Source organism: Numida meleagris, chromosome 1, assembly GCF_002078875.1.
Source record: "Numida meleagris isolate 19003 breed g44 Domestic line chromosome 1, NumMel1.0, whole genome shotgun sequence".
NCBI classification, from domain to species: Eukaryota; Metazoa; Chordata; class Aves; order Galliformes; family Numididae; genus Numida; species Numida meleagris.
The window spans coordinates 92,475,967-92,594,176 of NC_034409.1; the positions used below are offsets into that span (position 1 = coordinate 92,475,967).

The 118,210-nt window shown below is 36.6% G+C and overlaps 3 long non-coding RNA genes across 4 annotated transcripts; 2 read left to right on the forward strand and 1 right to left on the reverse strand.

Moving 5' to 3' along the window:
• On the reverse strand, nt 40,611–102,304 carry LOC110401625. Of its 2 annotated transcripts, XR_002440473.1 has the most exons (4): nt 101,379–102,304; nt 60,239–60,307; nt 43,547–43,655; nt 40,611–40,692 (listed from the first exon to the last, which is right to left on the reverse strand). It is a non-coding gene; the product is annotated as an uncharacterized LOC110401625 (long non-coding RNA). The 2 variants fall into 2 exon arrangements; XR_002440477.1 differs by lacking the exons at nt 40,611–40,692; nt 43,547–43,655; nt 60,239–60,307 and adding exons at nt 99,329–99,549; nt 100,919–100,953.
• On the forward strand, nt 72,317–86,885 carry LOC110401630. The gene is made up of 3 exons (XR_002440489.1): nt 72,317–72,674; nt 72,875–72,975; nt 85,223–86,885. It is a non-coding gene; the product is annotated as an uncharacterized LOC110401630 (long non-coding RNA).
• Nucleotides 100,556–116,275, forward strand: LOC110401631. Its single transcript, XR_002440505.1, has 3 exons — nt 100,556–100,978; nt 113,538–113,645; nt 115,483–116,275. It is a non-coding gene; the product is annotated as an uncharacterized LOC110401631 (long non-coding RNA).

Sequence of the window (118,210 nt, forward strand, 5' to 3'; positions counted from 1 at the left end):
CAAAAAAAACTTTGCATTGAAATCTTGAGAAATGTATAAATTGGTGCAGAATCCTTATCTGATAATCTACGAAGATTCACGGTACAAGTAGCTTTTGTAGTTCTAAATTTAACGCAATTTGAGACCCTTATTAAAAACAAAATATCTACTCTGTCATTCAGTCCATTAAATTGACACAACTGAGCATATTTTGTGTTAAAATTGAATCATTAAAATCAAGTCTTGAATAAGGTAGTATACCTGTTTTTTTTTCTAGTTTAGCTATTTGTATGGTCTGTGATCTATATGTAAAAAAATTAATCACATTGTGGTGCAAATATTCAGGCAGGCCCTGATTCTGAACAGACCAATGAATGTGCTTGATTTTAAAAATGTGAGAGTCCTGGTGGCCCTTTAGATGTCTAATGAAATGCTCAAAAGTAAGCAAGCATGCATAATAATCTTTGTTATAAACTGGGTGTTAGAAAGTCATAAAAATGGCAGTCATGTCCAAGAGAGTTAAGCATCTTTTCAAATTGCTATACCAGAAGGGGTAAATTTAGCAGAAAATAAATTACAATCATGATTAGAGAATGGCTGCAGACTTAATTAGCTTGTTTTTAATGTTGTATATATATCAAAAAACACTTTAAATGTCGTATTACAGAAGAAAGTATGAATATAGGAAGACATTAGCTTGTGAATTGGCTTTTTAAGAGTGTTTTTAGAGTTTTAAATCAAGGAGGGACCAATTTCTCATAAATTGTGTGCATTTTTGCATAGAACAGTGTTCACCACTTCTGTAAGAAAAAATATCATAATGTACATGGAAAACTTATACTGAATGCATGATGAATTCTATGGCAATTTGTAAGTAAATCTGTTAATTAGTTTGTGTAGAAATTAATTTAGAACTAGAATCTTTAAAGAAATCTAGCATGTGTGTCAGTTCCTCCTTTGTTTTGTATGATTTTCCAGAAGGATTAACAAACTCTTTGCACTTCCTATGCAGACGAAATTAAAATCTTTTGAGTAGACTAAAATGAAAGTCATTATTTGCTAATTAAGATACGTTACTTGCAATTGTACTTAGTTAAAGAAGATTTTTATAGGATACAGAAAGGGTCAAAACAACACCTTTGTTTTTATAGCTGAACCTTTGCAAGCTTAGGGATAACTGGAATGATCACTTTTATTCTGCCATGTCTATATTTATGCACACAATTTATACACACCAGTGAGTCTGTAGGCAGGCAGTATGTAATGGTGTGCTTGGGACTTGTAGAAGAAGATTGTGCAGCCTACTCTTTCCTGCAAACGTTCTTGGCATTAAGATTGGAAAAAGTATTTCTGTCATGGTCCTACTGGCTACTGGAACAAGTAGGCAGGAGTACAGCCATGTTACTGGATCTTCCAGTCTTGGGGATTTGAGTCTTCCTGAAGGCTTTTTTGTTGTTGTTGTTCAAATCGTTTTTTTATTCTCCCTCAAATAAAAGCAAAACAAACAAAAAAACCTCTCAACAGCAAAAATCCAAGCAAACAAAAACATCATCCAGTAAGCTTATTGCAAATTAAGGAGCCAGGATAGTACTTGTTCTGGCTTAACTTGCAAGCACCACTTGGCATATGAGATCTACTCTTGTTTAGTAGGATGAGGAGTTAGTCACTGGATCTACTGCACCACTGGTGGACTGCATGGAGAACCTCAAGAAGTGGTCACTTTGAATACGTGGCAGGATGGTGAAAACTCCTTCAGCTGAGGGGCTGGTGACCACACCATCAAGTTCTGCATTGCATATGTAAGCTATCCTGGTATGGTGCTGAGGTGTAGGTCTACCACTGGGCTCACCCTGCTGGAGGGCAGGTCTTCCCTGCCCCAGGGGACGGCAAGGGGAAGGAAGGGGTTCCTTGCCAAAAATGTGAGTGCTCCATGTGTGCACTCAGCATCATGCAAGGCTGCCAAAGGATGAGGTGTTCTCACTTCCAGTCTGGGAGGGTGGCATCTTGCCCTTGCTTGAGCATGATACCATCTGTTTGGAAATACCACCTTCTGGGAGAATTTTATTTCGTATTCATAGATGATTTCAGCTTTTAATCAGATAATTAAATGGCCAGACTGAAATTGGTTAAATTGGGTTATTTTTAGAATTTAAATACCAAGAATGTTACAGTTATGCCGCAGACAATAACTAAACTAAGATGAAAAGTTACTTTGAAAAAAATTCCAACATTTCCTGTACGTAGACAAATGAGGCAGTAGCAACATGGAAAATTAGGAGAAGGATTTTTAAATATAAGATAATCCATTGCAGGTTGTACATGTTCAAACAACTAGACCTTCTATAGCATTGTGCAGCTACCATAGAGAAAAAATAGGTCAGCTATTTTCACAGCCCGTGTGCCACCAATGTACCAGTCACATACCTCTGTAACTGACAGATAAACAGCTAATATTAAAAAAACCTCTGAGAAAATGGGTAGAGGCAATGTGCACATGAAATTCAAGGAATTATGCAAGATGTGACTGACCACAGCTGTTGCAAGGAAAGCTGACTTTTTCTTGACACAAAGGGGACCAACAGTGGCCTTCACTTTAAACATTATGTCAGTTGAGTGGATCAGCTGGGAGTATCCCAATTTTGTGGATCAAATGGTGGTGTAAAAAGATTCTCCCTGAGTAAGCTGGGCCAGCACATTGAGATTGTGCATGTGGTTCAGCCTAATGTTGAGTGTAAAAACTAAACAACTAACAAAATAATTTCAAAGAGAGCAGCAAGTTTGAGCTGTTTTCAACATACATATTCCTTCCTGATGACTGGGGACACCCAGTGTCATGGTAGTAAGAGTATTGTGGAGATCAATGACACTGGCATTGTGATTGAACTGTATATTGCTAAGTGTTACATTTGTATAGTAATTTCAGTATATTTTCTATCACTTTGCTCAATCTAAAGTTCCATGTAATAGCAAGTATCTTCAAATAAGTAAATTTGATATTAAACATTAGAACCTCAGCACATAGAATATATAAAAGAACCTGGTCAAACTGGTCACTGGACTCTGCAGCATTGCTTAATGTTTCAGTTCGTATAGCAATACAAGTAAGACATTTAATTTCTGCATGTATTTGACTGTTATAGTTTTCTTTGAGTTAGTTACTCTGTTCTTGTATTCTACTTATTTGTCTAATTATATATTCAGTGCAGATGCTCTGCAAGTCATGAACACACATACCATCTGCATAGACCTTCATTTCCAAGAGCAAACTGCTCCCAAGACTAGCTCTGATCAATTGATGGATTGATAATTGGTTTGCTGATCTGAGCCTCTAAAGCATATCTTGCCAGAATTCCTTTTTTCACTAGTTGTTTTCTGTAATAAAAAGAAAGTTTATAATGTAAACCATATACAAATATTACTCTATCTGCTTGTAACATATTCTTTAGCATTACAGCTGTTCACCTTCTTTCTTGAACTTTAGAACAGCCTCGTTACTGATAAATCAGCCTTCACCAGTTGGGAATGACATATTTAGGGAATGGAGTAAGAATGACTATTTAGGTGATAAAACATCAAGAGTAAGAGTAAGGACAAGACTTTGGAGGATGCATGTGATTTTGAGTATAGGATTTTACTTATTGTCTAGGTATCTGCATAACTTGTGGCTACAAAGTTCTGTTTAGCTCTATTGCCATCTCCTTCTATAATCATAGCAGTATCCTATTCTGGAGTATTTACTCACAGTAGTGATGCTAGTAATTAAATGTTCATAGAAGTGTTAACAGGATAACAGGACATCTCTAAACATAGCTGACAATAACAACACATACTGTAGAAGGAAAATGCTGTAAAAATAGTGAGAAATGTACCTCCTTCCAATTTTAGTATCTACAAAAAATATGTGAAAGGTGTAGGCTGTAATTTCTTAATTTTTTTCTTAATGTGGGGAGAAATACGTGTGCATACATCTGTGTATTGTTAGTGACATTAAGGAAAAACTTTCTGCCTTCACATGAATTCAACATATTTTATTCAGTTCCTCTCCAAACATATAAGAAAAAATTATCTAGAGTGGGGATTCTGCAAATTACTCTTCAAGCAGGCGTGTGGAATTTCTAAGATGTCCTCTGATTAATTCTTTTCCAATCTGTGGTTATGTTGGCTTTATGTCCTTGGCACTTCTTGTATTTTTTATCATTTTTTTCTGTATATTTTTCTTTTTTTTTTTCCTTTTGCCTTCAGCCTGTTGTGTGTTTGTATTGTGTTTGTAGTGACTTGTAACCAAAGCTAGAGTCTGAGCAGAAAGATAGCAGCTGTGGGTCTCCAGTGAATTCTACAAAGAATACACTGGTAAATTATTTTTCTTAACACAAACTTTTTTTGTTATCATCACTGAAATTTTTATGAAGTGTATGTGTATGCTTAGGTGCAATATTTGTATCTTGCGTAATCATCACAGACTTTCTTTTATTTATCAATCAGCAGACGTTTTAAATTTCTGTATAGCCTGCTAACTGCTTGGGCTGATGAGCGTGAAATTTGGCTTGCATTGATTAGCCAGATGAAAAAGGAACATAAAATAAGCTTTATTTCTTATATTACAGTTATATTCCTTTTCTGTTGTAGAAGTTCATATGCTTTTTAACTTGAGAAGATCAATAATTCATCAGAATAGGAGTTTAACAGAGGACAATTCTGTTTAATGACAATCTTGTTTTGAGATAATGTTTTTGTTTTCCATAAAGATCAAGAAGAAAATGTAAACATGGAGTTGATATATGATGCTTTGGATCAAAACACAGGTTTCTTTGTGTTCACAGGTAATTGAGACACTGTCCTGGGATATAAAGATGTATGTCCTGCTTCACTAAGCCTAAATAGCTGGCTTGATATAGATTCCTCTGACTTATGCGTAGAGACTGGATCTTCAGTCTCTCTGAGGCCAGACCAGTCCCTTAACCTGCAGTCTAGGCAGGCTTTTCTTTTCTTCGTATTCTTAGACCTTGTAATAAGACACTTTGGTCTCAGTAAATGATAAAATTTGAAATGCTTTTTACTTGATTGAATGGCTATTTTCATATTAGTGAACATAGGTGTTTGCATAGACTTCACAGTGTCTATTTGACATGTATGAAGACATCTCCTGAGTGCAGAGCAGCCATCTAAGTCAGTTAGAACCTTCTGAGGGAAATACATAGCTTTACTAGAATTGGCTGTTGTTTAAGATTTACCTAAAATCTCTGTCACAAAGAGGAGGCATATGGTTTAACCCTATGGTTTTCCTTACTAAACGCATGAATTAAAAAGGAAGATTTGTCAGATGTTAGATTCCATGGTGTAGGTTTTATTATTAGATTGTACAGTCTCTCTTGTTCTTACAAAGTTATCTATTGGACAATGTATAAATGGAACATTTGTAATGGACTGGGCTGGAAACCGTGTGGTGTATGCTACCTGAAAAAATTACAGCCCATCAGAAACACAACCCCTACTTTAGGTGCCCAGTCAAGTCTCTGTTGATAAGTACGATGGCTTCAATTTTGAGGGCTCAGCTTAGGAGTTCATTAATTGGCAAGATGAGAGCTGGTCACTAAAAATAAATTTCCTGTTGTAGAAAATTAACGAAAGAGAAATTATATTGTCCTGTCTTTTAATGAGATAAATGACCTTAGAGAAATACCTCTGTTCTAATTCTATTGATAACAGGACAGTCAGAATTGTGTTTGTTTTAACAAAAGACCACCTGTAATCTTAGTGATTATTATTTATGCATGCATGCATGTATCATTCATAGCAAGAAGCCGTGCAATTCAGCAACATCCATTTAATTAGTGATTAAAGCCCTTGCTAGAAGTGCTCTAAATAATTTTGGTTTTGATGTTGCTACAGTATGGACTATGTAGCTAGCAGTGCTGCTGATCTGAATTCAGCTCCTATTATTTAAGTGCTTTCGTTCATAAAAGACTGACGTAAAGAGACAAAACCTCAGAGACAAAGATCACGGAGATGTTCAGAAAGAGCCAGTTTCTGGTGGTTATCAAATGGGTACCAGGGAGAAGAGAGTGCATTCTCTGTCGTATTGGGAGCAATCAAACTCAGTACTTGCTCTGCACCCAGGTGCTGGCAGGTCCCAAAGCAGTGTGGTAGCTAGCATAATTAACCTGTGGATAATAAGGTGTGGAGCAGGGAGAACACTGAATAACTATTAATTCTGCAGCAGTTGGCATGGATTCTATCATATGCTTAATTTCTTCCTTAAGGAAAGGAGAGAAATTCACCTTCAATTTTAAAGATTTGTCATGCGCCAATTTTAAAGGAAAAATTTGTATTTACTGCTGTGAACAGTAATAACCGAAGTAACTACAGGGGAAAGCAAAATAAGAAAACAAGAAAAAAAATAGCTATAACAGAGAACTAAATCTCTCCAAACATGAAGAAAACAGTCTTTCCTGTGAATTTGTGTGAATACTTTCCAGTTTGAGAATTACTCAGTGAAGAAACTCCCAAGTGATTTTGAATGTTGAAGACAGCATAATTTCATGATCCTTTCACTGCTGAAAATCTTGAGCTTATCCCTCCCTTTCCTCCTCAGTTTCAGGGGTTCTAGATTAAATAATTATACAAAAAATACACATTCAGTACTCAATTTCAGATTATTCACTCGGCTATAATAAAAGCCAACCTTCTCCTGTCAGCCTCTGCTTATGGACAAATAGATCACTCTGTGAATCAGCAGTGAATGACTATGAACCTAATGGCCGGTGAATCCAAGTACTTGGAAGATAACCCTTCTGTAATGATTCAGCATACACTGAAAAACAAATTGATTTATGAACAGGAAGAACTTGTGGGTATGACATGAAGAATAAACTGCCATTGTTTTTTTCCCTTATTCTTTTGAAATTACTTATGCAAGTAAATTTCATGCACCTCCTCTGCCAGAAAATATTACATAAGTAATAATAATTTTTAAAAAATCGTAGTCTGGCAAATGAGCTGAAAGTTCTTTCCTCATTATGCTCTCAGCATTATTTGGATCACAATACATGTTTGCCACTTAAATGCAGTATTCAATTTCATGTGCCTGCTGATTAACGCTATCTTTTATATGTTAGATACTTACAAAAACACAACACTGACTCATTCACATCCTGTCATTTATTTAAAATGTTTTAATTCTGGAAAGACCTTATTGTATGAAAACTATGAAACATTGTCAACTGAACAGAAATATCCAATTATTTTCCTCTTAGATGAGAGTCTACGTTACACAATTTCTCCATTTCAAAAATGAAAAAACAATTTGGCATAATTTTCCCTGCAGAAATGTCTAAGGTATTGAGCTTCAAATAGCAGGAACAGTTGGCTAATAAAGCAAGCTGAAGTTCAAGTACCATTGTGTCCTACCCCAATGTTTTAATTGTACCTTGGCTAAACCAACTGATCATATTTTCAGAGAACATTACCCATGTGACTTTAATAAGGCAGAATACGCTATCTGAGCTAAAACTTGCCAACGCCCATGTAAATGTTGATTTAATAATCCTTAAAGGGAAGGAATTCATGGTGTGTGTGTGTGTGTGTGTGTGTGTATATATACGTATACTTACATAGTATTTCAAATGAGAACTATTTACTGGCTTCCAAAATCAAAGTTTTATTTTCAGAACTTCAGTCATTTATGCTTTATGTAACTAAAGGAAAGGAGGAGTGGTATTTCTGAACTCTTACTAGTTTATAATATTATAGTTTTGGTTGTTTAATTTTCTGCCTGACGGAAAAGAGACCTGCCTGGCGGAAAGGGACCTTGGTGTGCTGATGGACAGTCAGCTGAATATGAGCCAGCAGTGTGCCCAGGTGGCCAAGAAGGCCAATGGCATCCTGGCTTGTATGAGGAATGGTGTGGTGAGCAGGACTAGGGAAGTAATCCTGCCCCTGTACTTGGCATTGGTGAGGCCTCACCTTATGTACTGTGTTCAGTTTTGGGTGCCCCAGTACAGAAAGGACATGGAGGTGCTGGAGCAGGTCCAAAGAAAGGCAACAAGGCTGGTGAAGGGCTTGGAGAATATGCCCTATGAGGAGCGACTAAAGGAACTGGGGCTGTTTAGTCTGGGGAAGAGGAGGCTGAGGGGAGACCTCATTGCTCTCTTCAAATACCTGAAAGGTGATTGCAGTGAGAGCAGGGCTGGTCTCTTCTCAGTGGTGACAGGTGACAGGACAAGGGGAAATGGCCTCAAGTTGGGCCAGGGGAGGTTTAGGTTGGATATCAGGAAAAACTTCTTTCCAGAAAGGCTTGTTAAGCTAAGGGTTGGAACAGGCTCCCCAGGGAGGTGGTTGAGTCACCACCCATGAATGTGTTTAAAAGCCATTTGGATGTGGTGCTCAGGGACATGATTTAACAGCAGGTTGTTAGAGCAGTATGGTTAGGTTGTGGTTGGAGTTGATGATCTTGATGGTCCTTTCCAACCTGAGCAATTCTATGATTCTGTGATTTTTTTTTCCTGTTACTTGAGTTAAACATAGTGATCTATACACTTTTAACGTCTTTATTACTACTGTCCGTCCCTCTTGACTGGGAGATAATTTCTCCTCTGGTTTGTAAACACACATCTCCGAACTTTACATCAGGGAGATAAAAACTACTGAGACTTCTCTCTTTCACCTGAAAATGAGTCATAATTCCCTCTGCCTTCCTAGGATTTGGGAGTGGGGCATCATTTCCAACTTCTGCTGGAAGTTTGTTCTCTCTATAATTAAAGTGGATCTGATAGGATACACAATTTTTTTCTCAACTGAATACTGAAGTTATATGCTCATATTTTTCATCAAATAGCAATTCATACTCAATCATAACCTCCATTGTGGGGTACTTTACAGTTCACACTGTGTGAAACACCTTGAAGTTGCAATTGTCATGATCTTCTTTAAAACTTGTGCTCATATATGCACTCTTCCTTTTAGTACAGTCACAGGTTATCAAACCAGAATGCCAGTCATTTACTTCCTTTCTTACTTCTGTTCATATTTCAGCTGTTTACCTGTGTGTGGGTTACTTTTACATGCCTTTACTTATTGGAAAAGAAAAAAGAAAAAAAGCAAGCAGAATAGCTTTTTGCAGCAGATGTGCAATTATGGGTAATTATGAGGGGGAAAAGTGGTTGTTTAATCTCTGTAAGTTGAACAAGGGGAGTAATTCCAGAGCAGTGATAGCTTTCCTATTCATTTAGGCACTGGGGTAGCATTTCCTGTATTTTGTTACATTGGAAATGTTAATGTACAAGATAGCTCTGGTCATCCGTCATCCAGAAAAATGAATTTGACAAATTTAAACAGTTTTAGAAAACATTCACTGTCAAAATGTTCAGGGTCTGGATAACCTCTTTAAGGCTGTTACAAGCTTGTTCTAATGAAGTGAAAGGAAGATAGCCTGCAGCTGTGTACAATGTGCAAGTAGAGGCAGGAGGCAGATTCCTGAGGTAAAGAGTCATGTGTGCACTGAATAGGAAATTAGATTAGGAATTAGATTTCAAACAATCAAAAGAACAACAATATAATAGAGCCTTTTTAATAGAAAATATATCAGCAACAAATTTGAATGGGTTTTGTTATTTTATGAGTATAATAGGTATATGAATGTGCTATGTGATGTATTCATGCAGTGACAAAATTGATAACTGAGGATGTTCCTTCTAGTCTCACGTTGATTCTCTTATGTTCCGTTTCCAGGAACTGATTTTTCAGAAATTTATTTTTCTTTTTTTGAGCCTTACTTCTACAAATACAAAGCCTTTGTGATTCTGTTCCTTACATATGTTTTTCTTAGGAAAAGAATGAAGCATCTTTCTTGAAATCTCTATATATCTCATAGGGAAATATCAAAGAAATACAAATGACTTCTTGATGTATTTTATTTCTTCTGGGTAACATCTTATGGATGTGTTACCCTCTTAAACAGTACTGTTTGTGAAAGACTGTTATTAGAATGTATTTGTTTTTGTTTGGGTTTGGTTTGTTCTGTTTTTCTTTATATTATGCATTCACTAATCTATTTTGTTGTAATAGATGTAAAAAGAGATTATTTATAATCTCCACCTAATGAGACTTACCTAATTGCTTATTGAAAGTAATTTTCTACATTTTCTCTTTTAAAACAGGTGGGAATGAAAAATAAATGAGCACCTCTTTTGTGAAGTTCTTTTCATTTGTTATCAGACTTTTCATTGATGTCAAATCCTACAATTGAAATTCCAGTTAAGAGCAATATATAGCACACTCCTAGATGCAGTTCTGTGCATGCCATAATAATGAGAAAGATAGTTAAAATTAATATTTCATATAAAGAGATTACAATTATCTCTTATCTAGCATTCTTGCTACAGAAACACTGTTTTGGGAGGTGGAGGAGAGAGCCGGAGACTGCTGCAATCATATCCATATTGGAAATTCTGAGAGATTTTTTTGTATTTCTTTCCAAATATTTATGCATAAATTAAACAGGAGAAGACTCCCTAAAGGATCTGGAGATCAAAATAATCTTCACTATCATCTGAAGAAGCCAATAGTAGGTTTTATTATACTTCAGCAAAAAGATCTGTTTCAAGTAGCTCCTTTCATATTGCACGTTTCTAAGAGAGCATATGGATACCGCAATGAAACTTGAGGAAAAGCATTTCATTAAGAAATTTATTCTAGAAACTAAATATGAATTATCTTACTGATTTGGGTAGCATGCCTGTTTGGTGAATTACTTTCAGACTCCGACACTGTTTTACATTAAGTATTTGCTATGGTTAACAGAAGCCAACAGCAGAATCCTACTAACGTTTAGAAGAATTAAAGTTAATCTAAGATCTCTTTAGAGAAGGTTTCAAATTCATCTACATCTGCACCTGGTATAAAAGATTTGTAGGAAGAACTAAGAACACAATTCTGCATCCTCTTTCTATTTCCAATCATGTTAGTTGTTGTTAGTGATCATCTCAAACAGCAACGGTAATTTTTAATCATGAGTGTATTTTTCTGCCTGTGGCTTTTTCTCTTGTTTTAGAGCTCTGTAACTGCCTCCAAGACCTGACTTTTTCTAACATAAGCTTTGCATACACATAATATATTCAAAAAATGCTGTCTTAATTAATTCTAATGCACAGCTCTAAATTTTGCATAATTCCAATTCACTGTTATAAAATTTATGAACTGTCACATAAATATATTGGAGGACTCTTAATGAAAAAAAGTTCTAAATTACCTATTATTTACAATTAAGTTGGCTTAGAAAATCCCAATAACAGGTCCGAATTTCTTATCAAGGCAGGGTTGTACTAAGATTTATGTTAACTCACTCTTTCAACAAAATGTGTTAGAGCTATCCTTCTGTTTAATGCAGCCTGAGGATTACAAAATCCCCAGATGTCAACTCCTTGATTACAAGGAAGCAATTAGTAATAGAATCTAAATTTATATTCCTCAAGATGAAGGAATAAAACTCCTATGAGAGTAATTTCTGTGGGCTGTGTTTCAGAAGAAAGTACACTTTGAACAACAAAAACCTCTACTGTGAAAAAGTGCTATACTATTACATTCATAACAGATAGGGCTGCTATATTCTATAAATAAATGAATTTATAAAGTTGTTTTTCTATTGTTAAAAGAATTCCTCAATAAGAATGCAGTTTGACCATTAAAATTCATGAAATTTGAAGTAAAAATATTTTAAACTTTTAAGAGTTTGAAAAGGCAAAATGAGACATTTAACATAACCTGGTCAACGTGTCTTGAGAGATTCTTTCAACTCAATCAGCAGTTTCCAAATATACAAAGGTTAAACTTTGAAGACCAGAGGTCTCCTATGAAAAATCTGGTTTGCTGGTCTTTTTTTCAGTTTCTCATTTCACAAAATGTCCTTAAAGCTTTGAGTTTGCAATTAAATATGCTAGCACTATCGGGGAAAAATATACAAAACTGATACGTATCACAGTACTGGTAATAATAATCTTTTGACTTAGAATGCATGCAAAGTATTTATGAATTAATAAAGGTTATAAGTGCGCTTTGGAAACAAAATAGTTTCTGGGGAGCTTTATGGTTTTTTTTTGTTAGTTTTGACTTTAAATTTTTTTGGTGGTAGTGTTTTTGTGTTTTTTGGTTTTTTTGTAAGACCGTGTGAGCTGTTTAACAATAAATAAGATTTAAACTTAAGTCCTTCCTGTTTTATTAAAACCTTACAAACTTCAAATTAATTCCTTTGAAGTCTTATCCGTTCTGTACTATTCTCTCGTAAGTGCAAAGCACTATAATTTTGTTTTAGCAAATGTATGCTTCCCTAAGCTTTGTTTCAGGTTCTAAGCACAATATCTTCAACTTATTTTAAACGTTTTTGGATTAGACATAATGCCTTCAGGGCTGCAGTTGCTGTAGGAAAGCAAGTCACAGAAGAACCATATAGAAGAAATAAAATTCATAAATGCATTTATGAAACCAAAGAATAAAAGTAAATAATGATGATTGTAGAGTTACTAAAGAGAGGGAGAGAAATTAAAACTCAGACAAAAGGCAGGAAGAAGTATCTTGAGCATGATCCAAGATGAAAAGAGACTAGTATAAACAGACCTTTGCAGTCCTCAGCATCTACCTTACTATCACTCTTTTCTGATTTTTATGGTTTGTTTAGGCAGCAGTTTATTAGCTCAGCTGCCCATACTCCATCTTTCGTCAAAGGAGTTGTATCAAGAAGCAACACTGGACTATATATTCAGGAATGTATAGATCATTCAATAATTCCAACGACCCCACTCATCCTTTAAGTTATATTTAAAAAATAGGCAATATATTGTTGAGTTAAATGTCTTTATAAGAAGGAAAATAGAAAGGAAAATGGCCGCTTTTGTAAGTCAGATAAATGGCATCTTGGTTTTCAGTGGCTGTGTTGGTGATACGACCATTTTAATTCAGATTGCAGAAGTACTCTGAAGATGTATTTTACACTTTTTTTCTTCTTACTGTGCTTTGGTCTGCATCATGAAGGAACCTCGCAGGGCAAAGCTAAATTGAAGCACCCCATCCCAAAGTTTGCTTCATGGTCCCCAGCTGCTACATCCAGAGAATCAGAGAAGACCTACTCTATAGAAAATGTTCACCAGCACGTAAGGTTTGGATATCAAATTGTCCACAACAAATTTTTGAACATAAAGACAGAAGGAAATCTGTTTGATTAGACATCAGTTTGATATTTAGAAGAATCAAAACACACTCCCTTAAGCCTTCTAGCCATAAAGTCCCTTAAGACATCTTACGTAAAATCAGTAGTTACACTTTGGAAAAAAAAAAAATGAAGTTTTTGCCCACTCTTTGCTAAAATTTCTACAAAAAATTAGAAAAGATTTTTTTTGCTTAATATCCATACGCATGAATAAATAGAAAAAACAAACCCCTGAAAACATGGTGTTTGAGTTTAATTACAAAAAAATATTTTTTTCTTTATTAGCACTGTTACTAAAGTGGAACGATGTGACAACTTTGGTAAGAGAAAAATCTACTTAAAAAGGACATTGTTCAGCTCATTTTATTGCTGCAAAAACTCCAGCTTGTGGAGAAGTGATTGTGCCTGACAGCATGTCTGTTGCATACCATCACCATACAGACATTGCATACTGGATAGACTTTAAAAAAAAAAAAAAAAAGGAAAAAGAAAAAGGAAAAAGAAAAGAGAAAGGGAAATGGGAAGGGAACATAAAGAAAGGATAGATGAAAGAAAAAGAAGAAAAAATCTTTCACATTTAAACATCCTGTTTCATTTAAATTCGTATAGTATCACAACCTCAAGAATACTGCAGTTGACAATAAATGAATGTAGCTTGAGATTACTGTGTGTTTGTGTGATCTTTGAAATTCATAAGAGAAATTGCGAATTCATTTAATGTGCAGTAGTTATCTGTTGTGTAAATGATATACTCTTTCATCTTGAGGATCCATCAAAATATCATCTCATTTGCAGTTTTCTGTTAGCAATCATCTTGATCTGTGTTGTTTGCTGAAGTCCTCTTTCCAGAAATTTAAGGTCAATAACTCAAGGTTTGCACTGTTTACTTGTCCACACAGATCTTTAGTTAGATTATGCATCTTGAAGCTGTGGCATTTCAGTCATGTAGCCTTTTATTTTTGTGTGTGTGCATGGCAGTGGTGATGATAAGTACTTTGTGAGTGACTTGCTGGCTTTTTGATTTTCTACAACTTTTTATCTACTCTCTGGCATTTTACTAGCTCTTCTTTGTAGATGATTACTCCATCTTAGGGTCATATCCCTTGAACTGAATTAAAATCAGTTAATGGAATATGTCTGGATTGTAGTCAGAGTTGAGATTGCAGCAAGACTAGACAAACATGGTTTATTGTTTGTTGGTTGGTTGGTTGGTTTTGCTATTGAATACTGAAAGCATGTGTCACTGCAGTTGCATGATTTTGCCTCTTCAGTTCTCTTTTTGATATTCAATGTTAGAGATGGTACAAGATGTATGCCTAAGGAAAGGCTGAAGAGGCACTGTCTCACTCCAATTTACAGGAGGGAGAAGGGGTTCTTTTAATATATGTATACCCGACAGCGAGATTAAGACACAACGGGTCAAATGTTAGCCTGACCAGTTTATTACAAATCCTAGTAGTTTAGGGAGATGGGGAAGGGAAGGTGGGCGATAGAAAAGAGGTAAAAAAGCAAGGAGTCTTTGTGGAAAGCAAGAGAGAGAGTCATCACCAGGGGTCCAGCATTGTTTGTAGTGCAGACATTGATCTTCTTGGGTGATGGGTCATCAGGGCTTGTTGTTCAGTTGCCAGCGCTTTGGTTGATGACCGCTTTGGTTGATGACGGCTTCCAAAAGCAGTACGAACTTATAAATAAGTCCAAAGTGGTCGAGTCAGCTCTCTTTGGAGTGGCAGCTTCTGGCTTTGGGATCTCAGCAGAAACTCCTTTGTTCCCATCTTCCAGGCCTTGCCAGCAGATAAGAGGGAGCAGGGAGGTGCCCGCCTGCATCCTGTTTTTCACAGGATACGATGGTATCATTCCCCAGTCTCCCATACCAAGCTGGCACTTGGTCACAGGCCAGATCTTCCGCAAGTAAACACTCCTGAGCACTCTCTTCCTGGGGCAAACAGCTCTGAAGGAAATGCTTTCGAATGTTCACATGGTGATGTTGATTGCCACATGGCGATACCCGCCATTTGCCTCCTTGGTAAGTCAGTTAGAGTCTTATCACAAAAGATACCTCAGAAAGCAAGCTTTGAGCCACAAAAAAGGGTTCAGACAGGCACCATCCCAGTGAAGCTTACCAGTTATTCACCCCAAGCTGAGTGGTGCTCGTGGCTCAGGGGTGCAGAGCTGAGGGATCTTGCACCATCTTCTCTTCTATGAGGAGCTCAGACTGATTTCTGGAAAGACAGTGTCATTTTATCACAATCGCAAAACAAAAAGGCATGCTTAGGGTCATTCCAGTATTGGGGAAGAGAATTAAAACATAGTTCTCAAAGCGAGGGGATCTAAAGAGAGTTCTGGAGAGCGTATGGTACCACAGAATCTTATAAACTCCTTTAAAGCTTAATCTATGCCTGTGTCTGTGAAGGTCAAACTTCCAGCTATGTTGTATTCCATACAGATAAATTTTATTTTTTAAAGATTGCAGGATTGCTTGATAGTGGTAGATCACTATACCTTGCTCCTTCAACATGTCTTGGGCAGACCATTCAGTTCTTATTTTATTAGCTTCTATTTTTGTGTGAGGTGGCTTAAGTTTGACCCATGATCAAAACATTGCACAGCTATACTGTAACCTGAAAATGTAGATTAAACATTGTTTTAGCGTAGAATTCAGCCTGAAGAAACTTGTTCCTAATGAAAGTGACTGCACAGGTAGAGTGCAGATGCAAGCAAGGAGAGGTCCTTTTGGTAGTATCTAGAATTTCCCTGACAAAGGTCTTTGTCTTTCAGTAGTTTTCTGGATATCGATAGAAGCGTGCATGGTAGAAGTAGCAGAAGTCATCTGTCCCTTTCAGCTCAGCTTAGGATTGAGGTCTTACTACATTACACTTGATCTTTGAGACCTCATTGCTCTCTTCAAATACCTGAAAGGTGATTGCAGTAAGAGCAGGGCTGGTCTCTTCTCACTGGTGACAGGACAAGGGAAAATGGCCTCAAGTTGCGCCAGGGGAGGTTTAGGTTGGATATCAGGAAAAACTTCTTTCCAGAAAGGCTTGTTAAGCTCTGGAACAGGCTCCCCAGGGAGGTGGTTGAGTCACCACCCATGAATGTGTTTAAAAGCCATTTGGATGTGGTGCTCAGGGACGTGATTTAGCGGCGGGTTGTTAGAGCAGTATGGATAGGTTGTGGTTGGAGTTGATGATCTTGATGGTCCTTTCCAACCTGAGCAATTCTATGATTCTTGAGGGAAATTTAAATGAAAATGTTTAAGATGCGTAGGTTCTAAGACTGAAAAACATGGCTAAACTGAGACAGATGGGTAACTGAGACAGAAGGGGTAACTGCGAGAAACGTTGTCATTACTGATTCCCATAAATAAGAATGAATCTGAGTTACTTTAATTGAAGCATGTCTTGTATCACCAATATTTGACTTTTCTCAGATCAAATAAAGTTAATGATAATGAAAGAATTCAGAAAATTAGGATTTTGGAGAGTGGGGGAAAGGGTTTAGACATTTGAAATTTGTTGATGTGTTGTCATGTAGAACAGAAAATGCTGACATTTATGTCAGGTATCATATTTGTCCACAAAGAAATGTCAAGTGAAAATGAATATTTCTTTGCTGCTGCCTATCCAGCTCGTATATCATAAAATTGAATAAACTGGATAGGTAATGTGATGTAGAAAACTTTGTAATAACAGCTTTTTGTTCCTCCTACAGCTTTACCAGAAGAGAAAGAGTTACAGAGGATATTTTGTATAATAATTTTGTATACCTGGAAATACGGAAGCATATTTCTCTAGGATATTTCACTGCAAGCTGTGAAAAGATACTTTATGAGTAAGGTAAAATTGCACTTTTTCTGAATACTGGAGATGAAATTTTAAAGACATGGAACAACTGAATATTCTTTCATGTTACTTTCTTTTATACTTGTTGGAAATTAAAATTAGAAGACTAATTCTGCATGCACTCAAAATTATGGTAGTATTCACTGAAAGCTAGGCAACATTAAAGAGTGGATGTCATTCATGTAACTAAAAATGTTCCTAAAAATTTCTTCTTAAAACATCTTATTTATAATGTGATTATCTCTCAATTTAATGCATACACAAGCTGCCATCATGAAGTGTTTTCTTTAGGTTTACCCTGAATTGCATGAATGTCAAGTGTACAACTGTTGCATAATGCTTTTAATACAGAAAATGGAAAAAAAGGAAAAGCAAAAAAGAAACATGCAATCTGAACCCACCAAAAATGGAAATTCATAGATTGTTCTGTCCTCTTGGAAAACAGCAGAAGAGGTTTGCCACATGTCAGTTACAGTTATCGTACATTTTCTCCTACTGTTTTCACACTGAATGTAGGCAAATCTCTTTCTATTTATCTGTATTCAAATATCAGACAAAGCTGCTGAAGCTGCTGTCATGTTGAATTTTGACAAACTGAAATAGTGCAATGATTGAAAAGATAACTTCTAAAGGAGACATCTTCCTAAAAACTATAGGTGATTCACTTCTACTTATACTCCATGGCTTACCCAGCCTATTTCTAACTGGAGTTATTTCTCTGATTTTGTGAGACATTTTCCCTAGCAAAGGTAGCTTTAAAAATATTTAAGAATTCTATATTCTCACCATCAGATCAGACTTCTGAACCAAGATAATTAGAAGTGAAACTGATGTATTAATATCACTTAGGACTTTGTTTTTAAAATATGATCTTTACCAACTCTCAACCTTCTTGGGCTAATATATTTCATATTTCTACTCCACCCCAGATTTTATGCAAATAATTGAGAGCTCTTAGCTATATTTTATAACAAAAGAAACTCAACACACTATTTTTGGAATAAAGTTTATTTAAGGTTATTGAAATACTTCATATAAACTTAATCTATTTCTTAAAAATTCAGAAAAGCTGGCATTAAACTTCCCACCCAGCTTTAGTTTAGTATTCCTGAGCAAACTACTCGAGGAGTAATATTCAATGACACCAGTGCAGGCAACTGAACTTTTCCAGGAAACTCATTTTGTACCTCATGTCCTGTAGATTAATATAGTTATTGTGGCTGTGTTCTGTGTGGTTAATGGCTTATTTGATGAATCTGAAGGATAGTACTGAATGAAAGAATGTTTGCAAGAAGGGAATGGAAAGTTGGGATTGTAGCAATAGAAGGTCCATGAAGGCATTGCATAGTTTGTTGGTATTCATACAGTAGCCACTCTTGGTGTATGGTCATTGCTCCTGGAGTGTTCACAGGACTACCCAGAAAAAAAAAGATCTTATTTCTTTTTTCAGTTATAATTCAACGTGATTGTAGATTATTTGGATTTCTTGTGTTGTAGCTAAAAAATAGTAGTAGAATAGCTGTAGATAAAAAAGAAAAATACATGGAATAGAATAGGAAAAAGAACAGCAAAGTTTGCATAACAGGAGACAGTGGGGTTATTTGTGTAATGTCTGTTGAAATGTTGCCTTTCTAAAAATCAAAGCAACATGGTGGCAGGGTTAGAAGAAGGAAACAGGAAAATAATTTCAAAACATATACTGTTCTCTTGGCATGTGAAATTCTGGTTGTTTTAGGCAAGTTAGACAGCAAAGAGACTGCAAAGAAGTGTGCATGGGGCAACAAGTACTGGAAGTGGAGCTGGCAGAGCATACGCCATATGCCAGCATTTGTTCCTTTTAGAAAGTAATAACATGACACTTTCCCACAAACTGTGAGTATTGGACTCTTGTTCTTTGCGTGTCACAGGACAGCAGTGGAACTCAACAATACACAAACACATCCTCAAGCCTTCATTAAAATTTCATTTGGACAGCAGGGCCCCCTATGTCAAAAATGAGGTGGCAGAAAATGGCTAAATAATTGCAGTGGGGGGAAGAAATGCAGTACAGATTCATCTTTAATTAAGAGAACAGAGTGCAGTCATGCTCAAAAGGCATTTCCAAATACACAAAAAGCTAACAAGAAAAGTGGCAGCCACAATATGCTTCAGAACGCAAGATGTCAGGTATGTGTATTGGTAAATACTGTTAGAGAGATTAGAGACGTCTGTGCAGCATGCAAAGCAAAAACCTTTTGGTTATTCCTTTATGTAGCTAGAATAGTGTTTGCTCACTTTGACTAGGAGCAGTGAATAAGGAAAGGGTAGAGGCACATTCTGAAAACAGCTTTGGTTCTGTCAAGACTAAATTATATGTACTGCTAAACTTAAATACAGTTGTAGGTGTTTTTGGTTTTTTTTCCTTTGTTTTTTGTTTGACTTTTTAAGAGCAATTGAGCAATTGTTTTCCAGCTTTGCTCCACTGAATGCATCTAGAGACCTTTGAGCTGCCTCTATCACTGATGAAGGATGCGTCGATCTCCAGAGAGTAGCTCTTCCTGCCAGGTTGTAATACATCCCAGCTCAGTCAAGGTCTGCAGAGAAATATCTATTAAGCTCAGAGAAGAAAAATACTTTCAGTATCCAATCTGCTTGTTGATTAGTTTTTCGTTCAATGGCCATACTTCTCTTTTCTTGCTTCTAAATTCAATTTTAGCTCAAACTTACTGGACACCTAAGCTTGAGTGGGTTTGACACCATCAGGAAGGACAGGATCAAACAGCAGTGTTCCACAGATTAATAAAATCTCTAGCAATTGAGGGCTGTAAACAAACATTTAAAAACACAGTTATCAATTGAATATTTACTAAAAACCAAATTTGTTTTATTTCCTCCAGCCTTTCACTGAAATATTGTTTTTTTCCTCCCTTGAAATAACTGAAAGCATATGCGCCAGCTGAACCCTGTGTGCAGTTGTGATGCAGCCTGAGTGACAATTCCTTCATCGCCTGTGGGAGGGAGATGCTGTGTCCTTTTTGTCTGTCTGCTAAAGCTTTCTCTGGAGGAAAACTTAGAGATGTGAAAGAATTCTGTAGGAAACAAGATGTGACCAGTTTGTTCAAGGAGCAGGACAACAGGAAAGAGGCAGTGCTGCACTCAATTGCTAGTGGAATAAGCCATAATTAATGTGCCAGAGAATTTGGCATGTCTAGCTGACTAACAGAGTATGTAAACTCCTTTCATTGTGTACCCTTTCTGTAGTTATTTCCTTACAACCAACTATTAGGACTGCTCCAAAAGTAGTGTCTCCTATTATGCTGGCCCACAATCTCAGAGGTGGATGTTGGTGATACGGCAGTAGGGGTTGAACCTTCCTCCCAGTATTCCATTACAGTTTGTTCCTGTGTGACAGATGGCAGCAGGGAGGCAATCTGACAAAATGATGTCTGATGTGGAAGTGTGTATGAAGCAAAGGTGTGTCACTGAACTTCTCCACATGGAAAATAATAGTACCTATTGACATTCATCAGTGTTTGCTGAACGTTTATGGAGACCAAACACTGGATGTGAGCACAGTGAGCTGGTGGGTGGTGTGTTTCAGCAGTGGTGACGGCAATGTGAAAGATAAACCATGTTGTAGATGGTGGCAGTCACACCACAAAATGAAGAGCATTTCGATCAGCTCATCCACATGAATTAGCAGATTATGACCAGGGAACTGTTGTATGGAGTTGAATATCATCTCAGTGTGTTGGAAATGATGTTAGCAACACTGGAATATTTCAGTTTGCATCAGATGGATCCCACAAATGCTCACACAGGAACAGAAAGAACACTGTATGCAGGTTTCTCAGGACCTATTGAACCAATATGAGGCTGAAAGTGATGGTTTCCTGGATCTGTCTCTACCAGTGGCAAGACGTAGTGTCATCACTTTGAGACAGAGTCAGAATAGCAGTCCATGGAGTGGTGAGATGTGAATTCCTCATCAGTGTTCAAGATGCAGTCATCAGTGGGTAAAGTGATGCACATGGTCTTTTGGGACAGTAAAGGGGTGATCCTTCTGGATTTCCTGGAACCCTGACAAACCATCAACTCTGACCACAGCGTCATAATGCTGATAAAGCTGAAGGCTCAAAGTGACAGATTCAGGCCAGAGAAGAAGACCTTTCTCTTGCAACACCATAACACCAAGCTCCATAGCAGTTTGAAGACTGTGGAACACATTGCTACTTTTGGCTGGACTGTAGTATCTTACTAACCATATAGTCTGGATTTGGTGCCTTCTGACTTCCATCTGTTCAGGCTGATGAAAGAGGCTGGTGCTATTGCAGGAATTTTGGCTTTTTTTGACAATGGAGTGGTTTATTTAGCGCATGGCCTGATGGGTGCTGATGGGGTCTATCTTGAAAAAGGATTCTGACTCATTGACAGGGCTTTAAACTAGGTTAGAAGGGGGAAGGGGTGAGCCTGCCTGCAACAAGCTGTGGGATAACATAGCAAAGTCAGAGGGACAGGGTGTGAGTGGGAATTCTCAACCTGCTGCATCTTATGGTGATGAAGACAACAGGGAGACTAAAGGTAAATACTTCAAAGGAATTAAGGAGTTATCCTCCAAGAAGGTGACAAGAATAGCTGCCCAGCTGAAGAGCCTCTACGTCAATACACACTGTGTGGGAAACAAACTGGAGGAATTGGAAGCCACCGTTCTAGTGGAAAATCATGATGTTATTGCCATCACCGAAACCTGGTGGGACAATTCCCATTACTGGAATGTGGCTATCGACTGCTACAAGCTGTTCAGAAGGGACAGGCGAGGAGGAAAAGAGGCATTGCCCTCTACCTCAAGGAAGCAATACAGTATGAACAGCTGTCTCTGAAGAATGGCTATGAGTGAGCTGAAAGCCTAAGGATGGGAGTTAGAGACAGAGGCAACAAAGGGAACCTTGTGGTTGGTGTCTCCTACAGACTGTCTGATCAAACAAAGCCTATTGATGAAGTCTTCTTTCTCCAGCTATAGGAGGCATTGTGATTGCAGGCTCTTGTCCTGCAGATGGACTTCAACCACCTTGACATCTTCTAGAAAAGTAGCACAGTGAATTGCAGGTGATCCAGGAGGCTCCTGGAATATATCAAGGATAACTTCCTGAGCCAGGTAATAGACAGCCTCACCAGGGGGGAAGCAGTGCTGGACCTATTGCTCAGCAGTGCAAATGAGCTGATTGGGATATCAGGATTGGAGGCTGCCTGGGCTCTAGTGACCATGAGATGGTGGAGTTCAAACTCTTGAGGGATATCAGACAGGCAAAGAGTAAAATCAGGAAGTTTAATTTTAGGAAAGACAATTTCCAGATCTTCAGGGAGTTAGTCAACAAAATCTCCTGAGAATCTGTCCTTAGGGACAAGGAAGAGGAGCAGAGCTGGCAGATCTTTAAGGAAGAATTCCATATGGCCCAAGAATTCTCTGATCCCAGGTGAAGGAAATGAGGAAAGAAAGGCAGGAAACTGCAATAGCTGAACCAGGACCTGCTGGTCAAATTGAAAAGCAAGAAGAAAATGCACAGACAGTGGAAGCAGGAATGGGTAACCTGGGAGGAGCATAGGGACCCTGCTATGCTGTGTAGGGATGGGGTCAGGAAGGCCAAGGCCCAGATGGAACTGGAATTGGAGAGGGGCACAAAGGAGGATAAGAAAGGCTTCTATAGGCACATCAACCAGAAAAGGAAAGTCCAAGTAGTTGTACCCTCCCTAGTGAGCAACGCAGGCAGGCTAGTAACAGTGGACAAGAAGAAGACAGGTGTATTCAAAAAGATTTTTGCCTCAGTGTTCACTAATGACTACTCCACACACAGCCATGGAGCAAATTGTTTGGAAGGTAGGAAGTAGAAGAGCATTGCTCCTCCTGCTGTAAACAAAGTTCAAGTTCTCAACTGCCTGAGGAACCTGAACATCCGTAAGTCTCTGGGGTCCCAGTGAAGTGCATCCCAGAGTCCTGAGGGAATTGACTGATGTAGTCATCAAATTGCTCTTGATGATATTTGAAAAGTCATAGCTGTCAGGTGAAGTCCTTGGTGACTGGAAAAAAGGCAACATAGCACTCACTTTTAAGAGGGGTAGAAAGAATGACCAGGGAACTACCGACCTGTTAGCCTCACCTATGGGATAACCATCATGGCTTCACCAAGGGCAGGTCCTGTCTCACCAACCCTGTCACTTTTTATGATGAACTTCATCAGTGGACAAGGAAAGAGCTACTGGTGTCACCTATCTGGACTTCATTAAGGCTTTTAACACAGTGCCCCACAACATCCTTCTCTCCAAAATGGAAAGATATAGATTTGATGGGTGGATTATTCAGTTGACAAGGAGCTGATTGTGAGATCATACTCGGAGAGTGACGGTCAATAGCTCAGTGTATGGATGGAGATCAGTGACCAGTGGTGTCCTTTAGGGGTCAGTACCGAGACCAGTACTCTTTAACGTCTTCATCAATGACATCAGCAGTGGGATCAAGTGCACCTTCCACAAGTTTGTGGATGACACCAACCTGTGCGGTGCAGTCAGCCCACTCAAGGGATGGAATGCAAGAGCGGTAATACACTAGAACAGGCTGACAAGGGAGCTGATGGAGTCACCTTCCCTGGAGGTGTTCAAGAACTGTGGAGATGCAGCACTTAGGGACATATTTAGTGGGCATGGTGGGGTGGGTTGATGGTTGGACTTGGTGATCTTAGCAGTTTTCTCCAACCTTAATGATTCTATGTCTTGACATACTGATGATAGGCTGGACTAGATGATCTTGGATGTCTTTGCCAGCCTTAATGATTCTATGCCATCCAGAGAGACCAAGACAGGCTCAAGCAGAGGGCCCAGGTCAACCTCATGAGATTCAATAAAATCAAGTGCAAGTTCTTGCACCTGCATTGTGGCAGCCCCTGCTATCAGTTCTAGCTGGGGGATGTAAGGGTAGAGCACAGCCTTGCTAAAAAATGGCCTTGGGGGTACTGGCGGATGGCAAGTTGGATATAAGCCAAAAGTGTGCCCTCAGAGCCCAGAAAATCAACTGTATCCTGGGCTGCATCAAAAGAAGTGTGCCCAGCAGGTCCTGGGTGATTCTGTCTCTCTACTCTGTGCTGGTGAGACCTCACCTGGAATACTGTGTCCAGATATGGAGTTCTCAGTACAGGAGAGATGTGGATCTGCTAAAGCACATTCAGAGGAAGGCCACAAAAATGATCCAAGGGATGGAACACCTTTCCTATGAGGACAGGCTGGGAGAGCTGGGGCTGTTCAGCTAGGAGAAGAGAAGGCTCCAGGGAGACCTGAGAGTGGCCTTTTAGTATCTAAAGAGGGGCTGTAAGAAAGAAAGGGACAGTGTCTTTAGCAGGGTCTGTTGTGATAGGGCAAGGGGAAATGGTTTCAAACTAAAATAAGGTAGATTTATATTGGATATGAGGAAGAAGTTTTTTACAGTAAGGGTGGTGAAGCACTGGAACAGATTGCCCAGAGACATAGTAGCTGCCCTGTTCTTGGAGACATTCAAGGTCAGGCTGGACTGGTCTCAGAGCCGCTAGATCTAGCTGTAGATGTCCCTGTTCATTGCAGGGGAGTTGCACTGGATAGGTTTTAAAGGTCACTTCCAATGCAAAATAGTCTATTATTGTATGATTTTATGAAGGATGGATTGTGTAGGCAATGTTTTCCTAGCTATGACGCCATCACAGTGGCTGTAAAAGTGGGTCGCCTCCACTGGTGTGGATTTTTATGAGTGCAACATGCAGGCTCTAGTTCATTCCTGGCAAAAATGCATAGCTAATGGTGGTGATTATGTTGAAAAGCAGTGCTTTGTAGCTGAGAATTTGATCTATCAAATAGTACTATTGTGTTCTTTGTATCTTATGTTGTAGTTTCCATGGAAATAAATAGGAGGTATTACTTTTGGAGCAACCTACATAGAATTGTTTATGTACAAGACCTAGAATAATTATTTAAAAGGTCAGATAGGTGCACAAGCTGACTTTGATCCTAACAAAGTGGGCAGCCACATGGAGAACTTCTTAGAACGGTAATGCTTGCTTGTGAGCACCTTCAGGTAATTCTGTTCTTTGCCTGTCCACCACTGTAAGTTGAAGGTAGGTCTCCTTGGCAATGGAATTTGTAAGAAGTCTGACACAAAAGTCTGTTACTTTCCATCACATTCTTCAGAATATATTACATGGGCAGATGATCTTCAAAGCAGCCTAGCAGTGAGTTGGCTGAGAGCCTAAGTTACTTATTTTGTGCATCTCTAGTAAGAAAAAACTTTCTGTCCAGAAAATAATATCTGAGGTGCTGCTTCAAATTTATAAAATAGATACAACTTTTCTATTTAGTAAAAATGTTTTATAGATAAATTCCATAAATTATTATTAGTAATTCCATAATTACATCAATAAATAGTATAAAGTAGGAAATTACTTCAAAAAAAACTTCAGTGGATCTTTGTACTTTCAGACAATAATACTTGAAAAAGATTTGTCTATAATTTCTTCTTTACACCAGAACAATGTAAAACAGAAATATTCATTACATGGCAAAATTATTTGCACTATGATCACGATTTCTTATAGCAGACACCACTTTCTCAGTAGAATGTTGTGAATGTAATTTGAAAATTAAGTTTTACTGAGCATTACAAATACAAAATGATCTTTCAAAGAAAAAGAAGATAATGTGTTTGTTTAAATAAGATTCTTTAAAGAGCAACAAATCCTGAGAAAGATTAAATCTTTGTTTTCATTTTAAAAGTCAGTTTGCTTTAATTCTTAAATGTGGATCTCTATTTGAAAAATATCCCTGTATCTTTGTCTGAATGTACTCAGATCTGTTGATCTATATTAGATTTTGTGTAGCAGATGTTCTACCAAAAAGGGATTGGAGTGTAGATTGGCATTTATAAAGGAAAAAAACAATGGACTTGATTTTTAGAAGGTGTTTAGCTGTGTCTATGCTATGCAGGCTGAAGTGCAACGCTCAGACTATGAACTATATTTAGGAGCAAGATGTCACTTTCTGTAACACAGATACACACCTTGACTTATATACATATATAATTTTTTGGGAAGGAAACAATTATACTAATTTATCTCTACCTTGAAACAGTTTAAGGAGCAAAGCACAGTAGTATCTTCTTTCATCTGTATTCAAAAATTTCTGGGTTTTGGCAGGAGAAGCCACTCCTAAGCTATGGATAAGGGCTGACCAAGTATGCTGAAGTACACCATCCCAGCAGAGGAACTGTAATACATACTGTGAAAGTGTATTATTCTCAAAACTGTCAGGCTGGTGTGTTGTGCAAATACCTGGGTGATATAGAGTAGAGGAGTGCAGCAGGCAGAAAGCATTGCCCAGAGGTCTGCATGAGTATTTTATTTTAACTTTTCTAGTGTCATAGAAGAGGAAGACTAGATTGTTCATTGATTAATTCATCATGAGATTGTTTGAACTTATGTGTCTCGTATCTTCTGCTTGATTCAATCTTCTCAGCAATTTAATGTTTTAAAAATGTTAGAAAAAGACATGGGTATGAACTCAGTAAGACATAATTTTAGGAATTTACCAGAGCTTCATTCAAGAAGGAAAAAAATGGAATAATGATGGAACAGTTTATTAAACACAGTCATGAGATGTAGAGTTAGCTTTCACACAAACTGGAATTTATAGACAACTCAAAATATGTGTTTTCAAATTATTTTGGAAATCAGTTAGTCAGTGGCTTACCACCTAATTAAACAGAGCTATTTTTCAGCAAGCCTAGTGGAGGTGGAAAGTGGAAGAAATACATCCAAAGTCAATAAACATCTAGCTTTGCCTGCATAAAAAAGGGTCCCAGTTATTCTTCTCAAAGGAAGAAAGCAGATCTAAAAAGAAGTCCCAGTGTAGTACTAGCAAAGATAGAATTTTTATGTCAATATTTTACCTCTGAATTTGTGCAGCTAAGCATCTATTCCTATGAAATGAGATTTATTGTAAATATTTCACCTTCCAAATTCGGCAAAACAACAGTATCCCATGAAATTTATTTCTGTTCATCTTATTGCCCATGTTTCAATAGCAATGCTTTTTTCTGTTTCTTGCATAGCTCTTAGTAAAATGGCTTCCCTTCACAAAATATTTGTCAAGATAGTCTGAGTGGCTAAAATCTAACAGGCTGTTTTTTGTAAAAGTACCAAAGTACAAAGTACCAAAACTAAAAGAATGTGTGTTCACTTGTCTCAGTGCCCTTATTGTTGAACTTATTTGAATGTTTTTAAGGTTACCAAGATAAACTAGATGAAAATGTTTGTGGGCAACTGAGTTATACTACTCCAACTGATTGTGTATGGTGAGAGTTAAGGAATACCATATGTAATTCACTTAATCTTTTCCAATTCATTTAATCTTAAACTTTCTGAGGTCTGAAGGTTATGCAGATGACTAGGATAAGGTTATGCAGATTTGCAGAGTAAGTCTTTGTCTTCAGGAAACCTGGGAGATTGCCTAAAAGAACAACTCTGCTTGACCTTCCTTCTATACAATGGCAGCAAAAGATTTTTGATTCAAGTTGCCAGATTCATTGCATTTTTCTAGCTAATGGGTACTTGTTGTCTCTGTGACCATAAAGTCTCACTAACAACCTGGCTTAAATACTAATTACTTCTCAAACTGAATCAGAATGGAATATTTTCTAGAATTTCTGAAATAACAATAAAAATATACATCCTTTCATATCTTCACATAAATGCCTTGTATTCCAGTTGTGCATCACTGAATTGGTGGTAATTAACACAGTATTGTGCTGTTAGGTAAAAAAAACAAGGTTCTAAGCCAAGATGTAGTAGCTAAAGAAGTGCAGATCCCTTCCTGGTCTTGTCTGTGCCATTAGCAACTAAGTGCATAACTCTTAGAGGCATGAAATCAGAATGCAGTGACTTCCCCACCCACCACCAGGACTTCATGAGACTTCAGCTGAACTTTTCCTCACAAGGATTTCTGTATGTGTTCCTGTCACACATGTGTGAATGGGGGCCCCACAGCTTTTGGGCATCCTTTTAATCTGAAAATGTATTGGCTATAAAATGTAGTTGGTGATAATGCTTCTTTAACTCGAAATGGGAACATTGTGAAGTCAAATTGTTATTCTGAGAAGTGCCCAGAGATGCTCAGGAGGAATGTCAGAATTGCAAAGTGATATAATACTAAAATCAATTTGAAGTTTATTGCTACCTTCTGTCTCTATCATCAGTGTTTTATGGCATCTTACAAAGTATCAACTTATGTGTTCTTGAAGAGGATTTAGTTTAGTAACTACATTTCTAGAAAATCTACAAGTATAATTAAGTTAATGTTCCTAAAAAGACCCAGCTTAACATATGTTTAGGAATTTGGGGAGTTTGGATGAAACATGAACAACAACAACAAAACCTACAACTTTTTAAAGGCAAATTGCTTGGGTATATGGAAAAGAGACTTAAAAATTCATCTGTTCCCTTGATTTAATTTCTTTACATATTCAGCTTTTAGGTATCTATTCAAGAAGGCAGCCTATGAAAAGGATATATAAGGAGGAGCACTCTTTGAGTTCAATGATAATTCTGCATTTATCTGCTTCAAACTGTTGGACACATACACATGTTCATAAAAGCAGATGTGTACATAGAACACTGCAGCTCAGGAAATATGCAATTACTGGACAAACTGGAGGTTTGGACATTATGAAAGAAAGTAATAATACATGGTTAGTTGTTAATAGTTTATTCTGAATTTGAATTTATTTCAGAAATATCACAGGTATTTCAGAAATGCCACAGGTATAATTGTTCTTTAAAATGTCCTCATTGTATTTCTTGAGAATTAAGGCAACCACAATTGAAAGTTTCATATACTAATCGTTTTTGCCAGTTGTTATTTTGTCATAATTTGCTGTTAGTTCCTCACCACATGTGTTGTAATTCTTGAACAGAATCCTTAAAAGAATATCTTCAGCAACAGTAATAATAAATTATTGAAATAAATTTGTTTGTTTCTTATGTAAGGAGACAAAAATGGCTATGCAGTTAGAACAAGTACATATGCTGTGAATGCATTAAATTTTGCACAGAATTATGTTACAGAAATGTTGCCTGTTCTGAAGTCCTTGCCAATACTAGTGAAACAAATTAGAAAGCATAAACACAATAGTGGGAAATGCTGATACATTTTTTTTCCTAGAGTGAGAAGGATTGTAAGTGTTGTGATAGATGTTGCCCTCTGACCATAACAGACAGCCTGTTATAGTTTGCCTTTAAAGATCAGTGTGTTTGGATTACATTAGTTGAAAGAGAAAAAAAATATTTCCTAAATCAAATGAAACTCCATGGGGAAAGTTCTTTCTTTCTTTGATCTGAAATTTTAGTTCATGTGTTAGCTGCAAAACCTTTCATTTTAAAAAGGCAGTGTGACCCTGATCCATCTCTATAGCTAATATTTATGTCAGAATAAGAAAAAGATGAGTTATGCATCAGAACTATTTTTTTCTCATTTTCTTGGTTCTTTCTGAGGGCTAAATAAATTAGCAACATACAGCCTAACTACCTGAGGTACCATTACTATTTCTATGCTCAGTTTGCGAAGTCTGTATAGCTGTTTCCATGCAAAGAAATTATGAAGGAACAGAGATTACAGTATTTCTACTTTTGGTGGGTTAATGCAAGTGATCCCCACATTCTCTGAGCTCTATTAGCAGAAAGAGAAAAAACACTTTAAATGAAATCCAGGTATTTTAGAAGTCCCTTGTTTACAGATAAATTATAGGTAAGACATCTTGCTCTATTTTCTTGGCTTGTGTTCTTGATTTATAGATTAATCTAGTCTAATGTCAGTGCATTTATTAGATTCCTCAAAGAAGTTGAGAAGAAACATTGTGATACTACATTTCTTCAAGCACTGATAAATATTGGGTTGTATTTTCCATTGTCTCATTTCATTAAGTAAAATTTCTTTTTTTGCCTTTTACTTCCCTAGAATAGCTTTAGTTTAATTATTCCAGAACTGTCAAAGTTACCATGTAAATATTGAAAAAATACACTCTTCCAAGTTTTTTCTTTCATGAGGCAGGTTATATCTTAAAAATGATCTTAAAAGGAATTTTGCTTCAGTATCTGAGAGGAAATGATCTATAGAAACAGCAGGGAACAAAACATTAAAAAACTGTTAATGATGAGTATTAAGTGGAAAAGCTGAAAACCAAGATGCACATCCTTAGGATTCATTCAGTTTGGGTATACATGCAAAGTCCAGCTGGGCTTTTCTCATTCCCAAAATTTAATGTATGTTGTCAGCTGCAACTGTAATGCTCACTGAACGTTTTGTTAGACCTTGGATGTTTTTGTGTAAACTGTTCTAAATAGTGACCCTGAGAGATGGAATGGATCATATTAAATATAATGTCTCACAATTCTGCATGTTCTATTCTAAGGTGATGCTGCTTTTTGTTGTTGTTGCTGTTGTTAGTTTGTTTTTTGAAATATCACAACCTTGCTGAGCAGGCCCGAAATGGTCAGAAAAATACTCATTTTTATACATGAGCTATCCATGGTGAAAGAGAAGAGACAACTCTACACGGAAAAGAAAAAAAAACAAAACCCTGAAGACATCACAGACCTTTTAAAACCTTTGGTTTAGGAGATGATTAGTAGAGTGAGGACAAGCTACAAAACTACAAACAGGATCTTAGTGTATTATTAGCGTTTGCCAAGATGTGGTAGTAAACACTAATTATTCAAGAGAGTTACTAAGACTATGCACCTAACAAGAACCTAAACTCTCACCCTAGAAAAAATGTTGAAAAGACTCAAACTATATTCATTTGAAGGCAGACTGGAAACAGAAGTGGCAAGGGATGACAGTGAATCTTGGAGTCTGGAAGACCACCTTACATGGCTCAGCAGAACAAATTGGATGGAGTATTTGTTATAGGTGATTGCTGGATGATGCCTGTAGCAGCAAATGGATGAATTAGCCTGCAAAATTTCTTCTTGTGTTTTCAGGCAACCTTTCAGGCATCCTGAAATAATCTGATTTCATCCTCAAAATCTTTCTGAGAATATGATCTCGACTTTCATAGACTCAAGACAATTTCATCTCACGTGCTCTTTGTAAATGTGACCAACTCCAATTAAGATTTTTCAGTATTGCAGTTTAAATCTTATTCAAGCTCTTTCAAATGAACAAATTAGAGAAAGGAACAAGTTCAAATCTATATATTCATCATAACTTTAATACTTTGGTTAGGAAAGCAATTAGCCAGTAGACATCTATTTAAATATTTTGTGTGCATGTGCATGATGTTCAGCTTATTAAGACTATGAAAACACAAAGAGAAAAAAAATACAATTCTTGGTATAATGAGAGTGATTAATCCATATTTCTTACAGTTTAGGGCCTATTATATAGAGAAATTGAAGTGTTCTTTTCAGCTGAGGTTGAGTTGATCATAATTCTTTTAAGGAACTAATTAAATGTCTTATATCCAGCAAGTAACATAGCCTGTTGCCCCTGACAAATGGAGATTTGGCCAAATCCTATCAAGTCCTTTAAAAATGTCTGAAGAAAGGAACACTGCAATATATTGTATAGAAACCTTAAACCTAGTTTCAGGGAGAAAAAGAAAAAAATAAAGCATAAAAGAACGTTCTTTGATGAACTTATGAAAGGTCTATTGCAGGATGAAAGTCTGAATTCTTTCTTCTGAATTCTTTGCTGAATCTGTGACATGAAGAAGGTAAATTTCCTTGATAAGAATGTTAATTCTGTCTTAAACAGTACATTTTAAATAAAAGTTCTGTGATCCTTCAAAAACTTCAGAGAATTCATCTTTTAGAAAGTAAACTATTTTTAAAGGAAGGGTTTTATCCACACTTTTCCTCAGAAATCTCAGGTACAAATTACAGCAGCTTATTGTGCAGAACGTCCCTTCATGTGGCTATTGAGTTGCAGCTAATTGCATTCCAGTCATGCATTTAACCATTTGGAATGAAAACCATCGGGCATTTGGTCTCTAAATGTGGAGTTCACAATGCAGGGAAATACTTGTATATTTAGAGACGCTCTTTGTACTGTTTCATCTTCCAATTAACTAGCACTGCTTGTTGAGCCTCTTTTACTACCAGTGTAAGCAATGCCTTTCAGAAGACAGACTAGATTGCTTTCTGCCTCAAGCCCTGCTAGACTTTGCTGAATAAAGCTGAGCCAGTCATGAATTGCATAGGTCTTTCAAACTACTTAATTCTGTGCCAATTACTGCTGAAAAGGAAGCGAGAAAAATAGATAATATAGTCTAATGTTCTCAAAGCTGCTGAAAGGGAAGTGCTTGAACCTGGTGTTCATTTCAGCCATTAGTTTCTTATCCCTAGATTTAGCTTGGAGGGTGAGTTTTTAAGATCATGCAGTGAAGTACAAAATTAAATCTAAAACAATCGTATCTAATGCTGCAACCATTTCTTTTCTTGGTTTCCACACCGATGGCCAACAAATACCTGCCCTGTCCAGCTGAGTCAGTCAAGTGACAAGAGCCAATGTAGAAGAAATGGGAGTCTTTGATCACCATGTAAGTGAAGTTACTTAACTTCCCTTATTTGCACACCAGCTTCTAGCTGTCACTCTCCTTCTTTGCTCTTCCTCAAGAGACTTTACCATACTGTATAGTGTTTCATAAACTGGAAGAGAATATCACCTCTATATGGCACAAAGAATCAAAAGATGCTTCTCAAAAGTATAGCATAATCTCTTTTGTTATCTGAAGGGACAGAAATTTGAACTCCAAAAACTTACTCTAAACTCTCTCGTGGTACCTTTACTGTTATTTTTTAGACACAAAGACAAAACACAGGGTCCAGGAGCAGATGCTAAGGTGAATCAGACATGGGTACAGTGGCAGTGTGTTATGTCAGAACAAAAGTGTATTCATTTTGTTTAATTTTAAAGATTTTTTTTTTGAAGATTTCACAGTTCTGTGGAGCTGCTACTTTCCTGTACATGTGAGGAATAGTGAGATTAAAAGATATTCAAAACAAAATCATTTGTAGGAAAGTGTTGTATATGCATAGCTCAGTAATTGTGTCCCTAATGCTGCCAGAATTACTTTCAGCATTCTCAGGACACACTAATGAAATAAAAACCTAAAAGATGTAGAGCTGTTGAGACTACTCATTAAGGAAGTTGGTAAGTAGTGATCAAGATTTATTTTTCAAAAAGTGGTTGTTTTTTAATGTACCATATCTGCTGCACTTAAATCATGCTTCAGAATGTCATGATCTTTTATGTGCTCCATGTCTGTGTTTTACTGTAATCTATTCAAGGAAAAAACCAGGAAATATCTGCATTTTACTCTGGCAGTGGCCCAGATCAGAAAGGGTTAGGTTTACCTTGAGTTGTCTGCCTCAGCAAACAGACATTCAGACATATCCTTTTGTCTCTAGTTTCAATTACAACTGAGTTCTTTTTTTTTGCCCATTTTAATGGGAAAAGAGGAATGAATCCATATCATTAATTCCCTAGATCTGGTCATTTATTTTGGTATATGGCTTGCTTGCACTGGCTTGGAGACTGGAGAAATGAAATCGGTGTTCCTTCATGACTACTTCAGCCACTTTGTAGAGTTGCAGCCTTGTTGACTTTAGCTGAAACAGGAAACCTTTTTTCTCTCTCTCTCTTTTTTTAATTGTCTCAATATCAGGAGCAAAATAAATTATTGGGTAATTCCACTATTATAAAGTCTATGCAATTTCCTGCATAATATAATAATCTGCAGTTTTTCAGGGAGAATTCCTATTTTTCTGTTCTCGTTTATGCTAATTTTACTTCAGTGTGACTTCTTTGACTTTAAATACATCTTATCTAGAGGGAAAAGAGTTGAGGATCAGATTTTTAGTCTTTCCTGCCCCTTTTCTAAAGGTATAACAATTTGTGAGCTAGATGTGTTGATACTTTGTTCACCCTGTCTTCTGGAAAATGTCTCCAAACAACAGCTGCAAAGGGAAGAAGAGGCCTTTCCTAATTGCACCTTTTTATGTGCAAGAACTTCAAGTTTAATTGGCACTACTTAAATGCTAATACTGTTAATAATAATGATTTTTTGGGGGGGAGGAAGGAAGTGAAATGATAAAACTGTTACTACTGCTACATAGGAAAAATTATGAACCCACTGTTGTGAGGTGGAACATTCAGCAACTATTTTTCCAGAAGCATAATTGTTTTATCTTTGTTTTTATCTAAAATTCTTGCTGTTGAATATATTTAGAATTGTGAAATGGTAGTGGAAAATATCTGATATGCAGTTTAGAGGAGTTAGGACTCTTGCTGTATCTCTTTATTTTTTCACTTTCTGGCCTATTATCTGGTGTGAACATTCTAAAACTCTTGTTGTATGACAATGGATCTCTGCCTTAAGCAATTGATAACAACTTAAGTCCTCATTGTGACAGCTTCTGAGCGTATTTTTGTAAGTTGTAACAATTTTATTTTCACTTGAAGTCATTCTCCCCCACATAAGTGACACTTAAGTATTTTCCCCTAAAAAGATAAAAAATCAGTCAAAATAACAATGGACAATGACTTCTTGAAGATTTTCCTAGGAGTCCTGCAGTGATGTGATTCTGTACTTCAAAATCCACTATTATTCTCTTTTATCTTAAAATGCAAGCACAATATATAACTGTTGGAGACATGCAAACTTCACAAGATGCTTTGGGTCTAAAAAAAAAAGAAGAAAAACAGTCCCACTCTCAGCTACTCAGCACAAGAACATCTCTCAGAATGTTGTCATTTGTGGCAAGAGAAGCATGTGTTTGATAGCCACATGTTATAGTTGCATTGTCAGCTTGACCACATCTAAAAATCAGATCTTCTGACCTTCTGATGTGTAGTAAACTATAAAAAGATATTTTTGTGCCTGGATCCTGCCTTTCCCTCCACAATAAACACTTTTCCTCTGCCATTCCCAGCTGTGAAATGACTTTCTGCTGTTTACCCCTTATGCCTAATCTGGCTTCCATCCAGACTCCTTTGTTTGTTTGCTTGTTTCTCAACTTTGTTCCTTACAGCCACCAAAACTGGCTGGTTGCATGGCAGGCTGCCAACGGATTTGTAGTAGGACTCTAATATGCTTGCTCCCACTTAGCAATGCTCTCAACATGGTTTTCGTAGCATGCGTCCCTGTTCTCTATCCAGGAAAAACACTCATAATTTTGGATTTCCTTAGACATTACTTTCAAACAACTCAAGAGCCTTTCTGTTGCTTTCAATCAATCAAATTATAAGGAGATACCTGGGTAAATTTAAGTGACCTTTGTCTTCATCTCTGAATTTCTGCGGGCTAGAGTCTTGTTTGTCATGGCATATGTGAGAAGGCTTATATTAAAAAAGAAATATAGTGTAAAAATATTTTGTGAATATTGTACATATTTAGACTGTGTGATGAATAGTTTTGTTGTGGATTTCTACTGCTCGTTTATTTTTACCTCTGGTAACACTAATTCTTCAGGACTTTGTGAAAGCTCTGAGCAATTTTATGTGCAGTTGGCAGTTTAAAATCAGCCTGGAAAAGAAATATCATGTTCAGTTCTGCGCAGCTGTAAAGTTTCTTCATAAAATTCTGAAGCCCCAGGTCTGGAATGGACAACACTGAGTAAGGCCAATAATTTGTAGATTAAAGAGGCTTTTGTTGTGGTAGGGAAATTACAGCTTCAATGAATTGGAAATGAAACTCTGCATTATTTAAAAAAAAAAGTTGTTTCAATGACTGTCTCAATTATGAAGCATTTTTTTTGGAAAAGATTGATACGGCTTAATGTTTTGAGTCTTTAGGAGGAAAATATTTGGTTATGAGCAACTTCTATTAAAACTATAGTTCATTATTTTTTAAAAAATATATAATCAGTACTGACTGAAGCTCTGAACAGAGCTAGTCACCTATATTCTTTCAGCTGTTTTAGGAATTAGACAGGTATTTCAATATGTGTGGGAAGGGAAGCTCACTGTCAGTTCTATGATTTAATCCTGGATCCAAACTAAACATTTTTGGTCATGAAAAGGTATACAGTGTTAAATGCATTCCTTTGTTTTTGCTATAGCTGTGAGAAAGCTTATTCCATTAGCAATACTTAATTTTGTATTTTGTAGAAACTTTTGAAATATTAGAATACAGATAAACATCTTTAGAGTTGAAAGGTTGTTAGTTGAAGATTTAGGAGAGAGAGATGTTTTTAGTGAGGAAGAAGGAAAACACTGGTGTTGATGTAGCTGTTGACCTTGCACATCTACTAGCATATATATTTACAGTGTGTTTTTAGGAACTCATGCTTGTCAACTTGGGGCTTTCAGAATACTATGTAGATACATGAAATAGTTTGATAGTAAACACAATCCGCCTGCTTAAAAGTGGTAGGAAAAGATTGAAAGATAAATGTTCACATTTTCTTAAATCGTGTGAATTTGTTACTAGCATGTCTTGCAAATGGCAAATCTATACACAGTCATATTTCAGTGATTATAAACACTTTGTCAAAGAGAAAATAAACAGCTTAAAAATTACTGTTTTTTTTCAGACCACATTGTTTTTGAACTGCTCATAAACTGAAAAATATTACTTCAGCTTCACTTGTAGACTAGAACTGTATAAATATTTTACATTATATAATTTCTTTAACCAATTCATGTTCTTTCACTCTTGATATGTTATCTATGAGCAGCAGAAAATTTTGACTTCCATCATTTTGTAAAATAATTTTATATGTAATTTTTCTGATGAATTGTTGGCTTCCAGGTGGTTTGCCAAGAGTACAACTAGTTTACTAGAAGTATTAAATGCATACATTAATAAATAAATATATATGTAAAAACATTCCACCTATGATATGTTTCTTTCCTTCAGAAGATAATATTGAGTCTCATATGAAATCTTTGAGTACTGTGAGCTTAAAATTCACTTCGCACATACTCTCCCATATTTACTCACCTTTTAAGGGGTCTATGACTTATTTGTTTTGGGAATGACTGTAAAGACTAAATTAATGTTTCACTGACTCAGACTATGCCTAGATTAGCCTCATAGCATTAGAAGTCTTGAATTTAAGTATGTCTAGGGAAATACTCCAGGTGCCATTACTACACTGCAGGCAACAATGCCAGCCTGGATAAATTGAAATTGGTAGATGTTTTACTTTTATTAAAGCACAATTGTGAGTCTTCAGGGAACAGGCTTATAGCACAGTGACAACTGTTAATAATGCACTAATACAGGTTTTGACAAAATACTTGGAGCATCCATTCCCCTTAGAGCCCTTAACTTCCTTGAAATCTTCACATTTTTCTCTTTATTTCAGTCAGTTCTTCATGAAATGCAATGTTCTAACCTTCCAGTACTCTTCAGCTAACGATCATAGAAAACAAGTATTGAAAGGACCTTGCGTTTTTGTATCATTTTGTGTATTTGTTACATAGAAATGTTCCTTAGAAGAAAAAACTTATTTATAATAGTTTCCTTTTATCAATCCTTTACTTAAAGCTGCCAAGTACTTGACAGAGAGTAGTGCTGAGAGAGACAGTTTGGTTAAGGAAAATAACATAAATGAAGTATTCCTGCTATTGTCATTTTGTCAGTACTCTGAATGGCTAAGTATGGATCCAGTGCTTTTTCTTTAAAACCGCCTGTAGTGCTCCACAGCCTCTATTGTGAGGAATTTCAGTAAATTGTTTCTAATTAGTACTTTTTATAGGAATTTAAATAAAAGCTTGTCATCACTTCTCTTCTGTTTGCAAGTAAAACTCAACAAACTGTTTGCTAGAAGAAATGTTACTAACTATGCTGTCCAAATAAAGGCAGTATGAGGTCAACAACTAATTTTTCAGTGATATTCCTTACATTATTGGCTCTGTGCTGCCTAGGTAGAGAGATGTTTTCGCGTTTATTTTCAAAGTGCCATGAAACTTGACACTTTGGAGAATGAGATCAAAATATTTCCTATACAGTGAAACATATATATATGTATTTATGTGTGTGCACATATACTACAGATCAACAATGTGTCCTTCAGTTTTTCCACAGAGAAAGCTGTATTTTCTGAAATTTGAAAATATTCTTGAGTTAATTTTTTTTCTTTATTATATCAGTCCATTTCTTAGGTCAGAGAAGAAAATGTGACCAAGTGTCTGCATGTCATATCTGGCATTGCTACTTTTATTTTATTAGCAGTAATTATTTCTCTCTTTTCTTTACCTCTGTCTCTCTCTTTCCTGTGTCCTGGGTGGCTATATGCATTCAGTAATTTCTGCCTATTCACTGGGTTTTATTGTAAGGATTGAATCTCTGTTGTAAGGATTTTTGTGTATGTGTAGATTTGGTACTCAGTCCACGAGTAGAATAGAATAATCAAATCTTATGGTGCAGTTCCTGTACATGCCCTGTAGTGGTACGACTGAGCAATAAGCCGAATGAGTGCATTGATCTCAGACAAAAGAGAAATGAAACATCGTCTTTGAAATATCCAAGTTTGCTTCATTGGTACTCAGGTAGGTACTTTCCATATTTGTACTTCTCTTTTTGTAATTTCTAAAAAATAAAAATTAAATTAAAACAACAACAATTACAAACAAACCCCCAACAACCTTCTCCTCCCAAAACTTTGGCATATAAAATAAGGACTTAGAAACCTCCAGGTGTTCATTCATTTCCTTAGTCAACCAGACCAGTGTCATGCAGTTGCAGCAGTAGAAGCAGTTAAATTAGTATTGTACTGGCTACGTTGTGTACTGGGAACTGCTGAACCACAGTAGAAAGGAGTACTTTACAAATGTCAACTAATCCAAGAAAACAGAGAAGTGTATGAGGGAGGGAGATACCCCGAACTAAAACATATGTTGCTGTAAGTTGATAGTTAATGTGTTGCACTCAATTCACACCATGTATGTGAAGCCAAAAATGTATTTTTAATCCAATTAATGTTTTAACAATTTAATAGTCCAAATTTTTGGTCCACTAACAGTGATACAATAATGTATGTAATGGCACAGATATATTTAGAAAGGCCTAAATAATAAGAAGAATTTTAAAATTTCTACACAGGAAAACTAATATCCACTCTTTTGTTCTGTGTGTACAGTGATGCATTCTTCCAGTGTCCCCCCAGGTCCTAAGGTTGAACAGCGAGGCTATTCCTTCAGTTTTCTGATGTATCCTTTATTCATATCTATTAAAGCAGAGAAGGATTCTTTGATATCACAGAAAATCTCTACCTGACTATCCAAGTGTTGTGTGGCTGAACGCTGTCCGACCAATACATTTTAGCGGCTGGATGTTTTTGTATATTTGCATTTTTCCTTTTGGTCTGGCTTCTGTTTCTGTGTTGAAGTATTTTATTGGCTGGCTTTGGGGTTTCCAGAGGCTCGATACAATGATATAGGAGATCCTTTCTCATTCCATGTTCTCTGTGAAGCAGAAACAAAATTTCAGTCAAGGAATTAGAAACTTTAAGAAATTTGCTTTGAAAAAGAGTTAGTTTAGTAAATCAAACTTTATTAAGGACAGCAAGTAAGATATTAGCTTCCATAGAAGGGTCTTAGATTTGCTATTGTTGAACTATATGTTTCTTGTATGCATTGTAAACAAAAGGTATGCAGCATCTCAACCAGAGCATTGCTGATCTGAGCAATAGTGCAGGAGGTTATACAAAGGGGTCAAAAAAACTGAGAGCCCACCTTTCTTCTACTTTGTCAGTCAAAGCAGCAGAAAGAAAGCAAGAGGGGAATGAATAGCAATCTTTGTATTCTCTAGTAGTCAGCAGGGAATGTTTGTGACCTGGAAAGCCACTGCTCTTGTGATTGGCATTATAATGTCACCTTTCCCCAGGTCCTCCTGCTTTCCCCGCTAGGGAAGTTGTGATACTTGTTTGCAGCACTTTGTGCACTCTGACAAAACCATATGTCCAAACTGCTCTTTATGAAACTGAAATCAGCTACAAAGCAAGCAGTGGTACAAGTTCTGACTGTTTCATCTCAGCAGAGTACCACGTTTTCTCTTAAAACTAAAATAATAAGTCATTCCTTAGTTGCCATTCCAAATACAACATATTATTGCAATGGATATGTACTCTACCATTTCTTGCTGGAGCAGACTAACCCACACTGTTCTTGGTATTTGTCAGAGTGCTGATCTCAGGGCTTAGGTATAAGGTCTTACTCTCTGTCTTCATTCCAGAAATGAAGATGTTTTGCATCATAACCACAAATACAGAAAAGATTCTTCTGAGATCTGTGAGGTCTCAACTGCTTTATAGAAGGGCATAATTTAAACTACTAATGTATTAATTAACTAAATTAATATTTTATATTTGCAGTCCTGTGTCTAAAAGATAAAGGAACTTGGCTGCATTTGGCTTAATGCATTCTTTAATAGAGAGCTATTTTCTATTCTTATTCCTATTCCTTCTGGCTCACGGCCAATGTACTACACAAAATCCATTATTTTAAGGATTGCTAATGATACAAACTAAGTGATCCCAAAAGATGGAACTGTTTGTGTAGTTTTCATTCAATTTGGCAAAAAAAAAAAAAAAATGAGTCTGGGATCTCATTTGCTTTACATTTATTTGTGGGAAATATCTCATTCTGGATTTTTCAGATCAGGTTGAAGAATGCGTAAACACATACCTGTTGAAAAACAAACAAAAAAAACATTAATAAAGGAATACCAATGTATTTTAGTCTTTCCATCAGAATTTCTATTTCATCATAATCAAGTGTGATTGTCCAATGTTTGTATCAGGTTTAATCTCAGTAAATTTTCTAACATTCTAAGATTAGGAAGACTTAATCAATTGCTAACTATAACTTTAAAATAGTTCTTAAAGTACTAATCCTATATATTTTCTTCATGGAACATCCTGTTTCTTTTCAGAGAGCACTGTGAAGCTCATGGAATCTTTATTTATCAGTTACAAGTCTAGTGACTGACAACTTAGATTTAACTAGCATCTCCAAGGAGTGAAAGAGTCCCTAAAATGGAAATGAATTCTGCTGATATTTGATGGGAAAAAAGGGATGATGGACAGAAGAAACCAGGAAGCTAACCTGAAACATGTAGGCTTGCATATTTTGTTCATCTTTTTGGTGTTTCCATTTATGGTTATGAAAATTTATTCACCACAAATAGTAGGCATATCATAATTATATTACTTGGTGTTAACAGTTTTTTTCCTGGGTTTTCTAATTATTTCTGAGTTTGCTAATCAGCAAAGAATGACAGCTTTGGAATGCAGTAAATATGGACTGAAGTAAAATAAAGCTAGCGAAATAAATTTGCTTTGAGAAGGAAAAAAAAAGCATTTAAAAGACATGTTTATTCTTATAGAAAGCAGAAAGAACTCAGGAAGTTTTTGGCAGAGTATTGCAGAGTTTGCTGGTCAGTTGGTGAATTGGGAGCAGCTAGTCAAAATAACTAGCTAGAAGGTGAAGGGCATCTCAGTGGATGTGGCAATATGAATGAGGAGAAGGCCCCCATCACCAGGGATTGAGGAGGTGGGAAGCAGCTGGTTGGCTGAGCAGCTGACAATTAGGTCTTAAAAAGAGCTCAAAAACAAAACTAAACTGAACAAAAAACATAGAATCATAGAATGGTTTGGGTTGGAAGGGGCCTTTAAGATCATCCAGTTCCACCCGCCCCTGCTATAGGCAGGGACGCCCCCCTCTAGACCAGGTTGCTCAAAGCCCCATCCAGCCTGGCCTTGAATGCTTCTTAAGAGGGGGCATCCACAACCTCACTGTGCAACCTGTTCCAGTGTCTCACCACCTTCAGAATAAAGAATGTCTTCCTAATATCTAGTCTAAATCTGCCAAAGAAAAAAATCTTTTCAAAAGAAGAAGTTCCACTGCATTTTTTTTCTCCTTTTTTGCCTTTTCGCTTTTTCTTTCTCCTTTCAGAGCAATGCTGTTGTGTAAATCATTTAGGATCACTACTTAATTGAGGAATTACAGCTACTTAGCTCCTACAATTTCTTTGTTCGTGGCACCTAGAAATTGGACATCACCCACATTGCTACTAGTCCTGCTGGAAGAACAGTTACATATGATATACCATATTTTAATGTATATGCATATGTGCAACTTAAATGAATAAACAAGCTGTCTCCTTTTCATTGACTTGATACTGCGTATGATTGAAGCTCACACTAAATGAAGGGCTTTTTATTATATATATACACACATATGCACAATGTGTGCGTATCCATATGTAATCCAGCAAGCTCTCTCTTAACTGTAACACATGAAAAGTCCTCAAGTTCTTGATCTGCTTTTCTGAGCAACTTGATAGAGCTGAAAAAGCTTAGTGCCAGACTTGCATATTGTTCAAAATTCACTAATATGTTTGAAGCTCAAAGATATTGTCATATAGCTTATGAAGAGTCAGTCTACACACTGAGAGGAAGCTTTGGGTTCTTGGTTTGTTGTGTTATATTTTGTTTTGTTTTCCAAAATCTTCCAGATAAGTGTTATTTTTGAATAACATTTTTGCAGGCTTTTATTCCATAACATTTCTGAGGTATCGTTAATCTGAGTAAAACATAATGACATAGAAAATGACAGTCTGAATGTTATAGGTGAATCTCATACAATGCAAGGCATGCGAGGAGTTGAAAAACCGGTAACTTGTAGCTGCTGCTGTTCAAAATTGACTAATTATCTTTAATAGGATAGCTAGGGTCAAAATCTTCCTCTGACAACCCTTACAAATTCATGAGAATTAATTCAAAAAAACAGTCTTTAAGACTCTGAGCTGGTGGAATCCTTTTAGCAAGTGTGAAAAAAAAATATGAGTTGCCAGGGATTGGTCAGGAAAAATACAAATAATTCTTCATTATACATAAATATTGTTAATAGGATGTTCAGTTAGTGGGGTATATTTGGAAATAATTTGTCTAGCTTTATGGATTAAGAAATTGATGTTGGTGCTGGTGTTAGGGATGAAATCAAAACACTGAAATACTATTTCCTGAGCAGCTCTTATTTTTTTTCCTCCAGCATATTCGTAGAGGAAATCTATACTGATGTTAGGGTCAAACTGAAGCCAGCCTTAAACACTGAGCCACAAGTTAGGATGTCTTCATCATACCATTGCCTGATGGCAGTGGAGAAGGAGGTTCTTGTGTACTCAGCAGGACCTTTCTCAGCGTAGGACTTTTCATGGTTCATTTTTGCTTTTCAAATGGTGTCTCTATTTATAGATACTAAAGAAAGGAAGATGTAAGAGAAAGCACCAAAGGGCTGGATAACAGAAATGGAAATCCGGGATTGCAGCCAGTGGACTTTTGTGCCGAAAGCCTGTGAGTAAATTTCAACTACCCTGCAGGAAGGCCTGAAGGGGGATTAGGAAGCATCTTGGCCCAAATCCATAGATGGAAGTTTAGTACAGATTTATAATTGAATTGGCAGCCTGTAAACAGTGTCTTGGCTTACTGATCTAAAGTATAAATAGTCAGTGTGTAAGGATCCTAGAGCAGTTGCGTACCTATGTACATGCACTTCAACTTGGATGTTGAATAGTGTTCTTATTTCTTGTATCATTAACCATCTCATGGTTCAACTTGGTGCAAAACCTTCTTGTGTGAATTATTTCCCTGTAACAGAGGATAAACATATCCTGTGACTGCTAAACCAAATATAGACTTGTTTAGTTATACCAGTTGCTTCAAATGCAGTAAGCTTCTGTGTTATATTTTTTTTCTTCTCAGTCCTTTCACCCTCATAGGCAAATTCAGATTTGTTTTTCAATAAATACTTAACAGAAAATAGATCCTACACGCACATATTCAAAGATAAGAAAGCAAAGCATATTTTTATGACAGTGGAGTTTTCCTTAGTGAAAGAGATCTCTAATGGATAAATGAATAAATGGTATTCCTAAGTCATGCATTGGTGAATGTGATTACTGTAAATCAAAAGTGCAAACACACATTTGCAATGTAAGTTTATACAATAAACCTTTCGTTTGATTTTTTCAAAGCAAATCTCTGTCACCCTTTTTAGGATACAGTCTTTTGAAATGTGTATTGGTCATTATTCATTGTTGAGTAGTTAGAATGTCATCTCGGAGTGAATGAATAGCAAAATTCAACCAATTGATCATTTCTTTTTAAAAATAAAAAGAGTAAGGAAGCTTTCTATTTATTGTGTAAAGTCTTTTTGATCAATATAAGATATTCAGAAAGATTTCTGCTTTGTTTAAAAAAAAATTGGTAAAATATGGGCTTATGAAATTGGATAATCCTTTTGTTTATTTCAAGAAAACAATTGTCAATACAATAACTTTCTGCCAAATTTTTTTTATTCTTCGTAGTGATAAATCTTTGTCTATTTTTAATAGTTCTAAGTGAAAACATAGTAAATTTGATTTGCCTTTTTTCTTTTTTTCAAAACCAATGCACTTCATATATAAAGCTATTAATGATAATTATATTCAGCTATTTTTCTCACATATAAGATAATTCTGAAATAATAATCACGCAAGTGCAGAGTCATGCTTTGACCAAAAGAAGAAATTCAGCTTTGATTACACAATGCTCTTTTAATTAAAAAAAGTATGCATCTTCTTTTTAGTATTGACTTTCATTTGTTATTTCATCTGAGAGACTTTTGTATGGAAATTAGATTTCCCCTTCTAGTTGAACAAATGCTAATAAAAGCATTCTCTAATCACTCGCTGAAGTTTTAACTGAAGTCACTTTGATTATTTTTGCATCCCAAGTGACATTTTTCCCTAGAAGCATCCCAGAATACAAGGTTACTGGAGTGAATATTTCCAAACGAAGCTAATAACAAATGTTTGTGAAAACTGTGTTTATGTTTTTCTTCAGCAGCAATCATTGAAAAGGATGATTAGTCAGGGAATGCATGTACTGCAGAGGTACACCTCAAATGAACACATCCAATTTCATTTTGATATCAGTTAATTCCAGTGGCCACCTTCTATCCAAACTAAGACACATAATGATTTTAAGAGGAAAAACAGGAACGTGTGAACTGTTCTATATTTGCTGTGAAATACTGCTGTCCTTCAGTGTTCAAATCATATACAAAATAGACATTCATCGTTATGTATTCCATTGAAACTGAACTTCAAATTGCTTTATTGAAAAGGGAAAACCAAATGGAAATGAAAAAGAAAAGCTTTGTTATGAGTTGGGACCAAATACAATAAAAAGTATGCTAAATAATGATATTTGGAGGATATAAATAATATTTTTTTCTGTGTGAGTTTTTAATGCTTGCTTTGTACACATAATGTGCTTTGGGTGCTGTGACAGGAGATGGATGGGGAAAGAAAATGTTTCAGGTGGCCATGTGTTAGATATCTATTTTAAACTAAGAAGATACAGTACTCCATTATATCAATTTTGGCAATTTATAATATATAGTTACTTGTCTTTAGAAACAAGATGTTTCTAAAATGGAAAGATTCTACTATTTGGTGAAAACCTATAAACTTGCATATGTTTTGAAATGGGCACCTATGCTCTTGGTTATAAAAGATTTTCTCAATGTAAGTGGAGGCATGTATTGGGAGTTAGTTTTCATTACTGTCTTTCCTTCTCTGTGAGTTGAAATGCATTGGCCTCTCCCCTCCACTCCCCTGGACTGGTACACAGAGAGCATCAGGCTCGGGCTGACAATGCAAGTGCTCAAATGTCTGTACTACAAGAAGACAAGCTCTTTGACATGTGCACAGCGAGCTGACAAGAGCTTGGCTATATCCCCTGCTGTGGTCCCAAACTCAGTCAAAGCCCATGTCTGATCACATCTCTGCAGCCTATCAGTTGTAGATGTCAGGTGATCTAAATTTAAACTCAAACATAAAATGTAACTTAGACACAGAACCTGACTTAGAGGCTACTAATGTACTAGCAAAATTTACAGCTCTGGGACTAACAGTCCCCTGAAATGCCTAAGAATTCCCAATAAAGGGATTTTTTTAAAGCCATCCCACAATTTGCAATATTATTACAGATGTCTTATGCAATAGTGAGAGAGGAAATACTTTTCTGCCCTAAATTTTTCCTGAAAAAAAAAGTTTTTAATGTGTCTCGTTCAAAAATGAAACCAGAGACCACATATTTTTATCTCAAAGTAAAGGCTCCACAGCTGTGGTGCAAGCAGACCAGTTGTATAGGTATGCCATACTGCATAGAGTAGAGCTGCTGGGATGGTGACAAAGCATCCCAGCTTCTCCTTCCCACTTTCCCAAACCTGGACTTGCACTGTGCCACCAGTTTTATCAGGCTGTGCCTTGAAGGGCCAGCACAGGGTTTGGGAAATAGGTCTCAATTCCTTTCCCTGACTGAAGAGAGTCCAATTTACATTTCCCAGTGTAGTTAAACTGACCTGGGTCAGAGATGCTCTTGTTTCTTCCTTCTGTAGCTGTTTCACTTTTCATGGAGTACTTAACCTTTCAGTGAACCAGTGACTTAGAAAGAGCAAGAGCACAAGTGGGTGCAGGAATAAGAATGAAGACGGTGCTGTTACCTTATGTTTGTGATCTGATTTGAGAAATGTTTTTTAGTCCGAAGAATGACTGTTAACATTTCCCAAAAAGGTAGATTGCCGTAATTCCCAAATGATGGAAGATTACTAGAAATATCCTAATTGTTAAAGATGTCTTAGCTGCAGTAGGAAAGGCAACTGAATAAATTCCGTAATCTGAGCAAAGTAGAATTTTACTGGGCTAAGCAATATATTCAACTTTAGCTTTTAAACTAGGTTAAAAGAAAAAAAAATGCTTAATGTGATAAATGAGCCAATTCTTGGAATATTTAAATATTTAAAAGTTTGACCTGTAAATTTAGAAGTGAGTGATTTTTCCTCTTGATTAACTAGTTACTTCCTAGGTACTTGATAGATATTAGGAAAGGAGTAATGTTGCAGTTGTTACTGCTGTGAAATGGGATCTAAAACTTTTTTGTTAAATATGTCACTGAGATGTCATACATTTTCCTCTACTTATGCAAGCCAACTAACTGAGGATTAGAACTTAAATAAGTATTAAGTCATCTGAGAAGTATTTCTGAAGGGTACAGACAACTTTCTGCTGCCTGGTGTTCTTCTTTCTCAGACTATTTCAAAACGCAGTAGGATCATTTAGAGGTTGAACTTCAAACTCTTTCTCGTGCAGATTATGTAATTCTCAATTTTATGTGCAATTCTGATGCTGAACTCTGGGAAAACATTCTTCCAAAGCCAAGTGAAGCCACTACCAACAACTCAAGTGCTTTTCATGAATGAACATTTAATGATCAAACCCAATGGAATTATTCCTATGAAAAAAAAAAGGAGTTAAGTACCTGTTAATAACACTGTATAGTGAGGACTTCATCCTCCTTCCTATTCAAGGAAATGCTATTCATACCTATTGTTCTGTGGGGAAAAAAATATTCTCCTATGATGATCTGACACTCTTTTGAACTGTCTTATACCTTTTGGATATTTTAAGTGTTTTGCAACTTGCCTATTGTTCTGCTTCTTAAATTCTTCCCAGCTGGGGACAAGTAATTGTTTTAAATCAGAAACTTCTTTTGTTTAGTTTTAATTTGTGCCAGTAGTTGTGTAAAGTGACTGTGAATATTGTGTTAATTGTGCAGGGGAGTGATTTGTTTGATTGCAATATTAAATGTTATTTTCCCTGCAATAGCTGTTAGGCTCCTTGTCTAGTATGCCAAATGGAAATGCTGGGTCTCTTTTTTAGCATCTCAGCTATGATGGTCCCCCTGCATGGTTTTTAGAGGTACTGTAAAATAGAGCGGATACAGTAATACCTAAAATTATGCCTACAGAATGTCAAATTAATTTTATACTTCGAATTACTGCTATTTATTGCCAGTGCATAGTCATTCCAACATCAGTTCTTCATTCTACCATAAAAGAATGCCTCAATATAGCTCTAAACACCTATACAAATGAAATCATAAATGTGTTTCTTTTTTAATTATCCATTTATGTATCTTTTCAGTGTTTCCTTTTTAGCTTCTCACTTTCTCACTAGTTTACATGTTTCATAACCTCTCCAGTGTCTTTACCTTATTTGTTCAAGTTTGCCCCTAAACAAAAGGATGGGATATTTTTACAAACTGTGTATTTCAAATCCCTCAATGACAGTGTTTTCATTATTATATATTCTCCTTACTGATGAGGCATTCGCAATCATAACAAATTAAATGAGTGGTGTACAATATACAGATACTTGTTTGCTCTTTGACTAGTTACAGAGAAACAGCTTGTACTAGAAAAACAAAATATGTAACTTTGAACAACTGCAATATTGCCAAGCTGGAGTTGCTACAGTTTACTGAATTTTGTTCCTGCTGCTGAATGCTGTAGCATTGCACTCAAAGATTTTCACTCAGCTACCATTATATTTCCTAGTTGGCATCTGTGGAGAAGTTCTTTAAAAAAAAACTGCTTTGAAATAATGTTCTATATTTTATAATCCATTTAAATTAATAATGCATACCTTGTCATTTTAGAAAAGGTTAGGCGAAATTCCTCTTTTATGTGTTTTTGAGCAATTAGAAGTATATTATATAATACATATTTTTAATCTGAGACTACAAATCAACATTACAAAACATTTTCCATCATCCTAATCAGTACCCTCAGAAATTCCAAGAAAGCAGTTTCCATATCATAGCAGTTAGCCTTTGTGTGTAGTCAGCAGGTAGCTTGTAGCCAATTGCCCCTTTCTCATTTTTTTTCCTTCCTACTGCTTTCTTTGTTCTTATCTCCTGAGATTGATCCCCATCTTTTTGCCATTCACTCCCTGACTGGAATTCTGACTGATTTTCATACAACTGTAAAAATGAGGAATGGTGTCATCTCCTCTGTCTTTGTGCTGCTTATGTTTTAATTGAAGAAGTTTAATTCTTGATATTTATAATTTTTTCTGTGTCTGCAGTTCTAGCCTTCACATCCACAATGATGAGATTTCTAAGATGAGGTGAGTGAAATTATTATACACTGTTTCTGCAGACAAGGAACCAAAAATAGAACATATGAAAGGCAGATATCCGTCTCATAAAAGTTCTTGCTCTTCAGGTTGTTCTGGAAACCAGATCACTGGCTCCTGCTGTGCAGGTAAACAGGGTCAACAAACACATTCATGATGGAGAAAGATTAAGACAAATTCTGCACTTCAGAAGCATAAAGCAACAAAATTATTTTGAAAATGCACAGAGCAGATTCGTGGCAAATATTAAGCTGACATGAAGTAACATATTAAGCAGACAATAAAGACCAAGGTTTCAAACAAATAAGTTTTAAAAAGAAAACAAGCAAAAAACTGCAAGACTGCAAAAATGAACTGCAGGAAAAATAAATTTGGATAGAGTAGGCAAGGGATGAGAGAGAGACCATAGAGAGCGGTAAAGGTAATTCTGGTGCTAAACTGGATTTTTTTCTGTTTAGATACGTAGCTTGTCTTCTGACTTAGAAAAGTAACCCACTACACTCACTGCTAAACACCAGTAAGTTTCCTCTTGTTCCTCTCTTCACCATCATATTTGTCTCTTTTTTTTCCTGTTAAATTCTGAAAGATGTCTCCAGTTCATCAGCTTTTTTTTGCTGACATTATTTGTGTGGGTTTTTTTTTTTTTACGATGGGAATCTGAAAAATGTGGCTATTTCTGAAAATATCACTGTGAGGTGAGAGGGGGTCATAGCCAGCTGTCTTGATTAGATATAACAAGACTAGTGTTGTGTTTGACATCACAAATTCCAAAATAAATGTGAAAATATGGTTAGTTTGACATTGTTTATTGTGTTTGTTGTTGTTGTTTTGTTTTTCCTCAGTTCACATTGCCTGTGGCATCATATCCCTTTCTCCTAACAAAGGAATTAAGACAGGTAACACTGAACTTCCCAAATAAGCTGCTTGTCAAGTGACTGTCTCCACTAACACAGTACACAAGCAAACACATGCTATGGAATTGGCATCCAAATAGCCAGACAAGCTGTCCCTATTGACAATTGCTCCTGTCTCAGCATATGTATTGTCTTCTTGGATTATCCCATCTGCAGCTGCTTCAGCTCTGATGCCATGTCATCATTTTTCTTGCTCCAACGGTTTCTCTTCGACAGCTAAACTCCATCCTTCATATACTGCATCTCAATGTCTTTGCTGGAACAAACCCTTCAGCTGCCTATGGTTCTTCCTCTACTAAAGCAATGTAAGCAATATCTTCCAGAGATGCCAGACTGTTGTAGCATATAATTGTAATTATTTTTTCAAAGCTCACTTTCAAAAAATGCACATGAAACAGCAATATAATGATGCTCTTCAATACAGAATAGTAGGGAATGCAGATAAATTAACTGATTCTTAAGAACCTTTAAATATAGCCTGGGTCAGTATGCTTGAACATTTGGTCTTTGAAAAACAATATGTGAATCAGGAACACACTAAGGATTTAGAAAGGTAAGAATAGCAATGGTAATACCCTTAAAAATACTTTAGTAAAATCATAGCAGAATAGAATATTCCAGCATCCAGATCAACTGCTACACTTGCAATTTATGTGGAAAATTGTCTTTCTTTTGATTCAGATTTCTCTGTAAAACTGTCCTGGTTTCAGCTGGAATGTAATTATTTTCTTCATAGTGTTTGATATGATGCTATGTTTTGTCTTTATGAGAAAAAACAATGTTTTTTCATAACACAACGATGTTGTGTTAAACCACAGCAAAAACTCATCACTTCTTTATGCTGCTAGGGCCAGTACATGAAGTAGAGGATTTCCCAGAATGACTGGATGCGTGTAGACTCTTGTCTACAAACAGTGCAAGTCTGAAGTACGCTGCCCTCCAGCCATGCTGTCATACAGTTTTTCATAGGTGAAATTCTTCTCAAAATCAGAAGTAATTTTAATATTTCTGGGTTTTAATGTTTTTTTTTTTTTTGGTTTTTTTTTCAAGTTAACAGTAAATAGTATTATGGGCTATATCCAAGAGATTTGATCACCCAGTTCTTGATGGTTTCGGGGTTCATGTACGTATGTCCGAAGCTGAGCTGTAGCTGAAGTTTTCAAAGTGCTAACTACACACCTGACTGCGTGTCCTGATACATTTTTAATGTTAACATTCCCCAATTATCAAAACAAAGTTTTCCCTCATCTCCTTCCTTTCTGAAGTATTCTGAAGACATACTTAATGAATCATGCAGTATACAACATAAGCTTCTTTTATTCTTTTACATAACGTGAGGAAATGTGTACACAGGCCTATCTCTGACTTCTCTGGCACGCTGACTTTGGATGGGAAGCATCTTTGCAGGACATGTTCCCACCATCAAGCCACTTTGATTGTTTTTAGTAAAATAAAGACTCTAGTTTCTTACAGAATGAAGACTTGCTGGTTATGGTGCTAGAAACAAAACATATCTTGACTACTATCTTACCTGCAGACAAAGCAAATACTTTATGAAATGCTAGGAAAAAATTCAAAGATTATGCCTTTGAAATTCTACTCAGAAGGATTTCTGTGTTGCATTGAATGGATTACATTATGAAAGCTTCCGGTCTCGGGAAGGGGGGGGGGGGGGGGCTTAAATTCCTAACTTGTTGAATGAAACATCAGAGGATAACAGAGGGAACAATTGGTGGGCACACTAAGCTCAAAGGATTATAGTAAAAAGGGTTACATCTGTCTGGCAGCCAGTCACTAGTGAGGTTCCACAGGGCTCTGTTTTAGGGCCAGTTCTATGCAATGTTGTCATCAATTACATGGATATAAGACTTGAAGATAGGATAAGTAATTTTGTAGACAACACTAAACTGGAAGGAGCTGCTGATTCACTTAAGGACAGAGAAGTCTTGCAGAGAGTTCTTGACAAGTGTTATATAATAATACATGTTAAGTATGGTAGCTACGTACCTTATTGAGATGCATATATGGCTTTTCAACTTTATTTCTTTATCCGAAATAATAGCAAGCCAAATTCTGTATTTGATTTTGCATATCTAAGTGTAAAAGTAAGCTGATAGGACTAGAACCTGATTCCACAAATAAACTTTTTCCTATTTAAAAAAATAAATGATGATGTACTTAGTTCTAAAGGTTGATTTCCAGTATTAAAAAGCAAGCCCTCCTATGTACCAAAGCTAAGAAAATTAGGTACACATGGATATTTCAAAGACTTTCAGGGCTGAGTCTTTTTCCTCTCTGCATGAAAGCCTATGTTCATATTTATTTTGTATGATTCCATTCCTTGCTCGTTTCCCCTCAGCTCATGGTTTGTTCAGAGTACTAGCTGACTGTTCTCATTCCTCTAACTTGTGAGTGTGTTTCTATTTTGCTGTACTAAAATCATCTGCAGTGATACATGATGTTCTGAGATGTAGAATGTATGTCTGGTCTTCCATTTTTATTTCATGTAGTGCGCTGTTTCCACTACAGTATGTCAGTGATCATTGCAATTGTCTGCTTACCTGGAAGTCTCTTAAAAGTGATATATGACTTCTTAGGAGAGTTATCATTTTGGAGGGAATTTTAAATCTGCCAACAAATTGAAGTACTATTGCAATAACTTCTCAGCTATTCAAATAAAGAAACCTCATTAAAATGATTAGAGGAAGTAAAATGACAGATTTCCAGGTGTTCTATGCAGGAGACAAACATCTGTTCCAGAAAAAATTGTAAAATCAGAAATCTTAGAAATCTAGGCTGACTTGGGCTTTTACCAGATATGTTTTTTTTTTAAGATCAGTAACAAATACACATTTTCACTACAGGCTCCTGAAACCATTTTCATCTTCAGGCAGCATAGTACAAGGATAGTATGAAGTACTGTGATGTTTTATTCCTGATCAAAATATTGTGGGTTTCAAATTGACATTTTTTTACATCCTTTGAATAAAATAGATAAACAGATAAATGGACAGATGGTTCATACATTTTTTTCTCTCTGAGTTGCAACCGTAATCCCAAAACAGCAAGGTCCCCAACCTGACTGCCCACTGAGTAGTTCTACTGACTTCAACATGTTTACTTTAACCTACTTATGTGTGTATTTGAGACTAGGTTTAACTCATTAAATAGCTGGCCTAATTTATTAAAAAAAAACAACTGTGCTCTGTGAATTTTTCAGCAATATGTGTATATATATTTTGCTTCCTTGCCAGGTATGTATTAATGTATTATGTATTAATGTATTTTAGTGAGAGCTACTGGTGATAGGTGGACAGTTGGACTGGATGATCTTGTAGGTCCTTTCCAACCTTGGTGATTCTATGATTCTATGATTCTGATGTAACTAACACTGATAAATCTGAGTGGTTTCTATTTTCACAGATCTCAAAGTTCAGGTTCTTCAATTATACTTAACTGAAGCTTAACTTGTACATGAAATAACTTTATATCATTCAGTAAATATGTCTTCAAATTGAATGGTCCTTAGAAAATGTTTTTTACTTTGTAGATTCAGGTGTTTGTCTTTCTGAAGCATTATCAAGGGAGAACAAGAAATGCTCTTGTTCTGTGGCATGTGAATGTGCAAGTAAAAATTAAGTATATGCATCTTTATAGTGAGCAAAGTTTGGTATATTTGAAATTGCTAAAAATTTCCATAGCTTTAAAATTTTAGCCATTAAAACTGGCAAAGAAGAGGCAAAAATGCTTTGGTTATTTTATGTTTTATGTAGACATTATGCCGCTGAGAAAATCCTTGCACGGATTTAATTAATGCTCTATAATTAAAATACATAAATACATGACAAACTTTTGACCCACTGTTATAAAAGTAATTGTATTTCTTAATTTTTACATGTGTCCATTCAAATTCGTAACAAAGGTCACAATGTTGCACTGCCAGACCTGAACAGATTCACACAACTGATTCCTTTGTCTTTCTGGAAACAAACAAACAGACAAATAAATTCATTGCAACAGTTACTTACCTGAGTGGCTGTTGCTTTATTAATTCCATAGGAATCCAACTTTTGAACACAAGATTCTTAACAAAACAGCAGAAGACCACATATATGTGTTGACTTAGCACATAAGTTCACAAAGCCCAACTTAAAATGCCTGCCTATCAGTTTGGATCCAAATTGGTAACACAGCAGTGAATAAGTTGATCTGAGATGATCAGATTTTCTCTTTTATTGGAAATATCCTGAAAACAAAAACGTGATAGTAGCTTTACAAAAAGAGACATCTCACTTTTAAATTCCTTACACCTTTTAAAAAATTGTGCTGTTTTTTTTTTGTTGTTGTTTTACATAGATTCATAAAAATTGATATTATAGGTCAACATGCTACTTTCTAAAAAAAAAAAAAGAAACAAAAAGGCAATTTCATCACGATCAAAATGCTACATTTTTATAAATATTAAGCACATTTGTCTGAACACTTCATTTCAACAAAACAGTATTTCATAGAGAAAAAAAAAATGTTCCAGAAAGAAAGAAAAGTCATAGCTGAAAAGATTGAAAACAAATTTATAGTTTTTAAGTGGGATGTGAGAGAGCTTAAAAAAAAAAAAAAGATGTAGCAGCATGCTGAACATTTGGAGGCAGAAAGAGAAATACTCAAGAAATAGATTCAATATATTATGTACTCCCAGTGTTTTCTTCATTAATTTTCAATCTCAAAAATTCTGCCTGGAGCATTGCAGCTCCTGCCACGCAGAGCAGCAGTTCAGTCTCTTAGGCTATGTTTGTGCTACTCTTGTAGCAGAATTTTTGTGAGCCCTAGTGTCTATTATCATGTAGGTAGTGAGGGAATTGAGAGATTAGGATTTGCCTGTGTCATGGAACACTAATATGAGAAAATAGATGAACCTACAGATTTGAATTTATTTTTAAATCTTACTGGCATGAAACTCCCCCTCCTTACATCTTATAATTTCACCCTCATTTGAGTTTATTATGGTGACTGAATTACCCAATTTTCTAAAATTAAGAATTGTCTAATAAAGCAGGCACAAAAGGAATGCAATTTTCTAATTCTTCATCTTTTCTGATTCCATAAAAATCTTATCTGTTCTTCACTCTAAAAGGGAAACCCACAGAAAGGATCTGAGTCATCATTTCTGGCCTTACATTGAAGAGATTTTTAGTGCAAACACAGGTACAAATGGGACCACTTGAATGACTGAGGAAACACCAGAACACTGGAAGAAAGGTTATGGGAACTGAAAACATCTTTGTCAGCAGGTTATCAAGACCTGGCACGTTTCCATGCAGCTTCTCAATACCTCTGGGATTAGCAGGATAGCCTGTTCAAAAGACTCCAGCCATCAGGAGGCAGCGATAAGAAGGTGAGAACATGACTGAAGCTTTATGACACCCGGATAAGAAGTAAAACAGTGAGCAGATGACAACGACTCATAGAAGTGGGATGCGCAAGAGAGGTGAAACTTCCTAATCACTGTCAGCTCTGAGTAGAAAAGACATTCAAAGCCAGAAATGATTATCAACCTCAGGAGGCACGTAAAAATACAGTAGCCACTGTCTCTCCTCTGAAGCTTAGCTGCCGTGATCAGTTGGACATATGTTCTCTGGTGTGAGAGACTGTGAGTAAAAGCAGTTTTCTTTTAAAACAAAACTACCTTCAGTTCCAGAGAGTTGCAGCTGGAGCTTTGCTGTGCTGTATCTACAGCATTGTCTTACTCGATTGTGAGATGTTGAAGGCCAAAGTTAGAATCCTCAACAACCTCTTTGTTCTGACCCCGAAGCATGTAAAATGCCTGGATGCCTCCATTTAAGACATTGTAAAGCCTACTTCTGCCTGGCACAGAGGTCTGAGTCCACTCAAGTCTGAGTAGCTCCATGCTGAGATACTAATGCCTAAATCCAATGAGAACAGGCACTTTAAGCATCTCTTTGCTCATGGAGAAAAACTGCAAAAAAAAGCCTCCAGAGCTGAAAGAAGAGATAGAAGTTACCTTTACATTTTTAATAAAATAACAGAGCAGTTAAAGCAGTGACTTTAATGGTAAGGGAAGGAACTTACAAGTATTGCATTCAGTATTCTACTCTGACAATCATGTACTAAGTTTGAATTGTTGCTGTTGTTGACAAAATTAGCACATAAAGAGAAAGAAGAAAAAAGCAAATATGCATGAATTCATCTGGTATGGTAGAGCCTTGAAGTTCTCCCGAGATTCAGTAATAGTATTTGTATTATATTCATAGGTTACTTAGTATAAAATCCACAAATGGCACTAGAGCAGAGAATGAAAATCAGGTGTCAATTTCCTGGTGAATTTATTTCCCATAGATTTTCTAGCTCAAAGATACACTCTATCCATTTAGCAAAATCATCAGCAGGAGAACGTGTCTTTTCTACGAAGTCTGGAATGGCAGAATTGGTAAGGCTTTTGCAAGTTGGAAATAGTGGGTTGAGACGACTCAATCAAGGCAGAAAAATGAAACCACATTTTGCATATTAAAGTTGAGTGTTGTGAAAAAGTCAATTAAGAAGGAGACCTAAAGAAACATTATTTCTTTAGGCAGATTTTAACTGATAACAAAGTCCTTTTCTGGGTTATGGAATAAAGGCTTGGCAGCCTTTCTCTTAGCAAGAGGCTCAGAATGATGAAATCTTAATGCTTGAGAGAAACAACACTTAACTTTCACTTTTCACAGGGTTAACTTAAAATGCCAGCTCAGGGTGCTGGCATTACTGCCTGGACTAGAACCATGAAATCCATAATTGGAATACAGTTCTTAGTACGTGAATGCACTTAAGAACTCATTATTCAGCAGATCAGTCTGCATACATTCAGTTGCAGCTGCTCATTCTTAAGACAAAAGTGATTTCAAGGCTTTTTGTTGCTGTTTTTTTTTTTCCTTGCTGCTCCTTTCTTCCAGGACAGTGCCAAAACTGAGTTCTGTCCCAGCTTGCATAGCGTATAGTGTTACTGGTCACATTCTTCTGGGCAGCCTCATTCGAGGTGACCTTAACTGAAGGGAAGCTGATCCCACTCCCTAGAGACTTTTCTTTCATGCGAAGACCGAAGTCAGTCTTGTTTCAGATTCTGAATAGCAAAATTTGCAGGATTTGATTGAAAAGCAGCTTTAGCTTTATTAATGGTATTTTTTCACAGATCTAATTTACTTCCCAGTGCTTTTCACATTGAATGCTGAAAAACAAAATGATTTTTTAATGAAGGAAAGTTTCAAATGAAGAATTTACTTAAAAGACACCTCTAAACAAGCTGCCAAAACCTCTAAGCGTGTTTAATCCCTACCCCTTCTTCACCTAGACAAACAAGACCTCAAATGAGGGTTCCAACTCATCCCTTTCTAGGCTTTGAATGAATTTGATCTACAGCAATCAATAATCCAATTTACATCTCAGCCAATACCTTTTATGTCTACAGCTTTCCATCAGGTCTGTATTTATTTTAGCCCTTTCTCTTCTGAGATTTGTTCCTGCCACTCTGTTGGCCCAGAGAGACCAACAGGCTGCCACGGGGGAAAGTGGGACCCTACTGCTCAGCAGGGTTTGTGCTCCAGCTGGTGGGTTGGATTGGAAAAGAAGCCCTACAAACCACCTGGTGCTGGTTCTGCTCAGCAGATTTTGTAGATCTGTTTACACTGCTCAGCTGTAATTGACAGTTCTGTCATCCTTTCTTCACCATCTTTGGGTGTATTGTTATAGTTGAATACGTACTATAGATTGGGAAGAATCCTTGCTCATCACAGCTGTCTTTTTTCCTCTTCTTCAGTTCTTCTTGTTCCTTTTTCCTGCACTCTTAGTAATGTAAGTCATGCTGCTTATATTGCATATGCATTGACAGATTTCTTGACTGACATGCAAATTGATTCAGAGGAATAGAAAAAGAACATTTTTGTTCCTGACACTTCTTTATTTTTATCTTTGCATGCCATCTTTGACAGGCTCTAAAATCTTATTCATATTAAAAAAGTAACTTTAAATAAAGAGCAATTTGTTACACCAGAAGTGTGTTACTATTGCATCTTGCTATACAATTTGCTCAAGCCTATGCTAAGAAAAGCTTCTCAGAATGATTTGACTCTGACACTAAACCAGATGTCTGCAGTTCCAGTAAATATGTCCTTTTTTTTTATTTTAATCTACTTGAGGAGGATATTTTAATGACCATGGATATTTCCATCCAGTGCCCTTTACTATACTCCTACAGGATTACAAAGGCAGAGCCCTGAGAAATATCTGCAGTTTATAAAACTGAATAGGATTGTCTCAGAAAGGGCCGTTACTTAGCGCAGAAAACTCATTCCCAATAACTAAAAGAAGTGGCACGCAGACATATTGTCACAGTATCAGTAATGATTCAGTGGTTGATACATAAGAATTTTGCATTTTAAACCCTAACTATTGGCTCTCAAATGATTGTTTCAGATTTTAATTTTTTTTTAGTCCTACTCATGTTCTGGTAGTCTAACATTCTTCATGAAAACAAAGGGTTTATTAATTTTTCCCTTTTTATATTTACTTACACCAGAATTAAAATTACCTCTCTCCTTCTACCTTTCCCAGAACTAAGGCCTTTGGAATAATTCTATGAACTATTAGGAAATAGAAAAACAATTTTATATAGAGAAAACTGCCTTCATCTTTATGTTAGTGATTTTTTTCTTGTAAAAATAATCACAGTTCTGAAGTAGAGCAGTGACCTCAATTTTCCTCTTCCGGTAGAAAAGTGTTGAATTTCCTTTTCTGATTTCCTGTTGGGTCAACCAGTACTACCCACTGACTAACCAATATTGTCCATCCCATGGAGTGAAAGACATTGCAGGGTTTTTGTGTTGTACGTGTAAGTGATTTTCAGGGATGAAAATACTGTCTATTGATTGGAGTGTTACGTCTGTGAGGAAAAGAGAGATCACTGACAGTAAAAGAATACATGAGAACGGGATCCTGGGTACTGAAGAAATGGAAATGTCATTCAGAGAGGAGCTATGGGAAAGAAAAAACTTGGAAGATTAATTCCAGTTCTTTCTTATCATTGCTCTTGCTTTTTCCCCGTTTTCCCAAAAAACATTTTCTTCTAAGAAAGAGTACTTCCTAATACAGAAATATGTCACAGTCATTTTGGCAGGAAGCTTTCTCTTTGTAGTAATATTTTTAGAATAACATGACTTGATGCAAAATACTCTTATTATCTGATTTGTTTTCCTTCTTCTCCTAGCACAGGTTTTTCAGTCCTTTGTGTTTTCTTGGCTAGCATCTCACATTTTGCTAAAAGCTCTGTTAGTCAGCATATATGATGCTCTTACCAGAGAGGAAGACCAATATAAATAGTCTGAAGCATGAGTTTTCATTACAATTGGTATACTGTAAAATTATTTGCACTTCACAGGCTTTGTTGTGTTTGATTTGTGTTCTTGAAAAAAAAAAAAAAAAAAGGGGGAAGAGAAGAGGAGCAGCTTTGGAAAATGCAGCCCTTTTGGAGCCAATAACAAAACCTTCCTGAGCTCATGGAGGTGAAGATCAAGGAGAGTTTTAATGTCCATATGTCAAAAGATGTAAGATATAGCAAAAAAGAAACTGGGCAGAATAGTGGCTGTGGGTAGCAATTAGTCACTGAACAACTATTTTATTAGTGGCTTATATAGCAGGATAAAGTCCTGCAAGCCAGGAATATGAATTTAAACCTCTCTGTTTGCTTACTGATTAATAGGTGCTTTAGAATGATCTCACAGTGACAGTTTCTTGTATGCATAATGAGTGTAAGACTTTTGTGTGCCTTTTACTTCTTAACATTATTTCCATTTTAGAGAAGCTAGGTGGACTGCTTCCTACTGAGTTCTCTCTGATGCTGTTATTGTAATTTCAAGTAAAGCTCCAGATACCACTGCAGTTATGCTAGGCAGGTTAAGAATTACTTGAAGCTAAAGCCAGATAGCAATTCTATAAAGAAAAAGACCAACACAAAGTTTTGGGGTTAAATGTAACTAAGCCTGTGAGCAATGTGTGGATCAGTTAGCTTGTTTGAAAGTTGTTTTGGTTTTCATAAAGCTTAAGTTTATCACAAAACTTCCTCCACCTCAAGATGTTTATTTTTGCGTTATTCGTGTAGAAGTTACTTGCTATGGAGAGATTGTAATTTCTGCCTTGTTCATCTGCCTGACTTCTCCCCTCCTAGCATGAGCCTGTAATTCATTGGTTACCTTATTTCTGAAGTCCATGGGACTGAATATCTTTTAAACACTTTGATAAAGAGTTGTACCTTTCTCTTTCTTGTCACCTGCTGGGTAATTTCTCTTGAGCTTGTTCTTCCTAGGGCATTTTGGAAAGCCTGGGGAGAGAAAAGGTTGCTGTTGTCAGGTGATCATGTTTTTTTCTGAGCTAGATGGACTCAGCAGTCTCTCCTTCACAGGAACTCAGCCCCTGCCCCAGGCCTGGGAGAAGCTTTGAAAAATGAGTATATCACACTTAAAGCAGAGGTAACCATTCAAGCTGCTGTTCTGAACACCGGCTTTGTTTCCCTGCTGAGATCAGCCATGCAACCCAGCCGCCACTGATTTCAATCTGCATAGTGCTGGGACCCAACTTACATCTTCAAGCAAATTGCCAAGCTGATGAGAGGGGTGATCTTACTCTGGAAATCTTTTCATATCTACATTTCTGAAACAAATGCTGATCATTTTCTGCCTTAAATGTGCATTCTGACTGAATCTTTGGAAAAAGAGCACAAACTGTCAGGCCATTTTACAGGCAGAATTTAGCTAGACTGTAGTGAAATATCCTTTTCAATAGTGAAGAGATAATCCTGAGAAAAGGTTCTTGGAAGAGTGGTGTTGGTAGAAAAGCTTACTGGCTCTGGTCGTTTATTTTTCTTTTCCGATACCTAAGTGATACACCCTTGTTTCTCCAAGTCTTGGCAGACATTCTCATTAACACAAAGCCATGTAAAAGGTTTCCTTAACCCTTTCAGATCATGGTTTTGTGATGCTAGGAGTTCTTTAACAGATGAGTTCCTTTCAGATTTCCAGGATATCTTTCTTAATTTTAAATTCTACTCTGCATATCAATTTAATATGCAGAATATGGGAAGAATTATTTCCTTTCAAGAAAAGTTATCAAATACTCTGTCACTGAATTGTGCAAGAAGATTACTGGTAAATCATAATTTTCAGTGCAGCTGATGGAAGAAGTAAATCCATCTAGGCACATCTAAGCAAAGTATTTATGGCTCCCTTAAATAGCCTTTCTAACTCATATTTCCTGTGTAAATCAGTCTTGTTTGTGACCTTGGCAATACATCAGCACTACAAAAATAACTAAATTGCTTTCTGCCAACTCAAGCTGAGGTTCTTTTAACTTATCATTGCTTTCAATTTCTTTACATATCACAGGAAATGTCCTCCCTGATTAAACACAATTTTAACATTACAAAATGTTTAAGGAAAAAATAAATCTAAGTATATAGTTAAGATGATACCTTCGTACTACCAATCTGAATTTTTTACTACTATCTATGAACTTGACCACAACATACTGTAAATATCTTTTGACATGTAATCTCAGAAAGAAGTCTGGCTTCTGGTTATAAATTCCTTTTAAATTCTTTTTAAAACCATTACATTTTGAAAGGTCCTTCTTTCAAGTCAGAATAGATCTCCTGAGGAATTTCCTAGTACATCTCTGGGGATTTTTGTCACCCTGTCACAAGGTCAAAAAAAATAGACCTCTTTTTGTTCCTTACCTCTTTTGAGCCTAACCTAAACTACCTTCTGTTTCTTTTGAAAGTTCATCACACATCCTTTGATACAAGCACTGACCCAAATACATATTGCACCTTGTCTTCTGCCTTGTATTTTCTCTGGCACAGAAACAACTGTCATAATCTTTTAGCCTTTATTGATGTCAATATATATGTTAACAAAAGATCATACTAGGGTCTATTTTCATTTATCAGGACATTGTCCAGTCATGGCACATCATGGCGTGTTGATGACATTGCAAATCTTTAGTGATTCAGAATAGAGTGTTGCTAAAACCAAAACAAAGCAGCTAACAAGGAAAAACAATGCTCAAGTACCCTGGAGTTGTTTGAGTAATTTCTGTGAAAGGAATTCAGATTTAAGAAGGAAATTGGTATCATTACATTCTCATGATTGTAATCTTTTTTCTTTTTTTTTTTTCTTTTTTTTTTTTTCCTGGAATGAATGAATGAATGAGTGAATGAAAATTCCTCCGAACTAGGAATTTTAATTTCACCTGGTTCTGCAAAAAAGCTAAGCATCAAGTATCATCAGAAACTTCTGAAGTGCTCAGCAACAAAGTCCTACAGAAAAACATTGTTTTACCAAAAGCCTGCCCTCTAGTTGAGAAGTTACAATTCCTGTACATTTTGTATACACAAAATCATACCCAAAGCTCCAGCACTAGCCAAAGCCTTTAAAATAATGCAGTTCACATAATCAACTCATTATTAAATCTCAGAAGGTTATAGCCACAGTGAGTAACCAAATCACATTAATGCTGGAATAGCATGAATAATGCAAAAAAAAAAAAAGGGAGTTTACGTGAGGAAAAGCAACCAGTGAAATTGACAGTAAATAGGAAGTTTAAAAGTGTAGTATCAGAAGCTCAAAACTGAAAGCCTAAAGTTCTTGATAGTTATAGGTACATTTACTAAGTTCAGTACTCAGCTTTATAACTGCTATAATGTGTATTTATTTTGTTGGGGAGGAGGATCAGGAGGAGGTTTTAAATGCAAAAAGTGCAACATCTGTAATAACACAGTGTGTCTACACAAACTAAAAGACACCACATGCTCCCTTATAACTGAAAGCTTCCCCAGAGAAGAGAGGAAGGCACCATGTCTCTTCCTGACCACTGAAAGCTCCCAGCCCTTGCCGCTTTTGTGTGCTGAAGAGACACCAGGTGTTTGTTGCCCAAGGGGCTGAGGAAGTGGATATTGTGGTTAGCACACTGAATTGCCTCCAAACCTATGTCTGGACTCATGCCTTGCTTTCCTTCGGCTCCCAAGGTGAACTAAATTATAATCATGGGGAATCTGTGTCTTTTTTTCTGTCTGAAGGTATTAAAAGCAGAAGCTGATTCTGTGGTTACCTGCTTAATTAAAGGTCAGTGCAACTTTATAGCCTTCAGAAATGTGCTGCTGATTTACAGGAAAACATAAAAGTCAGAAGAAAATTGGGTCACGTAATTTAGAGATCATTATTCCCATTCACTTTGAAATAATACTTCCATGTTGGAGCTGAAGTTACATTACTCACTGATTAGTACTTTTAGAAATAGGAGATGGACAACAATTTTTTCATGCCTCAACCTTTGGCTAGACTGAGTTATGGTTACTGTTGTAAACAGAGTATTAAAGAGAGAAGGATGGCAAGAAAATAGAAGCAGAGTTCTGTCAGCAAAATATTCTATTCCAAACAAAAGGGGAAGATTTATGGAGGAAAGAAAAACATTAGACTGATTAATATTCTTTTAAACTCCTGTTTAAAATGAATAATATATTTTTAAAAACAAAACAAAACATAATATTGGCCTTGAGAAAACAAGAAAATGGTTGCAGACAAAAAATAATGGACAAGAGCATACTGGAAGATTTGTATGTGGGTTTTTGAATTCATGAACAAAATTTCTCTAAAAGAAAGGACAAAAGAAGCATGATGGATCTTTCTCCTCCCCCCTCAAATATCATGGACAATCACAGGATATTTCCTTTGCTTTTACCTACAGCAAAGGTATAGTGGGCGCTATAGGGTGGGCATTTGTACTTCTCCGAATCTGATTTGAAACTGAGTCAGAAAAAAAGCACGAGCAAGTTGGCATTAGGATTAAGCTCCCAATTATTTGTAGAATGAGCAGAGACGTTCCTTTCTTTAAAAGTATTCAGTTTCCCTAAATAGGAAGGGAATAGCAGCTAAGGAAGAAGCTGGATTAGATGCTGCTTGTCAGTTTCCAATAGCTAGAAAAGATGAGGAAATATTCCATGATTTTTCCTGAATAGATCACAGAGGATCTAAATTAACAAATCTCAGTCAATTAAACGAGATGCCTGTTATCCAGTATATCTTCTGTTATATCTAAAGAAAGACAAATCTTTGACCAGGAAGATAAGGAATGGTGGTGTCAAGTGAATAACCGATTTTTCCCCAAATTTGTTATTGGTGCTTTCTCCTTCTGTTCTGGAGCAGTGCTACTCAGAGCCAATTTAAGTGGCTTGGACAAACTCCTCACAATGTAAAAGTGATTTTTCTCACATTCTTTTCTCCTCTGCAACTAACTTACTAGGAGGAAAGGATGGAAATGACATGAGAAAATGTGAAGAGAATAAAGATGCTACTGCAACATCCTTGTCTTAGCTACTGTTTCAGGCACTGGTGCTAGCAGAAAAATTTGCAAGCTGCTTTTACTTTCCATTCACAAATGCTATACACTAGAGAGACAATCAAAGGTAGAGCTTCAAGCAATCTGAATGACTCTCATAGTAGAATCCTCTTTGTCTGTATGCATCTATTTATGGGTTTATACCCATGCATATATATTTATTTATTTTCTTATACTTATTTAATGTTGATTTCTGACTGAAACGTTAATTAAGAGTCATGTATCTTTGCAGGTGCTGATTCTTTTGTGGATGCAATTTTAGCTTATTTCTTTCATCCAAATAAAATGCCATCTTATAACCAATGCTGTGAAAAAGTTTCTTGCAGTCATAGAAAAAAATTCCAAAACCCAAAATAATTCTGAATTTCCTGTGCTACTGACACCCACAATCAAATTCATCTCCATTGAATAAAATCATTGTGTATTCAAAGAACATGGAAAACAGAGTCAAGGTATGCACTTCAGAGTTGTGGATATCCGCTCTACATTCATCAGGCCTGATCAAATGTCTTAAATTTTAGCTCTCACAAAAATCTGGAAATATTTCCTCTTTCACAGTGTTAAGAATTAAATGACAACATTTGATACTCCTCTTTTTCCTTAGAGGCTAACAAATTACTATTAAAATAAAAACATTAAAATGAGACAGATAAACTTATTAAACTGAGGAATAACCCAAGACTCAAAACTAGTGCCCAAGAAACTAGAAAAGAGAAATGTTATTTCTGGGGGGTCCCAAGCACAAGGTTTCACTGTCCTGTCTCATGCAGATAACCTATTCAAGTCTTTGCTGCATAACTGGACAAGGTCTACCTCAGGGTTGTGTTTTTTAGCTCACAGGATGCAGCAGCTGTTTTGGTTGCTTTCATTCACTGTATCAGATGATGAGTGAAAAAGCAGAAGAATAAAGACACATCTTTCTGTTTTTGATACAGAAGCTGGAGAGGGTAAGGTCCTCTTTAGAATAACATCACAGCTGCTGTATGCTGTCCCTACCTAGCAGTAGTCAGATGCATACAGGTCTGCAAAAGTGGAAAAGGAGGTTTGATCTTACTGTTTTCAAGCAACGACTTTGAGGGTCTATCTGTATTCACCAACAAAGTCACAAGAATCTGGGAAGTGAAAAGCAGAAAGTAGTTTATTCAAACTCCTGTTGCAGAAAATGGTTTTATATTTTTATATCTTTTCAATGCTAGTATATCTGTACAGGTTGCTTTAAAAACTTTGCTTCAGACTATCTTATCTGAAAACAGTTATGGACCACAGCAGGTCTTCAAATGCATTTTCTCCCTACTCAATAAAATATTGTTATAAACTGAATGAATGAATGAATGAATCAAGCAATCCATCAATCAATGAATAAGTAACTCACAGCAAAATTGTCTTAGAAGGTATACCCTTATATAAACTGTTAAAATCTGAAAGACCACTTTTAGACAATCTCAAATTTCTGCTCCTAAGTTCTAGAAGAGCTTCTGTTAGAAATATTTTTCTTTTTTGAAAAATATTTTATTAGATTCAGGTTTTCATAAAGGAAAATATTTTTGAGGGTTTATTAGTGCTTGCTATAATACTGTATCATCTGTTCCTTTTTTCATTAAAATTAAAGCAGCATATACAGGTGAGGTTTTTTACTACAGTCTGCATATTCCAGTCATATCCATTATTTTTTACATGATGAGACAAACCTCAGAAGATGGAAGCAGAGGGTGAAAACTCCCTAGTATCATCAAATCAAATTGAGATAGCAAAAATAAACATTAGTCCCAATCTTAGAAACTGAATGAATATTCTACTTTCTGATTTCCTTAGAAACCATGAACAAAATAATGTTGATTAAGAAATAACTATGCATATCCAAAAATAATTCTTTGGAGACATGAGTTTACTGGAAATGTGAGACTAACTTGTACTTAATCTTTCATATTAAAATGGGCTTCAACTGAAAATAGTGAATATTCTCTCTCTGGTCTTTGTGTTGAAAAAGTACTCTGAACAACAATAACTCTGTGTCACCTGACACTGAAATCAAGATAATTGCATAGTTTCTTCAGCTCCTCTATAGAACACTCAAAAAGCCTAAAATATCATTAATATAGGATGAAAATCCATACAGGAAATATTATCCAAATTCACTGGCTTATTATTAACATCAAACTCTGGTCAATATAGTTCTCATTTTTTTTTCATATTTTCCATGTATTTATGTTTTCATTATCCAAAAACATTGGATCGTGGCACATGGTAAGCAGCTAGAGTAAAAAAGCTCCTCCTGAAGGAGGAAGAACAAACATAGGGAATATAATATGAAAGTCACTCCAAAAGTAATACCTTCTATTTCTTTCAGTGGAAACTACAACAGATAAAAAGAGCAAAATAACACTACTTGAAAGAGCAAGTTGTCAGATATAAGAAACTTTTTAAACACAGTTACCGCCATTAGCTAGGTGATTTTGTCAGTGATGAACAAGAGCCTGCATGCTGCTCTTGTAAAAATCTGCACCACGCACCGTCTCACAGAGCTCATCTACTGTTTGGTCTCCATAAATGTTCAACAAGCCAATGGGTGACATTTTTTCCACATGGAGGAATTCAATAACACACCTTTGCTTCATACACACTTCCACATCAGACACCATTTTGTCAGACTGCTCCTCTGCTGCCGTCTGTCACACAGGAACAAACTGTGATGGAATATTGGGAGGAAGTTTCAACCTCTACTGCCATACTAACATCAGCCTGACATCATGGACCAACATAATAAAATAGGATGCATTAGTTTCAGAGCAGCCCTCAGATTGCATCAGCTTTAGTTATGCTTCTGGATGAAAAGGATAAGGAAGTGATTGTTTCATTGATTTAGGACTTTGAGCATATTTGTTAGTGGTGAAGTGAAAGTCTAAATTAAATTAATTTTGGTGCAGTGAAAGAGAACTACCACCTTCTAGAATTTCATTCTAACAAAGCTCATTTGCTTTCCCATTTCCCGTCTATCAGTCCACCTCCAAGTACCCATACAATGGTATCTTGTCTGCATTTGGCCAATGCTACTTAGTTTCTCTAATCCAAAGAGTGAGGTCTCTAGATGGTTTCAAGGGAATGATTACCACATGTTTTAACTTAAGTCAGATTTTTCCCTACTCTTCAAGAAGAAAACAAACACACAAAAAGAACAGCCGCTAAGATATATTTTTTTAATTAGCTCTTTGTTCTGTGTGTAACACTTTTATCTCAAATAATTTGCTTTAATAAGTTTCTATGCAATAGAAAATTGGATATTCTAATAGGAACATAGGGCAAGTGACAGAAAAGTCACACAGTTTTTATCTTGCTAAACTGTTTCCTTTGACAGAGGAATAGAATTAAAAAGGCCTGCAATGTTAACACTTTTATGTGCCATTTGAATAGTGAAAAAGGAGAGTCTTATGGGAAGTAAGGTGGGACAATAAAATAGAACTTGTGTGATACTGGTATCATCATAACTCAGCTAAAGCAGAAATGCATAGCAGTCCCTCAAGTATGGAATGCCCTCTTGTTATCTTCCAGAAGGTGACTGACTTATCCTGTAAGAATTATGTTGCACAACCCATCATGTATCTTGATATTCATGACAAAATAAATGTTATGACAAATTTATTTTATGAAAAATACTGTGAAAAATATCACAACAGAAAGGAAAAGTTTTATGATTAATGGTGTTCATAAATGAAAAACTGTTCCTTTTAGAATAACCAAAGATACTCCATATTTTAGATTTTGGTATATTATTTACCTTTATCTTTACAACATTTTTTAAAATGGTATAATCTAAAGGTTAAGTGGCAAAATGTTAGACCACTAACAGGGCAGATATGCCAACAGAGAACTGAAGGAAAGAAAATCTTTTAGTGTTGATGAATAACATAATTTTTGTAGTTTGATACTGCAAAGAGGAAGGAATGTTAGTCTTACAGTGAATCCACAACAGTCTACTGTTGACCTTAAGCTTGGGTCTATAATCTCATTGGAGCAATAGGGGAATTCACAGCCTGATTTACTGTCCTGTCCTGTCTGAAGAATTTGGGAAGACAGAATCACATCAGTTAAAGCACATCTTTTGTATATTTTTTCCTCCTTTGTAAGCCCAAAAGTTGTAGACATATTTTTTAATAATTACAAAGTAGAAAATGGAGATTTACAACCTTCATAGAAGCACAGAATGGCTTAGGTTGGAATATTATCTAGTTAAAGGTCTTAAAGATTATCTAGTTCCTGGTGACTTTAAAAAATGCTATCATCTATTTGACATGGACTATTAAATGTGTTAATTTTCCTGTTTAATGTTACTATATTTTTTCTTATCTTTATTGCATTGATTTTAAAACCTCAGACAATTTATAGCATGGATTTCCAGTTACTTCTCTGTTTATGGCAAGGATCTTTTTCACATTTGGCTTTCTTGGTATTTATAATACTTTCATTAGTATTTCATGGATCTCCCTTTTCACCCTCTCTCAACGTAGAACATTCTTCCTCTTTCCCATACATATTCCTCCCCCCGTGTCTTAGCTACCTAAACTGAAGAGACTTGCTGAGGAGGACAGCTACACTGGTGGGATTCTTGCTGCTACCTCTATCAAATTCATTTCATTTCACTTCTAAAACTTGAAGAGGCTTCCATGTCTTACTTCATGGACTATTGTCCAGAATTATCATTAGCCTTATCAGATACTTTCTCAAATTCCAGGTTGCCCTCATGTTCTCAGAGATTTTGTCTTCAGAGGACAAACTCTTAAACTATTAATTACTTTTCAGATCTAAGTATTGAAGATTTAATAATTTAAAATGATCTTAAAAGTGGTAAGAAACAATAAAATGAGGAGAAAATAAGGTTACTGAATACTTTCATGGTATTTTATCGATTCATTCTTTTAAAAGTAAAGGCTTTCTGCATGTGCAATCACATATTTAACAGAGGAGCTTGAACTTTGATTTTAACGTGAATTTCCATTGTCTTCATTACATACTATTCTAACATTGCTGTTATTTCCTTTAAATTTTTTTAGCCTACAAGATATCTGGCAACAAGAAAGTGTATGTCCACTAATTTAACAATATTTGTAGCAAATTCATATTATCTCCCTGTCAGCGGTTTACAGGCGTTAGGCCCGATTCCGTGACAAAGGGGACGGGGGACTCAACGGCTCACGTCCCGGGAAAAGGGGAAAGGGGAAAAGGGTAGGGAGATGGCCCTGAGAGCAAAGAACAGCGGCAACAATCTGAGGAGAAACAAACTAATTTACTAAATAAGATATCGGAATGCAAAACAATACACTATAGTACAATATAATTACAATTTAAGCTGATAAATCCAATACAGAGAGAGAATGTCCCAAAATCAAGGTAGGCCTTACTCTACTACCGACGATAAGACGGCTGAAGAGCGAGGTGCTGCCAAGACGAGAGACGGCGGAAAAAGGGATGAGGTCTCGTGATCTGCAAGTTTTTATACTGCGAGCTTTTATCTTTTCCCTCCGGCTGGAAATGGTAGCAGAGGAGAAAAGTACCGTGGGGACTGTAGTAGTCCTTCTCTTCTGAGAACCAGGTATATCCACTACATGATGTTATGATGTGGAATATCAATAACTGAAAATCACAAAACCATGACACTCCCTCTTTAGGGCAGAATTTCTGTATCGTTCTTACAGTAATAATCTCTCAGCACTCCTTATGGCAGAAGTGTTTTGGTGCACGGACTCATCCTGCAAATGTTCACAAAGTACTAACAATCTTTCAATAGTACTAAAACTTGCTCAAGTTTACTTGCCAACTTGTGCCATATTTGCAAGTAAAATAAGCCTTCCTTCCTAATCATCTGCTGCTTTAACTGATCATTTTCCATTCATTTAATAATATATGCCAAGTGCCTTCTAAACATATTTTATCCTTAGACTGTTTCATCATCATTATCTTTTGCGGTAACAGTGCCAATGTCAAAAGAAATGAACGACAAAAGAAACATAAATTTCTAGTGGCATGTCACTTTAAAAAACAATAAAAATTATGAAAGAAGATAATAGGTTAATAGGAATTAATCATTTCAAAATTTTAAAAGCTAAAAAAAAGTCCTTATAATTTCAATATCTCACGGCTCACTTCTGGGTCTAGGCATGCACTTGTTTTTTCCTTACAAGCCTCAATTCTCTCTAATGTATGCAATACAGAAAAAATGAGATCTACTTATACATTTGGATATCTAAGGCAGAGAATTTTTGTTGTTTGTTTTTGTTTTGTGAATGCTGGTACCTCATTTTTTTTCAATTTTCTCTTTTGGGAAATATACGGTAACATAAAACTACATTGGAATACTCAAATTTCACTGTAGTTATATGAGCTGATAATCTTGGGAAAAGTAATGAACACGGTTGCACACTAATTCCAGAATGGATGGATTTATGCAAATTTTCCATGCTGCCTACAGAGAGTTTTCACTATAAGAATTTTATTAATAGTGACAAACAACAGCTGAGGAACAAGGCAAACACTAGTTCTCAGAAAATGTAGCGTGCAACGTAGGTAGTTCAAAAAATAATAAACATTTATCACTTAATCACTATTTTAAAGCTTCAAATCACTTTAATAAGTCACAGCATCAGTGTACAGTAGGTTTCTAGTAACAGTCCCTACTCCCAGCCAGCCTCACGTGGGTGGTACCATGACATCTCCATAGGACAATCATGTCACCAATTACATGTTCTGTCAGATTTGTGAGATGACAGAATAGAGCTTAAGAGGAAACCAATTTCATTTGTGCCAGTAAACATAAAATAAAAATTCAGCATGTTTGCAGTTTATTTTATAAGTGTTTGCCTGTGATTTATACAGTTACTCATTACTGGATGTCAGTAACTTGATTACTCAAGGTAACAATCTGTTTACAAGCTACTGAAGAGATCAAGTATATCCCGTGCATCTAAACTCCTTCACATTACAAACTGTAAGTGAAAAGCCATGGAAATTTTCTTCTTAAATCCCCACTATCTCAAGAGCTAAATGTCATGATCAGTGTATGTACTACTACACAGCCTTACTTTTATGATTGAAAAATTATTTCTGTCAAGTGGAAGAAAACCTGGTAAAAGAGATGGATTGACAGAGTTGTACGTTTAAAAAGAAACAAGCAAACAAGTATTTTGTCAGTGACACCTTCTCATCAGTTTAATACTTTCTCAACCAGCATGCTGTAATTTTGGCTGTCAGCTTCCTAGAAAGCATGCCATAAGCTGAATTAGTTGGCCTCACAACAGTTTTCCCAGCACCCTTTGAAGGCAGAGGACAAAAGAATGCATAGGGCTGGTAATAGATAAAGCACGCTTTTGCCCCTTATCTCACAGTCTTCCTTTCAGTGAGCAACCAAACTAAACACAGCTACACATGGGCAATTCTTCAGATTGCATCCAGAAGATCATTAGGAATGTGAAATGAAACAGAAGAGTTCATGGAGGCAAAGGGAGCTGATGAGCAGTGGGACAAATGCAGATCAGATGCTCTGTAGCTGCCCTCCCCACAGCTAGTGCAATGCAGCCACTCCAGGATCACAGAGAGCAAGCTGGGATGGTTAAGCCACAAATTGTGCCTTGTTAAGGGAATACCTTTCTTGGAAGAGGCTTAATTGCAGCCATCTTCAAACAAATTGAAAAATAACCAGAAGGTGAGTAAGTGAAAGAATCATTTAATAATCTCAATGAGACGATGTCTAGAGTGTCCGAAGGCCTTTAACAAGTGCTAATGATCATACCTGCTTCTGATTCAAAATTATTAATTTAGGTGTGGGAGGGACAATAGGAATTGACACCAATTTAATGGGGGTGGGGGCAGGCAAAGAAGTGAAAATTGCTAAAGCAGCTACCCTTCAAATACCTCAGCAGTCCAAATGCTTGCTAGCTCTTCAAGAGACAGACTATGTATTTTTCAAGAAAGAAAGGATGGTTTCCTATCATTATCCTGCATGCTATGGGTGTAGTCACACCTTCTTACAGCTTTCAATAAATTTGCAAAAGCAGCTTTTCCTTCTGGTCTTAGAAAAATTACATGTAGACAATTTTGTTTGTTAGGGAACAGGCTCAGATGAGATCTGAATCAAATACACTCTATAGTAATTTGTATAATCTAAAACCTTGTTATATAATCACAGTGATACAACCACCATGGTATAATCAGAGTATAATCTAAAATCACACAGACGCTTCTTCACCCAAAGGACCAAAGAAACAAAGCCATCTGTCTACGGAGACCAGTTAAACCTTGGCTTTCTTCTGGTGGGTCTTCCCTCTTCTGTTTCTGTGATCTGGGTCCTTGGGTCAAATTGATGCTTTATTTGTTTGTTTGTTTTTCTGGTGGCTATAGTTATACCACTGCCAAGACAATGAGATCATATATTTATCTGTAATTGTCTTTACAGTTACAAAAATTGAGAACTGATAACCTTTTTTTTTTTATTATTTCTTATTTTTTAAAGAGGTCCAGAGTTGCTGAGTCCCATGAAACTGTTGGTGGAGGTACCAAAGCCAGAGCTGCTATAGTTTCTTCATCATTTGAAGAAGAAAGCCTTGAACAGAGGTAAGATGATCTGACCTATGCTGCACAGTAAGCTTTTACTCAATTTTCAATAAACTATTACTCCGAGATCTTCTTCCAGCATTACACTTCATCCCAGCTTGTCTGATTATTTGAATATCTGTACTTTATCTTATTTTCCTCAAACATATTAGTTTGTATTTTTCCTATTTGAATCTCATTTTGTAATTTTCTGTCTGATTCCTTAATCTCACTTGGTCCAATTTCTATTATTCCTTTTTGCTCTCTGGTATTCACCTCAAGTTCTAATTTATTTTTACCTGCAAATTTCATTAACATATTTTACTCCCACTTCCTCATTATTAATAAAGACATTAAACTGAATGAATCTCCATAGAATGCTATTAAGTATTCCACCACACACTCCAAATTTAATACTTTGAGCCTTTATTTTACGGTCAGCTTTCAAGCCACGTGACAATGATCTTCTGCAAGACACTGGGAAATAATTTTCACTGTAATTCTGCAAAGTATTGTGTCAAGCACTTTTCTAGACTATGGATATATATATTGCATTTATTTTATCCACTAAGTAGGTAATTGTGTTTTAAAAAAAATAAAGGCAAAATTTGTTTTTAGGAAAGAGTTGCTGTTCTTTATTACTTGGTGAATAGGTTTGAGGTTGGGGAAAGAATGATTGGAATTATTTTTTATAACCTTTGTGCTGTGATTTATAGAGCACAGATTTCAGCTTCCCTCACGTTCATTTAAATTCCCCTGGCATCCAGACCTGTTTCTACTGCTTGTAGTGTTTAGCACTAAACCCTTGTTCTCAGGATAGAATAGCAGGGCAAAAGGCTCCTTCAGCCCGACCCCTCTGCTGAACTATGGCAAAGCTTACAGCAGGTTCTGCTGTGAGTGCTGCAGCCAAGTATCCTGTGATACATCTCCCACAGACTACAAAGTCACCTTTGTGCTGTTTGGAAAGCTTCCATCACATTCTCACGTGGGAGACCTGCCCCCAACTCAACCTACTGACTACAGCGTCTGGAAAGACAGCATGCCCCATTGCTTTCGTGCTGTTTTGGTTTTGCTCTTTTTCTGACTCTGCTTTCTGACACACTCTCTTCTCTTTGTTAAATTGTTTCCCTCCCTAGCAATTTTCTCTTAACTACTTGTGTTCTTTTCTAATTACTAGAAGTAATTAGAGTAATTCTCCTTCTTTCTACAGGTTCTGTTGTTTGACAGGGGTATCTGATAGGGATCTAATTCAGCTGTGGTCGCCTATTTGGCAAACAATGAGTTTTATTTGGGAAAATAAATTAGTGACCTGTTGCCAGGCTATATTGATATTATTGTTTGAAACAATATTCAGCATTAAAAATATGCTGCAATATTTCATTAAGAAGTAATGCAATGACTGGAAAATTCACATTTTCACATTCTTTTTCTTTACTTTGTGCAAAAACTGCACTAAAATTAATAAAGGGTGTCTGGCTACATCACAAAATTTGGAATTGACTCATCGCTAACAATGCCCAGAAAAAAAAGCAATTTGCCTTAGAATGACTATTGGAATAGCTGGATTTTAAGACTTGGTAACCTTTTCAGTTCCAAAGAGGGTATTTTCCAACTAAGCCATGTGCCCTAATGTTTCAAACCAAATACTAAATAATTAAGCCTTTGTGGGCTGCTTATTTCCATTTCAAATAAAATACAAATCAAATATGACATTTAAAACTTTTCTCTAATGTCTATAAAGAGTGGTAAGAAGAACTCAAACTTGTAAAAGAAGCTTGTTCAGTGCTTATAAGAATGACCTATCAATAGTGGCACTCACTAAAAATATAGATCTTCTATATGATGATTCAGTAGAACATTTGTGGTTTAAAATGTTGAAAGGTTAATACTGACAGTAAAGCTAATGGCTGTCTTGGTTTCTCCTGGCATCCATTCTCCATATCTCTTTGGCCAGTGAACTCACTTCTGATGCAATGCCTGCTTACAGTGTTTCTGAGACATTTAACTTAATTATGATATTGTTAGGCCTAGGGGACTTGGGTTCGCTGTCTTTTTTAGTGATGGAATGACAAGCTGGTTGCTCCCCTTCTTTCTGTAACTAAAAGGAAATACCTGGTAAGAGTTTTGTTACAGGCCTTTATAACTAATGGAAGTTAATTTGCAATAAAGCAGTCCCTCAGTTTTTCCAGTTTGAGATTCAGCTTGTTTAAATTATGAAAAAAATGGAAAGTAAGGCATGAGGGAGCTCCTCTAAATACTCGATGTGCGCATATTCTGCATGTGTTGTGATAAACACTGCGGATGTTACCAAGAATGTTCTGAACTCGACAGGGGTGGTATGAGGCAAGCACCACTTGTGCATTACAGGTGGTACAGAACATGGAAAAATAAGACTAGAGAGTGCATTTGTGCTATACTAACCCAGATGTTCTGAGTGCCCTCTGGATGAAATTCTGCTTGCGCTGGAGCAGGACAGACTGACACTTTGTCATGTGACAAGTGCCTAAAATAACTATGCCTGTTACAGTGCCTTAATTTTTATTATACAATGCACACACATTTCATATTTCCAACTCACTTTTATTTTAAAACTCATAAAAGTGATTCTTAAGAATATATTTAGCACTAGCTCTAAATGTAAAATTTAGCAAAACAGCATTTTACATTTAATTATTATCAATTTATTATTAGTTTCATCAAATTGATCAAGCATAGAAAACCACAACAAGGTAGACTAATGTACTGAGACAAGGACAAAATGTTTTTCTGTTTTCTTCTTGTTTTGTTTTGATTTTTGTTTTATTTTGGTTTGGTTTTCTTTCCCCAGTTTTTTATCTCACTTGAATCCCTACTTGTACATTTGTGTTGGATTTTCTTATGTCTAGTTTTTCTCTGCTCAAGCACATGTGCTCTCGGTGCATCCTTTCCATAAATCACTGTACATCATCTAGCAGGTGTGGCATTGCCTCCCTTCATGAAAAAGTAGCTAAGAAGACAGCTGTAAGCAGAGGCACCACTGAATTTTCCAAGAGAGTTTTCAAAAATAGCTCAAATTGCTAAAGTCTTAGTATGTATATGAGCAGGTATTTAAAATGCTTGGTGAAGTTCCCACCAAAAAAATTTAAGAAGTTTACTTGTTATGTTGTTGGAAGAAGTTTAAAAAGAATTTCAGGAGCTGGTGAACATTATCTTATTAATCTTTGTAATATGGCTAGTCAAAAGTATTATGTTGAAAGTTATTTCTAACAGAAGAAGTGATTGTACTAAATGTTCTGAGGCCCAAGCTTGCAGTAAGATTAGCATTAAAAATAAAAAAAAAATAACACCCCAACATTTTCTTCCTAATCTCTTTGCATGGCAACATGCAGAGCAGGAATTTCTTAGTCAAGGATCCTCTCATGCTATCATAGCTTCTTCTATCATAGAATGATATACTCATCTAGGTTGAAGACCTTAAAGCCAGTCAAGTGCTACCGTCAACCTGACCTACTGAGTCTCATCAATAACCATGTCCCTTAGTGCCACAAATCTGTCAACATTTCTTCCTATATTTTATTTACAACTACTGCTTTGATAAGTTTTCTATTTTTTTTTCCTAAATCTCACTTATCAGCTCTAGCTGATTACAGCTAAAGAAATTCAACTTTGTTCCCAGTCCTTAATGAATATTTGCAAACCTTCTAGTATACAAAAATGTTTTGCAAAGAGGAAAAGAATAACTTCCTCAACATATCCATGGTGAATAAAATAAGAAGTTAATTAGATCAGATTGAAGAAAAAGAGTAATTAGATAAAATATTATGAAGAGCATTGTGATGAGAAAGATATTGAAAGTAACAGAATAAATTGTTGGGGGGAAACTGCAGCTGCCGTCATGGGACACCTTCACTAATGGGTTAGATAAACATCAGCCAGGAATGACAAAGATAAAATTGACCTTGTCTGAGGCAAAGTGCCAGACAGCATTTTTTGAGGTACTTTTCAGACTATTTCATGATTCTATCCTGGTAGCTATATATGCCATGAGCAGTTTCACAGCTGTCAATGGGACAACTCAGAAAAGCTAACCTCATGTGAAAGACTCTCCACGGTCAGAACATTTACATATGCAGTATGTCACAATCAAAAAGATGAAAAAGTGTATATTTTTGTAACATTCTGTTTCCTGCTTTTTAGATTTCTTACCATCTGTTCCATAGCATAAATTTCTTAATATATATTTTATAGTATGAAGAGGGAAATTACTCTATCTTGATATGGGAAAAGGTCAGATTAACTATTCCTTGGAAATTCCTTTTGCTTTTAAAACTGTGTTTTTATAGTATGAAAGTAATATGTAGGAGAAAGAAAGTTTTAAAAAAATAAATTCTCAATCATTAAATATTATGTTTTGAAAAAATAAGTAAATAAATATAGAGGGCTTTAAAGTTTCTCAGGAATTCTGTGTTTTAGTTTCCTGATACTTCTCTAACTGCTATGGAGCCGAAGGACTAAAACATTAAAGAAACCCAAGGATTATCCAGCATTCCTGCAGCATGAAAGATAGTTCTTCATCAGGAAATGCAGAAAACTGAAAGATATCTTAACAATTCTACGAATCCCCTACTGCACCTGGGATTCCCATAGGCTTTTGGCTCCAAGTTTTCATATCTTGTGATAAGATATGAAACCTTGAGATCCCTAGTGCTAGCACAGTCCACAGTATTGAATTGTTCTAATTATTCTAAGATAACTTACAGAAACCTTGATATCTCAGGCTCTGGTACAAGATCACTACAAAAACAGAGAGCTTGAAATCCTGGTAGCCTTAGAGCTGCCTATTTGGCACCGTTACGCTGAGCCCTCCACTCTCCACTCACCTGGTGTGACCAAAGTAGGCTGCTGGAACAGCTACTTGCTTGCCTGTTATCACAAGATTGTTGAATCTGTTTTCATAATTTTCATAAGTTAGCATTTTTCAGTTAAAATCTGATTTTACTTGGAAAACAGCCAAACAGGTTTATATTTAATGTTATTTAAAGCTCTGAGTGGAATTCTGCTACAAGTATTTTGTAAGAAAAAGACGAAACAAAACAAAACTGAAATCTGGTTGCTTACAAAATCTAATTACTTCATATACTGGACCTCCATAGTTCTACATCTTCTATGGGCTTGTCACATGTTTCTGTGTGTTTCAGATTTTGTTCCTCTGCTGCTGTGTGGAAGGGTCATGTCAGCAACACGCTGAGCATGTATTGGAAACAGTTGCTTTGTCAATACATAATGTGCTGCCAAATGCAAAAATGTCAAACAAACTGAAAAACAGAAAGGAATTCTTGTCTGATCACTTACTGTATATGTAGTTTCACTTAGTTTTTGCAGAAATTGCAGGTAAACAGTTTTCAGGCAGAAATTAGTTTAATTGGCAGTCTCTCTTCAGTATTATAAATTTTAACCCTATGAAAATTACAGAGTTAGCTTCAAAGTGTAAAAGTGGATCTTCTTTAAAATAAAATCACTAGCTTTTTTTTTAGTCCTGATATTTTCATACTAGGATTGTTGTAGTTAGGGTTTTTTAATTGTATGTTATTTGGGAACAGTTGGATGACATGAATATAAACTGATGTGGGCCTTAATTAAGTTCAGCTTAGTTTCTTAAAACTATATAAAACACGAGAACGTAGCCCACTGTATTTTGGTAAAGAGACAGAGAGAGACCACTGCCAACTTGTTTAAGTATTGGATAAATATTTTGGATGGGATACCATCTGGAAACCTGTTCAGAAATAAAAGGGGAAGGAGATATTGAAAGGTCACAAAGCAGAAGACTAATTGTCCATAATTAAAAGAGAGAAAAAGAATCTGAAAATCCTCTATGTAATTGTATTCTAACAGTATGATATGCAGGCTTATTCTTAGTTTTTGCTTATAAAAGTAGCTCCCAATTATTTCTTACCTGTATACTCAATACAGGACTTTCCTTTTCTTCTCTCATTTCCAGTTTAGAGCTCAATGACAGTGATTGCTAATTTTAACTACTTTGCCACATTCTCATTGATTTCTTTATTTGCTTTATCTCTTGTGGTACAACTCAGACATTAGATTTTAGACCTGCCAATCTTTTAACAAGAAGCTGCTTGGATTATTATTCAGGGTTTTTTATACGCACCACAAATTCCCATCTGTTTTTACACCGTTGAGATGATTTTTGAAAAGAGTATGCTCGGTTTCACTTTTAGTGCACTTATCTGCCTCAAAATCCTTATAGGATGTTTTGCATAATGTAGTCTTTCTATTCACTTGTTCTCAGATTACAGTTACTGTTCTTATGTGTTGGGCATTCACATGATGATGCCCATTTGTTCTACGTTTGTGTCTATGAATTTTCATTTTTCACTTAGATGCTTCAGGTGCCACTGTCCTTCATTTCTATTTCTCTTTAGTGCATTATGTTACGTAGGTACTGATTTATGCACTAATGATTCATACTTACAGATCTTCTCAAGGGATGTCTACACTGTGATTTAATTTTGCATTCCAGTACATGAGTTTTGATACACCTTTATGGTCTACACACACATCATATTTATATATTTCTTCCATGTTTTGATTCTATGTTTGCTTGTAAAAATGAAAAAGGAAAGGGAAATGAAGGGAATCAAAATGGTTCTTTAAATGCGTTCAATTTGCAGACATATTAATTTGAATACTTAAATCTTTTTATCACCCTCTCTACATAGGTGTTTAGGGGGACAAGTTGTGGATATGTTCTTTTTTGATGGGAAAGGTTGTTTATGCAAGAGTTCTAGAGACAAAAATGACCCAATTCACACAGGTCAGTGCAGGAACAGCCAGAATATGTAGGTACAAGTTTGTTATTGAACATTTGAAAAGCTTAGGATTGCTCTGCAGGTATGCCTCTGGTATTATCCTAGTGGCGCTGCTAGCAATTTCATTCCCAAGGCAATGTCTATCATATTCATAATGTTGCATACATTCTTGTAATTATCCAGTCATTGCTCAGATATTTCAGCCCAACTGTTTACTTATTTCAGCGGTAATGACCTCTTTTTGTGTGCATTTTTTTTTTAATTATTATTATTATTTTCTTTTCTGTGAAGACTCCCATCTCATCAGTCCTTCCTGAGTGGTCTTTCACTTAAGCTTCTTATGCTGTTATTCTTCTGGCTGAAATCCATGAATGACTCTGTGTAAGGCCAAAAGTAGTTTTCTCTTGAAATTAGTTTCCATTTATTACGCAGATTTACTTCTTCAAACCCTCGAATCTTGTTTTTCATTTTTCTCCTGTTGGCTGACAGAATGACATGATAGGCCTTTACCTCCATTTTATTTCATTGTTCTAAAGAGTGTAGTGCTGTGGTCTTACATCCCAGATCAAGTAAGGAAACACTTGAGTTTAGAAAAAATAATCCAAAGGAAATGATTTTTTTTGTAACTGTGTGCTGCAGATTGGAAAGTCTGCAGGAATCCAACAAAGAATGATAGATTTGGACAATATTTAGGGCATATCCTTCTTATACTTGCTAAGCATTCTAATTGTTTCATTATTGGGATAAACAATGTGCCACCTCTCTGTGAACATAGGCAGGGTTTATGAAATATTTCTCATTAAAGACATGCTGTACTAATAGCTATAAAATAACCACAGAGATGCATTTTTTGGGAATGTGGCTGTCTTGGATCGCCACAGGAAATGCATTGATATTAATCAGTCTGCCAGTGTTCACAGCTTTGCTCAATTTATTGATTCTCTGCTGATGAGGAAAAAAAAAGGCCAATCTATCTGTATTTCTTGATGAAAATCAAAGAAAAACATGAAAAAAAATCTTTTTTTTCCTCTCTTAGTAGATTCATGGCATGCCTTTCTTCTCTGGCACTTTTAATGACAAGAAACTCCAGTATGGTTTGACGGCTATACGCCAAGCTAATTACAGAATCTGAGATCTTAGGTTTCTGTAAGTCAATATTCAGAACAATTTAGAATATATTTGAACAATGTAGACATAAAGGTCAAGTTACAGTATTAATTCCTTCTAGGTAGGCCCAATGTTGGAAATGTTGGAGCATTCAAATACAATCAAGATACTTTTGTCAATTATCCATTTATATAAAATGAGAAAAGAGGTAGATTTGTGCTGTGCAAATTTTCTTGCATTTTAATGATGTTAATTCAGATATAAGAAATTCAGAGAAGTGACCTCTCAGCAGCTTCTTTAAGTGGTGCTCAGTAATACATAATTTATCTGTAAGAGTAAGGACTTAGAGCACAGGAGTTTAATAAATAATGTCTGAATACTTTTACAGTACACTGTCATATCTGCTCTGAATGCACAGGCTGATATTTTATATTGAGTTCTAAATTTGGGAAATATTATTTTTCTACCTTTCCATAAAACTCTGGACATTTATTTGTGGGTTGGGAGGTGGCAAATTCAATTTCTTCTCTTCAAGATACTGAATATAGAGTAAGATAAGTTTCTGATAACACATGCAAAAACATCTGTAGATATCTTATACCTAGTGTCAGTCTTTCACCCACCTCTGAAGAATAATACGTTTATTGTTCTGTGTGTTAGTGTTCTGTTTGACAGCACTGGTGAATTTCCTGCAGTTGTTTGTCAGTTTTAGTACAAAGTAAATGTTGCTTAGATGCTCCAAATTGATTATATTCACCCTCAGGCAATTTCATAATAACCTATTGCAGATTAAAATCACAAAACGCTATGTCACCTCTAGTCCTTATTAAGATAATTGACCCTCCTACTGAATTAATAATCTACAACCTGGTTGTTTAAATATGCTTGCTACTGAATAGTTCTCCTAAAGTCTAAATGGTAACATATTTTGATGAGATAATTGAGCTTGTTTACCTTCTTATTCAGTAAAACATCCTGGGTGGATGAGAGCATATTGTTTAAAATTCATCCTGACAGAAAAATGTGGAAGACCTCAGATTTGCCAGGGATACTTTTCACTATTTCCTAGTTATTTTACTCATCATTCCTTTGCTATTCAATTGAAAAAATTACAAGTGAGAAGCTAAGCTATTCAAACTTAAAGTTATCAGTGCATGTAGAATTTGACATTACAAATTTATTGGCTCTGAAACCAAGATTTTAATATGGTAGAAGCAATACTTATATATTTTTATTATTAATCCAGGTTTAATTGATTTGTTTAATTATTAGGAAATTGCCTAAATATGATTTAAAATTAGGTTGTTTGATAATTTGTAGTTTCTGATAAAGATTATGAGCTTCATGATATTTTGGATTTCTTTCAGTGTTGATATTCATGCATGTAATTAACTAGATATATGGAAAATAGAGTATATTGCTTTTATATTGCCTAGCTTTTGTTCCCTTCCCAAATGAGAGCTAATGAAACCAACATACACGTGCAGTAATACATATGAAATCTTTGTTTCTGTCATTAACACAACCATTTGTCATTTTCTATACCCTGTTGTTGCTTCCTTATTTCCCCTTTCTACCTCCTTCCCTTATTTTTATGTGCATCCTTTTCCCAACATTTTCAGTAAATGCATACTTCCTTCAGACTCAACAAAAAAAATGGTGTCATTCAAAAAGATTCTAAAAAGTCTGCTTGAAAATATGATCCTATTCATTTTTTACCTTTGTTTTGCTGTTGCTGTAGTTTTGCACTGTATTGCTTTTTATGTATGCAGCTTTGTTTTAATTAAGTAGAAATCTTTCTGCTTTCTTTTAAATCAATGGCAAACATGTTGATATTTGTTTAGTTCATAATAAAGTGAATTGATATTATGGATATGTTACTATGAACAAACTCACAAAGGTCTAATCAAGTTAGTACTTCTGTGAGGATCCTGAAAGGATTTTCAGAACAAACATCTATTGTACTTCATCGCTTAAGTACCAGCAAGTACATCAACACGAGTCACTTATTTAGTGAATAAAAAAAATTCTGAGTATATTTTATTCAAGTCCTGAATCTATGTTGCTTATTTACATGACTAGACTATGTGGAGTTGATTAAGCTAATTTAATGAGGAAAGTTGTTGAAATCTGAACTTTGAGTTTTAAAAGCTTTGTAAGGCATACAGAAAGTACTTTGTAAAAAAAAAAAAAAAAAAGTACAACACACAGACAAAAAGAAGTTGTCAAGAAAAATATCTTAGATATACATTCTTTAATGTTTTTGAATTACTGATGTAGCACTGCAGTTTCTTTTTAAGTCAGAGGATGATCTTACATCCCAGATACTGCATATGTTGACCTATTGAGTAACTGGGCATACTGGACAATGCCTACTTTCAATTTTCATTTCACTGTATTACGCTTAACACCTAGACAAAAACATCTGGATGTTATCATTGCTATTCTAAAGTTAGCATCTTGTCAACATACTGAGTTTTAACATCTATACAATTGTACTGTATATTATTAACAAATTATTGCACCAGCCAGCTATACAGAGAAATAATCAATTAAAATAAAAACAAAAGAACACACAATCAAAACTGTATTTAAAAAAATCCCCAAAGTGGCCAAATTCACTGAAATAACTAAAATTATTTTTCTCAGTATTCAGCTGCTAAGTCCAGTATGCTAGTAACAATTCTTTATCCTTCCTGACTTTAAAATGCTTAGTCTTTTCTGGGATTGGTTCTTGAGAACTCTTTACTTTCTGAAGCTCCAAAAGCAGTTCTAAATTTAGCCTTCTATATTTGCTGTAGTATGTAAAAACAGTAACCCAGAAAGTAAACAGAGACTATGAAATATAGAGAAGAACAGGTCCGACAGTGTTTATCTGTCTGAAATATTTCCTGAAAAACTTCTGGTTACTTTTCTAAAGTCTAATTAGTGGATATCACTACGACTTGCAAAAGTAGGGAGCTTTTCAAAGAGAATTTGCTAGTAAATCCTGGTTACAATAGAAAACAGGTCAAGAAATTATTGTCCCACTATAAACAACAGCAAAGCTTCCCTTTACTTCACTCTTCACTGGAGTCCAGAATTGCCACAACTTGATTGTGTTACATGGATATATATATATATATATTTATTTATATTTTTTCCACTGAAGATTTAGTACTTACTCTTCCACATCTGTTTGTCTGATGTTAAGTTTTTAAACCTAATAATATACCTTTACCTAGGACAGGGAACTACAATTATATAATCCCTCAACACTGAGGAGATCATTTGAAAAATATAACTTTGGTAAAGTAAGCAAGTGGATTTGTCTATCTTAGAATCATAGTATCATAGAATTAGCTATGTTGGAAAAGACCTACAAGATCACCTAGTCCAACCATCCACCTACCACCAACAACCCCACTAAACCATGTCTCCCAACGCTATATCTAAACGTTTCTTGAACATCTGCAGGGATGGTGACTCAACCACCTCCCTGGGCAGCCCGTTCCAGCATCTGACCACTCTTTCAGAACAGTAGTATTTCCTAACATCCAGCCTAAATCTCCCCTGGCGCAACTTGAAGCCATTCCCCCTCGTCCTGTCACTAGTTACAAGAGAGAAGAGGCTGACCCCCAGCTCACTACAACCTCCCTTCAGGTAATTATAGAGAGCGATGAGGTCTCCCCTGAGCCTCCTCTTCTCCAGACTGAACAATCCCAGCTCCCTCAGCCGCTCCTCATAAGGCCTGTGCTCCAGACCCCTCACCAGCTTTGTCGCCCTCCTCTGAACACGATCTTCTTTTTAATTGCAAACAAAGTGTTCTCAGGATATTTCTTCCTTATTTAATAAGTTATTTCTCAGAAAATTTTAAATTCATTCCTATACCTTTCATTTTTTTTCTGAAATTAATCCAGATATATATTTTAATTTATGCATTGTTTCAATTTTCTGATGATAGGTTGGCTGTTGACCTTTATGAAATTTTACATGGATTCAGGAAGATACTGAGGTTCTGAACAACAGTATTACATTTTTTTTTACCATTCTCATTCTTACCAGCCAGCAAAGTTCTAGGTATCTCAGGCTTGACCCTATTCATGATTAATTCAAGACTGTAATTCCTTCCACAGAAATACTATATACAGATAGAGAATGATAAATTCCACAAGGTTTAAAAAAAAAAGAAAAGCAGCAAAAATAACAGAAATAATATATTATTCCAGTCACTGACACCTTCTGTCTGTTTTCCTCAGGGTCCTTTTTAATATGTGCCCACAGAGCCTTCTATGTAAAATGCTAAAAGGTTGTGCTGCAAGCAAGATAAAATCCCCAAGGGGTAACTATTATTATGCTTATTTTGCATATAGGTAAACAGAAGATAAACCTATTCAGTGACTTGCCTGAGACGTTCCATGTTGGGACCACTTCTCTACCTGAACGAGAAAGCTGAGGTGCAGATGTCGTGCTTACTTTATTACAGCTGTAAGCTCCTGCCAACTGCGGAAGCTTCAGTGTTTTTGATTCCATCCATGAGTCCACAAGCCAAACATACTCTGGCCATAGCTCCATTTCTTGCACTACAACACTAATTGCATTACTGTGGGACAAGTCATTTTTAACACAATGGTCAGGCAGAAAATTAATCAATCTGAATGAATCTAGGAGTTAATGACATAGTTTTACTCCATCACATACTGATCCAAAGATTAAGGAAGCAATGCCTTGCATGGTATATGACTAGAAGGTTTCCAAGACAAAATGTGAATTGCTCACAAGAATTTCTCATAGTCAAAAATAAGCATAAGTCAATGTCAATTTTTGCCGAAAGGGCTGTTATCTCATTTCTCTGAATGATGTAAACTAGGTTGACAAAGATCTGTCCAACTGTTGTCTGTCTGTAGCAGAGTCCTGCTTATTCCATGGATGTTGCTGGTCCAGAGGTGCTGGCTAAACTGCGTTTTTAACATAATGACTGTGATGGAAACTCTTTTGTGAGCTTAATCCATTAGTGTCAAACTGCATGGACAATGCCTAGTAGAATGGGGCTCAGGTTTTTGAGTGGCCTATAGGTTCCGCTGTGAAGCTCTGAGACTGATTTTCTCGGTGTTAGGGAAGATGGGGACAGGATCCTCAGAAGCATTCAAACTTCTTCACATTCAGTGGTGCCTTTTTAGAGTTGGCATCATTTCAAAGTAATGGTGTGAGTTACATACTGAGTTCTTCTTGTGTAATTGCTTTGGCTTCCAGTTAGAAAGCAAAAGAAGGATTAATTCTAACTCTAAAGATGGAGTAACGCAAACACTTCTTTAACAGTGAATACTGGCAATCCTTTCTCTTAGTCAGCAAGCAAGTTATTTCCCATTAAAATAACATCTGCTTTGAACACAATTTATAAGCAGCACTACCTAGATACTAGGATACTAATACCATATAAAGAAAATGCCTGCCTGTAAGAGGATACTTCTTGTTAAGTGTTGGTCATTAGAGCCACATTTTAATACATTGAGTTCTCATATGAGGAAATGTGTGCGTAATTCATTATAATTTATGGGAAATAAGATCACAGTAAATTAACAGATCTAAGCCCTGCTTTTGATTGTGCTTTGAGACAAGGTATGGCTCAATAATGGTGAATTCACCTGATGGGAAGTACTTTAATTGTACTGTTACTGCTTCAAGAATGAATTACACCTGTAGTATTTCAACCTACTAAGAAAAAGTTGTAGAAATAAAAAGAAACTGTAGGATAGGACTGAATAATAAAATTGAGTATTATCTTCTTTCATGTATAGTATCTAGGATATAACAGAAAATACCTCACAATTTTTGGGTGGCAATGGAAATCCAAATGGAATAAAATAAAGATTTCCTGTTGCTATGTAGGTCCATAGATGATTTTCTTTGTAATTTAGATGAAGAATACTGTGGATGCTTATGTACAATTTACATCTCTGTGAGTCTGTTAAGCTAAGGTTCATGCAGGTATCTTCTGAACTCAATCCTCTGAAATATTACAAGTAAATAAATGGGTTTCCTCACATAAATATTTAATCCATTCTAATTCATTTAAAAACACAGGTGCAGCATGCCCAAATATGCAAGCCTTTTGTTTTGCATGCTATGTTAATACAGGAGTTGTTTCAGTTTACTTAATTTGAATATTTTCAAACATATAGCTCTGTAGGAGCTTTGAAAAATGATGTATTTGCCTTTTTTTCTTATAACATATCATAGATTTTTAGAGGACTTTTTTCTGTGTCAATACATGACTGTATTGTTTAGAAATTCAGATAACTCAGGTGCTTTTCTTCGTAAAAACACATTCTCCCTTCCTAAAGGCACCATTTATATTCTTTGGTTGTTTTTCCCACCAGATAATCTCTGCATGGTTTTCAGTGCTGTCATATAAATGCTTCCAAACGTTTTTCTTTTTTTTCCCATTATTACTTAAAAGTTTGCTGTGTACTACTAAGCATTTGTTTATTTTCTCACTTTACTATGTGTGGAAAGTGGAAGAAAAATATTTTAACACTTTTTTTTAATGTTACGATTTATGAAACTGAGTTTCACGTGGGGTTTTGTACATGAACAGATTTAAATTATTTCCATAAGTCAGGTGTAGTCAGTATATAATCAGCCATGAAGTTTGTGTTACACAAACCTGCTTACACTGAATAATTCAATGTTTGAGCTTTAATGATATTTGAATAGGAATCTATGTAGGCTGTAAAGGAGATAGGTGAAAGAAGGCAGGCAGATTTGATTTCTGTCAGAATTATGAGCACATGAGGTTCCATTCCTGCTTGCCCCTGGGCTGCCAAGGATCCAGTAAGTGGAGGCCCAGAAGCAAAGCACCAGCATTAGGAGACCTGGCAATGGGCTGGGTGGAGAGTTGCCTCTCTCCCTGACCAGCCTGTCCTACAGTCCCAGAAATGGGGTGGTACAAGGTTGGCCACAGCCCAGCCTTGACCAGAAAGGCAGCCTCCAGGACAGGACATTGTTGGGCCTGGCTCAGTGGATCCCAGGCAGGGGAAGGGCTGAATCTGAGCCAGAAATGATTCAGAGCTATGTATGAGGGCCTCAGGGGCAGATCAATTGCCAAGCAGAGCAGGGAGACCCTTACTGAGGCTTCTGTTTCCCTCCTTCTTTGTAGTATCTCTTGTCAGCCTGCTGGCTGTAGAAACTCCTAGATGAGAGCAGTGGGAGACCACCTTGGGCTACAACAGCAGTTTTCACACCTAGTGTATGGGAACTGCTGAGTCATGGCCTGAACCACTGATTGAGCACCTGGAGGAAAGACCCAGTCAGCCCTGGGAGCACAGGTGAAGGCAATTCACTGTGTGACCGGAAGGGATGGAGCCTGGCTCCACCTCTCTTAGGCCTCATTTAAGGGCTGACTGCCACTGAGGAAGGATCTCTTTCTGGAGATCTCTTCTTGGTGGAAGCTTTTCCCTGCGAACCCAGAATCTTCTGATATGGGTAAGCGATCTACTTCCCTTGCTTTGTAGCCCCTTTCTATCATGCCACTCCTCCTATCTCTTTTGTAATGCCTTTTCCATTGTGTTGGGCTTTCCAATCGCTACACCTGGAAACGCAGGTTATAGTGGCATGCTCAGTCCATGTCCCCTATGTACTTAAATAGTAATAACTTGTAATATATTGATGGTAGTTAGCTGTCTTGAGATCAGCCTTAATTGGAACCAGTGTGAGGCAAAAACCATTTCAGTGGTAACAAGTAGTAACAAAGCTTTTAAGAAAGAAAGGAAAGCTTTCTCAACTCCAAAAGATCTATCCTCACCGCCTCAACATACTTCGTCAGCATATTTACCAACTCTATACAGAGACTAAGTTCACTTACAATTCATACCTCAGGTCACACTAGCAAGTCTCCTCAATCATTCTAACTTTCATAATCAATTTATTTTTAGGCTGTCCTGGGATTTTAAACTGGATTAAATTCCTTAAAAGATTCTTCTGTTTACATCTCTTGAGATCTGAAGGAAGATCTTTTTGACAGAACCTGTAGTGTGGCCTCCCAAGTAGTAACAGGAGATTTTTAGCTGGACTTTATCCAATGGGCAGAGGTGAGAAATGAAAGCTTTCCTCCAGTTGGGAAGAAAAATGTATGAATTGATGCATTAAGTCTTTCCACACTCCAAACTTGAAATTTTAGATCAACTGTAAATTAACTGACTTAATTTGACTGGCCAAGCTAGCTAAAAATAATACCCCGTTCTTTGAATCTGTTCTGTCTGTGAGCAGATGATAAATCCGAATTTAAGTTTGGAGGGGAAGAAATTAAGCATTTTCACCATGCCTTTCTTCTTAAGGTAGTTGATCTGCTCAAACATGGAAGAAGATTGTTCTCCATTTCTCCTAAAAATGTTTGTGTTTAAATAAATGAATATTTCTGATGAGCCCTAATGCCAAGATTCATACTTCTCATTACAACATGTATTTTTAAAATTTTGATTGAGTTGGTATTATGTTATCTCCTGGTTATTGAAGATTCTGGAAGAAATGGGAGGAACATTCTAAACTCCTGCGTTATCTAAAGTAAACCGTACATTGAATTTCTAATAGGTTTTCTCGCCAAGGATCTTAATCCCAGCTTCTTTCCAGGGTAACCTGAAAAGAGTGAGATAGAATCTGCTTATCACCCTTTCCCTTGAAAGTACAGGAAAGGTAAACAAGAAAGGCAACTTGTCAGCACTGAGACAATTACTTCTGTTTCTAACATCACAGCCTAAAACTGATAAGGGTTTTTTATGAGGGATTTTTGTACCCAGATTAGAAGAAGTCAGCAAGAGTATTTGGGCATTCTGCTATCTAGATTTCATGTTGTTTTCTGTGTCCTTATATACCCAAAGGCAAAGTTATTTTTCTTTCATTTAGCTGAAAAAAAACCTACTGATTTATTCTAGGCTCTGTTATTTCATTTTACCAAAAGAAACTATGGGAGGAGATGCAGAGCTGTACTATTTCAATCCTAGCCATGGATGATAAAAGAATAAAGAAAGAAGATACCTTCCCTACATATCCACAGATTGTGCCCATAGACAACCCCTTTGGCAGAATGTAGTTTTCTTCCACTGCTCTGCTTGCAATCTAGCATGAAAAGGTTAAACAATAGACCTTCTGTTTAGTGATCCTCCCTCAGAACAGAAGTGTGTGCTCTCATGAAGGAGAAAAATCTATTTTCTTTGGTAGTAGAAAGATAAAAGGAGAAGTAGTTGTTAACCTTTTGTCCATAGAATGAACTTTATTTGCTTATTTTAGAGAGAATTTAGGTTTTTTTTCTGTCATAATCTCTGAAGCATCTTCCTCCCTTAGAAATTTAAGTCTCATTGGAAGGTGGTAGGATTTGTATTCCTAAATTACTCAGCAGTTTTTTAACATCAGAGATTCCACTTAAACAAACATCAAATTAATCCAATATTGACTTTGCTTTTCGCTAAGACTTCCTTTTGGAAGATGATCATGGATGAAGATAACCTCATAGAAAATCTTTTTTTTTTTTTCTTTCTCAGAACAAAGCAACTAAATAGCAGAGAAATTCTGGTAGGGATAGAGTGCTTCGCTTAGAAGAGCAAGCTATTTTGGAATAATAACCCATGTGCAGGAAGAAAATTAGAAAGGCATAAGCCCAGCTTGAACTCCACTTGGCCATTGGGGTAAAAGAGAACAAAAAACTTTTTTACAGATGTATTAACAGTAAGAACAGGGCTAAGGAGAATCTCCATCCTTTACTGGATGCGGCAAGAAATGTGACCAGTGAGGATAAGAAAAAGGCTGATGTTCTCAATGCCTTCTTTACATCTGTCTTTAGAAGTCAGACCAGTTATCCTTGGGGTACTCTATCCCCTGACCTGGAAGTCTTGGATGGGGAGCAGAATAAACTCCCCCTGATTCAGGTGGAAACAGACCTGCTACTCTACCTGGACTGCCACAAGTCCATGGGTCCTTATGGGATCCACCCAGCGGTGCTGAGGGAACTGGCGGAGGTGATATCAAAGCCCCTTTCCATCATCTGTCAGCATTCCTGGTCAACCGGAGAGGTCCCAGAAGACTGGAGACTTGCCAGTGTGACTCCCATCTACAAGAAGGGTCATAAGGAGGATCTGGGGAACTACAGGCCTGTCAGCCTGCCCTTGGTACCAGGTAAGGTTATGGAGGAGATCATCTTGAGGGAGATCATGTGGCATGTGCAGGTCACCCACAGGATCAGGCCTAGCCAGTGTGAGTTCATAAAAGGCAGATCCTGCTTGACCAACCTGATGTCCTTCTATGACTGAGTGACTCACCTCATGGGTGAGAGAAAGGCTTTTGACATAGTCTACCTGGACTTCAGCAAAGCCTTTGATGCTGTCTCCCACAGTATTCTCCTGGAGAAGCTGGCAGCCCAGCTTGATTCACAAGAAATCGCTCTTATGGAGTGCAGTCCACCCTGAATTTACGTGCAGTCTATGAATGCAAAAACAAGTCTCTATACATTCATGGAAATTACCTGCATAATGTTCAAGTCTACATTTAAAAAGATTTCTGAAGAAGTCCATCTAAGCAGCAAAGATTTTTCACATTCAGCCACTGGTAGTCAGTACTTCTCAAAAACAAATCAGCTATTAAGATTTCTAAATTAGGAATGGATTTTTAAATGTCTCTGGAGCATGTTGGCAGTCTGGGATGTGAGAGAAGTTTCTACATGTCTTTTGTGGGTGCTTTAATCCTTTGATTTAGGAGCATAGTCTGCATTAGGATCGATTTGTATTGTGAAGTAATTTAGATTTTACACTGAACTTACAAAATGGGGTTTTGAAACCAAAATGGCATTGACATCTGAGCTGAATCTGAGATCTGTGTTCTCCTCTGAGGATATTCAAAAGATGTCAGATATCTCAGAGCAGGGAGCTCCCTGAGACAATAAAAATAACTCACTGAGGACCCAGGGGGATTTATATCACACTCTGCTCTCTCAGAGGCTTTGGTGCCACCTTACATGTAGCAGGAAGCAGCTCTTTCTATTTGGGGAATTCTGTGTCCTGAATCCTCTGTTGCAAGCAAGGCCTTCAAAAAGGGTACAGGTGCTCTTATTTGTTTGAATGTCTGCTTTTATTTTTATTTGTATCCCCATCTCGGAGGAGAGGAAACTTAGAGGATCTTCTTGCACCCCGTTTGGTGCACCAGTGGTGAGAGCAGTCATCAGGAACATCAAAGGTCTGAGTTCACTTTACTTGTCCATCTGCATGGGCTCCAAACTTCTACCTTGTTGAGCCTGGAAGACTGCCCTGCCTGTAAGGCATTGGACAGCTTTTCAACTTTAGCAATCTGTAGGTCTATTGGAAGCTGTTTATTTTCTGTAACATTGAGTGAGCTAGAGAGACAAAAGAATCTGGAGATCAAGTCTGTACGGAAGTTTCTATCATCTAATTTAAAGAGGGAAATTTCTGTATTTTAACAGTTCTCTGAGCACGTTCTGTTTGTTCTACATTAAGCAGCCACTGGGTAAAATGCTGAAATATTTTTTAAGAACATGGATTGGAGCTCAGGCTGTATCCATACTACAGAGCAGAAAGGAAAAGAGTCAAAGGTGTGTCTCATTAGTGCATGTCAGTGGTGCTTAGATGTGAGAAATCTGCTGAGCTGCTCAGCCTTGTGGTGTTTCTGACCACATCAAGAAGAAAACTCATAGGATCCTGTACCATTTCTAGTATTGCAAATATCATGTGTTGTGGTTTAATAACTTAATGTTTAATATTACATGAATTCTAGAGTTGGGTTAAGGGGTTTTGAAAATCTCAGCTCAGAGCAGGGATGTCCTATTTCATGGGTACTGTAAGAATTTCTGGAAATACTTACATATGAATAGCATGGCTTAGGGTTTTCATTTCTGAAAATTCTAGCTTTTATGTCTTACAGCTCCTTTGCAAAATTTATTTTCCACATTAACAGCTGATCCTTAATGACAACAAGTAGTAAGTTCTTGCAGATGGGATGGCTAGTCCCATTCCAAAGGTATTAAAAGCAACAAAATTTTTGGGTTTGGATTGTGGGTTTTTTTTGTTTTCTAGTTTGGTCTGGCCAAGATATTTGGTGGCATTGTTGGTTTATAGCAGTTCAGTGAATTTCTGGTAATGATTTGAAATTAATTTTCTTTAAAACAGTTATTTGAAGCATATTTGTGAGCATAAGCTACCATAATGTAAAACCCTCAAATCTTTGATGTTAGATAAGTTATATATGCAGTTGTAAACAATGTCTCAAATCTTAATCAGAGGAAATAAGTTACAAACTTCAGAAGGCGATTGCTGCCAGAGTAAAAGGGCGACAGGAAAGAAATTATGTACCAGCTTACGTTTCCTCACCATTGTGGATTCAGGAAAGCTTTATTTACGTTTGCAGGAAAAGGAGGATAAGCACTGTGTCAGCCTCCAATTCCCCTTGCTTAGATTACTACAGATAGAAATTACACGGGAAATCCTTCACCCCTCCATGTAGGGGCAAGAGGGGCAGGAGTACTGTCAGGGAGATAACCAAATTTTGAAATTTTGCATTCTCCTTTGGAGGAAAATAAAAGGCCATTAGAAGTGTGTGGGAAGAAAGATCAATAAAAAAAAGAGAGATATAATCTAGCATGCCTATTGACTCAGAAGTACCAATACATGTGCCCTCCTGTATGTGTTCCAGGTTCAGTCCTTTCAAATCAGAGGGGCAATGTGGGTGCATATGTAAAGAACTGCGACATTAGTTCTCTGAACCTTCCTCACAGATCTTAGAATATGTCCTGATCCCTTGTGAAAGTATTTGCAGAGATATTTTCCTACATAGAAAACTTTTCTTGAAATATTGCTGATCAGCTTCACTGAACAGATGTTGTGGGAACATTTTAGAAAGACTCGTGCAAATCAAGGAGTAGAGAACAGCACTTGTCTTTGTAGCAATGGTATTTAAGCTTTCTTATTGTCTGAGCAGCTTCAACAAGGACCCACTATTCACACCTTAGGGTCAATGTGGAAAAATATTCTTAAAATATTTTGCTGTATTTACATGCAGTCAGTCGTCCACAGCTAGCTGATCATGTACAAAGGCTAAAGAAGGCAAGACTTCAATACATTACCAATACTTATGTGGTCAGTAAGAGTTACAGATCACTTTTTTTTTTTTAACTTAGTCACTCAGTACTGCTGCAGTTGATAGCAAAATGTAAGTAATGTATGAACTGATTCTGGATGACTTGGAAACTAAAATACAAGAACGTTATCATTGCCACAGAAAGTCCAGTAAATATTCATTGAAGAGACTAGAATAGCTGATACAGAGACATAACCAGAGCCTTACATGATGTCAGCTATCTGAATACTTTGTCCAAATTTGAAGGGCCAGTGAAGTTTGTCATTATCGAACTAATTAATGATAGCATGGCAGCAAGGGTACTTGTGCTCAGCGCTGTCATAGAATATATCCACACACTGTTTTTAACTTGTTTTATGCAACAGTACTTCCCAGTGCATTCAGAAGCAACAATGAAGTCTGAACAGTTTCAGTTTGCAAAGACTTACCCCTTAAGCAGAGACGCTAGAGCTTCTTGCCTATGATTCACTCTGTCAGTGTTGGCATTTGTGTCAATGCCTCATTGAAGTGAGTAGAATGTCTTGCTGGTGGTTTTGAACACTGGTGCCAGAACAAAGACACCAAAGCTACATTGCTCGGTTTTATTGTGGGAATATGTGAGTGACATATCACTCCCATACGTTCTTCATCTTTTCTATGTACATTTGAGGAGTCCACATCCAAGAGTAGCAGAATTTTTCTTGTTTGCTGCTGTTGCTGAGAGTCTCTCCAGATCCAGAATATGACTGATGAAAGAACTGCAGAGTGGGTTGCAAAAGCCAGGGAAGTCTTCAGAAAACAGCTTTTTTGTTGTCTGTTTTTTCTTTTTTTCTTAAGGCTTTAGCTTTAATATATTTATATCCCATTTCAAGCTAGTAAACATAACTGATTATTTCCTCTTATACATTTAACTAATTTCTTGGTGAGTTATAGTTATCGATGTTGGTAAACTTTGTAAACAAAGCAAGTTGACTTCAAAGGAAAGTACAGGAAACCCTAGAGAAAATCAGGCATAGAGATTGTGGAGAGCTACTTCAGTAAGATCTGTAGCCAGTCCTCTGGTGTGAAAATCAAATTCATAAGTCACCAAGTAGGTGATGCAACAAAACAGAATATGTTACAACGGCAGAAAATTACATGATCAGATTGGAATAACTAAACATTAAGAAATTAAACTGTGAGGAAAAACTAGATTTTGTGCTTGTTTCTGTAATGTTTCCAGAACAATATCAGCAATAAAAGTAGGAAAAATGCTTTGGATCAATTAGGAAGCAATTCTAATTTCTCATTTACTGTGAAAGATAAATTGCTTTAGGAAGAAAAAATGTACTTGGAAAGAAAAACCCTAACAATTTCTCAAGGAATTTTCAACTTAAGAAATGTGATACTTAGGTATAACTTGAAACAAAATGTCACTTGTGAAACCATTAATTGATTCAGTATATTTTTAAAAGTTCACAAAAATATTTTATCATTTCCTCTTTTTTTTTTGTTTCTCTTAAAGAACTCTGTGATTAAATAAATTGTTTTGATGTATTTCTTTGAGTTTGGCTATTCTGCCTGGAGGGAAGGAGGGAGAGTGTGTGTGGAAGAAGAAAGTTTCCTGGAAAAGCCTGACCTACTGTAGCTAGACAAAATCATAGTTTTTATCTGCACAGAGATTAAGGAATCTTTCTGAAGCACCTGTCTGAAGTAATCTATAGGGAGAGAAGAAAAATCTAGGTTCTTCCTACTCACCGATAAATAGATTCAATTAAAAAACATTTCAAAGAATCCATCAATTATTCAAAGGAATTGCTCCTTTCACATACTTAATACTTCCATCTGTGCTATGGGTGAAATTCAGCCTTAGGCAGGTGATCAGCACTAGGCCTGTGCACTATCTAAATCCCACTTCAAATTCTCCACATCACATACGTGTATATATTTATATATACATTATCAACTCCTCCTTCATCCCACAGCAGATAATGTAGCACAAGTGGGGATGACTGAGTCATTTTCTCATTATAAACTACTTTACAATTCAATGCGAAAAGGGAAAAAAAAGACCTACATTAATATGTATAAGAGGTTTTTAAAGTTGATAGATTTTGATAGCTAGATCAATCCCCCTCACATATGTACTATTTTACTACAGAACTGTACTTGCTATTTAGCTTTATGCTTTTGTATTCTTCTGCATGCTTATAGCATGGTGGAAATATTGTTGGTGTGGGAATAACCTTTGAATTTGATCTGGGGTACGAAAACTGTTGTTGGGCTGTACTGTAATTGATTTTTACGAATTCGAGACAAAAACATTTCAGTGATAAATTTCATATTCAAATTAAATATGCTTAAGATTCAGTGTGAGATTCAAATGCATTTCATGCACATGTGTATGTATTTCATTCCTGGAGCACCGCACACTCAAATAAGCTATGTTGAGCTACCTATGTGTGTGATGTAGGGATTGAATTGGCATTTTTGGATTCGGTGGAATTCTCTTACATGCAGAATTTGTCGCATTATAATCCAAATACATAATGCTCAGGTGAATTTATGGAGTTCTTGTTTTCTTGTTTGTTTTATAGAAATCTCCTTTTACACAAGAAATATTGCAAAATATACTGGTACAGAAAGGAATAATACTCAGTACATGTAAAACAAAGTTCTCTTTCTATTTAATTTGATATTAAAACTCCAGCTGATTGAAAGGAGCCAGTACTTCAACCCCAAGAGTGCTGTTTCTGTGGTAGACTGCCCTTTGCCAAGACTAGTAGGACAGGTATTTTTCTAGTTAGTAGTCCGTTGTCTATCAAATAATGCACTTAGTCGGTAAAGAATCTAGTCTACATATGGCTACCTATTTAACTTCAGGTTACTAACATATGAGAGAAATGATCTATAAAATGCTAGGGGATGTGTCTTGCACAAATTTGAGTGAGATTCGTTCTCTATAGCAAAGCTGCCTGAAATGGTGCTAGAAATTTCAGAAATTGTTTTCTCCTAAGTAGGATGAAATCACTGGGAAACCCAAGTGTTGCTGCCTTTGTATTTCAGCTCTGAGCTGTCTCAGGCAAAATGCAGTTTAGGTTTCCCACGAGCTCATTTCTATTCTCAGCATGCCCCTCTAAGGCTAGGTCTCTCTGAGTGTAGCAGGCGTGTGTGACTTCTGATGCACCGTGACTGCAAAGGATGCAGTGTGAACCCCATCCCATGCAGGCAGTAGGGTCAGAATACATACCTGGGAGGAACCAATCTGCTATAAGCAGGCACATTATGAGCTCTTTTCTAAATTCTTTCTAAATTGGCATGCCACATCTCAGAAACTATTAGAATTTCTCATTCATTTGATAAACCGTCTCCAAACGCCAGTGCTCAAGTTTTCAGGGACTGTCAGCCCCTGAGTTCTAAAGGAACACATTACTTTGGGTAAATTTCCGCAAGGAAACTGGGCATCTTGCAAAAGCACTCTGCTTTGCTGCCAGCTGGCATACCGATGGGCTGACAGGAAGCAGAAGGTCTCAGGAGTACCAGCTTTCAGACAGGCTGTACTCAGTTGCCTGGGATCAAAGTGTCCATAGTTCTCAGGGAAATCATCACAAGGGCTGTCTTAGTGCCATTGGAGTTTGGGAAACATGTTTTTGCAGGGAAATATAAAACTTATAGGGTTTTCTTCCATGAAAATTAACAAGAATTTTGAAATATTTTACCTGCTCTCTGAAACAGAGCCATAATTCGTAGCCTGTAGGTATAGTGAAATAGAAACCTATACTTTCTCCTTAAAGAGAAAATAGCTTTTAGCTCTTTATGATGACGTTTTGGTAAGGATGGCTATGGATGTTACAAAATACACTCACAAATTTTAAAAGCAGAGCTCAAAGTAGTGGAATGGCTACTGCTAGGCAGACAGCTGCAGACTGCTGAAATTGAGAAAGGCTATTTAGACTTGCTGTTTAAAATATGTTAAAAAAGATATTCAAGAGATCTTAACAATTTTTGCTTCTGTGAGTGGATCTGCTCTGGGAAACACTGCGAGCTCAGGGCCTAGACTCTGGAAACTTGTTTCCAAAAGTCCTGATTGGTGTTCCTCATCATTAAGTCACGTTGCTTACTTGTTAGGATGTTTGCATAGAATAACACTTTGTCTCCACAGACCTAAGTGCTACTGTCTCTTAAGGACTGAGGTAGGATATGACATGGAGAATCAGAGGATGGTTTTGCAGCTTTCTATCAGCTGTTTTGCTGTTTTGGGTTTTCTAAGTGTTATTGTCTAACTCTGTGTCTCTACTTCATGCAGCATTCTTGCAGAACACAACACTAACATGTCACTCCATGCCTATGACATACCGCAAATTACTCAATTGTTCAGCATTGCGTATATATTGCTGCTACCTTTCTTCTTATTTCATGTATTTCCTTGTAGTTTTACTTCCAACACACAGCAGCATTTCTGTCAATATTTTGGCTGCCAATGACTGGCAGTGAGGGTGATTAATGTTTCTTCTATTGAAAAGAAACATGGTATTTCATGAAAACTGATTAGAACAGTTGCCAACTCTTGGTTTTTAAAAAGACTAGAACAGTAAATCTCCAGCAGAACCATACATAAGGCATGATTGATATGATTCACTGAAGAGAAAGAGGTATCTTGGCAGCCATTTTGTATTTCAAACAGGAAGTTACCTCAGGGAATGATTGCTTATGCCTTTTATTCTGTGTTTAAAATCTAAGCGTGTAGTGGTGCAGAGGACTAACCCATTTGATATATATTAGCCTGCTTTTTGGTTTATTACAGTTTATTATAGCTGTTTGCTTCATTTTGCTATTTAGTGTTCATTATTGACATCTTTATGTTAGATGTGCTGGTGATACAGCAGGATAAAAAACTTTTGAAATATCAAAATGGAGTAGAAATAAACTAAACTAGCTTCTAGCATTTCTGTAAAACAGACCCCCACGTATTTAATTCTGGTTTGGGTTTTTATTCTGAAAAGGTAGAGCCATTGTGTTTTAATATGCAGGGAATTTTTGTGACTCTTTTTGAGAATTTATTTGATTCACAATGAAGTGAAACAGGATAATCCTAGACTATGTTTTTCTGTGGTAATAATTCAGTTTTCAAGTACACTCACGTGGTTTGATTTTCCTTGTCTTCTTTTTCATAAGAAATAATCAAGAGAATAATTACTGCAAAAGTTTGTTTTCACACTGCAGTGTGTGCCTAACACCTTAGGGATACATTCTTCTTTATTGTTCTTGAGGAGGAGATCAAATCTCTGCAGATAATTTCTATAACAAACTTAGATTTGGGTGCATCTAAAGGCAATTTAATTAATATTTAGACCATTTGAAGTAGTATAAAGTTATTTTCCGTTATATTTTTGACATAACCAGATAACACTGAGCCAGAACATATTTTTTCTGACTCTATACCATTACTTTTAATTAGCTTAACAATCAACTTGTATCTTTCAGTGCATGCTTGCTATTAATGCCATTCCATTTATAACTTCTTGGCTACCCTTGTGTTTTCTGTGCCAATTATTCTTCCCTCTGAGTGATCAGCAACGGAAATGATCAGGCATTGAGAAAACGTGACCTATTAGTAAAGAGTGGAAGAACTGTGGTTATTTTAAGAAGATGGAAGGATTACAGTTGTCTTTAGTCTCAGCTTGCAATCTTTTCAAATGGTTGCAAACACAAAAGAGAATAAACTATTATTGTAGTTGCTAGTGAATAAGGATAAGCAATGGGCAACAAGGAAATTTTAAGTTAAAAATAAGAAAGCTGGCAATGTTACATTGGGTTCTCTCAGGAGATAATTGAATTTATATTAGGAGATTTGAGGGCTGGACAAATAGTGGCCAGAGATCATTTAAATGAAGTTGATCTTGACATTAACAAAGATACAAATCATGTCAGGACGCATAAAAGTATAGTTCATTAATTGTAGAGAAATCTATGAGAGGAGCAAAGGTAGAGGTTGTTTAACTAAAATTCACAGCACTGATAGATATGAGGCAACTTACATCACTGTTAGTTTCAGTTTGCCTGAATGTGTTGCTTCAACAAATGAGACTCAGTCATTTCAAAGCAGGCTAACCGTTAGGGCATTTTTCTGGGAAGATTCAAGTCTTTGCTACAGATCACAGAATATCATGTGTTCCAGTGAGTACCTCAGTTACTGAGCAACTTGTTTTACCTGCCCGCCCAGTTATTGTGATTTAACCTGGCAGGTAGCTAATCACCACACGGTCTTTTGCTCACTCCCCCCCATCCAAGTGGGATGAGAAGGAACATTGGGAAAAGAAAACAACAAAGTAGAACTCATGGGTTGTGTTAAAACTATTTGCTGAGATAGAGAAAAGGAAAAGGAGAATAGTTATGAGTATCTATATATATAAATGCATATAACAAGTGATGCACAAGCAATTGTTCACCACCTCTCAACTAATGCCCAGGTAGCCCCTCAAGCAGTGGAAGAGAGAGAGATGAACTCCCACCCCTCTTCAAAACTTTTTCTGTGTGATGTCACATGGTATGGAATATCCCTTTGGCCAGTTTAGGTCAGCTCTCCTAATTCTGTTCCCTCCCAGCTCCTTGGGCCCTTCACTAAGAAGGGCCCAACATAGTATACAACGTAGTACAACATAGCTTAACAGCAACTATAAACATAGATGTGTTACCAACCTTTTTTTTTCTCCTAGAAACAAAACATAGCAACATACCAGATGCTCTGAAGAAAACAATTGTGCCCCAGCTGAAACTAGGACACCAGAATTTACAGAATCAACAGAATGATTTGATTGGAAAGGACTTTTAAAGATCATCTAGTTCCAACCCCTCTGTCTCCCTTGAGAGATGTAGGAAGAGTGATTATCAGTGAAAGCTGCTCATCCTAGGAAGAGGAACATTCCCTAACTGACAATCAAAGAGATTCCAAAAAAAAAGGCAAGGGTGATACTTACAGAAGAGGAAATGAGGAAAGGATTGAGCAAGTATCCTGAAGTAAGAAGACAGAAATACAGGTAATGGTTAACACTGTTACTGTGTAATGTATTAGTGAAAAAATTACAGTTTGCTGATGCAGAATCTGAGGAAACATAACCTCGAGACCAATTAGAGTTAATTTAATCAGGGAAAAATTAAGACCTGTGCACTAATATCAAATGAATAGTCCTGTAAAAGGAGAACAGGAGGAAATGGAAAGGTGCAGCAAATAAAGGATAGGAAAATCAGGCGATATCTGAAGCACTAACTATGAGACTGTGGCTCTTGCAGGCATGTTTAAAATGCAAAAAAATAAAAATAGAGAAAAAATGTCTAGTGTTCTTTGAAACTTCAAAATTTTTAAATTAGCTCAGTTGGCATTTTAAACACAAGAAAGGGAGATATGGGGGCACATGACAGAATTCAGGGAAGGCACACCTCAGTCCTCGGAGCCTGATGGAAAACAGCGGTACCCAGGAGAAGGCAAAATGGGAGGTGATGCTGGAGTGAGTGTTGTGGGGACAGATGGACTGCAGTGACATACAACAGGCTGTGATGTCACTGAGCAATGGATTGTGAACACACCACCCTCGCTGCTTATCTTTGGGCACTGACACAGCATGGACTAGTCTGTCTTGTGCCTGGACTCCTGTCAAGCATATGTGCAATGCTTGGAGGTGGAGAGAGCATTTGGTTTGGGTGCTGGGCTGTGCTTTGGGGTCTGCTGGAAGCAGCTTTGGTGCCCATCCGTGTTGCCATTACCTGCACTTCCCTGGCCTGCCTGGCTCAGGCAGCTGGGGTCCCACAGGGCACACATACAGCAGCAGAGATGAACTGTGTGGGGATGCGTCCCCCAGGGTGATAGTGGAATGAGCACTGAAATGCAGGGAGCTGCCAGGGCAAAAACAGAACTGGGATTGTCACATGCACAATGCTGCCTTTTCACCCTCCGCCAATCTATCACCACCAAATCATCGTATTTATACAACTTTTTTTGCCCTTAAGGATCACAAAACATTTAAATGGCTTGGTTTTGCTGAAGAGAGGTTTTGAATACATTAACGATGAATGCTGTCCTCAACAAGAATAACACTGGGTTTTAAGATGTTATTCAAAACACACATGAAATGCATGTGGGTACCCATTCATCCCTTCCAAAATGTAAGTGACATCTTTAAATCAGTGACGGTGAACCTTCAAACAATCATTAAAAAAAGAAGAACCCAGATTTAAGATAGAGAACGACACTCAAAGTAGTTGTCAATTCTGGAACTGTTTCCACTAAACAGACATACTCTGATTTTTAGGAAGAAAAGAGAACAAGATGGACAAATGTGAAGCATTCTGTCTTTACATGGACATAAATAAAAAGAAATGATTAATGGTCAGATTCTGATTGCTTACTCATACTTAATATACTCTCTCCATGCAAAGTCCGACTCAGTAGCAGTAATTACAGAATATGTAATTTATTTTGAGAGCATCAAAATTGGTTTTGAAAAACAAAACCTTTTGAAAGGTACACAAATTGCCAGTAAGGAAACTCTACTCTGAGAAATGCTGAGCATCTTCTTCCATTGACTTCTCTCTGTGCACAGGAGCTGTTAATCTGCCAGAGCTATGCTGACACAGCATCAGGCAATACCTAACAAAAGATCAGGAAAGTCAAGAAAACCTGTGAACCTAATTTAGTGTAAATCCTGTGTTGACATGACTGAGGATGGAAAGAAGTAGAATTCTGGTTGTTTCTTCACACCAACTGCAAACCAGACCTAAAGATTTGTGTGTTACTTTGGTTTTGTTTCTAAACATTATGTACGTTCTCATGCAATTCTAAATGTCTATCCTTTTCAGGCTCATCTAAGAAAAGCAAACTTAATTTACAATTTAGATTTCAAAACGCAGAAACAAGACTTACCTGGAGCATTTTTTCTCTTTTGGAGATTATACCCTTTTGCCTAATCTATCTAGAGGCTTTATCATTGCATTCTTAGATGATCCTACAAGGAACAGGCATGGCACGCTGAGAATTCAGACAAATGAGAAGAGTGCTACTGCCCTCTGTATCCCATGCCAGAGTCAGAACAGTAGCTGTGTATCTGAGCAGCCTGCTATGGTTACCACTGGCTTACCATACTACACAGAAATAAACTGTTCCCTGCATGCACTTCTGCCATCCATCCACCTCTTTGGACAGATGAAGCAACTCAGACTTAGTTTCTCACAATTGCTGTGCTTTGTCTGTTTCTGCGGGCATGAGAAAAAAATTGACCAATTGGAGCTCTAGCATCTGAAATGTTAGCCTTTCTCCTTAACAATCAGTTCCAGCTTCCATGAGGCTGTTCTGAAGACAGCTGCCAGGAACCTCCTGAAAGTAGGAGAACTGTGAAGCTTTGAGTTTTTTAGCACTGCCTGAGTTGCTCCTTCAGTTTGGAGCATACTTTACTGGAAGAAATTTAGACTGCTGGACAAACAGCAAGCTGCTGGGGTAATAACATTGGTAATCCCTTTGTGAATTCAACTGTTGAATTTTAGCAAAAGCTGAAAGTCAGGTCTTGTGAGTAGAACTTGGTAAGGAAATTATTGTTTAACTGGGAAGCTTGGAAAAGAAATGAGTGCTTACCAGAATGAGGGAGCCTTACCTGCTAAAAATATTATGGCTGAAAAAATGTTAACAATGGGGGAAAAAAAAAAGTGAAATTGCATGTAGTGGTATTCAAAACCCTTTTTCATTTGACCATTTTTTGTTTGAAAAAAAAAGTGAATGAAGAGCTCCTAAGGGCTCCTTCTATTTCAGTTGGATTGGGCTGGTGATACACACAGCGTCAGTGACTCTGGTTCAGCTTTCTAAGCTGCCAGGTTTCGGGTCATCAGGATGTATGAAGCTATGATCCCAGGCTTTACACAGAGAGAGATTAAATAGTTGTAAATAAGAAAACATGAATTTGAGAATTTATGTCCAAACTCTTCCACTGAGAAAGTTTTAAAGTTATTTTAGAATCATATTTATTTCATTAAAAAATGTTTTGTTTTCACACTCATTTACTTGTTACACTCAAAGAAGGGATAGAGAAGATTAGTTGCTCTGAACCCAGGAGAAAAAGATCCAGCACTCTTATTTACGAGATTTTACGTGTGTTGTTTTTTTTCTTTTCAGTGCTTTTCATCCTTCTTTCCTTGTTCATTATTGCTTCATTTCACATCACTGCTACTCTCATGTCTGCTACTCTCCTAGATATATCCAAGGAATTTTTCTGTCAGCATAGCTTAAAAGAGTGTTGCCATGCTACTGGAGCTTAGCATTTTCTTAGCAGTTAGAGCTACTTTATACAGCAAGGGGCAGCTCTGACAACCAACCACAAGCTCTTATTGATTCACAAACTCCTGTTGCTGTGTTCTGAGTGAAATAAGAATCACAGTCTCACAATTATTTGTATGTGGAGACAATAACCAGACCAAATTCTAACTCACTTTGAATTCATGTATAATTCTTGGAGGATGAGCTGTTGAATTAGAACTATGTTGAGACTTGAAAAATAATTTTTCTGAAAAGTATTTATGATTGTCTTCTGTACAAGACTGATAGTGCTACATATAGTAGAAGAAAATGAGTTGCTTAGGAAAGAAGTATCCATCATTGATAGTGTGCACATTAGCTGACTTCACTCATAAATCTTGAGATCTGAAATGGCCTAACCCCAGTAGAAATACACCTTATTAGAAATAACATTTTTGTTGATTCTACTTGCAAAAGAGAAAGGGGAAAGAAGGGAGTAAAAAACATCCTTCTGGTAGAATGCCTTAAATATTTTCTCATACAGATGTGGAATAATGATGGGACAATATTCTCCTACTACTTTAGAGTGCTTGTCTACAAAAAACAGTTCCATTTTTTTCCACTTTTACAAGCAAAATGGCTCAAAGAAAGGTGAGTGTTGTAATTATAAAGACGTTTCTTAGCTGACAGTTGCTTACAAAGTATTGACAGGAACTCTTCTCAGCTGTCTACTGTACAATGTAATAGACACCACATTCTTGGAAACACACAGTAAAGTTTTGACTGTGGCATAGTGCTCTAGACCTGATCTTCACTGTTTGAGAATGGCAGAAAATATCTAGGAAGTAAAACAGATACTTATAAAATCTTTATCATTCTGACAAAATCCTTTGTTGTAGTCAGCCTTCATGGTCCTCAGAAGTTCCTGAGGAAATGTGAATGCTCAGATAAGAAAGCCAACATCATACATCAGCTCTGCAGTGGTAGGACAGAATAGGTTGTGTTCCTTGTAGTGCTATAAATGCTATAAAGTAGACTGAAACCATATTTGTTGCTCAAACCTTCTAGTAAGATTACGTGAGACATTTCACAGTCAGGCAGAGAAAAAGACGGATTGCACCAAAGCAGAGAATTTAACCTAATTCATTTACATGCATCAAGAATAGTGTCAGGAATCTTATTACAAAATTATGTTTGTAAGTGACTGTGCATTTGTGGCTCCTTCAAAGAAAAACCTGAAGATAAAGATATCTCATTATTCAGCAGCTTCAGTATACTTTGTCTAAACAATTAGCATTTCAAAGAATAAGGTTATGTGCTAACCAGCATCAAACAAACAGTGGAATTATGTTGAAACAAACATAAAGATCAATAATAAATATGGTGACAAAATTCACCTTTCTTAGAGTTCTCACAAAAATACATGCAGGAGATGAAAATATTAAGCTGCATATACAAAAGGTTAGCACTTCACACTGTGATCTGCAGAACTGTGCTGAAATAACAGTTTTGCTGCTTTATATTGCATTGTCCTGCTTCCTATGCTCTTCTAAGATTATGAACCACAAAACAGTTGATCATAATATGCTAGTCAGATATAAAATAGTTTTAAAAGTGTGTCATCTCACTCAAAATGTTCCATTCAATAATGTTGGGGCCAGCTAAACTCCACCACACTGCTGTCCCGCTCTTCCTTTTCAAAGGAAGGTGGGGGAGAGAAGACTGATGAGAGAAAAAAAGACTCATGAGTTGCAGTAAGGATAATTTAATTAAAGAGAAAAGAAAGAGATAAAAGTAGAAAAAAATTAACAACAAAAAAAAAAGTATTGGGGAACGGTGTAAATACACATAGCAGTTGTCTGGAAAGACATAGTGGCTTAAGCAGTGGCTGAGGGATACAACTCAAACTGTTTCACAGGATCATATTTCAACAACTTGTTCACAAGTTGGATTTCATAGAATCACAGAATTGCAGAGGTTGGAAGGAACCTCAAGAGATCATCAAGTTCAACCCCACTGCTAAAGCAGGTTCCCTACAATAGGTCTCACAGGTAGAAGGAGACTCCACAACCTCTCTGGGCAACCTGTTCCAGTGCTCTGTCACCCTTACTGTAAAGTTCTTCCACATATTTGTATGGAGCTTCCTATGTTCAAGTTTTAGGCCATTGCTCCTTGTCTTGTCACTACACACCACCAAGAAGAGACTCATCCATTTGCCTCCAATCTCCATTTAGATATTTATAAACATTAATTAGATCCCTCCTCATCTTCTTTTCCCATGGCTGAACAGATGCAGATTACTCAGCCTTTCCTCATATGGGAGATGCTCCATGCCCTTAATCTCTGTGGCCCTCTGCTGGACTCTTCTAGGAGATTCCTGTCTTTTTCCAACTGGGAAGCCCAGAACTGGATTCAATATTCTGAATGTGGCCTGACGAGGGCAGAGTAGAGGGGGAGGATCACCTCCCTCAACCTTCTGACCATGTTTTTTTTAATGCACCCCAGGATACCAGTGGCTTTCTTGGCCACAAAGACACACTGCTGGCTCATGGTCAACCTGTTGTCCACCAGGACACCCAGGTCCTTCTCTGCCAAGCTCTTATCCAGCAGGCCAGCCCATAACCTGTACTGATGCATGCAGTTATTCCTTCCCAAGTGAAAGACTTCACACTTACTCTTGTCAAACCTCATCAGGTTCCATTCATTTGATTGCAAGTTACATCTAAGTGAGTGTAGAGGAGAGGGTGTGCTTTCCTTATACGTGTATTTTTTTATGCTTTTAATTGAGCAAAATCAGAAAAGCAAACAAATAGCTAAAGCAAAATACTGTTGGAGTGCATACCTGAAAAAAATCCATAAGAAAATGAGTGAGAAGATTTCAGAACTGTGAGCAGATAAAATATTTCTTACAGTTTGAGTCATATACGTATGGAAACAATCCTTTAAATATATTTTTGTACTTGAACGACAATGAATTACAGAGATTCCTAATTTCTTTAGGAGATAAGCTTTATTATTTGACTGTTCAACTCAGGAAGGGTGATAATAACTGATGTACGTTATGAAGTAGCAAAATACAAAAACTGCATTTGTTCTAACATGATAGTCTAGCAAGCTTATAGATAACACTAATAAAGAATGGTTGATCATTTCTCTGAGTGGATGAAAACTGTGAATGTAATGTCACTATAGGGACACTGCTTATAGGATATAAAGGATATAAAATGAGAAAAGGAAATATTTGAAAGGTACTACTGAAAAGACTTTGCAGGCTTGTAGTAAAGATATAGAGCATAATTGTAGTTGCTAATTATGCCAGATATTAAGAATTATACCTGGACTGTAGCTGTCAAAGCCACTCATCTTTGATGTTCTGCAAAAGAAAATTCTAACTATATTTTCTGCAGTATTAAGAGATCTAAGGATTATTCTCCTTGTAGACAAATTCTCTTCTTAGCTATCTGGCTGATGTCTCTCTGTTAAACAAAATAGGGACCCAATATTCAGTCTTTTTTTTTTTTTTTTTTTGTCATCACAACTTCTTTGTCCATAGTATCCAATTTTTTTCCTATGGCTATTTGATATTTATGGGTTTAATTCCTGTAATATGTAGAAACATTTTATTCAAAATCCACAGACAGACAAAAAACACTTAAGTCTTACCTCACTGAAGGGAAACAAGGACTAGAAAGAATAAAAATATGCTCAGTAAGAAAGAAAAAGCTATGAAAATAAAGTATATGACAAGTAATTTAACATGGAATTAATAACAGTTGCGTTGGGAGAAATGTACAGCCAGAAGCAGGGCTGTATAAGTATGGTTTTAGTTTACAATGTAATCTTAAATTATATTAACGTTTCTCATTGTAATCATGTGCTGTTTTTCCCCAAAAAGAGTTACAGAAATGACCTATCGCATCTAAATTTTTTAAGATTATATAAGTCTGATGTGTAAACTAAATAGGAAGTGAACAGGTTTGACAGAGTCTGGACAGACTTCTAGCAACATCAAATCAACTTCATCAGAAGTAGAAAACTGATTTAAAAACTCCCACTGTTCTTCAATGTCTGAGGCTAGATGTAAATGTAATCCTTTTTATCTGCAAGACAGGAGAGTTAAATTAGTAAAAAAAAAATAATAATCAGAAGTCCCACAAATTAAGATACTTGAGCATCACCAGAGAGAAAATAAATCTATTGTTTGTTTTCATTTGAAAGGAGTGTTCATCATTAAGCAGCAAAAAGAGTAGTTAGACATTCTGGCAAGGATGAGACTGGGTATGAACAAACGAGCAGAAAAGATTATCAAAAGATATCCTGGAATATGTTAAGAAGATAGATTTTCTGTTATGTACCCGTGAAATTATGGTTAGTGGGAAGCATTTACCAGATGAAGTTTGAATAACTAACTTCCAGTGTAGTTATGAATACAGAATATATGTTTAATGAGAGTGAAAAACGTCTCCCAATATATGAATTTCCCATATAGTGAAGGCTCCACACTGCAAATAGCAGCTGAAGACACAATAACCCTGCTGTGTGATGCTAATCCTGCCTATCACAGCAATACTAAGGGTTAGTAACAAGAGGACATCCAAGACCTGTGGATGCAAACAAGAGTTTTTTGTCCATGTTGAAGCTTTATGTATTTGTTACTCTTGCTTTATTTCCTAGGTTGGAGGTACTTAAATGTCTTTATATCTAGATCTCTCTGCAAGGCCTCTTGTTCCTCCAGAAAACCAGTAGCACCTCCCAGTTTAGTATCATCAGCAAACTTGTTATGGATGCATTCAAATTCTGCATCCAGATAATTGATGGAAGTGTTAAACAGAACTCACCCTTAGAATTGAGCTCTGGGGAACGCTGCTAGTGATCAGCCACCAGCCAGATGTAATCCTGCAGCTACAAGCCTTTGAGCCCTACTGTTCAGCCAGTTCATCACCCAGTGTGGCATGAACCTGTCAATCTCAAAGCTAGGTAATCTTCTTGAAATTAGTTGTTGTTCCAGTTAAGCTCAGGTAGCTAGTGTCTGTAGAAGGAATTTTTTTGTAAACTAAGGCTTTCTACTTTTATCTTTGTTGGGATCAAATATAGTTTTGTGCTCCATTAAATTATAATTAAAGTGGATTGTTCCACCATTGACAGTAATGAATTGTTGAAGTATTAACAGGAATACCTACAAAATATGTTCTGTTAATTTGTGGAAAATCCATATAGATTGGAGAATAAATATTGGGCAATATTTTATTATTTATTTATTTGGTGTAATTGTAGGCACCAAAGCAAATAAGGAATTTGAAGAGAGAGAAAGATACAGAATTAGGAATTTTTACATTGTGGGAACGAACTATGAAAAAGAGAACCAGTATATGTATATGTAGTCAAATATACTCAAGAAGAAACTTCTAAATACAGAATTAGAAATTACGTTTCAGGAAGTTCTTTTCAAAGTAAATTTTATTAATGAATTCAAGGTCTCATATCATGAAAAAGAGAAGAAGAGAGTGGCCAGCAGGTCAAGGGAGGTTCTCCTCCCTTTCTACTCTGCCCTGGTGAGACTAAATCTGGAGTATTGTGTCCAGTTCTGGGCTCTCCCATTCAAGAAAGATGGGGAACTATTGGAGAGACTCCAGTGGAGGGCCCCAAAAATGATTAGGGACCTGGAGCATCTCCTTTATGAGGAAAAGACCTGGGACTGTTTAGTCTGGAGGAGACTGGGAGGGAATCTTATCAATGCTTATGAGTATCCAAAGCATGAGTGTCCAACCTTTTGGCTTGCCTGGGCTGCGTTGAGTGAAGGGGAATAGCCTTGGGCCGCATACAAAATACATAACATAGCTAATATATAAGAAAAAAAAAAAAAACTTTAAAATATTTTTGATTGAAACAAAAAAAAAAAGAGAGCAACGAAAAAAAAACTGGTGGGAAATTTGACCTTGTTTTTCTGAAACTAATGCATCAGTATAGTTCGATGGCAGTGGTTGCAATTCTTAGTGAGCTCTCAAGGTGTTTGTCAGAGATTTTTAATGAAATTTTACTCTTCGTATGCTTGTTTTCATCCTTGAAAACAGTTGTTCATAAATGTGCATACTGCCAAAAAGCAGTGACATGAATAAGGCATGAATGTTAATTGGGGGATGTTTTTCTCTGGTAAGAGAGTTTTAATAAAAGTCTGTTGAAGTGACATAATCAAATTTTTGAGTTAAATATCTGATTCCAACTCTATACATTTCATTTGAAAATTCTCAAATAGTGTATTTGTATCAGCTGAAAATGGGGTCTCAAATAAACCAAAAAATCAATTATTTTTTCAGCAATCTTAAAATCTATTCTCAAATTCTTTTATAAAAGCAGATTGCAGCAGAAGGCAAAGCTGTATGCTTTTCAGTGTTCACAGGACTGTGTTTTGCCAGTGTATCAAAATGCATAAAAGTATTTACTATAATGTGATTTAGCATTGCACTGTACTCTCCCCATGCCCTGGCTTCAGCCCAGAGTGCCAATCACACACTGATGTTTGGTTGTTGTGAGCCATGGCTGTGCACCTGGGGCCAGGCCAGGCTGCTCAGTAGGGCAGAGACGCCGCCATGATGGCGTGGGGCAGGGAGCAGTCACAGGACAGCGTGTGGCCTGAGGGCTGTGAGTTGGGCATGCCTGACCTACAGTTTATGGGGCCAGCTCTTTTTAGTGGTGCCCAAAGACAGGTCAAGGGACAGTGGGAACAAACCGAAACGCAGGAAGTTCCATATGAACATGAGAAAGAAATTCCTTACATTGAGCGTTACAGACCACAAGAACAGGCTGCCCAGAGAAGTTATGGAGTCTCATTCTCTGGAGAAATTCAGAACTCTCCTGGGTTCTTTCCTGTGCAACCTATTCTAGGGAAACTGCTTTTGCAGGAGGTCAAACTAGATGATCTCCAAAGATCCTTTCCAATCCCTACAATTTTGTAATTCCCTGTAAACGAGGAGAGAAGTGACATGGGACAAAGGCTGGATTTTACATTAGTATGCAGATTGCAGTGACAGCAACGCAAAGTGTATGCAAACTGCTAACAGTTACGTGGTATCTGCTAACCATTTTGCTCTCCTTGCATGAATGCCCTCAAAGCACCTCAGCATCTTTGGTAGCATATAGGTTGCACATCAAACATAACTATGAAACATTTCTATTCGGATTTGCAAAGAAAAAATATCTTAGACCTACTCTGTTTGGAATAATGTTAATTCCTAAGCAATTTGCTTTTTTTTTTTTTTTTCTAAAAATTATCCTCTTTCACACAAATTTCAGTTTTTCATCAACGTTCTGGTGCAATGTTCCCAGTTAGATCTGTTGGCCAGTATGTTTCACGCGATGGCATCTGTCTGACTAGAAGAAATTGATACATATTCTATAATGAGTATAATCATGTTTTTTTTCATGGAGATCATGTAAAAAAAAAAAAGGCACATTAAAATGTATTTTGCATGTATTGAATTTTCTCTTCCTTGTTCAATTCACATCTCAGCTTCCCTGTATTTTTTTTTTCTGAAGGATAAGCATGGGTTCTGCTCTGATAATAAATAAAGTACTATGCATTTTGGAGGAATGATCTTCAAACTGACAAGACTATTTTACCTACTGGCTTTCTGGGAAGTTTTTCATGGCCCCTTTCTGAAAACATGCTGTTTACTCCCAGCTGGAAACATTGTCAACTTCACATCTCCTTAGGTTTTTAAGAGTCCTGGGAAATGAAGCTGAAACCATGCATTGTTAGTTACCCCGCTATGATTTGGAAGGTTGGTAAATGTGAGGCAAATTATATGATATTGGTACACAAGTCACTTTTCTCATATACGGTAAATTGCAGCACAAAGAGTACATAAAAAGCAATTAAGTGATTTGTGAACCGGGCTCTTGACATATTCAAAAATTACTAAGGTGAATTACTCCTTGGATTGTAAGATAATTATAGTACCAGTCTTCCTCTCATCAACAATGTAGTCTTCATACAGGCACAATTGCAATGGAGTGCTGTATTTTTATATGTGGCCTACACTCTAATTAGCACATTCTAATTTCAAGCTTAAAAGAAAACCACATGAAACATATGGCTTATAGCATTTTATTGTTAACAGCTAAGCTGTATGTCTCACTGTGAGACAAAAAGCCAATCTTTCTTTTCTTTGATTCAGCCTTGCTCCTTGTTTTTTAATTCTATCAGATAATTAAATAACCCAAACAAGATGAAATGAGTTACTTAATTTCTTTAGGAATTAGAGGTAATTTAGGTTTGAGAAACTACTTTTTCTGAGTATTTGAATGTTTTGTTTATAACAGCTTAGTTCAGCCTGTTTATTTACTCATTTCATTTCATCTGCAAGGTTTAAAATCAGTCAGTGATGTCCCAAATTCTGGCTATATTTAATGAAAGAAATTACATGATTTATTTCTGCAGGTAAATGCTCAGTACTTCCCATATCTTTTCCCTGTCCCCCTTTTTTTTTGCTTTAAGTATCATGTTAATAGCATTAGACTCCCCAGCTGAGAGTGTTGCTAATGGCAGAGACACAGAGCATGCTAATTACTTGCACAGAGGTCATAAAGTCAGTGAGAAACAGGTTCTGATAAGATGGAACAACTGCAATATTCATAACTTCCTTTTCTTTCTCCTCTCAATTATTTTTTTTCCAAAATACTCACAAGTCTGTGTCCATATCTCCAATGAAGGATAAGATGTCTTCATTTTAACAAAGCTTTCTTGGTGGATTTTTGTGGTGCAAAGCAGATGGCTGTGCTCCTGCCATCTTTTCAGAAAAGAATACATTAAGGGTAGTGCCCCACTGGCTCTTTGATAAGACGGGTCTGAAATCATCAAAGGCTGTGCCTCTTCTTTCCATCAAAAAGTACAAGAAGGGCCTATAGAGACCACTGTCTATGGAAGATGATAACAGTAATTAGCCTTTATGATAGATAAATCTTCATCCTCTGATGATCAAAGACAGCTAAAATTATCAAATTATATGTGGCAGTTTTGTAATATGAATAAAATGAAGCAACTTTATAATCTCTATGATCTTGCTACATAGAGCATTAACTCTGTTGTAAGTGCACTTAACATTAGTTTGGTTGCCTGTTTCAAACACAGTATTTTTTGTTAAAAATACTTCTCTATTTAATCAGTTATTCTTCATACAATGGAATGATTTGATAAAGTACATGAGAAAAGGGATCAGCAGTAGGGGAATAGGAAAATTTCATTGTCTTTCCCCATTTCTCTTTCCTTCCTTTTGTTTTGATGTGTGTTTTTCTGCTACTTCCCCCTTGCATGTCTGCTACAGTCTTCTTAGGAGCAGCCTCTCTGGGTATCGAGCAGGAGGTGGGACTCCTTGACCTCTCTCAAAATCAGTTTTATCTGGAGAAGAGGAGCCAATCATCCAGCAAAACTGGTAAGATAGCTGTAGTTCTTCACACAGAAGACAGGAACATAATTCCTGTTATAATGGCAAAGTCTTCAATAAGGCAAAGAACTGAGGGTGTAAGATTCTAGAAGTCTGTTGCCTTTTAGCAAGTAGAACTTTTTTTTTCCCTAAAGAGTGAAGGTCCTCCGCCCTGTGATCTGCCTGGAAAATACTTTAAAATTTTTTCATTCAAAATTAAATTCTTCATCTTCTAAGTAGAGAGGATTTATTTTTCTTTCTTTCTTTCTTTCTTTTTTTTTTTTTGGTCATCTCAGCAGTGATGATGTATTCTTAAAATTTTTCTATCTCAAAGTTGGCTGCATTGCCAGTGGTGGGTAACGTGTTTTCTTCTGAGCACACGTGTAGATGCATTGCAGTCTGTCAGTAACATAAAAACTTAGTTACTATTAACGTGGTGATACTGAGCTCTGTGATAGCTGACTTCAGGCAGGTCATTTCTGGAGTTTCCAAATCCTGTTGCATATCTAACATTAGCATTCTGGCAAGAGTCTCAGAGTGGGTTCTTGCACAGCCCTGATGTTACATGCACAGCCAAAAGTCAACCTGCTCTGTAGGAAAGCCTTGGCAGACAGGGCTTTGGGAAACCATGACATCTGGAGTAATTTAAAATGACCTCTCTGACTGTGCACTGAACTGTGAGTGCCCACATGGTCAATTTACAAGTCCCCACTGCAAAGCAGTAACTGATAACTGAAGGGTGAGATGGCAGCGAGCAGCTGGAAGGCCATCACTCCTGAAGCTACCAGAGCTACTGCACAGGCAGACACTGGGCTGCGTTCCAGGTTCACTCCTGGGCCACTGTCACTGCTCATCTGCCCTTTCATGCACCCAGCAATTACAGAGAGCTGAGCTCTCTCCTCTGGAAAGGGTCAGGCAGGAGGGAAGGATGCATGGCAGAGAGAGAGTGTGGAGTCAGCGCAAAGGCGTGAATGAGGACTGGGAGGCCAAGAGGGCAGCTGAGCTGGGGACAGGGACCCTGGCCAGGTGGTAAGATATGCACAGGCAGAGTAGCTGGGTTCTGATTTGTCTCAGCATTAAAAAATTGCATACCACAATCAACTTCAGACTTAGGAAACGAAGCACATTTAGCTTTTAATAACTTCAAACTGAGGAGATATGAGTGGGATGTGAGATTACAGTTTTCGATTTAAGAACCTCAGTTCTATTTATGTCTGATGTTAGGCTTTTATTTCCTATTTTGGATTGGATTCCAAGTTTATATTTAAATAGTTTTAGGATATTTCCAAATAAAACAATAAGAAGCTTAAAAAAAGGTAGCAGACTTTGAGAGTTATCATCCAGTTCTGATAATGACCTCAAACATTAAGGCACAGAAGAACCACTTCTCTTGCTGTTTTCAGATACTAACAGCTATTGTTATTACTATACAAAATATGAAAATACAATATGTTCCATAAGGGAATAACTCTTGTTGCCAAGGTGACTGAATAGAATATATCTCCAATATGTAAGTAACTTTCAAAAAGAGAGTGATAAGACAGATGGAGAGAAGAGGTAAATGTATGGTGTAGTGCTAGGAGTTATACAACAATATATTTCAGTTTTATTATCCAACTAATAGAGTTCTTCTTTCAGGCAAATATAATTTCAGGAAAACAATTTGAAGCTCCAAAGTACTATTAGTATTTTGGGATCGTAGTCTAGTTTGTTTCAGAGCATGCTTTACTTTAACTAGTCTTATTAAAACCAAAGGTTTTGTTACCTGTTATGTGTTTCTGTCTAAATAATTTGATGCAGAGGGATATTTTTCTAGCATAATTTCTTTTTTTTTTTTTTTAAATAGATGTAGAAGATGGCTTTCCATGAATGTACAAATACTTCTGTGATGTTTGTGACCTCATCTTCACCAGCTTCTTTTTGAATCATAGTCCTTAGCATATTTCTCTCTCTCATGGACAAGACAAGGACCACATCAAAGTCAACTCAAAAACAGCAGCAACACAGTGATTAAGCACTGAACTAGCATGAGTTTGTGGTTTGGTATTGCTACCATCTGTCTTTGCCTTTCTGACACAGAGCTCCAAGTTTTCTGCTGAGGAAGGTCTTTGGATGTTGTTTCCCTATATGGATATATGTCGATGCAATTTGTTGAGCTGTCTTGTCTTCATGTCTTTCTTACCATTGGGATAATAGTAATTAAGTAATTGCACAAGTAGGCTGGAGTGTGATGCCCTCTAATGCTACATTTGCCCAAATGAACATGAGGGCCTTAAATGAAGACTTATTCCTGCATTCCTGATCATTCTCAGTGGAGGAAAAAAAAGAAAATGAAAAAATATAGCTACACTTGGATTTTGGGACATGTTCTGCAATGGTGAATAATAGATTTGATCATTTTAATGAGGCCATCATATAGCTATTATTGTCTGTCATGTCTAAGCCAGGAAATGTAAGCATCCTGAGATATTTGATTGTGGAGAACTTATGATCCAATTAATTGAATATGAACTATTAATGAATTGCAGCATTCAGAGAGTGCATGGTAAACATAACCTAGGAGTGAACTGGGTTGAATGTTCTAGGTTGAATGTTTCTTTGTGGTTATGACTGAGAGTAAATCATTTAAAAGAAGCAGTCATTTATAGAATCATATTGAGGTCGGAAAAGACCTCTGAGATCATCCAGTCCAACCATCCACCTACCACCAATATTTCCCTGCTAGATCATGTCCCTTGGTACAACATCTAAACATTTCTTGAACACCTCCAGAAAGGATGACTCAACCTCCCTGGGCAGCTCGTTCCAGTGACTAACTGCTCTTTTGAGAAGAAATTTTTCGTAAAATCAAACCTGAATCTCCCGTGGTGCAACTTGACAGCATTCCCTCTAGTCCTATCACTAGTAATGTGGGAGAAGAGGTTGGCCCCCACCTCATCACAACCTCCTCTCAGGTAGTTGTAGAGAGCTATACATGATATGCTATGCATTTTTCATCAGTGACCTAGTGACACATCAAGTATCAGCATAATAGTCCAGAAAAAGCCGCCTCTTTCCATTGCTAGACTGTCTGTCTGAGCCAACAACCTCATTTTTGATGCTCTTTGTTGTAGCCAGCTGTTTAATGTTGAGATTTTTCCATTCTAAACTTACTCTTGGACTACAGCATTCAGCCAGCATGAAAACACACAGGAGGTTCTTCTCCAGAAAGTAAATAATAGAATAGCTTCCCTTGGAAGCACAGTAGCTGTCTGGATAGGTAGTAAATGCAGAAAGCAATCTCAAGTCAAAGGTTCAAATAAAATGAATCTTACTCCAGTTTACAGATATTCCAATCAATGTGTTAATTAATGACTCAAGAACTGCAAATACTTTAGATAAACAGAGAAAAGTGTTGCATCAATTTTGCCTGTAGAAACAAATTAAATTTACAGCTGCAGCTATGTTCTGTAAGGAAGAACATGTAACTGGCAATACCAGGTGGCAGGCATATTTTTGGAATCCTGCTACTCCATGTTTTCTTGAGTACTAGATTGCTTGCTCTTTAATAAAGCTAATTAATCTTATTATCTGATACAAAAATAAATAGACAAAAAATTGCCTTTAAGAATCTTCTCTTTAGCAGGAAATACCAGCGGTGCAAAATTCCAGTGCTGAATACCATCCTCATTCAGACATAAGCTGCTTAATCCATAGCAATATGGTGTGGTAGGGATCAAAGGCACTCATTTGCTCCAAATCTAGGTGTAAGATGAGCAGAAGTGGCACAAATTTGGAAGCATTTCTCTCTCAAGGACTAAAGGAAAATGAGATCTTCTGCCTTCCAGTCCCGGTGCAGACCCTGTACGTTGGCCTGCACATCGGTTGCAGCCTTTCAAGCTCATGTCTGGATGATGGCATTTGACACATCTTCCCTGAAGCACAGCTGCTTTGTATTTCTCCTTGGCAGTGAACTTCAGATGTTTCATGTTCTAACATCCACAAACCAGATCTTTGTGCAAGCTGCAGTGTTCAAGGAGACAGATCCTTTGCTGCTTCTTACCTCCCTTCCGTGTATGATCTGTCAATAAGAGGAAGCATAATGCAAGTTGCAAACTAGCTCTTAGTAAATCTTAAAACAAGCAAACAAAGAAAATAATCCCTTCAGGAGAACAGCAGTAAGGAAGCTCAAATTCTATAGTAAAAATTCTAGAGAATGTTGTCCTAGAAGATGTTAACCTTATTTCTCCTTTATAAATGAGTCGTGACAATCAAGTACAGTTTATGAGCAAGAAGCCAGACATTTCAGTCTCTATCTGGCTTTTGAAAAAGAATTAGCTAGCCTGAAGAGGTGATGCTCAGACTGAATTATTTAATAGGAACCTACATGTGTTATTCTGAATTGCTGAACAGTTTGTAATGTTAACCCCATGGTGTGCCCTTCTTCACCTTACATGACATTAGCAGGTTGACTATTCCTCTCTTTCTTTCTTTTCTTTTCTTTTCTTTCTTTCTTTCTTTCTTTCTTTCTTTCTTTCTTTCTTTCTTTCTTTCTTTCTTTCTTTCTTTCTTTCTTTCTTTCTTTCTTTCTTTCT